The following is a 144,179-nucleotide window of genomic DNA, read 5'->3' as shown; positions in this document are numbered from 1 at the left end:
TTCATTCATCCAATAATCAATGCAATTATTGAGCACTTGCTTCATGCCTGGCAGTTTCTGGGCGCTCTCTAGAGTGAAAATACCTAGTTGTGCACCCCCACCCCCACCCCCACGAAGCTTAGATTCTATTGAAGGAGCACAGATAATGAATTGTAGTATATCAGGTGTTGATCATTGCTGTGGAGAAAAACAGTGGGGTAAAGGACATGGTGCTGAGGGTGGGAAGTAGGGGAAGGGTCCTATTTCTCTTTGAGTGGAAAAGGAAGAAAGACACCGCTAAGGTGACATGTGCAGAAAGTGACCATATGAGCCATGCAGGCATCTGGAAGATGGAACATTCCAAGAGGAAGAAATAGCAAGTGCAGAAGCCCTCAGGCAAGAGCCTGCTTGACATATTTGAGGAACATTTGAGTCAAATCAACCATTATGGTCACTTTGATGATGTATGGACAGTGCAACTTTATCCAAATCCCATTATGACTAGAATTGCTTTTAGGTGAATTCATGGCCTTGGCCCCTGAATAGGCCCTTATAAATGAGGACCCCAAAACTCTCTGGCCCCTTCTGACATGTGAGGACTCAACAAGAAGATGGCCATTTATGAACCAGGAAACAGGTCCTCACGAGACACAAAATCTTGTTGGTGCCTTGATATTGGACTTCCAACCTCCAGAACCGTAAGCAATACATGTCTGTTGTTTATACCACCCAGTTTATGGTATTTTGTTACAGAAGCCCAAACTAAGACAGAGCCCTAGAAAGTGTAGAAAGTTTTGTGTTATTTCACTATTTTTTTTTTTAAGAAATGACAGCATACTTGATTGTTGATGCAAAAGATCTAAAGGGGGAAAATTGATATTGTAGGAGAAAGGAGTTGCTGGAGCGAGGTCCACACATGTGGGCAAGAATCAATAGAATCCAGTGACTAAGTGGATAGGTTTCTTAGCCAGGAGCACAGACTTTTTATCCGTAGTAAGGGATAGAACAAATCAGCACTGATGCAGGTAAGGTGTGTGAATGTTTGGGGGGGGGGCTGTAGGGGTGAGGAGGGGAGTGGAAATTCTCTGATTGCTTGTTTTCTCAGGACAATTAAAAACATTCATCACCTGGGGATGAAGATGGCAAAACTCATCATCAGTTTTTGTAAATGTTCAATGGACACAAAAAATACACTCTCTATTCTAGGGAGATAAGGTTTCTACTCTTAAATCAAGATTATTAATTATACTATTTAATTTCTATATTGTCTCCTAGATCTAATTTTCAGACAAACGTATTGAATTTTTCCATAGAACTGTATTTTTGTGAAGTTCTCAAATTTGTACATTTTTGCTCTATGTATTTAGCACATTTGATACCATTATACTTCTTCATAAATTGTGCTTTTTATCAATATATAAGGTCAATCTCTTTCTTTGGTTCTTAAATTAACCTTCAATTAGTTGTTCTTTCTGTTTGCCAGGTATCTTTCTAACCAATCTCCCTAGTGTTTCTTATAAATAGCATATGGCTGAATTTTCTTACTCCACCCAGTCTGACGGTTTCTGCCTTTATCTAGGAAAATTCAGTCCACTGAATTTGCATAATGACTGATGATTTATTGTATCCTTTATATGTTACTTTAGGTTTATTATTTATATGATGGCTTTGTCTGTTTTCTTTTCATAATTTTTTGTAGGGTATCTCTGTTTTTGGTTTATTTGTTGTTTGGAATCTTTTCTTAAATTGTTTCTTCAGGGGGGGAGACCTGAGTGATACAGACTCTGAATTCTTGCAAATCCTCAAATATTTTTTTTGCCAGGATATATTTTGGCTGATGGATTGTAGACCCCTTATCTTACTAGTCTATACCGCTATTGAACAGTTTTCTAGCTTCCAACATTAAAAATGAGAAGTCTAGTGTCATTTTTCCTTTCAGATAATTTGTCCTTTTTGCCCGAAAACTTATGAGTTTTCTCTTTACCCTTATAGCATAGGAATTATACCTTTATATGTCTAGTGGGAGTCTTTACTCATTAATACAGACATAGTGAGTTCTTTAGATCTGCAGATTCAAGCCTTCTTTAAAAATTTCAACCCAAAGCAATTTTCTATTAGTTATTCATTTCTTTCTCCAATTTCATAAACTCTTTATTCTCCTTCTGGAACTTTTTTGTTCTCATATTAAGTCTCATAGATCTATCCTTTAATCATATTGTCTTTTTTTTTCATGATTTCCATCTCTATTTTTGTTACCATCTGTGCTTTCAGGGATTTCTTTACTAAACCATATCAGCTACATTTTGACTCAAAAGTGACCATGTTTTTCCTCTAACTCAATTGCTAAAATGCTTAATTAGGAAGATATATAGAACCAATTTAATTCAAAAATACCTTTTGTATGCCATACTTGATGCTCTTTGTTATTCATATTGTCCTCTATACTTCAGCAGGTATATTTCTTCAGATGCACATTCTGTTTGTTTTTCTGGCAAGTGGATCCTCTTAGCTTTTTTTTTTAAATTTTCGTCAGTTCATTGAGGTTCAGGTCTAGTTAATAGGATATTTTAAGTGGCAGCAGGCCCATACATGGGGGACAACAAAGAGGTCTCTACCTCTTTTGGCCACTGAATAGAAGCATGATGCCTGCCATTTGCCTTCAGGGGCCCCTGGATAAAATCTTTTTGCTCTCTAGTCTCCTTATAATCTCCCAGACTCAGCACAGAGACAGTCAGCTTACAGTGTCATCTTCTTCTTGGCCTCTTCGGAGTCAAGGAACCCTGGTAAATTTATACAGGTCTCCTAGGAGGTCCACACATCTGAGGTCCAGACTGTTTTCAAGAAATGCCACATTTAAGTTCTCATGCCTGGGCTCTAATGCTGTTCTCCACATTCTTATCCAGACCATATTCCATATTGTCTCTGACTGTTCAAGCCAGGGAGAGGTCCAGGCACAATAAGTTTCAAAATGTTGTCTCCACAGTTGTAAGAAATGCAGGTGCTCATTGTGTGATGGGCCCAGGCAGATAGGCTATTGGCCACCCACCCCTGATAAACATTGAACCTTAAATATATAGTTAACATTTAGAGTACTTTCTATGTGCCAATACCCAGTTTAAGCATTTTAACTACAGTAACTCATTTAAGTCTAACAAGCCCGTGAAATAGTCACGATTATTATACCTGTTAATATTATGTTTATTAAGCTGACACTAAAAGGTTAAGTAAGTCAAGGTTACATCATTAATAAGTGCTATTGCCGGATTAAAATCCAAGGAGTCCCTTGCTTTTAACAACTACCCTACCAAAGTTTCCTTGCCTAATAAAATGTTTCAATATTACTGATCCGGCCCAAGTTTGCGAGAGAGGGCTGAAGGAAGTGAAAGCATTTCCCTAATATAACACACTCAACTCAATAATAGGAAAGCAGGCGTGTGGAACTCTTTCTGCGATCCCAGAACACGAGGAGGGGCTCCTTTCCACGATTTCATCTTATTTCCACTTTGCCTTTCCCTTCTCTGCTTGGAGTCTCCGAAGAGCCGCCCTAGGACTTGGCAGGAAGGCAGGAGCGAGGAAAGTCCGACTGGACCAGAAATGAAGCGGATCTCGAGCAAAAAGAAGTAATTTGAAAAACCCTCTCCGTGGCTGGGCTACTCCAGCTTCGAGTTTAGGGTGATGCTGAGGGCCAGGGCACTGTAGAGCGGGCACAACCACGCCTCGGCAACCAAAGGCGACCTGACAGCAAGTGTTTCCTCGGGTTCCGGTTTGGGGGTTTGGTCCTGGCGGGCTGTGACGGTCATAGAGTTCCCCGAAACTGGTCGTTCAGCTTCTCTGAAACCGCAGCCACGTCCCCTTTCACAGGGCCCTAAAAGCACCTGGAGTAATCTTTCTTTAACGTCGGGGCCTCCACTCCCCATCCTAGGCTCAGAAGCGCCACAGTGCACAGCCCTCCCGCGCAGGAATGCCAGAAGCTAAGGACCGCCATGCGACTTGATTCTTCTGGCCAATCAGGAGTCACGTTCTCCTGCGCTCTCGCTTCCCGCCCCGCCCCTCCCGTATCCATGGAAACACAGCGAGTGTCTACTCTGAGGCCTGGAACTTCCGTTTCGGTCTAGCCGGGCTACGGGCCATTGTTTGTGTGGACTGAGTGTTTTGGCTGGTCCTGTCCTTCCTCGGAAGCTCCGTAAGTAATGTGAATTCTCGGGAGGACCGAGCCAGCGGTGGATAAGGACAGGAAGAGCTGTGGCTGAAGGAACAGTGGCAGAAAGCTAGGGTCAGGGGCTGAGAAGCGACTCCTGGCTTAGAAATCCAAGACACCCCTGTAGGTGGGTCCTTCACGGATTCCCTTCCATGTTAAGAATGAATAGGGGAAGGAGAAGGGAGGGTAGAGGCAGCTTGGGTCGTGGGGTCTGGGTGCTCGGCGTTGAGAGATGCTGGCGCGGAGCTCGGGCATCTGGATAAGCCACGGAGGCCGCGCCCGGCTTCGCTGCAAGAAGGAGCGTCCCCGCATAGATAAGTAGCCTGGAGACTGGGAGATCCCGCTGCTTGGGAACCTTTCCGTTTGTTTCTCGGGTGCTTACACTCCGGCAGCCCGTGGCGCACTGAGAGAGCCCCTATCTGCCCCGCTTTGGGGGTACACATGAATGAGTCGTTTCTCTCTCTAGAGAAAGAGGGCTCTTGACTAACTGCTTATACTTTTTTCCCAGGGACCTACCTGTGATCAGCAAGGAAGGACCAGGGTGGCAAAGGCTCATGCCCCCATTTTACAGGTGAGGAAACTGAGGCCCTAGGAGGTCCAGTTTTGTCCTCTCTAAAGCTCAGCAAGTGGTTGATGGCAGAGTTGAGACTATGTTGAAGACCTGGGAGCCAGCCTTTGATCTGGGATACTTCTGCAAGATTTCAGGTACCGCTTTGATAGTGAATCCAGTATGTCTTTTATAACAAGTAGGGGAGGGCAATGGAATTATTTTCTACTTACATTGATTGAAAAAAAATAAGAAAAATACTTTAGAAACGATTTAGGTGTGCTGCCATTATTTCTATTATTGTTATTAATGAACTATATAATAAATGTAATTAATAAAATAAAGCCTTGAGGCTCAGAGAGATTGATTACATAGAGAGCGTCTGCATCTCTGGAGGGACTAAACTGTGAAATGAAATTCTGTGTTTTCAAGTCCAAACTAGAGTTGTATCCTTTGAAGTTTCTAGAGGGTGAGAAATAAGTTCCAAGGTACCAGTGTTCATAGCTGTCCTTTTTGATCATTGAAAGGGAATGGAAGTGTTCTTTCTGACCTCTTTCTAAGAGATTTGGGGGTCATACCCGGTTAGTATATAGAGATTTTAGTGAGTTTGGGAATTTGAAGTCATGCCCAGTTTTTTATTCCTCTTTTCTTCTCCCTTAGCTCAGCCATCTCCATACTCTACCCTTCCCTAGAAGAGAAGCACAAAAGAGGAAGGAATGTTTGCTGTTTTCCTCATAGTCTGATCCCAGGTGAGTATCATTGTCTTCTCTCATTTATAAAATGTCCCTGAATTCTCCATGGGTAGTGGTGGTGTAAGTAGCAATGAGGACAGATGGATCAAACGGCATACAAAATGTTCCTTGTTTGTCTGAGAAGCTTGCAAGCCTCCCATGCAGTGTGCCCCTGCCCTCACCCAATATTTTTTCCTTGCATTTTCTTAGTGAGTCAGTCAGTCACTCAAGTCTACTATGTAATTCTTACTGTTCTTGGTGCTTTGAGATAAAGAAGTATAAGAATGTCTTAACATTAGGGAATAAACCAAATGAGATTAATAATTTCTGAAGTTAGTCACATTAAACAGTGCCAGAATGAGTGGCACTTAACACACAGCAGTAGGAACTTAGATTTGAACAATCGTTATGAATAGGAAGTTATCATTCTAGATAGGAAAATCATCATTTAGTCTCAGGTAGAATTTGAGGGGACAAATAAGGAAACTGGGCTAGTTACAGGGAAATATAAGTATGAATGTACAAAGTGAAACCACATTATGGAGGGCTATTAATGTTTAATTTGTTGTTTATTCTTGTGTACCACTCAGATTGTACCGCTCAGAGTCTCCTTCACACAACCAGAGGCAGCCATTATTGATATTTGGGTATATTTATTTGTAGTCTTTTATCTAATAATTAAGGTACATACATACTAATCCATATAAACACTAATATGTATGCATACGTGTACATACACATGTGTACAAAATACACATATAGGTGTATGTGTATATGTATATATTTGTACACGTGTATAGAGAGATTAGTATATACATAAAAATTTGAGTCATGGCAGGCTCCATGAGGGCAGGCAGTGTTCACAGTATATAGAACCATACTTTGCCTATAGCAAGCAGTCAGTAAATATTTGTTGAATGTATGAATGGCTGTTTTTTGTATAATTTTTTTATTTAACATATAAATGAGCATTTTTTCAAGCATTTTGTAGGTAGCATAAGTTTTAATGACTATATAGTGTTCCATTCTAGGTAGATACCATATTTTATTTACATTTCTTTTATTGGGGAAAATTTAAGTAGTCCATTTAATAGACAATGAAGAGGAATGTAACGTTTCTTTTTCGCTTAATGAGGATAAAGAAAAGGAAATAGGATAATTCATATATTGAGACTATTCCACAGAATAATATTATAATGATTTACATTTTGGAAAAAACTAAAAGTTATTAAGTATATAAGTAACCTTCCAGTATGTTTTATCATTATAGCATATTGGTCAAAATACAGGCTCTGGACATACTACCTAAGTTTGTTTCATGTCTCTACCACTTCTTAATACTATGAACGAGATTGAGTTACTTAACCAGTCTCTCATTTTTAAAGTGGGGAAAGAAAACTTACCATGTAGAGCTGTTAAGAAGGTTAAATAAGATCATACATGTAAAAAAAGTCATAGTGCCTGACATATAGAAAAAACTCCCTAACAGTTGATTGCTATTATGTTATTATTTAAACTGCAATGCATATCTGATATAACTACTTTTATTCACTAAAACATAAGAATTGAGGCAAAGAATCAAGCTTAAAATTTTTTTTCCAAATGTCTAGTCCGTTGTCCCAACATTGTTAATTAATAAGCCATCTTTTCCCTACAAATTTGATGGTCGCCTTTATGATGTGTAAAATTCATTGTCGTACTGGGTCCCTTTCTGGATTCCTAGTCTTTTCCATTGATCTTCTCTATTCCTGTGTCAAACTCATATTATTATAATTACAGAGGCCTTATTAAAGTTTTAATAAGTACATTGTATTAGTCTCATTATTCCTCCTCATTATTCCTTTTTGAAAATTGTCTTTTTCTCTCAAAAGAATTTGAAAACCAATTTGTCAGATCTCTTCTAGCACCACATCAAAATCTGGTTAGTATCTTGATTGGATCTTATTGAAAATAGAGATAAATTTAGTTAGAATAAAATTATATTTATTTCTCCTACCTAAGATTAAGCAAGGTCTTCCTATCTTTTCAACCCTATTTTTATCCTTTAGAATTCTAAAACTATATAGTATTTTTGAAAATAGTAAATTTATTTTTAGGATTTCATATTTTTATGCTATCATAAATGTTATTTAAAAATAATTTGTAATATTATTTATATGTCTAAGCTCTTTTTCTATATTATTTAGATTTTATGTAATTTGAACATTTATTACATATAAGTGAATATTTGAAAACATGTACAATTTAAAATACAATAGCAACATGAACACCCACCATCTAGACCAGCAAATACTTTAGAAAGCCCCATGATGGCCCCACAGTTTCATTCCCACCCTTTTCTAGAAGGGCAACCACTATCTTAAATGTTGTGTTTATTATTCCTTAGCTTCTCCCCCCCCCGCCCCCCGTGGTTTTAATTATATACATTTGCAACTCTGAACAAAGTTGTTTAATTTTGCATATTTTTGAACATATATAAATAGAATCACTGTATACGTTCTTCTGTGAATAGCGTCTTTTAGAATGTTAAATTTTTACAATGAATCCATGGTGATTCATGTAGTTCATTTTCACTGCTGTGATATATTTCACTGCTGTGAAATATGCATAGTATGAATAATTATGCATTCTACTGTTGTTAGACCTTTTGTATTTTTTTCTGGTTTTTTGCTGTTACAGAAATTATTATACTCTAAAAGTTCCTGTACATATATTCTGGTATATATGTGTAATCTTCTCTAGAGTACAACCCTAGTAGTAGAATTTCTGGGATGTGGAATTCCCATATAATCACTAATAGTTTTCAGCTGATTTTCTTGGATTTCCCAGATCTGCAGTCCTATCTTCTGCAGATAATTTTGTCTAATTGCATTGAAATGTGCTTTCACATCAGTGATTTGAAAATAGTGGATTTAGGCTGGGCGCGGTGGCTCACGCCTGTAATCCTAGCACTCTGGGAGGCCAAGGTGAGCGGATTGTTTGAGCTCAGGAGTTTGAGACCAGCCTGAGCAAGAGTGAGACCCCATCTCTACTAAAAAAAAATAGAAAGAAATTAGCTGGACAAGTAAAAATATATAGAAAAAATTAGCTGGGCATGGTGGTGCATACCTGTAGTCCCAGCTACTCAGAAGGCTGAGGCAGTAGGATTGCTTGAGCCCAGGAGTTTGAGGTTGCTGTGAGCTAGTCTGATGCCACCGCACTCTAGCCTAGGCAACAGAGTGAGACTTTGTCTCAGGAAAAAAAAGAAAAGAAAAGAAAATAGTGGATTTGCACTATCCTTGTTACGTTTCCAGTTTTAATGGGAATGCTTTTAATATCGTGTCATTACTTTTGTTTTGCTAAACTGCCTTGTCTGTAGTTGTAAATACAGAATGCATGTTGAATTTTAAGTATATTTTTTGTCATCCATTAAAATACTTGTATGTCTTATTTGATGTTATTATGAAGGCTTAAAGTTAATACCTTTCCTAATTTGAACCTTCCTTTATCTTCTGCAATAAACTACCACTTTACCATGCTCTAATATGATTTGGTATTATAGCAGATTAAATTTTCCAAAGATGCCTATGCCTATAATTTATTATGCTTTTCATGTTCTTCTTAAAATGTGACTGACACTCTTCCCACTGAAAGGGAAGTCTGGTTCCTCTTCTCTCAAATTTGGCTGGAGCTTGTGATTGCCTTGGCCAATGGAGTACTGTAGAAGTGATACAATGTGACTTTCAAAGTTAAGTCATAAAAAGAATGAAGCTTTTGCTTGCCTTTCTATGTTTTGGAAAATTTGCCATCATGTTGAGAGGTAGCCCAGGTGATGTAAAAGGACCAAGTGAAGAGAAAGTGAGATCTCCCATCAAGAGTCAGCACCAAGCTGCCAGCCATGTGAGTGAGCCAGCCTGGAAGTGAATCCTCCATCCCAGTCAAGCCTTTTGATGACTGCAGATCTAGCCAACAACTCACAACAATCTCATGAGAGATCCAAACTAGAACTACCTAGCCAAGCTACTCCTGAATTTATGACCCAGAGAAAATATGAGAGATAATAAATAAATATTGTTAAGCCACTAAATTTTGGAGTAATTGTTTATGTGGTAGTAGATTATGAATACAAGTGTTGCAGAATTTTATTGGCCTTATTTATTATTATATTTCTAATGCCTTGAATGATTTTTCAAATTTCTGATGCCTTAAACAGTTTCTGATGCCTTGGAACAATTTAATGGCATCAAATTATCAAATAATCTGTTCTTTGAAAATTTGAAAGAATCTATTTGAGAAAATTTTTGTTCCAGTTATTTTTAAAGGTCATAGTTCTTTGATAACATGATCATTTTTTTATAATATCTGATCTGTTCAATTTTTTTCTTTGAGGGCCATATTTAATGACCTACTAGGAAAATATATGTATTTCCCATTCAGATTTTCAAATTAATTTTTAAGGAGTTGTGGAAAGTGCTCAGCTAACATTCAGTTAAAGTTTTATCTGTTGCCATTTCTCCAATCTCATTTTAATATTTTCTACCTGTATTCATTCCTTTTTTCCCCTTTGATTAGGTAGCTGATGATTTATCTATTTTTATTTATTTATTTATTTATTTATTTTTGAGACAGAGTCTTGCTCTGTCACCCTGGGTAGAGTGTGGTGGTGTCATCATAGATCATTGCAACCTCAAACTCCTGGGTCAAGCAATCCTCCTGCCTCAGCCTCCTGAGTAGTTGGGACTACAGTTGCACACCATGACACCCAGCTAATTTTTCTATTTTTAGTAGAGATGGGGGTCTAACTCTTGCTCAGGCTGGTTTTGGATTCCTAAGCTCAAATGATCCTCCCACCTTGGCCTCCCAGAGTGCTAGGATTACAGGTATGAACCACCATGCCTGGCCTGATTTATCTATTTTATTGTTAATATTTTTCCACTCAACGACCTGGCCCTTAGATTCGTTTGACAATGGTAAACATTTTCAAATTCCATCATTTTTTTAAGTAACTTTATAGCTTTCCCTTTAACATTTAAGTGTTTAATCCATCTAGCATCCCCATTGTATATGGTGTTAAGTTGGAGTCCAGTTTTATTTTTTTCATATAATCAGTTTTCATAATACTGTTATTAAATAATCCATACTTTTCTCTTTGATTTTGAATGCCTCCTGTATTGTTAATATGTTTTACATAGATAAAGAAGTACAGTGGATAGTCTCTGAGTCCTCTATTCTGTTCTACTGATATGTCTATTTTGATTTTACTGTTATAGTTTGGTGGTATGTCAGTATCTGGTCAACTTCCTGTTTGGTCTACTTGTCTTCAGTGGACTTCTTTTTCTTGTCAGTTTTAAGGAAAAATAGTATATTATGTTCCTCAAAAAATTAAGCTGGAAATTGGATTGGGATATACTGAATTTAAGTTGTCTTATCCAAGAGCATGGAAACATGCTTCTCCTTTTATTCAGATAATCCTTCTGTATTGGAATCTGAAAGTTGTTTTCAAAGAGTTCTTTGTATTCTTGGTTAAGATAGTTTTTTGCTGTTGTGAATGGTACCTTACTTTCTAGTAGTTGATTGCTGGTACAGTTAAACTGGTGCTTTATCATATCTGGTAATTTTGCTGAACTTTCTTAGTTTATGGCTTATCTGTATACTCTTGGTTTTTCTAGGTAGATGACCATAGCTATGCATTTTAAATTTTGCTTCTAATCCTTATGCCTCTTATTTTTTTTCTTTTCTTGTAGTATTTGCCAGAACCTTAAGTACTATGTTGGAAGCAGCAATGATGATGGTCATTGTTATCTTGTTACCATGATAGAGGGAATAAATATAAAGTTTCTCCATTAAGCTTAAGGTTCTTAATATTTAACCTTTACCGATTTAGTGAGTTTCTTTTTTAGGTAGTTTGCTAAAAGTGTTTTTATAAACATATATAGGTGTTAAACTTCCTGAACTTTATATCACATGATTTTTCTACATCAATTGGGATAATTATGGTTTTCTTCTTTAGTGTATTAATATAGTGAATTATGTTGATAGATTTTCTCATGTTGAAACTACCTTTGCATTCCTATAATAAACTGTGCCTGATCATGATACATATTTTTATTACATTACTGAATTGAATTAGCTAGTGGAACAATTTAATAGCGTCAAATAATCTATTCTTTGAAAATTTGAAAGAATTCATTTGAGAAACTTTTGTTCCAGTTATTTTTAAAGGTCATAGTTCTTTGATAACTCGACCAATTTTTTTAATAATATCTAATCTGTTCAGTTTTTTTCCTCTTAGGGCCATATTGAATGGTTTGCTAGGAAAATATATACTTCCCATTAGCTAATATTTTATTTAGGATTTTTGCATATTATAAAATTAATAAATTTGTATTGTCCTTATCTGGTCTTGGAATCAGGATTACACTAGCTACATCAAATGAGGTGGCAATAGTCACTCTCTACTTTTGAAAGCAACTTGATGGTATTAGTAATCAACTCGTAATTGAATGCTTGCTGGAACTCCACTATAAAATTCTATGGGCCTTGGGATTTGGGGGAGAGAGGAAGAACCTTGGCTACCATTTCAGTTTAATACTTACTAGTCTACATTATTTTCTGTTAGTATTTGATCTGTTTTGGCATTTTATATTGGTATTTTGTACTTTGCTAGGAATTTGTCCCTTTGTGTAGGTATTTAGGATTATTTGCAAATAGTTCATAACATTATTTTAAAATCTTATGTCTATAGTTATTTTCCCCTTTTGTCACTCTATTTTGTTTATAAACACTTTTTTTTAAATCCAACTTTCAGAGGTCTGACATTAAACTTTTAAGAACATCTTTTGGCTTTATGCATTTTCTCAACCATATTTTTTCTTCTATCTTGGACTTTCAGCTTTATCCTTCTTTTTTGAAGTTTGCACTGTGTTTTTTAACAAGAGAGTTTCTCTTTTCAAAGTTTCTGGGTTGAATGCTTAGTAGTTTATTTTTAGCCTTTTTTGTTTACTTAGGTATTTCATCTGGATCTTGCAAATTTTGTTTTTATTATAAATTATTTTAATTATTATAATGTTTAAATGTTATATTGTGGCTAAAGGATGTATTCTGTATTATATTGATCTTTTGGAATTTATTGAGATTTCTTTTATGGACTAATGTCTGTTTTGTAACAGTGCCATGTATTCATGAAAATAACACATCTTTTGTGTTTTGGTGGAACAGAGTTCAACACAGATAAAATATCACATGCTTATTATTTGTAATGTTCAGTCTTCATATTGTTGGTTTTTTTGGTTTCCTTCATCTATAATATTCAAAGATGGGTATATTAATATCTATAATTACAAATGATGGTGTATATATTTCTCTTTGTGTTTGTGACAGCTGTTATTTGATATATTTTGAAACTTTATTTCTGTATATAATTTATTTTGGATTGTTTTTGTCTTACTGTTCATATAGAAAATGTACTTTTTTGTCCCTGATGATATATTTGCCATAAATTTTACTCCACTAAAATTAAATTTGGTATTCCAGCTTTCTTTTGTTCCTATATGTATGGCATATCTATTTCTATATGCTTTTCTTTTTAGCGTGTCTCTTCTAAACCACATGTTAATTCTTATTTTTTAATCTAAAAGAGTCTGTGTCTTTTAATCTGTGAGAGTAAATCATTTACATTTATTATAATGTTATTTTTATCATCTTATTCTTTTTTTCTCTCTCTCATTTTCTGTTTTCCTTTGGAGCAGGTTGTCTTCTGTTTTTGTTATTTTGGTTTTTGTAGATTTCATTTTGTTTCTTGTGGTTATGGTTAACTTGAAATCTATATTAACTTTTAACTTTTATTTATCCCTATTGACTTCCTAAACTTATTAGTATCTAGGTCATATTTCTAATAAGACATGTATTTTAGCACACTCCCATGTCCTTTCTTCTCTATCCTCCCTTATCATGTTTTATTGTCAGGAGTAGTAGCTCAGGTATGTAGGCATAGATATGCTTTCTCTTTTTCCTTTGTTCCTATGTTTTTTTTGTTTTATGATAAAAATAAACTTTTCCAAGGTATTTGATCACCTTTCCTTATCACATCTCATGCAACCTTTCCTGGATTTGTTTCTCTTGTTAATTGACTTGTTAGAAAATAGAGAGGTAAGTGTGTATGTTTAAAATATATTAAGGTTAAACATTAAAAGAATAGAAATTATGTATGAAATTGAAATCATAGGTAAAAACGTAGAGATAGGAGGTAATGAAAGCATAAAACTCTGTCAGTCAATCTAAGAGGACTCAGGAAAGGACGGAAACAGAATTTTTTAAAAAGAATAAATAATATTTTATAAATAAGTCTAAATATATCAGTAATCATAATAAATGAACACAGATAAAGCTTACCTTACCTGGAAAAAGACTGAGTCATACTGAACGGATAAAAAAACAGAATCCTGCTCTGTGCTATTATGAGAAACCTCCCTAAGGTAATGTCACACAAAAAGTAAATAAATAATGATTACATAACGATAAAAATCCATGAAGGAGATATATTAATCATGAACTAATCTATAGTTAAGAATGTATTTCAAATTGCATATAGCAAAATATGACAGTATTACAAGAAGGATTCAAAGCTCCAAATTCATAGAGAATTATTTAAACTGACCTTTCTTGGAAAGGACCTTTGAGAAAACTTTAATACTTAGAGAGATAACCGTGTTCATGGATGGGAAGCCAAAAAAGATAAATTTATATAATATTTTGGGGGAGCTATTTATATACCAGAAAAGGAGTGGAAAATTTTCAAACTCCTTGGAGAAATGATAAATCCTGGTTGGTACAGGAAATGCAACAAGAATGAACTTGAGACATTTGCCAGAAAGTGGGTTCTCAAACACTAAAAAGGATCAAGTCACAAACCCAGGAGCCAACCTTAAGGAAGAGATTTGGATACCGAAAAGAAAAATTGCTGTGATGTGATTGAAACCCCTCAAATATATAAAAATCAAGGAATTTATAAAAATGCTGAAAAGCAAAACAATATAGATCTTATTGGTCATAGTTGGTGGTTGCATTGCCACATCTCATAACTCTGAAAATTGATTTTTAAAAAGGTTGGGGAATAACCAAGCATTTATCGTACCTTTTTTGTTTGGAATGCATTTCAGTATAACCAGAAAATTTGTGATGGCAAGTTCTTCATTATAGAAGAATGACAGCTTATATTTGAACAAGGAATGATAGAATTAGAAAACCAATTTGCAATGCTTAATGAAGTAACAGAGGTGTCAGTGACTCACACCTCAGGAGGCCAAGGTGGGAGGATTGCTTGAGACCAGTCTGAGCAACATAGTGAGATCCCATCTCTACAAAAAATTTAAAAAATAGTCAGCCATAGTACCATGTGCCTGTAGTCCAAGCTACTCAGGAGGCTGAGGCAGGAAGAATGCTTGAGCCCAAGAGTTTGAGGCTGCAGTGAGCTATGATGATGCCATTGCACTCTAGCTGGGGCAACAGAGCGAGACTCTGTCATTCATTCATTCCTAAACAAATAAATAAAATAAATCAATAAATTATCATTTACTGCTGAAACTTTTAGTGAAAAATTTAAGGAAATATTACGATGGAATGTTCTCGTCAGAAAAAAAAGAAACTTAGTCTAATCGGGTCTCTGAAGCAAAAGAATCAGTTAACAGCAAGGGAGAAAAGAACAACTTTTCATTTTTAATCTTTCAAAGTTCATTAGTTTGGGGCATATCTTTTACAAGTAGTGTGCCACTATATTTTAAAACTCAGTTTTAGTATCCTTTTGTCTATTAATAAATAGGCTTACTTGTTATCTTTATTCCGTATATAATTTTTTACTTTTTTTCTATATAGATATATTGTGCTTATTTGTACTTGAATATAGGTGTCCTTCTTTTCCTTTTAACATTTATATTTGTAATATTTTAAAAAGTATTTTCAAGAGAAGTTTTATAGTATTTTCTTACTACACTGAAATGCACATACCTGGCAATTTAACTTCTGGAAATTTATCTTACAGAAATAGTATTACAAGTTGAGAGGTTATGATATATTTAAGAGAATTCTTCACTGCTATATTGTTACAGCCAAGAAACTGGAAACAATGTCCATTTGTATAGGAAGTGTTAAATCTTGGACATGAATAAAGTGAAATGCTGTGTAAATTTTACAAAAAAAATTAACATATTAGTTATCTATTGTTGCATAAGTTATTCCAATACTTAGCTTAAAACAAAAACATTATCTCACCCAGTTTCTAGGGGTCAGGAATCTGGAAGCTGTCTCGGGTTCTCTCATGAGGTTGCAGTCAAGCTGTCAGCAGGGACTGCAGTCACCTATCTGGAGGCTACACTGGGGTTGGAGGATACGTTTCTAAGATGGTTTATGCATATGGCTCTTGGCAAGAGGCCTGATTTCCCAATGAGGGTGGAAGACCCCAGTTCCTCACCACAGGGCTGCCTAAGTGTTCTCAGGACATGGCAGATAGCTTCTCCCAGAGCTAGTGACCTAGAGAGAGAACGAGAGAGAGCGCGCAAGAGAGCGAACAAGAGCGTGAGAGAGTAGGAAGAAAGCTGCGGTGCCTTTTATGAACTAGTCTCCAAAGTTACACACCACTACTTACTTTTCCTTTTTTTTTTTTTCCTATTATCGGAAATGACTGACTAAGTCTAGCCTACATTTGAAGGATGGGCAACTAGTCTCCACCTCCTGAATGGAATGTTATCAAATAATTTATGGACATATTTTAAAACTACCAGAAATAAGATAGATCTATATTACTGAAGTGGGAAGTACACGATACATTAAATGACAAAAAGCAAATTGCAGAATTATGTCTTTGTTAAGAAAAAACATCAGTGATGTATGTATGTGTGACCATGTCTGACCCATGGAAGAAGGTCAGAAAGAACAGTGAAAACTGTTTATGGTGGCTATTTCTCAAGTTATTTCAGGAAATGTAGGCTTTTAATTTTTACTTATATTACTTCAGTATTTAAAAACTTTATGAACTTATTTTCAGTAAAAGAAATTAGACTCTTAATTGCTAGTATGTTTTTCAAAGAAATTCTTAAATCTTTTTAAAAAATAACAATCAAAGCCAAAAGCCACAGGCTGAGGTTTTTTTGTGTTTTTTTTTTACTGTACTTTTTACAAAATGAGAAATCATTGATTTCAATTGTTTTCCAGATACATATCAACTTTCTTTCACCATTTCCAATCTTTTAGGCTTCTGAGCATCCCAAATTTCTTTTCTTATTTTATTTATACATTCAAAATAGACATAATATCTTTATTAAAATAAATATTAAATTTGTTTTAAGCATTTAAAAATAAGGCACTACATATTTAAATATACAGCACTGAATTTTCTCATTCTTAAGTTCTTAATTGTAAATAATGTTTCATTGTTTAGGTATGCATTTTCATATAGTTTATTTGGAAAATAGTATTATACTTTGGGGGTATATTTTGAACCCTTGAATATTTCAGTACATCTTCCCTACATTGGGGCATTCTGCATTGACACACTGTGACGGTATATGGAAATCTCAATTTCCAACCCTTAGCCAAGTGTTTTTAATTTCTCTCACTTTCACTTAGTAGGTAGGCCTGGATTTAAAAACCTTTACTGTGTAACTACGTGACCTTGTGCAAGTTACTTAGTCTTACTGAATGTTAGTTTACTCATTCTTTTAGTGTAGATAATAATACCTCATAGGATTGTTGTGAGAGTAAATGAGACAACATAGCCAGCCCTGTTCACATAATAAATATTCAGTGATATTTAGCTACTGCTGTGGTGATGTTGCTGCCACTAACATTTTAGTTTCGTTCCATCTTATCATAAATCCATTAAAATATCTGTTTCCCTTATTCTTAGTTTTCACTCAATATTTTAAGTTGAGATATAGAACTGAGAATGTTATCAAAGAAATAAAATGATGTCACATAACTAATTTATGATCTGTTTTTTCCACTAAAAGAAATATTTTTAGGCAGTTTGAATACATGTATTTATCTCTTCTCCTTTCTAAACTGCATGACAGTAGTAAAAAAACTAAAAAATTATTAACTTGCAAATGGTTACTTGAAGAGCTATCAGCAAATGAGAAATTTCAACAAAAATCTGGAAGACAACAGGAGGAATAGTGTTAAGAGACACTTAGGGCTAAAGATATTACATCCTAGAATACTCACGCAGGGGAATACAGGCAAGAAAGGAACTGATGAGCCCTAAGAACTTCAGAGAGGCTGAGGTTACATCCATTGCATCTGAAGCAGAGGGCCAAGCTGAGATGCAGGTAAACACTTATCCCCCCAGACAGGAAATTAGATATTTATTTTTCTGAACTAGCTGAACACTCTCTGAGAATTCTAGCATTTGAGTCACCTTTGTAGCTTGTATGAGAATAAGCAGATATTTAAGTAAAATCTTCAACTTTAAAGAGAGAAACCCAAATGTGTGTGTGTGTGTGTGTGTGTGTGTGTATAACTCTGAGGAAGCATAATACAGATAACATAAGAAAACTTAATACAAACTCTAGGCCGGGCGCAGTGACTCATGCCTATAATTCTGGCACTCTGGGAGGCCAAAGTGGGAGGGAGGATCACTTGAGGTCAGGAGCTCGAGACCAGCCTAAGCAAGAGGAAGACTCCATCTCTACTAAAAATAGAAAAAATTAGCCAGGCATGGTGGTGCATACCTGTGCTCCCAGCTAATTGGGAGCCTGGGGCAGAAGGATTGCTTGAGCCCAGGAGTTTGAGGTTGCAGTGAGCTATGATCACACCACTGCACTTTAGCCAGGGTCACAGAGCAAGACCGTCTCAAAAAAAAAAAAAAAAAAAAACCCTCTAATTAGTATTCCTAAAGTATTAAAGAAGACATTGTGTCAATGGAACTCTTATAATATCCTCAGAAAGATGTTAAAAGCATCTATAAAACTAGAACAGGATGTCAAGAAAAAGAACCATGAGACAATGAAAATAATCTAGAAATTAAAACATGATGGCCAAAATAAAAAATTCAATGAAGAGTTGGAAGCTAAGTTGAGAAACTCTCCCAGATGGTAAAACAAAAAGACAATGAGACAAATAATAGAAAATGGACAAAACATAAGATCATCCACAAGAACTGATGTATAACTAATAGGTGACTCAGTGTACAGTGTTCTAGAAGAGAGAAATCAGAGGGGAGAGGAAGTTTGCAAAGAAACAAGAAACGCTGGTAGAGCTAATGAGCAGAGGCCTCCAGATTATTGGTTCTTCTGGGCTCACTGAATGCCCAGCAGAACCAATGAAAAAAGTCCCAAACCAAGAGATCAGGAGATAAAAGATCCTAAAATCTTTCCAGAGAGGGAACAAAAGATGACCTACAAGAAATTGAATTAAAAAAAAAAAAAATCCGTCTTAGCAGCAACACTGAATGCTTACAAACAATGAAGCAATTCTGAGAAAAATTCTTTTACTCTAGAATTCTGTGCATAGCTAATGTAAGGGGATAATGAAGACTTCAGGTATATAGTGACTTAAATGATTCCTGGGAATTTTTTCTTAGTAACCATGCTAGGAGATCTTTTTTAAACTAAATGATATGTGTTAAAGAGAACCTTGCCTGTTTCTCACCTTTGCTTTTTTCATTGGCCCTGGGCTTGATTCATATTCATAGGTTTGAATGAACTCATTTGGGTATGCTCCTCCAAAATAAGGGAGTAATTCACAAAAGAGGAATAATTATATGATCTTGAAAATGGAGCTCCAAAGAGTAGCCAGCCCAGATCCTGACTGGAGCAGGAAGATGACATTTCCAAAATAAAAAGGGGGGTAGGATGGGTGGTAAGACACTTGATAAAATAGATTATATACAGCCTTTTAAAATAACTAATATGAGGATAGTGCATTTATTAAATAGAAATAAAACAGATAACCCTCCAAACTATGCATAGTCATAATTAAGATTATGTAATAACTTTTTAAAATTTATATATATATATACATATATATATAATTTTTTTTTTTGTACAAGCAGGGTCTCATTATATTGCTCAGGCTGATCTCCTACTCCTGGCCTCAAGTGATCCTCCTGCCTCAGCCTCCTGAAGTGCTAGGATTACAGGCACAAGCCACTGTGCCTGGCCAGAACTTTTTATTGATTTGGCTAAAAATTAGTGACAACACCATATGAAAATAGTTAGTAGAGGTGTAGGGTATAGGATCTAATGCCTCATCTTACAGCAAAAAGTAAGTAGATGCTGTCTAAAATAATTAGTCATAAAGCAATAATATAATCAAAATTGAGCAATATCGTTAAAGTGGAAAATGGTTCTGGTCTGAAGTATGCAGACCTGAGTCCCAACTATGCTACCTTCTAGCTCTGTGGTTTTGGCAATTTACTTAATCTCTTACAACCATTGTTTAGTAATTTATAAAACAGGGATGATACAACATAGGATTGCTGTGAGGATTAACTGAAACACGGGTGAAGTACTTAGCTCAGTGGTTAGCAGACAAGTGCTATTGTGTTTCTTATGATAGGGATGGTGTTGCCGATACATTATCTAGCTATTTGACTACTATTGTTATGCCTCCCTTTACCTTTCTTGTTTTTATTCCCCCGCTTATTGAAGTTCATTCTTTCTCTATTCAGTTTGCCCCTTATGTTACCTGCTAAAAGTAATTTTTCTTCTTCTTTTTTTGCTAAATGTGTTTTTCTTTGTCCTTCTTCTCACTTAGATTTCTTCTTCCTGGAAAGCCTGATATTTGACCAGATGGCAATAACATTTGAAGATGTGACTATTATTTTTACTTGGGAAGAGTGGAAATTCCTGGATTCTTCTCAAAAAAGGCTCTACAGGGAGGTCATGTGGGAAAACTACACAAATGTCATGTCAGTAGGTAAAGTTTATCCCATCTTACAGAGAATAGACTTAGTTTCTTCTAGAACCAGTTTTGCGGAGTATTTTGGTTTTTTATCTAGGTGTTGTATTGAAATGTTGGAAGAATCTGGATGTTGTATTGAGTAGAGGAAGAAATAGTCTCAAAAATGTGTCTTAAATCAGGTTACAAATAGAATACAAAGCAAAACATCTTCTAGGACGCCTAGGCTATATAATTAATAGATATTTATGATTATTATTTTTAGTTATTTTCAGGATTACCTTTAAGCACCCACCTCCATACATAGTGGACTTTGTGTGGTACTACATTTCTTTTCTCTTCATACTATTTGTACATGTTAGCTTTTATTGTATAGTGATTATGCCAAACTTAGTGGCTTAAATCAAATTATTATTTTTCATTATCCTTATGGGCTGGATGGATGGATCTTTTATCATGGAGAGATTTGATTGGGGCTGGACAGATGAGGCTGGTGGGCCTGACTCACATGTCTGGCAGTTGGCTTAATATCTATGGGGATGATGGGGATGTGTTGGCCCTATGTTTCTTTTCAAATGAGCTAACCCAGGCTCATTTACATGGTAGTGATCCTAGGAGTTTCAAAAGCATTGAGAGAGAGGGAAAGCATTTTTCACATCTCTGCTTGTGTCACTTATGCTGTTGTCCCAGTGACCAAATAAATTGTACATCCAAGCCTAAAGACAGAATAGAAAGAGAACACCAAAGGTGTAGACAAAGAAAGTCGCAAGTTATTACAGCCATTTTTGCTAAACAATCTACCACATTATTCTATAACAGAAAAATAAGAACAATATATTTAATTTTTTTTATAATATCCACATAAAGTAATCTAATTGAATATCAATCTTTAATATTATTTCCATGAAGCAGTTGACCTTACTCTTATTTCTAACAGTACCTGGTAAATAGTAGATGCTCAAGATATGCTTGTGGAATGAATAAATAAGCAAATGAATGAACACATTTGTGAATGTACAAAACAAATGAATTTCAGACTCATGGAGCAGCCAAAGTCCTAACCCTTCTTTCCTATCCCCATCCACACATATATTCCTGTCATTCCAGAGGTCATTGATTTAGAAACTTGAAAATTTTTAAACACAACCTTTATCTCACCACTAGATTATCTCCTTATTCTTCTAGGAAACTGGAATGAGAACTGCAAATCCCAAGAAGAAAGATTCAGACATTTACAATATGAAAACTTTTCCTGCTGGCAAAGCTGGAGGAATGCCGACACTCAGATATATGAGAATCAGAACTATGAGGAAACTATTCAAAGGGTAGATTCCAAAGACCTAAAGCAGCAAGACCTTTCCCAGTGTCAAGAATGGTTAATACTCTCCACACAAATACCAGGGTATGGGAACTATGAACTGACTTTTGAAGGCAAAAGCCCTAGGAACTTAAAATATAAAAAGTTTATACCTTGGCAGTCCTTAGAAACAAAAAACACTCAAGACTATAGTAGAGAAATCTACGTGAATGATTCCCATGGTTTTCAAGGGGGCAGATACCATCTTGGCATATCCAGGAAAAACCTCTCCATTGAAAAGGAACAGAAGCTCTTAGTTCAGCATTCTTGTTTCCCAGTGGAGGAAGCCTTTCCAGAGTACACTGGGGAGACATGCCAAAATGACCTGAAAGACTCAGTGGAAGACAAATACTGCGGATGTAACAAATGTAGAGAAATTTATTATTGGAACTCACAGTGTATTCACAGGAGAAAACAGCTTGAAGAAAACCTCTATCAATGCTCCATCAGCACAGCATTCTTCTCTCAGAGATCAGACTTATGTAGACATCCAAGAATCTACATAGGTAAGAAGCTGTATGGATGTGATGAAGTTGACAGTAACTTCTGTCAGAGCTCAGCAGTTCACTTTCATCAAAGAGCCCACATGGGGGAGGTACCTTATATCTGTGATGCGTGTGGTAAGAGCTTCAGTCAGATCTCTAGTCTTGATAATCATCAAAGAGTCCACACAGAAGAGAAACTCTACACATTTGAGTGTGATAAGGACCTAAGTAGGAATTCATTACTTCACATTCACCGGAGACTTCACATAGGAGAGAAGCCTTTTAAGTGTGATCAGTGTGGTAAGAGTTTTAGTCGGAGTTCAATACTTCATGTTCATCAAAGAGTCCACACAGGAGAGAAACCATATAAGTGTGATGAGTGTGGTAAGGGCTTCAGTCAGAGCTCAAATCTTCGAATCCATCAGTTAGTACACACAGGAGAGAAGTCCTATAAATGTGATGACTGTGGCAAGGGCTTTACCCAGCGTTCAAATCTTCAAATTCATCAGAGAGTGCATACAGGAGAGAAGCCATATAAATGTGATGACTGTGGAAAGGACTTTAGTCACAGCTCAGATCTTCGCATTCATCAGAGGGTCCACACAGGGGAGAAACCCTATACTTGTCATGAATGTGGGAAGGGCTTCAGCAAGAGTTCAAAGCTTCACACTCATCAAAGAGTACATACTGGAGAGAAACCCTATAAATGTGAAGAGTGTGGCAAGGGATTCAGTCAGCGTTCACATCTTCTCATTCATCAGAGAGTCCATACAGGAGAAAAACCCTATAAATGTGATGATTGTGGAAAGGGCTTTAGTCATAGCTCTAACCTTCACATTCATCAGAGGGTCCACACAGGAGAGAAGCCTTACCAATGTGCTAAGTGTGGTAAAGGTTTCAGTCATAGCTCAGCTCTTCGAATTCATCAAAGAGTCCATACAGGAGAGAAACCTTATAAATGCCATAAGTACTATAAGGGATTTGATCAGAATTCACATCTTCACAATAATCATAGAAGAGAAAGCTTATGAATCTTATTCATTAACAGGTATAATCAAAGCTTAACCTTTAAACCCAATAAATGCTGCTGGTAAGGAAATCCTATAAATAAGACAAGTAATCCCACACAACTTTATAGTTTGCTCTAACTTCTACTAAAAATTATTTGCTTCAAGAGGAGATCCTTAGGAGGATTTCTATATATTTAAAATTAAAGGGTATTTTCTTTACCCACTATAAATATAATACATAGTCATTATAAAATATATTAAAAATTTAAGGAGAAAACTCTTCCTCCTGTTTCATTCTAGTCTTTTTTTCTGTGCATTTTGATATGCATGAAATTATTCTGTGTGTGTGTTCAACTTTTTATTTTCACTGACTTCAAAACATTTATTCAAATTTTGGTTTGAATTGAAACTGGCTAGCCATCTTTAACACATCTCTTGACTCCCCTGTAAAGTTTCTAGGAAGTCACAGAAAAGATAGAAACACACAAAACTTGAAACTTAAACTATTTGCTCAAATATGGAAGTACTAACTATAAGACCAGTAGAAGTCAATTGTTTATGAAACAAAAGCCACTTAATAAAAGATAGGAAAACACTGTATGAGCTTGCATTTGAGGTATCTGAGTATATAGTAGAGATGTTATCTCTGTCAAACAGAAAACTCAGGGACCATCCTTCTGTTGCAGGGGTGCTGCATTTTCAGGTGACCACAGTGCACTCTTATCCCTTCCCTTCCCCAGTTTTCCACATTTATTCATAGTTTCAGACACAAAGTAACAAGAAGTACAAGATTTAGTTTCTCTGAGATGTGAAAGATGTGGACAAAAATTGATAGTAGTGAATGCTAGAAACAATACTGCATTGGTTCAGAATCAGGGATTCAAGCAGTAGAATTTTATTTAGTCTCAGTAGAACAGGGTAGTAATAGAGAAATATCTGCTAGGAACAGAATTGAAGTCAGAGCTGTGTCCAACAATGAACCCTCAAGCTATTTATGTAAGAAGAGAATTTAGCTATTATAAAAATATAGAAGAGTTGATAGAAATACAGAATACCAACTATTGATATGCAAATACACTTAGGTAATCCTTGCCAAGAGAAATAAAAAGTGCACCTGTTTAGGGAACTAAGAGAGAATTTCAATATCAACAAAAGAAATATCATCCTCAAAGCTTAGAAATCTATTGCCCTGAAAATTAGCTGCTTAAGGCTCCAGAGGAAATATTTTATTTTCGTTTTTTGTTTTTGTTTGTTTTAAATTTCTTAGATGAGATCTGATTTTTTTATTTATTATTTTTTTTATTTCAGCATATGGGGGTACAAAAGTTTAGATTACGTATATTGCCCTTGCTCACCCACCCCCACTCAGAGCTTCAAGCATGTCCATCCCCTAGACAGTGCGCATTACACTCATTATGTACATATACACCCATTCCCTCCCCCCCCCACATCTGCCCGACACCTGATTAATGTTATTCCTAAATAATGTACTCTTAGGTGATGATCAGTGAAACCAATTTGATGATGAGTACATGTGGTGCTTATTTTTCCATTCTTGGGATACTTCACTTAGAATGGGTTCCAGCTCTATCCAGGAAAATACAAGAGGTGCTATATCACCATTGTTTCTTATAGCTGAGTAGTACTCCATGGCATACATATACCACATTTTATTAATCCACTCATGTATTGATGGGCACTTGGGTTGTTTCCACATCTTTGCAATTGTGAATTGTGCTGCTATAAACATTCAAGTGCAGGTGTCTTTTTTTATAGAATGTCTTGTTCTTTTGGGTAGATGCCCAATAATGGGATTGCTGGATGATTAACTTTTTGGTGAAAAATAAAATTAGGCTTTCATCTCATGATCTACATCAGAATAAAATATACATTGATTAAAACACAAGTTTTCAAGTTGTATTCCATGAACCTCCATATGGTTTCATGAAGACTGGTGCCTCAAAAAGAACCACAAATTTAGCCCCATTTTTGTCTGTTTCCTATACAAGAATAACATAAGATTTCATTTTTATTAAAAAAAGGAGGATCCACCCCTTAAATACAAAATGTTTAAAATTCTCTACAGTGGATTTTTATATGGTTGAAAACACATATACACACATGCATTTTTTAAAAGTTACATGAAAGAACTAAAAAATACCTAGGAGTTTAACTACATAAAAATTTTAAAACTGTGGGTCAAAAACATGGAAATCAGATGACAATAGGAAATATATTTGCCATGATTATGACAGTATGAACTTTTATAAATTAAATGGACACCTGGTTAAAAAAATTGACAAAGGGCATAAACAGAAAAGCAATGAAATACCACTTTTAACAAAATGATAATAGCTGTTTTCAGTGAGCAGATGGAGTGATGTATACTTATACACTACTTATGATGAGAGTAAATTGATACAGATTTTTTTGGAAAAGCTATTTGGCCAATCATAAGCCTATTGATACTCTTCACTACAGTAATTCTACATCTAGGAATATATCCTATTTGAAGTGCCATTATTCAGCCTACCACACTAATAGATGTCAGGGATTCCAGTGAGTAATTCGATATAAGAAAGTTAAAGAACCTTTCATAGAAAAGGTAAAACTAGAGCATTATTTTTAAGGGTAAGTATCAGATTAATAGGGAAGTGGTATAAAAATCTAGGTTTCTTTCAGATTTGTACTGTATATCAAAGCCTATTTATCATCTGTAGTAGTAGCTGAATAGTTTATAAAGTCTACTTGGGGGAGTCTAAATTCTCATTCTCATGTTTCCATTTAATGGAAACTCTTATCCTTATCCTAGAGCTCTCATCAGAACTCTTATCCTTATTCTAGAGCTATGATGTTACTGAAAGAGCCTGTTATCAAGAAGGCTGGATATAATTCTTAGTGCCTATGCTAACTAGAACTATAACCTTAAAAATTTACCTAGCATCTTGAGGCTTGTTTCCTCAATTATAGTATGAGAAGTTTAACCTAGATTATTTCAAGTATCGCTTCTATTATTATTAGGTTATTAAGTATGGAATGTCCGATTTCCTTAAGTACTAAGTTTGACAGTTGATATATATGTATGACATTTCACTTTGATACTTTTTGTGTGTGTGTGAAGGCATACAACCTCATTCTTTCAAATGCATGTTTTGGCTTGTGATTATCTTTCAGATTTTTTTTAGAAAGCACTTTGTGAAACCACAGATAAGTTAAAAATTTGTATTATTTTCGGATATGAGTTCCTTCATGGAACGAATGCAGCGCAGACAGCTCAAAATATCAACAAAGTGTTTGGGAAGGATGTGGCTAATGAATGCACAGTAAGTTGATGGTTTGAAAGGTTCCATTGTGGTGATCTTAATCTTGAAAATGAGCCATGTGGGTGACCTGAGACCAAGGTGGATAATGATGAGCTGAAAGCTGTAGTGGAAGCGAATCCATCTTAACCTATGTGTGAATTAGCAGCAAGGTTTGACATTATTATTCCAACAATATTGTACCATTTTAAACAAATGAGCAAGGTAAAGAAGCTAGATAGATGGGTACCACACGAATTAAGCAAGCATCAGAAGAGAAATCGTCCTGAAGCTTGCCTTTCTTTGCTGTCACAACATAAAGGTGAACCATTTCTACACTGTATTGTTATGTGTGATAAAAAATGGATTCTTTATGACAATTGCAAGCATCTGGCACAATGGTTGGATAAATATGAATGCCGAAACATGGTACAAAATTGAATATTCACCAAAAGAGCTAATGGTGTCTGTTTGGTGGTCCAGTGTTGGTATTATCCACTACAGCTTCATGAGACCCGGTCAGGTGATTATAGGGGATGCCTACTGCAACCAATTGGACAAAATGATGAGGATGCTTTGATTAAGCAGCTGAGGTTGGTCAATAGGGACAGGCCAATCCTCTTGTAAGACCACATCGCAAAAAAACAACACTGCTCAAACTGCAGAGTCTGGACTTAGAAACCCTCTGTCATTCACCATATTCATCAGACCTTGCACCAACTGACTACCACTTCTTCCAGGCTTTGGACCACTTCTTGCAAGGAAAAATATTCAATTCTCAATGTGGAAAATGCCTTCCACAATTTCATTCCCACTCACTCTCTAGGCTTCTTCACTGCTGGCATAAGCAAGCTACCATTAAGATGGCAAAACTGTGTTAATAGTTAAGGCACACACTTTGTTTAATTATAACTGCTTCTTGTTTGACATATAATAAACTTTTGATTCAAAATTGGACATTACATATTTAATGACCCAATAATAATATTCTATGACTATAAAAAAAATTCTGTTTAGGCCAGGAGCAGTGGTTTATGCCTGTAATCCCAGCACTTTGGGAAGCCATGGCAGGAGGATCGCTTGAGTCCAGGAGTTGGAGACCAGTCTGGGAAATAGCAAGACCCTATCACTGCAATAAAAAAAAAAAAAAAAAAATAGCTGGGTGTCCTGGTGGGCGCCCATGGTCCCAGCTACTTGGGAAGCTGAGGCAGGATGATTACTTGAACCCAGGAGCTGGAGGCTGCAGTGAGCTATGGTGGTGTCACTGCACTCTAGCCCAGGCAACAGAGCAAAACCCTGTCTCAAAAAAAAAAAAAAAATGTATTTTAAAAAAATGATTCTGGGGAACAAACTAGGCTAATACTTTTATTAGGTTGAACCATATGAAATTGCTGATATTCAACCATTTTTGCCCTACAAAAACAGTTTTATATGGTTCAACTTAACATACCAGGCTTTGATATATATAACTTTATTTTGAGCAGTATAATAATCTAAGATATGCAAATACACTTAACCAAGTAAATTTTTAACAGTAATTGATCCTTGTTAAACAAGAGTGATAATTTCTTTGTTCCTCAATGAAGTTATGTCAATTGCTCCTACAATATGAACAATAAATCATAAATATATTTAAGCTTCTTAATCAGATATGTCAAAATACTTCCATATTTTATAAAAGTGTTCTTAGTTGGGACCATATGTGGGCTAGAGGTGGAAAGCTCAAATTGATTTTCCTGGGAGTCCCAGTTTTTGCTTTTTGTCCTGTAATTATTAATGATGGCCCCTTTCACTTTCCAAAACATCCCACTAAATTCTATGGTTACTCTTTACTTCTACCCAGTAACTATACTGAGGTAGAAGGTGAATAATAGGCTAGAAATACAAGGGGAAATTCTGAGGCACAAAATAAGTTCCTGATATTGACGGTGAAAGGGAGATTTTGTATCCCTTCTTCATGCCTGAAAATAAGTCCTAGTTTGTGTGAAAACATACATGACACATGTGCTATTGTGGCAAAGTAGCCTGCTATATTCTCTATTTCTTTTTTTATTGCAGATATCACTTACTTCCAACAATTTATTTAATAAATAGTGATTGAGCACCTACTATATATCTGGTCTTGTTGCAGGGTCTAGGGACAAAATAGTAAATAAAACATATATAGATCATTGCCTTTATCAAGCTTACCTCCTGAGGGAGAGGCAGACAATAAACAAGATAAATTAAGAAATAAAAAATTATATATATGAGATTATAAGCACTAAAGAGAAAAATAAAACAAGAAATTGGAATTGAAGAGAGTCAGGTAGGTGGTAAGGAAGTTTGCACATTTAGATAGAGAGGTCAAGGATGGCCTCACTGAAAGAACATTTCAGGAAAGACCTAAAAGAAGGGAGCAAGTGAACCACGGAGCTATCTAGGGTGAAGGAATTCTGTGTAGAGGGTACAGCAAGTGCAAAGGCTCTGAGGCTAGGAGTGTACCTAGAATGCACTACAGCAAAGTAGGAGGAAAATAAGGGATGAGGTTAAAGGTACTATGGGACTTATAAGTCATTATAAGGGCTTTTACTCTGAGTGAAATGAAAAGTCACTGGCGAGTTTTAAATGACATGATCTAACTTAAATTTTAATAGGCCTACTCTGAATGCTATGTTAAAAATTGACTGAAGGTAGAGGCTATGGGCAAAGCAGGGATTCAAATTAGGAGATACTGCAGTAATCCCTAAAAGAGATAAGGTGTTAACACAGTGTTAACAGTGGAAGTGAGAGAAACAATCAAATTTTGGATACATTTGGAGTGTAATCATGTATCATAAGGTAATCTTAAAACCAGACTTTAGGTAGTATTTTAATAGATCAAAAGGGAGCCAAAATACTTTACAGACAAGAATGATTTCTTGTGAAAACTTATAGTTGAGCACATAGTGTTTTGGGGACAGTGAAATCAGTCTATCCAGATTAATGTTTTTATGTTGGGATTTGAGCTACTCTTAAAGGACTATAGAGTTTTTTTGTCTTAATATAAAGCTCAACTTGTGCCATGGCAATAGTCACACCCAACCTTGGGTAGTCAGGGTGGGCTTTCTAGAGAGTGGTTCTAATCTTAGATCAAAATAAGTTGCAATAACCTGAGAGGGTGGAAAGGAGTGGGTAAAAGTGTTTCAAAGTGAGCAAAATGCAAAGTGTTAGGAATAAAGGGCTGCCTGGGCTTGGGTGAGTTTTTAAGATAGGGTATATGTCAACAAACTTAGAATCATTGTCAGTGTGAACTGGAAGTAATGCAGTCTGTCATCAGCGATTCTGATAAGAAAAGTATCAGTTGGGCAGATCCTGTCAGAAATGCCTATCAAATTGATTGGTTAAATCCTAATAGCTATTGAATATTGTGCTAGCTATGCAGAGGCTGAAAAACTATGTGATCCAGTCCAAAAGGCACTACTATGGTGTGTTTCTGTTCATCTAAGCAGGGCCTAGAATTTAGAATACAGACCACAATGACTACACGTATAGGTGTCTTTCACTGAACATTAAAATTGACAAATGAATTAGAACAACATTCTTTGAAATAGTTTACTTTCAGCACAGTGGCTGAAAGATCTCCAAGACTCACTGGGGTTTGATCCAGGATCAAATATAGGTTGGAACATTTGCCATGAATGCAAAACACCGGGGACCTGGGATTTAACATGTTGCTTTAAACACCAGAAAGAGCGACCAATTCTGTTAAGATGGCGAATTAAAGCCTGGAGTTAAACTTGGCCCACTGCTAATAACATACCTTCTCTGGTGCACCACAAAGAAAGGTGTCCAAAGGTCGAGGGTGATCGAATATTGGAATGAATTTATTATTGTTAAAGATTTAAGAGATGTCTTGAAAGAGGGTCAAAAGCATCCTTGAAGAGCTCTGTGGTGTGTGTTTGCTATAGGCTGCAGATAATGGTGAAAACTGCTGCAGCGGAAAAGGGCTTCCTGATCTTTATGGTTATCGTATAATTCCAGAGTGCCAGAGACAAAGGGCCATAATCATCCACAGTAAGTTACAGGGGAGAAGTAATCAGTGTTTTGATCCAGAGTGAACTGTGGCAATGACAACTTGGTTACAGCTCCTTAAAAATGAAACAGATGGCCTATTAAGCTACTTACTGATATATTAAATATTTAGGTATAAGGAAGAGACCCTAGGTGAGATGCTTGCCTCATCCCTCAGTGATTATTGATGCTGCTGAGTGGGAGAATCTGGTGGTTCTTGTCCTGCACTCATGCGTCCTTGCTTGCTCAGGGTGAATTCTGCAGCTACTTCCTCCCTCTTTGTAGGACGGATGCCTGGTCTTTTTTTTTTTTTTTTTTAACTCTTGTTGCTCTTTCCTTGTGTAGACGGTGCATTCTGTGTCACCCTCTGGAGCAGCATGCGTTCTAGCAGTTTTCTTGAATCCTTAACTCCTATTCCCTCCCATGTCTTTTTAAAGGCTCTCAATACATGTTGTCAAGTTGTTCCTTCAGAGTTATTACTTACCTTGCCACTAGTGGCATATTAGTTACATTTCTTGACAGTCCCACCAAAACTGAGGGTTATTATACCTTTTATATGTTGCCTATCAGCTCAAAATGTGATCTTTTTATTGGTGAAAATAGAACTTTTCCCCTCATGTTTATCTTTTGAGAATAGGCCGTTAATTTTTCAGACCAGTTTTCCACAACATGTTCAGCTTTTCAAAATAAGTATTAATATCAACATATTATACATTTTCATATATTTAATGCATCTGCATTACATATGTAAATATTGAGTTAAATATTTTTCCACAGATTTGAAGTGACAATTTATGATATGCTAAATTCTTATTAACACCTAGGTCTCGTTACAGCCAATCCTCACAGATCCCAATTCCTAGGCTAGCATCACACTGTTACTAGTAGTGTTCCATTGCCTTTTAAAAAATGTTCACAGCTATTTTGTTACTTCTACAAAAGAAACTTTATAATCACTTTGTGAAAACCTCCCAACTGAACATGCGATCAGAAATTTTCTTTTATAGTTTAATGTGAAGGACTCAACATCTCTACAAAAGTCTTCACTCTGGACATGGCTTTCCACTTATTTTTTGAGGAAAGTGGGTATATGTAACATTTTTTAATTCATTTATTAAATCCAAGGGTTTTTCAACTGATTTTATCAGGTTGCCCGAATGGGCAACCTTATCAGCAAATGATTTTCTCCTTTCCAATTTGTTTTCCTTATCTCATTCCAATTAGCATTTTCAGCTAAATAATTGTGGAGTTAATAAGAACCTTCTCTCACCATTACCTTTAGGCTGAAGTCCAAACTTTTAAGGTGGCTTACAAGACCTCTCATGATCTCACCTTTGGGTCTTTCTAGCTTTATCTCTATGTGAGGTGAAAGTTTCATTTTTTGCCAAAGCCAGTGAACTTTTCCTGAACATACTCCCTGTTTTTCATTTATCATCTCTCCTCTCTTAACATTCCCACTGTCTGCCACACACAATCTAGCTAATCTGTACTTTTTCTTCATGTTTCAGCTTAGATTTCTGCCTTTGATGGTATATAGTAAAATTCAAATATTTATTAGTGGGCTTATGGAACAAGACTAGGGGAAGATGTTAATTGGCTGTAAATGTTCTGCAAGAATTAAATATTAAATGCACTCTAAAAAGGTATTATTTGAAGCTATGTTATTAACTTAGTGAACAGAGTAAACAAGTTTTTTTTTTAAAGAAAGCTTAGAGATTTAGGAGGAAAAGAATAAGCATTTTACTTAGACCCAAACAGCTGCTGAGAGAAAAGATTAAAATAATACTTTTACCTTTCAACCACCCCAGAAAAAAATCACAGCCTATAATGGAACACCTAAAATAAAAAGATTCCATGTATATATTTAGAGACGGGTGCTGTGACACCATCATAGCTCACTGCAACCTCAAACTCCTAGAATACATTATATTTAACATGTCGTAAGTGCTTTGATGAATGAACTACACCTCAAGGATTTTTTACATCCAGAGTGTGTGTTAGGATCTCCTAAAAGTTACCTTATGTTTATCTGAATTTCCATATTAATTACCTATGTAGGGTTTTGTCCTACTACAACTGGTGTTATTACATGAAGGATGAACAAATAATTTTCCACATTAGCTAATCATAGGAATTTACCCCAGTATACCTTTTCTTCATTTGAATAAGGCATGAACTCTGACAAAAAGTCTCCATCATTCACAGGGAATATCTCCATTATGAATTGTTTTGGTCAGATTAAGTCATGCTTCTTGGCTCAAGGAGGCATTTGGGATCCTGAGGTAGCTTACAGAAGACACAGTTCTGGTGCACAGAGTATTATACATTAGGACACTTTATTGACCTCATAACATCTGGGATAAATGATGGACCTAAGGCTATGGATATCTCTTCAGCCGAGATTCCGAAGAGTACATTAAGTCCTCACTTAAATGTCATCAAATAGGTTCTTGCAAACTGCGACTTTAAATGAAATGATGTATAATGAAATCAGTTTTACCACAGGCTAACTGATCTAAACAATAGTTAAGTTCCTACGCCATATTTCTGGTCTCAAACTTCTAAATAAAGACTCCAAATACTTCTAATATTCAACACTGAAATAAATGTGATCTATACATATATTCAAAAAAGATGAATAGAAACAAGATGATTTACTCTGTAATAGTCCAGAGTCTTGGGTGGCTGAAGCCCACCTTGGCAGCTCAAGACACTATTCCATTGCAGGGTACACTCACACTTGCTCAGACTGAGACCACTTAGACACACCAATGAACCTAATATGCGTATCTTTGGGATTTGGGAGGAAACTGGAACACCCAGAGAAACCATGTACATACGGTGAGAACATGCAAACTCCAGAGGCCCTGGCCAGGAATAGATTTTTTTTTTCTCATTAATGTTAGAACAAAACAATGTTGAATGAAAAAACTTATTGGAGGACCTGCTGTACTTTGCAAAATGCAGATTTTAAGACACATCCTTCTCCCACTGCAGTTGACAACACTATCCCAATTCTAGTCTCCATTTGGTACCAGGACAGCCAAGGATGTTGTCTGGGGTGGAGTAAATGGCTGTCATTGTGGTCTTTGCTGTTAATTTAGACATTTCAGTCCTTAGAAGTGTTCTCCTATATTCTCATGAGCTTCTGACTTCTTGAGACCTTCTTATAAAGACTGAGAGTTTGAGTTTTATTAAATATCAACTCCAAGTGTATTGCTTCTCTCCTCGCTAATATCTACTTCATCAATAAATCAGATGAATGTTACAGGTCCCATTTATGATCTAGGAAATGGTGAGGGTAATTGATATCAAAATGATAGACAAAGAACTTGTATGGTGATACTATGCTTAACTCCAAACCCTTGTGGCTTCATTTGGGAGCCAGGAACCCTCCCTCAAACAAATTTCTATCCAGTAACAGGTTTCTATCCAATATTAATTTTGTCATATTATTTAAAGAACAATCTTTGACAAATGTTTTATTATATTCACGGGATTCCCTGCAGTATAAATTCACAGATATTGAATGAGTTCTGCACTCTGACTGAAGGTAATCCTGCATTTCTTCCTTTTTCAGGACTTATCGACTATGAAGTTTTTGATGTTTAACAAGGTTTGAACTCCTGTTGAAGGTTTTCTTACATTCTTTACATGTGAATGGTTTCTCTCCTGTATGAATCATTTGATGTCGAATAAGGGAGGAGCTCCGGTTGAAGGATTTTCCACAGTCAATACATTCATAGGAATTACCTTGAGAATAGCATCTTGGATTTTTATTACTGTCTTCATTCATACTAAAAGCTGTTTCACATTTATTACCTTTACATGCCTCTGCTTTAGTATGAAGTTTTTGATGCTTATAAAGGTTTGTACGTCGGTTGAAGAATCTCCCACATTCACTGCATTTGTAGGGTTTCTCTCCTGTGTGAATGATCTGATGTCGAATGAGGGATGAGCTTCTGCTGAAGGCTTTTCCACACTGATAACATTCGTAGGAATTCACTGTAGTATGACATTTTCGGTGTTCAATAATAGCTGTACTCAGACTCAAGGCATTCCCATATTCGTTATATTCTGAATGTGGCTCACTTACTGAATTAAATCTGAAGTTAGTTTTAAACTTATCACACTCTGGGGATCCCTTCCTTATAGGAATTCCTTGTTGCATATCACAAATTGAGTTAATCGAGTTAACATCAATGCTTTTCTTGTTTTCACTACATTCAAAGTCTCCCTCCTCAGTGTAGACTGTCATATGAATGAAAGCTTCTGGTGACAAATTTATGTCCTGGTTTTTCTGGTTCCTAGATAACCAATCCTCACTTTTCCAGACATCTAAGGAAGAATGTTCACTTTTGGTAAGCCTTGTCATAATCACTCCATGGGATGATTCTTCTCTAGAAACACTCTGCTCTGGAACTGAATCCTGGTTTTCTGAAACAGTCTTAATGTCTAAAAAGAAATAAAAAAATACCATGAACTATAAGGGAAACTGCTTAATTAGGAAAGGGCAGCTAAACAATATAAGGGTATATGTATACATCATAGGTCTTAAATACAGAATGAAAATATTAGATGAAGTTAAAAAAAGACTTAGAAATAAATAGTATAAAAATGTTAAAAAGGGGATTAGGAAATTGTAAAATATAAAGAGAGCTATTCAGGAATATTAAGGAGGGCTCAGGTAAAATATCAGTTCATGAACTAGGATGAAGTGGTGTGTCATAATTTAAGCTATCACTGGCTCAGTAACTAGTCTGTGAAGTTTCCACCTAATCTTCCTTTCTCTAGCATTTTCTTTTAACCCAATTATTGCTTGTCAATAAGCCTTCCTATATATACTGATTTAATCATAACTTTAAGTGCATGTCTATATTCCCAGTCCCCATACCTTAACCAGCTAAAAGCAAACTTACAATTTTAGGGCTATTTTCCATTTAGCTGCACTTATTCCCTGTATGTAACAAAGGCAGAAAGAATTGTACTATTAAGGTAGGAGGGAAATAATCCTTTTTCAGGGCTCAAAATAACTCCTGATTCTACCATTAGTGCCTTGATATTTTTCTGCTGTACTTGGTAGAACTCAAACCTTTACCTGTTCTGATTAAGGCTGGGTTCTCTTCTTTTCTCCTGTCCTTAGTTTCTGTTTCATTTAATAATGTTCCATTGCCCTTCTCAAAATTCCTTTCTCACTTAGCTTCTATATAAACATACTCAGCATACTATATACTCTAGAAATTTTTAAAAATTAAATTTCACTGACTTCTCTTTCTCCTTTTCCATGTAACTTCAGATATGCCTAATGATTTTACCCTTCATCCTTTATTGATAGTCAACTTACAACTTCAGCTTTGCACTCACATATATTACTGTTCCTTATTTTCACCACTCTCCAGGACACCTCCACTTGACTATCCTACTCTCTTCCGACTTAACAAATGAGACACTAAGGTTATCATCTTCCATGTTGAAAGAACTTCCTTCAGTGTCTTCATTTTTGTCCAATGAGTCATTGTTCTTCTGATATTTATACCAGAGTCCATAAAAAAGCTTGAATAACTATTCCTTTATCTCTTATATATAATCTGTGCTTAGATACTATTATTTTATATTTTATAAAATTTCCTATCTCTGCCTCACCAGTGTACATTAGGTATGTGGGGCAGATATCTTGTCCCTTTCATTCATAGGTCTTCCTATGAGAAGCACCTCTTCCAAACCTGGACCTAATTTAGATGATGAGATCCTGGACTTCAAGCTTGAAGCCATAATGGGATGAGACTTTTAGGGTCTTAGGAGAAAATAAATATATTTTACAAGGGGGAAGAACACAGATAACTTATGACCAGAGGACAGATTATAATAAATCAAAATGGTTACACATTTTTTGCCCCTCTCCCTATACAGAAGTAGAGTTTTTCTTCCTCGTGAACCTGGGCCGATCCTGTGACTGCTTAGCTAACAGTATGTGGTAGAAGTGATACCATACCACTTCTGGGCCTACCCTTTAAGAGACTGACAGCTTCTGATACCTCTCAAGGTATTTCCTCTTAGAACCTCGTCACCATGCTCTGAGAAGCCCGAGCCTGTGGTGCTCTAGGATCCACATTACCAGCTAAGTTCCCTGGGACAGCCAGCGTTAACTTCCAACCATGTGATGTGCCACCTTGGACATCCCATCCCATTTGAGCCCCTGGAACATTGCAGCCCCACCTAACATCATATGGAACATAAGAACTCAATCAACTCATAAAATTTGAGAATTAACAAGATGATTGCTCTTTTAAGTCACTGTTTTGGGGTAACTTGTTAGAAGCAATAGGTAACTAAAACAGTAGTTGTTCCAGAAGTATCAACAGCAAAATTCCTAATAGTATTTCCCTAAGTAAATTTTTGTTGTTTTCATGTTTGTACAACTCATTTTTCATGTAACTTCCTCCCTCCTATTTTTAAAATCACTTTCATGTATTTTGTCATTTTCAAGTCACTTAGTTCTGATCGGTAGGAAAGCTACTAATATTTTTTATATCTGACCACCTCAGAAATAGAAAGTTATCATTTGCAAACACCTTTCCCTCTCCTTTTTAAATAATAAATTTTTCATTTCTCATATATGGTTCATGTATTTTTCTTTCATTAGTTAACTCTTTTAGGCCAATATTAAATAATTGTGGTTAACAGGCCACCACACAAAACTCTTAACAGATATAACAGTTTTGATATTGAGTCTCTTGGATTTTTCTAAATAGAAAGTTATTGCATGCAAATGGTTTTAGCTCTTTTCTAACAATTAAATTTCTCATTTCTGTTTCATTTATTTTTTTTTCATTAGTTAAGTCTTTTCGGTCAATATTAAATGATTAAGGTAACAGATATTCTTAACTGATTGTAGTGGTAATGTTGTTTTAGCTTTATGCACAACATTAACCCCTGGTTTGTTTTCCTTTGGCTCTCTCACCAAATAGATGCCAAAGCATTGGCTTATTCCTGACCACTAATTCCAGACTCACAAACTGCATTTCTATGAGACCTCATTCCTGCCTGTAATCTAAAACAAGAATGAACACTTAAAACCTTAGTCTACAACCCCAACCCTGAGTCTCTGCCTACATCTTTCCTGGAGACCAGCTAATGCCAAATAATCTCTGCCTTTCTTTGGCCAATCTGAAAATTTCCCACAGTTACTCAAAAACAGTCCAGTGGCTTATCTATGCTTATACGTTAAAATCTACAGGTTTCAACTGATTAATCAGAATTCAGAAACCACAGAGATACAACATCACAAAGAAAATGGCTTAAAAAAACAAACCAAAATGTTAATACTGTCTAGCTCTGGGTAGTGAGATAATAGGTGGGTTATGTTTTTCTTCATAATTTTCTACATTTACTAAGATTTGTATTAATCTCGCAACAATTTTATATTCTCTCACAAAGCATTAACAAGAATAAAGAGATTATGATGAAGGTAGAGAGTTAAGACACAAGCAGCTCTACAGTAAAAAAAAAAAAAAAAAGGAAAAATGGAAGATTACTAGAAATCACTCTAATATAAAGCAGATTTGTTTTCTTTAAAAGAAAGAATAACATTCAATGTTAGGTTGACTAATGTTTATTTAGCACTTACCTTGCTCCAGGCACTAAGTGTGTCAGACATACCAGTGCATTCAATCTTCACAATAACCTGGAGGTAGGCACTATTATTAACTCTGTTACAGATGAGGAAACTGGCAGAAAGCCTGCCCCAGGTCACACAGCTTTAAATTAAGTATCTGTGGTCCTAATCCACGATACTATTTTGTCACATTAGAAAGAGAACCTGTGAATAAAGGCAATGATGCTTTTTTTCCTCCATCAAAGTTTAGGTAGTTTTATTGTCACCTCTCCAACTAACAATTCGAGGATTGTGTTTCCCATTGTGTATTTAACAAACAGAAGGTTCTTACAAATGCCTCATATCTTCTGCTTCTTACCCAAAACAGTTCTCCTGGGGATTTCTTCCTCCATTATCCATCTTTCATTTTTACTCTCCAACTCAGGGATCTCAACTGGTTTAGCAAGTAAATGCGCTGTTCATGGGGAAAATAAAAATCACAACAACAAACATACATGACACCTCCGACATTTTTATAGGGAAGAGAATTCCATCCCAACCCGGTAGTCTAAGCTGCTGAAGGACAAGGCCAGAAGAGCACCATGAAAGGACTTTCAACCAGATGGAGTAGGTAAATCTTCTATTGTGTATCGACAAGATATTAAGAAACCTGAACCCAGACCCCAAAATGAACTTAACCACTTCAGCAGTCCTATAGCTTTTAACAATAGGAGACTACTAATGGACAGATTAGGTAAATACATAGAAGCCACCTTTATGCAACGAATTCAGGTTCCTATAGTTCTCCAGCATCACATCCCTGTACAGGTTCTTCGCAGCAGGGTCTAGTTGCCCCCACTCTTCCTCGCTGAATTCCACAACCACATCCTTGAATGTCACTGGTTCCTAAAACATTAAGCTCCTTTTTTATCAAAAGTCACTCCCGAAGATATTACCAGAAGAGAAATGAATTTGGAAAGAATAGGGTAGGAACCAGAATATACAAGAAATTGACAGGACAATGTTTGGGGTTCTGAGTGATGAAATCAAATTATATTAAGGGACAATCAACTTGGTACTATACATACACTCTGAGGGCTACAAAAGAAAAGTGAATTGCAGTCCTTATTCTAGATTAGCTTACACTTTGGTTAAGGAGAAAAAGAACTGCACAACTGAAGTAGCTGTGCAACAAAAAATGACTATAGAGTACAAAGAATTTACACAATAGTAGTTCAGAACAGAAAAAGTTTATGGTAGATTTCGGGGACATTTGTAATGAAAACATAGGCTCTTCTGAGAGAAGAGGAGGGGCATTTTCTTTAATTGGGAAATGTGGCCTGCTCCTATCATTCAGGACTCATAGCTCATTGTCACCTTGTCTGACAGGCAAGATTGCCTGTCAACCCTAAGTAGCCTCCCTGCTAATCAGTCTCTATTACAATATGTTTCTTTCTTTTCTAATAATTACCACTATCTGCAATTATCTTGTTGCTTGTATGTGGCTGTATACCTCCACTGGAATGTAATCTCCTCAGGGTAGGGCTCTTGTTTACAAATCATTGTTAGCCATTAGAAAAGTGTCTGGCATGTTAGGCACTGCATAAATATTTGTTAATGAATAAACTGCCTCCTGTCTCCTACCATCAATCATTCCACTTCTCTCTCCAGCATCCTCAACCTTGTCTTTATGGACACCTTCAATCACACTGAGATATACAAATCTCTTCCTTTCCTCTCCTTTAGAGTTAGTTTTTGTGAATAAGTTGTCTACATTAGTTTTGCTTATTTCCTCATCTTCTCCTCTTTCCTGAAATCATCACAACCTGGCTTCTATTCCTGTGCATGGCAGTATCTCCATGATGATGAGTAAACAGACATTACCTGAGTTGTATTATCTTGACCTTTTAAAGCATTTCTTTTAAAGATTCTCATCCTTTGGACATATTTCCCTGGTTTTCTTCTGTCTTTGGTCCTTTCTTTTTAGTATCCTTTGAGGTTTCTTCTACTCCTGCCTAGCAAATGATACTGCTCAGGATTCTGCCCTTGGGCCCCCTTCACTTTTAATTTTAAACATTCTGGAGTAGGTTCTATTTCTATAGCTTCAATTATTGTCTATATTCTTGAGGGGACAAATACAGAAATAGTACATAAGGCTAAGAGAAAATATTAATACTTTCCAAAGACGGTATTACCAACTAAAATAGATCCAATGACCTCTGAGAGAATAAGAATGTCATGTCCTTCGATGGAAGTATGTTTGCAAAAGTTCAAAGATCAAAAAAGTAAATGCAAGTCATACTAAAAAAGAGCATACATTTCAAGTAAAGAGTGGAATCCTAACTCACGTGGAGTCTGCCTGTTAGTGAGTCAGCTTCTGTTTTCTCCTCCTGGATGCTCCCGTTTTGGAGGACAGAATCCTTGCAGGGTGTATCTAAGGAAGTTGAAGGAAAACATCAAGGATACAAGTTTTGTCCTGGAGCAACTTTTAATGATTATAGCAGTTGTTTTAACAAGTTATTCATAAAAGTTATCTGTAAAACTCTGAAAAAATAACGACCTCAGGCCCTACCAGCAATTGAGCTCTCTAAGAGTAGGGCCTAGATCTAATATTAATATTTTAAAAACACTCTAAAAGTGATTCTGATATTCTATCAGGGGTTGAGATCTCTTAAATCAGAGAAACGGCCAAAATAATATTTTCAGACTTCATCTGTGGTTATAGTAGATTCCAAAAAATAACTTTAATCCTGTCATAATTAAAGGCTAATTACAGTTTGGCCACTGCAAGTTATAATTCTATTTGGAGCTAAGAATATCTTATCCAACCAATCCCTTCTTCAAACACACAAGGGAGAATTCTATTAAAGGTTGCTTTCCTCTAAGTTGCTCTGTGTATACTATATACAGATGTAAGTAATCTGGCGATCTTGAACTACTGATTCTTTCAGGACATAAAATTCTGAGAGGTAACCAATTTTCTTCTCTAGCCCATTGGTGAGAAGTTTATCCAAGGGCCACTTGAGAAGTTTCTCCAAGATTAATGAGCTACGCCAATGATTTTCAAATGCCTGACTATGGACCAATACTGGTCTGTGAGGAAGTTTTCATTGATTCAGGGTAAAATGAGAAAAAAATCCAGAATAATGTAATAAGTTTGTTATAATATCACATTTATTCAATTTAAAGGACTATATTTTGAGGTTAAAATGTCTTTTGTGTAATGTGATAATTTATGATTTAAAAAATGTTCTTCCTCAGAAAAAATGGGGGGGAGGGGTGCAAAACTACATCACCCCTACTTCCATTTTTTTAAACTTTTAATGACCTTTGAAACCCCTCAAAATCTGAGAACCATGCAGTTACATAAAAATAAACATTAATCCTCCATCATTAATGTACAATTGGATTCAAAGACAAATGAAACAACTGCATAGGGGATTTCTTAAAACACATCTAAATTTCTCAGCAACATGCCATCTGAATGCTGCAAAGATTATGGTCTGCTAACTTTAAATAGACCTGTAACACCTTGAGGAACCTCAATCTGCTCAGTCCTTAGGATAGTCAATATGACATTGTTCCTTATTCTTGTCATTCTTGGAAATGTGAGCTACCTTAGAAAGGTGAAAATACCTCCAATCCGCTATTCTCTTACTTACTGCTCTTTCTGAATTCCTTCCCTTACTATTTCCCTGCTGAACTTCTTGAAACTTTACGACTGTGTTCTGTGAAACTCTCATTCCATTCAAAGAAAAATCCACATACATTCTCCAGTTCTTTTTATAATATTCCTTTTCTCCATTTCCCCTTCCCCAAGTCTCCCTCTGTGGCCCCAGGTAGAGTGCAGTGGTGTTATCACAGCTCACTGCAACCTCAAACTTCTGGGCTCAAGCGATCCTCCCGCCTCAGCCTCCCAGGTAGCTGGGACTACAAGGCACACGCCACCACACACAGCTAATTTTTCTGTTTTCTGTAGAGACAGGGTCTAGCTCTTGCTCAAGCTGGTCTCCAACTCCTAACCTCAAGCGATCCTCCTGCCTCCCATACTGGATGTGAAAACCACCTCTTTGTGCCTTCCAAGTACTATGATCTTGGAAGTTGTTCTGATATACTTGTACCTCCCTATTCCTATTTCCTCATAATAATTTCTCTCATGCAAAAGAAGATTTTTAGAGGTTCATGCTATTTAGCTATACCATCTTGATGTAATATTAAGCTATTATAAATTCATTCTTCAAAACATTTACTGAATAATCTATAATCACTATTACATTCCCACTTTTTTTTTCCAACCCATGTAGTGATGTCCACACCCTAATCTTCAGACACATGGCAAAAAGGACTCTATAGATATGACTGAAGTCCAAGACCTTAACATGAGATCAACTTGAATTATCTAGGTTGTCCCAATCTAATCACATGAATACTGAAAAGTAGAGAACCTTTCCAGCTGAAGTCAGTGGTGGGGGATAGGGGTAGGTGTACATACTGTGACAGCAGAATAAAGTGTCACAGACGTGGCAGTATATGAAGAGGACCTGGCCCACTGTTGCCAGCTTTGAAGATGGGGGAAGGGGACCATAAGTCCCAGAAAGGAACACATTACTACCATTACCCTAATTTCAGCCTAAGGAGACCCAAGTTGGACTTCTGATCTACAGACTTATAGAATAATACATTCATACTGTTTTAAGCCACTATGTTTATGGTAATTTGTTATAGTAGCAATAGAAAGCAAACATAATCCATTACAAATAAGTACCCCTTCAACTCCTTTGAAACTGCTTAAACTAAGTCTTCAAATTCCTTCACAATTTCAATAAATTACTTTCAATATGCATCTTTACTTTCAATAGGACCTTTTTATGGTACTGCTATTGAACACTCCCTTCTTGAAGATTTCTTCTCTTAGCTCAGACACCAATCTTTACTGATTCTTTAACTTCTAGATTATTCCTTTCTAGCCCTCTTACCTGGCTTCTCTTTTGCTCGGCTCATCATTTATATTTTCTTAGATAAGAACTAAATATAACCACAATACCATAATAATCAGTGTCCCCAATCAATAATTCCTTATCAAATATCCAATTGCCTTATGTCTTATAAGGTCTACACATTCACATGATTCTAAATTCCTTTGCCATACCCCTCCCTGCTCCTTTAGAAACTGTCTCATAGTTTCCCACAGTTTGGATTTTATGAATGGCATTATTGTGGTCTAGTTTAATATGTTCCTCTATTCTCTACATTTCTCATAGTTGGTAGTTAGATATTAAACAGCTCTTAAATAAATATTGATGCTCTTTTAGGATTTGTACATTTCCTACTTCTGCTCATACCTATAAGCTTCCAAATCTTCTTTTTACTGTACACTAAACCCATATTGTTAATTTTGTATTGGTTTATTCATTGTGGAAGTCCCACAGGGACCTCAGATTCAACATTCCATATAATTAATGTATTCTGCCCCTGACTACAAAATTTGCTACTTACATTCATTCCATTCATGCAAGCCAGTACATGTGAGTTTATGTTAAAACTTATCCTACTCATACCTTATCAAGTCAATAATTCCTTTCAGTTCAAATCCTGTTTTTCTAAAGCTCGTTCTCTAATACCTAATCTATTTCAACAATCTCCTAACTGGTTTTCCTATTTTCAGAATCCTCAGGTCTCTCCTTTCTGTAAGAAGTCAGTAAACTTTTTCTGTAAAGGTCCAGACAGTAAATATTTCAGGCTTTGCAGGCAATATAGTCTCTGCTACAACTACTCAACTCTGGTTGTAGCATGAAAGCAACCACAGACAAAATGTAAATAAATGGATGTGGCTACGTTCCAATATTAACTTTTATTTCCAAAAACATTTGGCCTGTGGGCCATGTTTTGCCAACTCCTACTCTACATTGATGCCAACATAATATTTTTAAAAGGCAAATCAAACTATGTTACTCCCCTACTCAATCTGTGAGATCTAATTCCCTATTTCTATTACCTACAGAATAAATTTCAGGCTTCCTAATAGAGTAATATAAAGTCCTTCATGATCTAGCACTTGACATTCTCTGGTTTCAGAAAAAGATAACTTCTCTTCAGACAGGAATGGTCAACTATTCTACCTCTAATTTTCTATGCTCTCACCTTCGTCTTTAAGCATTTCAATCACATCTTCTATGAGGCTCACCACATCTTTGCTATTCTTTGGATGTTGTAAATTCACCCAAGTCCTGACTTCTTCAGGGAGGATTGCCAGGAATTGTTCTAGCACCAACAGTTCTAGGATCTGTTTCTTTGTATGAATCTCTGGTCTTAGCCACTGAAGACAGAGCTCCCAGAGTTGGCTCAGGGCTTCATAGGGCCCAGATACTTCCAAATACTGGAAATATCTGAACTTTTGACGAGATGCCTCGGAGTCATATGTCTCCACCATGGGGATGGTTTCCTGCTGCCAAGACACATCTGCTCTCAGAACCTCATTTTGTTCATGTAGAGCCAGGTTTTGAGGTTTGGAGATAGCCAACAACTTGTTCAGAAGCTGCATCTTCCTAAGTAGAACTCCCACTGTAGTCTAAATGTGTCTTACTAGAGGGTTTCAATAATTCTCAGGCTTGAGCTAAGCACCTCTGTACCATACGCAGTGTAACTTGAGACAAGTTCTATCACAGTAAGGAGAAAAGTTCCAGGAACTTCAGACACAAAACCAATATTCAGCTACCTGAGAGACTGAAAAAAGAAGAAATATAACCCATAGGTAATAAACATCTATTAGCATAGTGTTAAAAGATAAAACAATATAAATAATATTATTAAAATTGCTTAAGAAAAATGAATATGAATTCATTCTATTTTTGTGTTTTTATCTTGGAAGAGAAAAATGTTTTCTCTTCCCCCCAAAAGACACAGAAACAAACACAAATAGACATCCCAAAACAAATGATAAAGGAAATAATCCTTTGATTTAAAAAACTTCATACTTTAATTGCAATTAGATTTCTTCTGTTATCAGTTAAAAGCCACTTATGCTTTAAAACTAAGCAAAACAAATCTTCAGAAAGGATATTCAGGTTATTAAGGCTTCAGACTAGATATGCCTGAAAAACATTTTCCCCAGTTGTCATTAAAATACCAATAAATTTCTATAAAATGAGTAAAACTGGCAATAGCACTAGAAATTAAGGTAAGAGACAATTATTAAAAATACATTAGGATATCCATGAACTATTTCATTATTAGGCATAAATCAAAAAGTACATTCTCAGACCACAATAATTAAAAATTTCCATTTGTTAGGATTTACTATTGGCCAGTATGCAATGCTCACCAGGGGATCTTAGGCACAACTGAATACTTAGACTCACAGATTACCATAGGTCATATTTGGCACCAGTTTACTCAGAAGGCAAAAGCACAGCATGGTAGCAGAGAAGTAATAGGCATTTTTCTTCAGTGAGAGTCTTTGCAGAGTACAGCTCAAGTACAGGGATAGGAGACACATACAGGTGGTACAGGAATCACCCTGACTGAAAAGCCTTCCCATAGGAGCCAATATCTCTTTGTGATAACTGAGCATAGCTTGTAGGGTTAGCCCAAAGAGCCTGAAAAATTACAGGAGTCACTACATTCAGGGAAGTCCAGATACAGTCTGCTATGTGATTTATAGTTCTCCCAGTCTAGACCCAATTTGCTATTCAGGGGTCATTATGGGGGTTTGCGATGCCCCCAACATAACTGGGTCCCTGGGGAGTGTGCGCTGCAAGAGATGGCAGAGACAAAGACACGGGTACAAAAAGTAAGGTGAAAGGGTGTGGGGAAGATCAGGGGACCACCAGCATTCCTGTGAGCCAGGTGGCACTGAATGAAATCTAGCACCCATTTTTATTCTTTTTCATGCTATAGATTACAATGAGTTCACGTGGAAAGCTCATGGGTTACAATGTGTAGAAGTTTCAAGTCTCCCCTAATAGTCACAAGATGTCTTAGCTAATTACTCTTTTATCTATAGAGGTGGGAACACATAGCTCGTTACTAAGCACAACTATGCCTTTATAGATAATATCTCTGAACTCAGCAGCTGTGGCCCATTTGATTGAGGAACAAAGAGATTAGTACTTCTTATTGGGAGGTTAGCTCCCCATTAACTGAGGTATTCTACTGAGAAAGCAGAGGGAAGGAACTCAACCTGGTGTTTTTTAAGAGTTGGAGCCTGGGATCCCTTACCCAGGCTGACATTTTGCAATCTTCCTTTACAGCCATGGGTGGCTTTCATGTCAAGCCGCTTGGCAGCTTTTTAGGCATGAGGCCCCTCAGGCTTTAAGGTGGGAGTCTGTTTTGCTGTACTCCCAGATCGCTGGAATGTCCCCCAACTAGGCAGTTAACTTCTGCTCTTATCTCCGGTTCCTGCTTAGGCAACATTCCTTCACCTCCTCTCCTCCCACAGCCTCAGAAATGGGGTCCCTAAGCCTCAGTGGTCTTATCCCCATCAGGTCATTTTTATTATAAGCCTCTAGGCCAGTGGTTCTCAACCAGGAGAGATTTTTGCCACCAGGGGAAATCTGTCAATGTTAGGAGACAGTTTTGTTGTCACAGCAGGGGGTTGTTACTGGCATCTAGCATGTGGAGGCTAAGAATGCTGCTAAATACCCTAAACAAGATAGCGCCCTACAGTAAAGAATTATCCATTTCCCAAATGTCAATAATTCCAAGGTTGAGAAACTCTGCTGACAGGCAATATATAGCAGATAAGAATACACACTTTGGAGTCATAACAACATGAGTTTAAATCCCAGCTGTAATATTAAAAGTTACTACATGTATAAACCTGAGCAAATTATTTTAACCCAAATTTGAATTCTCAACTGTAAAATGGATATGACAATATCTCATTGAATTATAGAGATTGAAAGAGTTCTCATCTTACTTCTTGGCACATAGTGAGCACTCAATCATATGCACACATGTATGTCACAATATTGTAGATCTTATATATTGACCATAACTTTGTGTGACCCTGTCTACTGGCAATGCCTACGTGAACAGATCATTCAACATTCAAATAAGGATTAGTGCAGAGTGGGGACCTATGAAAAGACAGTTTAGTAGAAGGAGAAAAAGCACAATTCTTAAAAGTTGGGGCAAAAGAACATTTCAGAATATGACTTTGTTTAAAAAAGTTTGGAAATGGGTGGAATCTGTAAGACTAAAGGCAAAGAAAATGTACAATAGCACTGTACTGTAGTTGATAAAATGATTCCCCATGAGAGTACAGGTTAACAATTCTGATACTGCTATAAATGTATACTAGAATTGAACAAATAAATAGAAGGCAGATAGTGAGAGGTAGGTTTCTCAATATTTAAGTAGGAGTTTACAGATAACCAAGGGAAATTTTAGGCTAGAATGATCCATGTAGTAATGGACTAGAGTTGGAGACATAATTATGAACTTGCGTTTAGCTTAATTTATACGAACATGGTTTCATACAGAAATATTTACAGATGTGCATATACACAGATTTGTATAAACACTTATTTCCTTGCTCTGTCAGCTAATCAGATCAAGAAGCAAGAACACCTCAGCAGCAATAGAACACCCAGCTCCCACATCTTGGTTTCTAATATCATTCTCCAGTGAGGAGGAGGACTTCTTGGAGAAATGGCTGATTCTAAGACTGGTCTTAAACAAGATGAGCATGGAGCATCTCATAGTGCCAGAAGCAAAGAAGTGCTTAAAAATAAAACAAAACCAAAACACTTATTGGAACATGTCAAAGGCATACAGAGCTCCCGATGGCCAAAAGCTGGAACAATATAAGCAACAGAATAAAGTAATATTAAATTATAACTCAAACTATAAATACCCATGAGCCATACTGATACAAATAATAGCTTATTGAATAAATAAATGAGGGAGAAGAGACAAATCTCCTATGCAGAAGAATTCCAAATAATTCATACAGATACTCAGCTGTCCAGGAGGCAGAGCATAACTCCATCCCTTGAATATGGGTTCAGCATAGGAATTTCCTTCCAAAGAGTATAGTATGGGACAGGAAACAGAGTAAATTAACAGTGGAAAAACCTGACAAACACACTATCGCAGCTAGGTGATCAAGATTACATCAACAGTGATAAGTCATGTTGATAGTACATAGTCTTGAGACAATGTGGTGAAAATGGCATTTTACTTCTGCGATCTTCCTGCTCCAAACCCACAACCCCAATCTAATCACGAGGAAAAACATCAGACAAATTCCAACAGATGGGCCTTCTAAAGTACTTGACCGATTCTCCCTCAAAACTGTCATTACCATCAAAAACAGGGAATATCTGAGAAACTGTCACAACCAACAGAAGCCTAAGGAGACATGGCAACTAAAAGTAATGTGGTACCCTGGATGGGAATCCTGATCATTAAAAGAGACATCAGGTAAAAACTAAAGAAATCTGAATAAAGTATGAACTTTAGTTAATGTAATAATATTTCATTAACTGTAACAAATGTACTAGACTAATATAAAATGTTACTAGTAAGAGAAATGAGTGTGCAGTATTATAGACACTCTCTGCTGTACTATCTTCAATTGTCCTGTAACTTTATTCAACTTATTTAGAAATTTTTTATTTTTATTTGGCCCTGTGAATGCAAGCTCCTAAAAGGATTTCTCACAGCAAATGTAAAGCCACAGAGGCCGCTGCCTTCTGGCTTGAAAGATCCCATCCAGGTTGCCATGGCCAGGAGAGGGAAAGAACAGTGGTACCCTTCCTGGGTCTCATTGGATAGGAAATTGCTTCCAGTTGTCATGAAACAAGTCCTTCCTGCAATGAATCACTCTTGGGTACTCCCTGACATCTCCTCAGACCCTGAAAAAAAGTCCATCTTTCTCCCTATTTGCAACTGCTGAGGCCTACAATTAATTAAACAGATGGAAACCTGCCACACCTGTTGACATTCTTGACCCTCTTGATCTGGCCTTGTCAGCTCTACCTGTGGTTTATGCAATTAATTGTATTTTTTTTTTCAAATCACCAACAACTTCCATACAGATCCTTCTCTACCTGCTCTAAAAATATACCATGCAGCCCTCACCCCATGAGGATACACAAACAAAAAAGCTACAAACAGGTGGCACCTAGCCCAGTGAAGTGTTCCCTAGATGAAAGGCCTACTTGGAGGATTTGTGGTCCCACTCAGCACAGAAAATAAATTGGAACCACCTCTAAACACAAACCCAATTAAAACAAAACACACCAAACAAGCACAATGGAAAAAAAAAAAAAATCAGCAAACAAGAAAGATCTCTTAAATTTAAAATATGACTGGTGGAAAAGTCCCGAAGAGGTGTCATTGGGTCCCAGCAAAAGAATGAACTATGTATGGGCACAGATACTTTTTAAATTAACACAAATGGAGAAAGGAAAAAAAAAGCTCACAGGCCATCTGTCAAAATCAAAACAAAGCAAATCAAAAAAACAAGCAAGCATTAAAAAAAAGAGTAGAAATAATAAGTGTATCCGTTGTAACAATAAATATATTGTGTAAAAATTTAAACTCAACTACATAAACACTCAGGAGACATCCAAAAGGAAAGAACTTCAAAGTTGAAAGTAAAAGGATGGTTAAACAAAACAGGCAAATATAAACAAGAAATATACAGGGGTATACTGAATTAAAATTATAATGAATTAAAAGCACAAATGCATTAAATTAGACAAAAAACATTAAATAAGAGAATAACTCAAATAATTGTAATTAAATGTATCAAATATACTTGAAACGTTTTTAACAAAACTCTCAGAAAGCAAGAAATGAAATCAATGGTACAATAGAAATGGGATATTAGTCAACTTTGTAAGTCCTTAATAAAGTAAATTAAATAATAGTATGGTGTATATAAATGATCAGTCTAATAGGTATATAAACCAGATAGAACGTAGTTTCTATTCAAGTACCTATAGGAATGTTTACAAAAGCTGCTATTAGGCTAGTAAAAAGAAAATCTTCAGTAAAAAAAAAAGTAAACAAGAATAGTGGATACCACATTTACTACCAGAATGCAAAACTAGAAATTAACACCAAACATAGAAAAAACAATTCCAAGTACTTTGAAATTTAAATTTTGCTTCTAAAAAATAACCAGACAAAAGAGAATCAAAAGCACAACTGCAAAATACCTAAAAACAATAAAAATATTGCACATCATAATCTACATAGCACAGCTCAAGCTCTACTGCTATGCAATGACAAAGCCGCACACATAACTAAAGAATGAGATGAATTTAACATTCAACTCAGGAAGTGAAAAAAAGCAACGAAATATACTGGGGACGATTTATAGGTTAAAAACATAAATTAATGAAGTATTCAGTGTAAATAATTACAGAGCTAGGAAAGGTATAGATGCTCAGGATGATATGCTTGCACTTAAGATTGCCGAGGAGGAACAGTTTTGAAGATTCAAGGTCCAAGGACTGGTACGATTGCAATTAGCTTAAGTGGTAAGTGATGCAAAACCAAAAACAGTTAATTAAGTTTAAACTCCATAGTCCTTAACAGACACCTCTGAGGATAAGGGCGGTACTCAGCATAGAGTTAAGACAATGAGCCATTGCCAAGGTAAGGGAGAGATCAGGACCTCGCAACTGAGCATTAATTAATTAGATTAATATAACCAGGTGGCAAAGGCTCTAAGGATTCTTTGGCCTCAAGGAACTCGAACAGCGGCTAATTATGGGAAAAGGTTAGTATCTGTCTGTGAAGAAGGTTGTCTTTAATCGAATAGGTCAAAGATAGGTCAGCAGCTTGTAAAAAGACCATGGAGACTAGCTCAGATAAAAAGGAACAGAAAGCAGTTTGCAAATGAGTGTCTGAAATAAGTGCGATACCTGGAAGTTTTAATGTTTTTTTTTGGGCGGGGCGAGGGTGGTGGCCAGGAATGATAGAGAAAGAATGGCAAGATGGAATTAATTAAAAGAAAACTCCATTTTCTTTCCCAGTTTATTGATCCCATCACACCTGGTATTTTCTTAAGACCATCAATACCAGACATTCCAAAAACAGCTGATCATGATATATTAAGCAAGTTACGCACCTGGAGACTGCCCTCGCTACAGAATAGAAGAGGGGACGAGGGTGAAATTAAACCCCAGGTTTAGCACAACCCGACCTAAAACCCAGCCGTCTTGTTTCCCACTCCTAGCCGTCTATCTCCGCTCTCTCTCGCACATCTAGCTTCCTTCCGCAACCCACGTTCCCATGCCTCTTCGTCAGCTCGCGCCCTCCCTCCAGGTTCTCAGGCAGGGACCGGGTTGGAATAACTGCAAACAAGCTGAGGGGAGCTGCACGTTCCGCGTGGACGCCCTGAAACGTGAATTCCAATTCCACACACCCGCGTCCCCACCGCCCACTGACCCAGGTGATACCTGCAAGCACGACTCCTATCCAAGGCTTCGTTCAGTCACTCCCGCCCTGGTGCCAATTCCAACAGGAGCCGCGGAAATCGCCGTCCTGGAGAGTGAAGACGGCTGGCGTTGGTAACTGCGCAACAACTAAATACCCCAACCTTGCCGGCCATTGCACTAGCTGCGGTCTCCTAAATTGCCAGGGCGTACTCTCGCGCACGCGCACGAGCCCTAGAAGAACCCCCAGAAGCCCCCGCGACCCCGGTCTGTACGGGGCCTTCCCCAGCTCCGCCCCTTTCCTCAGGCCCCGCCTCTTTCCCCAGGCCCACTCAACCCGTAGACTGCAACCTTGGAGCTCTGACCAGACTCACACCTCACTTCCTGTGGGTTGGGGGCAAAAAAGCATCAAGCTTCCGGCTCTTCCCACATCTCATCCAGGAAAACTGGCCAAAACCTTCCTTACTTTCTGCCCTACCCCTACCTCCGCCCCCGGACGTTTGCCTGGACTCAAAAAACAATGACATAATTTCGACAAGATATCGTCTTGTATGTTGCAGTGTCTTCATTTATTTATTGGTTCACTGATTCATTCATTCAGTTTTGCGTAGAGGTAAAAGATCTTGCAGATCATGAGTTCAATTTTGGTTTGTTGGGTATGTGATACTTTGTGATGTTCAAGAGGTTTGTCATTTAAATATTTGGATATAGGCGTCTAGAATTTAGAGATATCTGGAGCTAGACTTGTAAAATTTACGTCAATCTGGGTAGATGATAATTGATGCTATGAGTTGGAATGAGATTGCACAGAGAGAGAAAGAGAATAGAGTATAAGGAGATGTGCTGGATTGCCCCAGTAACACGGACATCATTGGTTGGGTCAGGAAAATGGGCTTACAAAATAATGAAGAGGATCAGCCTAAGAGGTAAGAGGAAATCTGGTGGGTATGAAGGCACAGAAGGAAGGCAAGTGTGTGTCACAAAGGAGAGAATGCTCAGTGGTATTAATTACATTATAATATGATTAGTGCTTGAATAGAGGCATGTAGGCAGTGCTGTAAGAGCACAGAAAAAAGAACCCAAACTAGTTAAGTCAGGAAAAGCCTCCCAGAGAGAGCTTTAAATTCTAGACCAGGAGTTAACTAAGGGAAAACAAGATAGCGACTATATTTTTCCTTTTTTTTTTTTTTTTTTTGGCCAAGCTAGTTTGTTCTTCCTATCAATCATAAACAAATTATAGATGTCATCTCATTTACTCATCACCACAACTGAGATGATTATCATCCCAAAATTTATTAAAACGAAGATAGCAATATTAGGCTTCAAGCTCCTAGCTCTTCATACTTTTTCCACTTCTGCCCACTCAAATGTTTCAAGATTTAGATGGCCTTTAGTAAGATATGACAGAATTATGGAATGATATTTTCTAAAATTGCTGTATGCCATGAATCATTTGTGAGGGGACTGATCTTTATAAAAGTCATATTTAACTAGCTAAGCAAAATAAAAATTTTAACTTGCAAGTGTTGCCAGCAAACAGGCTCAAGCATGATATACAGCCAATTAAGAGGCAGGGAAATGGAAAAGGTACAAAATACGAGGGAGAATGACAGCCTTCCTCTCATAGACATGATATTTCTGACCAGGTGTCTTCAAAGGTCCACTGAAGGCTGCACACTGCTCACTAATCGAACAAGGGTTATTTTCAGGTTGCAGTCACTTCACTGCCAGTCCAGCTATTTTTTAGTGGCACTACTTTATAAGGTTTCTCTCAATATTTTTGTCTTTGTGCTGCTGTAACAAAGTACCTGAGACCAGGTCACTTATAAACAACAGAAATTTATTTCTCACATTTCTGGAGGCTGGGAAGTTTAAAATTGAGGCACTGGCAGGTTCAGTTGTCTGGTGAGGGCTACTCTACCCTTCCAACATGGTGCCTTATTGCTGCATTCTCTGGAGGGGCGGAATGCTGGGTCCTCCCATGGCAAAAGGCAAGGCAGAGGGGTAAGAGAGCCCATGGCTACAGGAAGGCAAAGGACCCTGAAGTCATGTGGGACTAGATCCTTAAGATGTATAGAATTATTTGCTACAAACTCCATTCCCTTCTGTCGTCATAAAACCCAGCTCCTCTAGATTAGAATCTATCTGTATCTAAAGATAGAGCATACCTAATTTGAACATCCCAAATCCTAAATGCTCCAAAATCCAAAACTTTGAGCATTGACATAATGCCCCAAGAGGAAAATTCCACACCTAACTTCATGTGACAGATTGCAGTCAAGACACAGGCAAACAACACAGTTTGTTTGGAGTTCCCACATATTCTGCTGATGCTACTGGATTGCTTACTTACCCTAAACCATTTTTCACTGTATTAATGTATGTCCTATTTTTACTGTTAAGTATTTATGTGTGAATAAATATAAGAAAATTACTGTTTATTAGTAGCATATAAATTCAGAGTCAGGAATGATGGTGATGCCAAACAACCACAGATTGTATACATGGGTGGCCGAGATAGTGACACCTTTGCTCTAGGATGGTTCAATGTACACAAACTTTGTTTTAAGCACAACATTATTTAAAATATTGTATAAAATTACCTTCAGGCTATGTGATAAGGTATATATAAAACATAAATGAGTGTTGTATTTAAAGCTGGGTTCCATCCCAAGTTACCTATTTTATTATGTATATGAAAATATTCCAAAATTCAAAACACTTCTGGTCCCAAGCATTTTGAATAAGGGATACTCAACCTATGTTTAGGAAAAGATAGAAAACATAACCTGACTTAAGCCAACAGTTTTCCTTAGACACTTATTCATTCATTCAGCAAATTTTTATTGGTGGGCTATTATAATATGTGGCAGATAGTGTACTAGGCATTAGAAATATACTAATAAACACAACCAAAATAGGACAGCCTTATCACCTACAGAAGCATTTCCTGGGCAAAGTTGTTGTATTTCATTACTCAATATTTTGCATTTTACACATCCTCAGAATATTGTATGGATAATGAATTGCACCGGTAAATCTGAAATTTTTAGGTAATCAAGACATTAATGAGGATGATTTGGGTTTGTAGGTTATGTGTAATGAACATTTGTCAATTTTGAGCTTCTAATCATCTGAATACTTTTTCTGTGCATATAGTCTTATGTGAATCTTGGAGGGAGTTAGAGACTGCCCCTTTCGGTAGAGGCTCAATACACCCCAAATTCACTTTCTTTGTCTCTGTTGCAGCTAGGGCACAGCATGTAACTTGAACTCAGTCAGTTAGATAAACCCAGTCTAGACTTTGAGTTACGAGCTAGTGACATGAAAAACAAGGATGCAGTTTAGTTTTTTAAAAAAAAATAGATTTTATTTTTAAGAGCTGTTTTAGATTTACAGAAAAATTGAAAAGATAGTATAAAATTCGCATATACCCTGCAACCAGTTTTTCCTTATATTGACATCTTATGTTATTGTGGCACATTTGTTAGAATTAAGACAATAACATTGATACCATATTTTTAACTGAAGTCCATAATACTTTATTAACATTTCATTAGTTAGTTATTTTATTTGTTTTGTTTTTTACCTTTTGTCTTTTTTCTGATCCAGGATTTCATCCAGCATACCACATTACATTTAGTTGTGATGTCTCTTTAGGCTCTTTTTGGCTGTGACAGTTTCTCAGACTTTGAGTTTGATGACCTTGAAAGTTTAATGAGTACTGGTTAGGTATTTTGTAGGATTTCCTTCTATTGGGATTTGTATGATGTTTTTCTCATGATTAGACTCGAGTTATAGGTTTTGGAGATGAAGGTCACAGAGATAGAGTGGCATTTTCATTACATCATATCAAAGATACATGCTTTTGACATGACTTATCATTCTTGGTGTTAACCTTGATCACCTTGCTGAGGTTGCGGTTGTCAGCAGACAATGACTTTTTTGTTTTTTTCTGACAGTGGCAGTGGATACAGCAATGTTCAGTTTCTAGAATCAGCAGCTCCAGCAGCAGTGCCCTGTATTTCTGTGGTCCCCAACCACAGGCCACAGGACCAGTACCAGTTGGTGGCCTGACAGGAACTGGGCTGCACAGCAGGAGGGGAGTGGTAGGTGAGCAGGCAAAGCTTCGTCTGTATTTACAGCTGCTCCCCATCACTCTCATCATCACATAAGCTCCACCTCCTTTCAGATCAGCTGCAGCATTAGATTCTTATAAGAGCACGAACCCTACTGTAAGGAGCACAGGTGAGGGATCTAGGTTGCACACTCCTTATGAGAATGTAATGCCTGATGATCTGAGGTGGAGCTGAGGCAGTGATGCTAATGCTGGGGAGTGGCTGCAAATACAGATTATTATTAGCAGAGAGGTTTGACTGCACAATAAATGTGATACATTTGAATCATTCTGAAACCAGCACCCCCCCCCCCCCCGCACCCCCGCCCACTCTCCATGGAATAAATTGTCTTCCATGAAACCAGTCCCTGGTACCAAAAAGTTTGGGCACCACTGCTGTATTTGATTGTATTGGCAGGGTAAACTGTGCCATCTAGTGCTGAATGGCAGTCATGTACTCATCAGACCAACTCTGTGATATGATTTTGGCCTGTGATTCTGTCAGCAGGACTGGAATTACCATTAGTTCAATATTTTTTACTTTTAGCTTAAATCATGCATAGTCAGTTTCTGTTACTTGCAACTAAGAACCTTGACTGATACGTTATCTTTATTATGATTTTTGGGTATATGTACCAGAAATTTTCTGAGCGTTTCTTTCTGCTCTTCCTCCATAGCATGTGAGGTAGTGGTTTCAGACAGGCAGCTTTCTATTGGTCATGCAAAGAAGTCCTACTGGCATTTGTTCTGGTGGAATGAGTGGGAGCATGATTCTCTCAGTGTTTGAGTAATCCACTACTGCATAACAAACCAGTTAAAAACTTAGTACCTTAAAACAGCAACCATTTTATTTTGCTCAGGAGTCTGTGTGTTTGGAATTTGGTCAGTGGGCATGCCAGTTATCAGTAATGGCAATATTTAAGATATGACCAAGACAGTGAATAGCTGAGATCATTGAAAAAGTGAGGATCGAGGAATCTGAGTATGTAGAATATTCAAACATGTCATTCTATGTGAAAATTATAACAAAAGCAGTGTGTTGGAGGGAGCCACAGTGAGCGAGGGGCTAAAGTCTTCAAGGAAAATGGGGGAGTGATCTAGGAATCTAAAATAAAATAAATTAAACCCCCCACAATCCTACATTCCTGACCATACCTTATTTCTTCCTTCTCTCTCATGGTAATACTTCTCCAAATTCGTGTCCACATTTTCTGTTTCCATTTTCTTATTTTTCCTCCCTTCACTGAAACAGATCTCATCTAGATTATAACCAGCAGCCAAAGTCACCAAATTCAATGAATAATTTTCTGTTCTTATCTATGTCTCTTCAACTTGCACATATTGTTTAAACAAAGGTTTTCACTGATCATCATGACCCAGATTAAAGTTTGTCTATTGTGGTACAGTTCCAGTAATTCTAAAAAGACAGTAACATCCAAAAACTGTATATTAAAACACATTATGTCTCAGTCATTCCTCTGGATGTATTCCATATACCCAGAGTTGGATGAGCTATAATAAAATGAAATAAGAGCTCAATAAATGGTTTTAAAATAAATTCATGAATTAAAGAAATAAGAAGTAAGTACAGCTACCAGATAGCTCTTCACTGGGGAGGCCTTCTACTGCAGAGCCAATCTGAAGTCTGAGGTCTGGGACCCCATGTTCATGATGACTATAGACCGTGGAACCCCCTTTAAACATGTGATGATTAGAAGTTTAGATGATAAAGAGGAAAGTGACTTGCATCCAGTTCATTTTGACTATGGGTTTATGAGAACCAGAAGTGGACTCTGGAATTGACTGTTCTAGAGAAATTGAGCCACAGGGAGACATAGTGTACAGGCATCTAAGCTTATTGAGGGATCATCCTAGGATTGGTAAACTACAATTTCTAAAATTCTAATTTCTCTTTTGATTTCTGAAGAAATATTCATTAGATAAATTGGGCTCATTCAAAGGAGGATGACCAACATAAATACAGGGTATCAAAGCATTTTACATAAAACAATTTTAAAGTGATTGGCAGTGATAATTGAATTTGGACAAATATAGAAACTGACTTCAGTGAGTTGTGGTATGTAAGAATAATGTAAATTATTCTAGGAGTAAAACTAGGGAAACTGGGTTGAAGATATAGGAAAATTGATTTTGACTTACCATGAGGAAAATCTAATTCTAATATCAAAAACTATCTATACATAAAAGAGATCATTCAAAAAAGTAGGGAGCTCTGTCATTCCTGGTTAGGCAAATGCTGGACAATTATTCAATAGAGATATTATGGAGTAATTTAAGCCTCACTTTTTACTCTGATAGTCTATGCTTATGTGAAAGTTGGGATGATTATATAAAACTGATTTTCTGAAGATTTCAGGAGAGAACATAATGAACTATTTAATATGACCTTTTCACAAGCTGAAATACTCTGGGCCAGAATGATCCCAGTATTAAAGATTCTTTCACATATTTTAATTGTTTTAATAAATCTATCCCAAGATTCATATGACCAGGACTCACAAACTTGAAATGCCTTTGATGTTAGAATTATGTATGCAATTTGTATTAGACATTATTTCAGGACAATCGGGTTTAAACCTCTTTGATTTGATTGTGATTGTGTTTAAAACATGTCCATGGCAGCTGAATTAACTACAAACTTCTCAAAATAGAACCTGGTACCTTTAATAATCAGGAAATAGCCTAACCTTTCATCCCTTTATTTCTTGCCTATGCTCTAGGTTTGAGTAGAGTATTCCATTTTTACAACATGCCCTTCACTTTTATGCTTCTTCCTGAAATGACTAATTCATAACTGCCTACTAAAATCCTGCTCCTCTTTTAAGCATATTACCACAGCACTAAAAGTCAGACACAGAGGTCACCTCCACTGAAAGAAGAACTTTCTTCCAGCTAGTTTCCTGACAGCCCCTTTAACATCCTTGTTCCTCAGGCTATAAATTATGGGGTTCAACATTGGAGTCACCATGGTATAGAAGACAGATATCATCTTATCCTGCACCTTTGTGGTCTTGGAGTTTGGCCGCATGTAGGTGAATATTCCTGACCCATAGAAGAGGACAACGACAATAAGATGAGAGCCACAGGTGGAAAAAGCCTTGAGCCTCCCCTCCCCAGACTGCATCTGAATGACAGTGGAGATGATATGCCAGTAAGAGGCAAGGATGAGGGAGAGAGGAGCCAGGAGGATTACCACACCCATTGCAAAGATGGCCATCTCTGTGCTGTAAGTGTCTGCTGAAGCCAGCTTCAGAAGGGCAGGGAGTTCACAAAAGTAGTGATTGATTATGTTCCGTCCCCGATAGGGAAGATGGAAAGTAAAGGTGGTATCTACCAGAGACACTAGTGTCCCACTGGCCCAGGACCCTATGGCCAACTTGAGACACATCTGTTGGGTCATGATGGTGGAGTAGTGCAGGGGCTTGCAGACAGCCACATACCGGTCATAGGACATCACTGCCAGCAGAGCACACTCTGTACACCCAACCAGAAGGAAGACAATTACCTGTGTCATACACGCAAAGAAAGAAATGTTTTTCCTCTTTACCAAAAAGTGAACCAACACTTGAGGAACGATGCTAGTGGAGAAACAGAGATCTGCAAAAGAGAGGTTTCTAAGAAAAAAGTACATGGGAGTGTGAAGTCTAAAATCCATGAAGATGAGAATGATGATGAGCAGGTTTCCAAGCACAGTCAGCAGATAAATGAGGAGGAAAAGAATAAATAGCAGGATCTGAGTCTGCAGGTCTTGTGAAAGGCCCAGGAAGATAAACTCAGCCACAAAGGTTTGGTTTTCTTCTCCCATTGAGATTTATACCTGTTTGGCCCAAGCAAAAAGAACAAATTTTTGTTGGGTTTATGACTGTAAGTCCTGTAGAAGAGGCTCATGTGAGAATTGCAGCCTAATTGGATATTTCTAGCTCTCTGATATCCAACTCATTCTAATTGACAATGAATGAATATTTTTATTCTTCTTACTTGGTTGTAATTTAAATCAACTTTATCTTTTTTTCCAAATCCCCTCTGCTCACTACTACTTTGTTATACATAGGGTATCATATTGTTAAAGTTTTTTTGGCTAATTCTCATGTAAGGATGTCAGAGTTCATGTGAATTTTACCAACTGGCTAATTGTTACAAAATAATTGTATATACTGATATTACAATTATTCCCATGCAGAAAACTGCATCATTAACTGTTCAAAATACTATATATTTAATTATAACATATACTTCAGAAACACGAAGCAGTTTTTAAGAATCAGTCTTAATTTGACCTCTTAAAAACAATAAACTTTTCCCGAGTTTAAAATTAAGTCATTAGCATATCTACATTAAAGACCATTCCATTTGGATTAAACAACCAAATATTAAAATTAAAACAATAAAAAAAGAAAAAATAAGTTAAAATTGTTGTGATATCTGGTCTGGATAGGACCAGACTTGAAAAACACAAAAGCTTTCTAAGAAACCATGAAAGAAAATATGTGTAGCATTTACAACATAAATTGAAAGACTTCTCTGTGAGATAATGTCATAAGCAATCTTAGAAGATAAACCACAAACTGAGGAAAATATTTGAGGGGGATGCCAGAGAAAGTTTAATAACTTTATTACCTTGAGCTCATATAAAACACTATGAAAATTGGTTGGGTTTTTTTTGGAAAATTGTTAAGTCCAATAAATAATAGGTCAAGAACAGACTACAAAGAAGAAATGCAAATAGCTACTGAATGTAAGAAAAATATTCAATATAATTATAACTCACTAAGCACAACTACAAAACTGAGAAATAAATTTTCTCCTGGTTAATCTAAGATTTTAACAGCAAAAAACAAAAAAACTAGTGTTTTTTTGAGCATTAAACACATAACAGGTATTACTTTAAGAGTTTTATATGATTATAAGTGTCCATCAACAGATGAATGGATAAAGAAAATGTTGTATATATATATATATATATATATACACAATGGAATAATATTTGGCCTTAAAAAGAATGAAATTCTGTCATGTGCAGCAATATGGTTGGAACTGGAGGTCAATATGTCAAGTGAAATAAGCCAGGTACAGAAATACAAATATTGTATATCCTCACTCATATGCAGGAGCTAAAAACGTTAATCTCATGGAGGCAGAGAGTAGAATGATCTACCAGAGACTGAGTAGGGTGTTTCTGTGGGGGGAGGATGGTAATGAAGAAAATTTGGTTTATTGGTACACACATACAGGTAAATAGAAGGAATAAGTTCTAATGTTCAATAGCAGAGTAGGGTGACTGTAGTTAACAGCAACATATTGTATATTTCAAAATAGCTAGAAGGGAGGACTTGAAATATTCCCAACACATAGAAATGATAAATGTTTGAAGTGATGAATATCCTAAATACCCGAAAAGACTGTTGTGTAGGAGCCCAAATGACAAAGTTCATCTCTTGCAACATCATGCCCACCTCCAGCACCCTCCACCAGTATTGCAGAATCCTACATGTTGAGGCTTATCAGCAGCTTCTCCTCTCTCACCTGAGAGTAGAGGCAAAGCAGGATCCCTCCAATGTGGGATCACTGGTAAAGGAGAGAGGGAGTGATTTCTGTAGTTTGCAGATCCACATTTGAAGGACAGCACCCATCTGTAGGTTGCCTCCTGAGCATTTCCTCCCAAGGCCTCCCAAGGCCTGCACTAGGAGTTTGACTTCACCTCAAGCCTTTCTGCTTTACTTGACTCAATGTACAAACTCCAGTTCTCCTAGGTCCCCATTCTAAACAGAGTATTTTCCTTTGAGACAAGATTTAAAGGTGATGTCCTGAGAGTTACACAAACAGGGCATTCCCAGGAGCTTTAAGAGCCCTCAACTTTATTACCTTTTTCCATCCTCTGAGACACCCTAGGACAATCTGTGTTATATCTGAAACCACAGACTAAAGTTTCTAAATTATACTCACCCCTCTTTCATACCCCCACCAATGTCATTCAACATGGCAACAACAGGTATATATTCTCAGGGGTTAGCAATTTATCAACATTGTGTCTTTGTTTATATAGTAATTAAATAGGAATGAAAATGAGCAGATATTGGATCATCTAGATGCTGACTTTCTAATCGAGTAATGCATCTTGATTTTAGGACTTTTACTTTCATTTGTTTATAATTGTTTGGATTCTGAGTGACTACCTTAAGTAGGGAGTTTAATTTGGTTAGTACTGTCCTAATATCAACATGACAACAGGGGCTCTGAATGTGTTGTTATATTAAAGTTGCACTGGACATAAAGTCAAAGCTTTTCTTTTTTCTTTTTTTTTTCTTGAGACAGAGTCTTGCTTTGTTGCCCGGGCTAGAGTGAGTGCCGTGGCATCAGCCTAGCTCACAGCAACCTCAAACTCCTGGGCTCAAGCAATCCTACTGCCTCAGCCTCCTGAGTAGCTGGGACCACAGGCAAGCGCCACCATGCCTGGCTAATTTTTTTTTTCTATATATATTTTAGTTGGCCAGATAATTTCTTTCTATTTTTAGTAGAGATGGGGTCTCACTCTTGCTCACAGCTGGTCTCGAACTCCTGACCTCGAGCGATCCACCCGCCTCGGCCTCCCAGAGTGCTAGGATTACAGGCGTGAGCCACCGCGCCCGGCCCAAAGCTTTTCTTTTGAGGGGATAATTCACAGTCAAAGGATAGTTTTGTAGAATGAGACTTTAGTTACTTAAATCATTAAATTAAGACATTGGCTTGACCTCATGAAAATGGAACTGTTCTTATAATTCTCTCAAGCTAATAAAAAAATTCAAGACAAAGGAAAGTTTTACATCCAAATGATGCACTCATATCATCTCAAGGCCAAAAAGATATAAGAGAAAAATGGTGGAAGAATTGAGTTAGATGGTAGTATAGTCATGTAAGATTACAGAAATATAATATGAGGTTGTCATTTCCCCAGTCATATTTCTGGTGACAGTTTAGTTTTAGCAAACCATGAGCCATCACATTAAGTAAATGGTCTTAATTGAATATTATTGTTTTATTGGTTTTGTGACTTGGCTCATACATTATTTATAATTTACTTTTGGTTTCATAGCACATATAAATCTAGCTCATTAAAATAAATGGATTGTGTTCCATGGTATAGATACGCCATGTTTATTTAACTGTATCCATATTAGTGGACACTGGGTTATTTCCAATCTTTAGACATTGAAATGGTGCCACATTGAACGTCTTTGAACATGTATCTTTGTGCCCTTGTCAGATATATTTGAAGGATAAGTTTCCTGAGGCTTAATTGCTGATTCTAAAGGTATATTTCTTTTAAACATCAATAGATGTTGACAATTGTCCTATAAAAAATTGCGTTAATTTACACTCCCATCGAAATTTCATGAATATTTTTTATTAATAGTTACACCTTTACTAACATTTGGTATTTTCAAACACTTCAATTTTACTAATCTGTTAAGTAAAAAATGGTATCTCATTGTTACTTTATTATGTAATACTTTATACTTAAGAATGAGTATAATTTTCTATTATGTTTATTGATCGTCTTCACTTCTTTTTTCTGTGAAGTGACTGTATTTCCTTTGCTCATTTTCTTTTATTGAACTGTTCAACTTTCTTTTATTGCTTTGTAAAACCCTTGAATTATTATGAAAACTTGGCTCTTTGATTTTGCCTTAGAAATAAGTTTCTACTTTGCCAGTTGATTTTTTTTTTTGTATTTTTGCATCACACATGTATTTTATAATTTAATCTGGGTGAATCAGTGTTTCTCCTTATAACTTTTGCTTTTTGTGTTAACATTTGAAAGTTGTTAAAAGTTATGCTTTTTAAAAAGCATCCATTTTTTCCTTCTAAGATTTTCATAGTTTGCTTCCATGTATGGCTTCATTTACATCTTTATACATCTAGAAATTATTTTGAGGTAGGAAGTGAGATAGGCATCTACCTTAGATTTTTTTCCCCAAATTCTCACCACCATTTATGGGAAAACTTCCCATCAATTTTAAATGTTTTTTACATGAGATGCTAAACTCCTGCAGGATTGAGTCTATTTTTGTACTCTGTAGTCTGTTCCTTTTCTGACTTTATATTTCCAAACAAATAGCATGCAATCTTAATTTCTCCTGTTTTTGTTTTTGTTATTTGTTTGATTTTCAGGTACAGAAAGTTGAGTTAAACATATTCCTCAGTATATAACATATTACTATAATGATTTCAAAGTCCCTCTCTTGTTTATTTATGTATTTATCATGTATTTTATTTATTGCTATAAACTTTTGACTATTTTCCAGAGTTCAGATAAAGTTTATTCTGATTCTTCAATTTTTTTTGTATTTCTTTGGAAAGTTGGCCCATTGTAGTCCCCTATTTCACTATTTTCAATCTTAAAAATAATTTTTGATAGAGTTTTGACTACTTTAGTAATCTTTGCGAAGAACCAGCTTGAGATTTTGATAAAAATCTTATTTATATTTTGTCGTCTATTTGCTTGATTTCTTCTTTTATCCTTATTATTTCCCTGTGTGTGCCTTTGGATATGCTCTGCTATCCCTGCCCTCCCCAACTCCAGCCCCTAGCAATTTTAATTAAATGCTTAACTCCATTTTTTCTCTTCTATCTTGCTCCTCCCCTCCGCCTCTGCCTGCTCCTCCTTCTCCTCCTCCTCCTCCTCTTTCTTCTCCTTCTCCTTCTTCTTCTTCTCCTCCTCCTCCTCCTTCTTTTTCTCCTTCTATTTATCCTCCTCCTTCTACACTTTCTCTCTCCTTTTTAATGAGATATTACTTACATATAGTAGTAATATACACCAATCTTAAGTATAGCTCAATACATTTTTACACATGTATATACCTGTGTAACTATTATTTAGATCAGAATGTAGAACATTCACAGCACATCAAAAGGCTCCCAGTAAACTCCAAGTCATCACTCCCTCAAAAGTAACCATTATTTGGAATTCTAAAAATATAAATTAGTTTTAACTGTTCTTGAGCTTCAAATAAATGGAGTCATACAGTATACACTTGTTCGTGTGTCTAGCTTCTTTACTAAACATTATTGTGGTTGTTTGCAGCAGTAGTTCATTCTTGTAAAATTATTTGATAGTATTCCACTGCATGACTGTACCACAATTTATCCTTTCTATTGTCCATGGAAATTTACATTGTTTCCAGTTGGGCTATTATGAATAAAGCTGATATAAACATCCTTTTATTTGTCTTTTGGTGGATATAAACATTGGTCTCTATTGGGTATATACTCAGGAGTGGAATTACTGGATCATAGGGAAGGGGCATATGATTAGCTTAGTATTCAAAGATACTTCCAAATGGACTTTTTGAATTGACTAATTTCTGCTCTCATAAGCAATGTAAATTACTCCACACCCTCAGTCATTTTATCCATTTTGATTAGGGTTAGTGGCATTTTGCTCTGGTTTTAATTTATATACCCTGGTGGCTAATTATCTTGTGTAACTTTTTAGTGCTTATTAGCTATTTGTATTTCCTATATTGAAAGTGTTCAAGTGTTCTGCCCTTTATAAAAACTGGAATTGTTTTTACTTTTTCTATTAATTTTTGGAAGTTCTTTATTTTCTGGGCATCATGCCTATAGCTTAGTGTCAAATTATTAAAATAATATGTACATAAATAGAGACAAGTGATAGAGAAATATGGTACAATGCTATAATTAGAGAATCTTGGTAAGGGAGGTATGAGAGTTCTTTGTACTATTCTTTCAATTTTTTTTAAACTTAAAATTATTTCAAAATATAAAATTACAAAATAACAAAGTTTACTAAACATAAGATTTAGATATATTTTGACGAACTTCCCTTAGTAACTTTTAAAACAGATGGACACACTTGAAGCTCTGACTCAGGGGGTATGGAGGGGCAAGGGCAATATACGTAACCTAAACATTTGTATCCCCATAATATGCTGAAATAAAAAAAAAATTAAAAAAAATTAAAAAAAATAAAAGTGCTGCCAAGTTCGGTGTCTACATCTAAGAGATAGTTCGACCAGCCCAACCACTTTTTTCATGTCAGGTATGTTGTGATCATAGAGAAGCCTCCAGTAAAGACCAAGCCTCTACTCAAGTTCTGAGTAAGCTGAAAAATAGCAGGGGCTGTGGGCGAGGAGCCTTCCCTTAGAAGGATCTGTGAGCACGAAGTTGCTACACTAGGTGCTCTACAACAGGCAAACTTCTTTATGGGACATGCCTGATTTGTTCATTTCAGGGACGAGCCATAAGACATGGTCAGTGAACACTAGTTTCATTGAAGTTATTAGAAATGACCTATCCAGGTGGGCAAAGGTGAGCTTTACCTCAACTCCCAGAGCCCCTTCTCTACTTCCCACTTCAGAACCAAGGCAGATTCTATATGCTGACACTTGAAGAGTGAGCATAAGCATGATAACAACATCCATTTAATGAGCACCTATCATGTGTCAGGCATGATACTCAGTGTTTTATACAAAGCAATCCCATGAGCAAGGCATCATTCACCCCATAAAAAAATTGACAGAAAAATCAGTGAAGAAATGAAGATTTTTCACCACACAATTAACTAACTTTACCAAATAGGATATTCTGCCCAGTTAGGTTTGGTGATAGCTGGTTCCTGTTCAGTTGTCTCTCTCTTTGAGTAGCCATTCAGAAGCCGCAACTGCCAGAAGCTTCTGCCAGAAGCTGTCTTCTTTTCAGACCCTAATCTTCACTCCCCCCACCCATGCCCAACCAGCTTGAAGTATTCTTAGTCTTTGTGTGTGTGTATGTGTCTTTGCAGCTGATTTGTGCTTGGTTTTTCAGCTTCTCATCTGGGTAGTTTAGGTTTCTGAAAATGTATAATAGATTTCCTGAACAAATGTCAAAACATATGATATCTGCCAAAACTCAGATGCTTGTCCATAATCTCAATCCGCTAGCCTTGATTATAATAATTAGGGCACTATTTATTGAGCTCTTACCATGTGAAGACATTATGTTAATGACGTTCATCTAATTATTATTATCTGAGACACATCACATTCACATTCTACAAATGATGAACGTTCTCAAAATCATAAACAGAGTATGCGGTAGACTCAAGCTGCAACTTGGTATTTTTTCCTACAAAAACCAAATACTTAGTTCCACCAATACATTGTTTCCCCAAAAGGAAGACCTGAAAGAGGAGCTAGTGATCGAGCCTGTAAATGGAGAGGTGAGCGCTAACTACAGGTTATTTTCTATCTTCCCTGTAACTGTTTGAGAACCTTCTGATGGGAAATGCAGCTCAGGATCCACCCTAATGATTCAGAATTCTCCTGAGCACTTCAGCCTCTCCAGAGACTGCTGTTAGTATCCCCCCCCCCCAACCCCTTCATGTCATTTAAATGGAAATAATGTTGCACAGTATACCCCGATGTCAGTAAGACCTTTGGAGGGTGTGGGAATGTGGGGATTCCCCTTCCTGCCTTGTCCTTAGTTTGTTTTGGGGAGATTTTACTGAGCTGTTTGCCTTTAGGAAAAGATGCCTGCTGTCTCTGTGCTGCCCTCCCTGCAGCCAATGCACCTGCTGCACTTTCCCCCTCGACAGGGGAGTGTCTTTACTGATGCTGACGTGCTAATTTGATCTTTTTTCTCCATCAGATGAAAAAATATTGGTTAGATTATTAGAGGGAGGGGAAGAGAAGGCACAATTGAACAAAGAGGGGATAACTGTGGATATATTTGTAGTGAATTGATTTCAAACTCTTCATAGATCTGATTGTTAAAATTCAACTAATTTTATCCAATTAATCTGATTCTTAGGGCTAAATCTTCTGCAATGTATCTAGCCAAGGTTTTTTTCATAGTGAATCTACCTTACACAATTATAATGTGAAACTTCCTATGAAGAATAATTCTGGTGCTCACCTTATGAAGACATAAGTGGACCTTCCATGGAGTCAGTATTAGTCCTTTGGGTGAGGATTCTTATGATTCTTATGCTTCGATTGAAGTGGGTTTGGAAGATAGTAAGTTGGTAAGCAGGATAAGGAATAGGTGATTTTCATCATGAAGGATCTTAGAATCAGAAGAGAAACCTAGTATTTTTCTTTTGATTCCCTATGTGTATACTCTGACTTCTCTTCCTAAAATTTATGTCAAATTAGACAATGCATGTTTTTGCACCCCGTCATCCTGTTCCATATCTAGTCACATATTTTACTTTTAGAGAAATGGACTCACAAGTTCATGTTAAATCTGGAGAAAAGGCAGAATAAAATAACAATAAACATGACTTTGTTCTTTGACCCTGGGGGCAGATTCACAGTCACCTAGGGGAACATTTTCTCCTCTCCTTGCATGGGAAAATAACATTTAAAAAGAAATCAGGAGAGGTTAGGGGTGCTACCTTCAAATGCTGTAATCCCAGGGTCAGTGAGAACTCCTACCATCTGAGTCAAAAGTCACACTCATCTCTGATTCACATTCCTCCCTCTGTCTTGTGGTATTTTGCCTCAGGTCAAATCAGTTCAGGAAACATGTGTTGGATACTTAATTGTGTACCATGATTGATCGTATTTTCTGTGAATAAAGATGATTCAGATGTGGTCCCTGACCTTAAATATCTTACAGTCACAAAGAAAGACAAATAATTTCAATATAATTTGTTAAGAGCTATGATGGAGGTAAGTACATGTGCTGTAGGTACATTGTAAATCTAAGATGGACTGAGTGTCTGTGAATGTGTATATATGTGTGTGTCTATGTCTATGTGTGTTGGGCCTGGGGATGGGGAATGGGAAAACGTATGGAAGTGTTCCTAGAGAATATTTTTCCTAAACAAAATCTTGAAAAATATGTGGTTATGAGCCACACAAAGAAGGGATAAAAATCAGTTCTCTTGGGTATATACGTACTGGTGGAATTGCTGATTCATATGGTGACCTGCTAGCCATCCTAGTACAAAGTGGTATGCCATTGTGATTTTGGTTTGCATTTCTCTTATAGCCAATGACCTTGAGCATATTTTCATGTGCTTACTGGCTGTTTGCAATATCTGGAAATAATGTTTATTTAGATTCTTTTTTCATTTGTTAGATTATTTGTCTTTTTATTATCAACTTGTGTTTTTTATGTATTCTAGATACAAGTCCCTCATCAGATACATAATTTGCAAAAATTTTCTCCCATTCTGTGGGTTATCCTTTCATTTCCTTAATAGTGTCTTTTGAAGCACAAGAGTCTTTAATTTTGATAGTGTCCAATTTATTATTTTTTATTGAAAATATATTTTAAAATGTAGTTAAGCAAATAAAATTTAAAAATTAAATTACATATCTTCTTCAAAACTTAGACTATTGGAAAACAAAAGTGAAATAAAGAAGATTTAAAAGGAATATAGAGTTCCTTTGGGAATTAGGTAAGAGAATTTTATCCTTTCAAAGATTTAGAGTTTGGTGGCAATGGTTTTTATTTTACTAAAATTTAGTCAACATCTCTACCTCCATTTACCTGATATAAGGGTGATATCATGTAAACATTATGTTTATATCATCTGATATGAGAGTGTTTTTGTGTTGATGGATTTTCCTGGATTTGTAAAAGAGAGGAGATAAAAGGTGTATTTTGAATTTAAAAATAACCTTTAAAAATTAACTAATCTGTACCTTGTTAAAGTAGAACAGTAAGATGAAATTGTTTTCAGGATTCTTTATTTGGTGGCAAACAGATGTAAAAGAGAAGAGACATTAGATCACATTTTTCCCATTAGTGGTGACATAGGCTCAGGACAACTGAATTCCTGTCTAGAGGTAAGATGTTGTGGGAGAAATCCCGGGAAGTGAGGAAAGCAGCAGAGAGTCTGTGGCTAAACAGCAATGGGTAAAGGTAGAAGAGTTATAAATTGGATTGTGTCATATAGATGATGCTTGGGTTGGAAAAGGCTGTTTGCTTAAGACCTTCTACCTACACCAACAAGTAGCATTGCTAAAAAGCTAAAGCACCAAACAGTTAAATAGAAGTGCAATGGGACCTTCCTTCCAATGCCAAATTCCAACTTTAGTCTTAAGACCAATTATGAATTGAAATCTTTCATCACTTCAACTCACAGACCAGACCAATCCAGAACATTTTCATCACTCCAAAACAAACCCATGCACTCCTTATCCATGCCCCTCCAGTCCTCCTGTACCCGCACTATTTAGCATATAATGATGTCTTACTGAAAAGGGAGACAAACTATGAGACAGACAAATCAGATACAGGTGACAGAATTCCTCCTTCTGGGACTCTTAAGAATTCCTGTAGTTCAGCGGTTCTTGACTGGAATTCAGGGCGCTCTTCAATTTGGAGTGAAACGCTACTTCTTTATTTTTACTTTCCTCTAATCGAAGTTGACACTTACTTCCAGTTTGAATGCGTATAACTAACTCACACCAATATTAGAAGTATCTATAACTTTGTCAACAATGGAAATTAGAAGTATTAATATTTTTATATCACATTGCAGTTGTTGAAGAGATCTCCAAATATTTAAATTCATCATTATTTTGAACTAAAGGTGAATATTAGAACCACCACTACATTTCAAAAATTTAATGTATTAATAAGGAAGCATATGTATTGCTGTTTACACATTTTTCTAAAACTATTTTGATAACTGTATTTTGATATTACTGGTAATCCTACACATTTTATTTGATGTATTAAAAATTTTATTTTGAGACATTTTTACCAGATGGATAAAGGATTGACAGCTCAACCCTTGCACAGGACCTTAAACTTTATACTTTAAAGCAGATTTATTTCCCTTCTTTCTGAAACAGCTTCATGAAATTTTATTATTACTTCCAAATTCTTTCAAATCTCTCCTTCTAGACAACTGTGCTTCACTATGTGACAAGTTATTTTTTCTTTTACTTTATTTAATTAATGATAATTTATGGAATGAAGCTCTATGCTATCTCTTATAAAGGACACAGAGATGAAAAAGACATAGACACAGTTTTTCAAAGGAGTAGACAGATTACACAGATAATGTTTAGCAGAGAGATGATGGGCTAGAGGTGAGCTGAGTAGGAAACTAGGCAAACATGTGGTTTAAATTGGAAATTCTGTTGTGGTGGTGTGTTCTGATATTTTGGAAGTTCATTCATAGTTGAGACTGAACAGGGCTCAAGCTGAAGCTATAGACAGCAATGCCACGGGCCATCCTGAGTTACTCCTTGACTCCCCAGCTTTCTCAAGATAGGTTATGTTCTTGAAGAAACATATCATTTCTACAAGGTGTATTGGCTGTTGCTGACTTCTTATACCTTTGTGACTTCCTTTCAGAAAACAAGAACATCATTAAAAATTTTACATAATCATAAGGAAGGAGATATGGCAAGAGCACGTAAGACTCAGGGGTTTTAGTTGATAATAAACTGAAATTAAATGGCATGACATTACAGATTAATCCAGCCTGCATTTATTATTGTATTATTAGAAGTGTGATATTCAGAATAAGGAAGATGATTTTTTAAAAATCTACTCTACACTTGCCAGATGATACCAACAATGAATGTGCCATCTTTTAAAGTATTGTTTTGCAGAACTGAAAATGTTCCAATGAAAGCATTATGATCATCTTCTAAAGATCTTATACAGGAGATTCTTGAAATTCTTGGTAGTTATTGGGGGCAATTCCTAAGCCCTGCAACTCTGAATTATGTAATTTTGTAGGTTATGCATGCCTATATTTAGCGTATAGAGACTTCTTACTGAAAAGGGAGACAAACTATGAGACAGACAAATCAGACTCAGGTGACAGAATTCCTCCTTCTGGGACTCTCTGATGACCCACACACCCAACACCTGCTATTCTTCTTATTCCTGGGTGTCTACCTGGTCACTGTGCTTGGAAATCTGCTTATCGTGTCCCTTGTTCATACTGATTCCCAACTTCACACACCCATGTATTTTTTTCTCTGCAACTTGTCTCTGGCTGACCTCTGTTTCTCTACCAACATAGTTCCTCAGGCCCTAGTCCACCTACTTTCCCAGAAGAAGGTCATTTCATTCACACGTTGTGCAGCTCAACTTCTACTCTTCCTCGTTTTTGGGTGCACACAGTGCGCCCTTCTAGCAGTGATGTCCTATGATCGGTATGTGGCAATCTGTAGTCCTTTGCATTACTCTAGCATCATGACCTGGAAAGTGTGTGTCCAGCTGGCCACAGGATCGTGGACCAGTGGCATTCTGGTATCTGTGGTGGACACCACCTTCACACTAAGGCTACCCTACCGAGGCAGTAACAGTATTGCTCATTTCTTTTGTGAGGCTCCTGCACTCCTGATCTTGGCATCCACAGATGCCTACACATCAGAGATGGCAATTTTCCTTATGGGGGTTGTGATTCTCCTTATACCTGTTTCCCTAGTTTTGGTATCCTATGGCCTCATCATAGTGACTGTGGTCAAGATGAAGTCAGCTGCGGGGAGGCTCAAGGCATTTTCTACCTGTGGTTCCCACCTCATGGTGGTCATACTCTTTTATGGATCAGCAATTATCACTTACATGACACCAAAGTCTTCCAAAGAGCATGAAAAGCTGGTGTCTGTTTTCTATGCCATGGTGACCCCAATGCTTAATCCCCTCATCTATAGCCTGAGGAACAAGGATGTGAAGGGAGCTCTAAAGAAAGTAGCCACAAGGAATTTCCCATGCAGGCTTGGAACCTCACGGTGACAGTGAACTCAGAGACCCTGCTGGCTTTCTACTTGTAAGACTTGCTGTCTAGTCTTCTTTGTGAAACTACAATATGCTAAGATTTAAAGTGATGGATATGGTAATTACCCTGATTTGTTAATTATATAATGTATACATGTGTTTAAACATCACAATGTACCCCATAAATATGTACAATTATTATATGTCAATGATAAATAAAAATTAATTAATAAAAAATGATAAGTTTCTTATCTTTGGGCCTTGTCCATGGACACACCCTCTGTCTTTCATCTAGCATTTCCTTTGTAGAAGGAGAAGGACAATAATTCTTGGAGCAATAGGAAGGAGGATCTGCTTCCTTCTGTTTGGCCTTTTGATACTTAAGGGTTAGGAAATCACCTGAGAAACATTCACATTTTATAAACCTTATAAAATCTATCATTTTAATCATGCTATATATTATCATCTATCTATCCCAGATCCTACTCCAAGTTCTTTATTTTTCAGTATTTCTGAGTCTCTCTGCATCATCAAATAATCGGTAAATTAACGAACATTTATTCACTCACTATGAGGTAGGTGCTACATGTGTGTCTGTGTGTGCACCTTTGTGTGTATTTAAGATGGGTAATGAGGAGCATGGGTACAATGAAGCAGAATAGATGAACTCTGCTGTCCTTCTCACATTCTTTTTAGATACATAAGGATCATATCTATCAGGATATACCTTCATAAACATGAATACAGGGTTTTGGAAAACAAAAAGAAATAGTAGCCACAAACTTAGTGGCTTAAAATAACATGAATCTATTATCTTAGAATTCTGGAGTTCGGAAATCCAAAATCATTTTCACTGGGTACAATCAAGGTGTCGGTAACCTGCATTCCTGTCTGGAAGCTCTAGGAGGAGAATTCACCTTGACTTCTTCAGCTTCTGGAGGCTGCCTACGTTCCTTCTTGGCTCATGGCCCCTTCTTCCACGTAATGTATCATCTTCTCTCTTCTATAACCTCTGCTTCCATCCTTACACTTTCTGTCTCTCACTCTGATCCTCTTGCCTCCCTCTCAGAAGGACCCTTGTGATGACATTGGTTCCACCCAGATAATCCAGGATAACCTGCCTGTCTCAGATCCTTAGGTTAATCACATCTGCTAAATACTTTCGTCATGCATGGTACCACAACCACAGGTTCCAGGGTCTAGGATGTGGACATCTTTGGATGGACCACTACTTAGGCTACTATACCAAGCTCATGAAATAGGAATGTGGAGAGGTAATTCAAGTTTGGCTAAAATCGGAGACTATAAATTTTTAATGGTGTAAATCTGTTTAATTGTGTGATTGCCGTCATACAAATAGAACCCCATGATCTTCCTTTTCCTTCGAAAATCCTTGTGATTATTTTACAGAATGGGCTGCCCTTCTGAAGCCCTTGTCACACAGAGCAGAAGGACACCTTGTGAGGGAAACGAAACTGGTCCTTGTATCTCATGATACAGAGAGGTAGGGTTGTTTATGGAGTTGGTAGAGAGTACATGCCTGTGCAGTAAATGCTATTTGATTCTATAATTATCGATGCATTGTTAGGAATATGTTTACACAAAGTTATGCTGCCCATACCCAAGGCTGCTATTTGCAAGAGTCCAGACTTGGACTATATTCACTGGACGAAATCATAAAGAGAGGCCTCTGTGTTGATTGAATAATATGCAAGCTTGGAAAGCACAATTGATCTTATCCAAGCACAATCAGATTACAGAACCAAATCTAGTAAACAAAGAATCTTTGGGTTATTTACAGCAGTTTCCTATAATTTCTCCACTTATACTTGACTGAGGAGTTCTGCACCATTTCTGTCAAGCAGCTCTCAGACCCCAGGTGGACCATTTGAGATTTAGGCAGTTGTTAGTGTGGAGCAGTCTTTCTCCGGATGAGGCACAGACTGACTGAGGCAGCAGAGGAAAAACTCTTCAATTGCTAGCCCTCTAAACACATGAACTTTGTAAACCACTGGAGGTTTTAGGTATCTTTTTATTATCTCTCTTTCTCCCTAGAATGCATATTCTATGATGCAAGAAATTTATCTGTTTTGTTCACCAATGTGTCTTCAGGGCCTAAACAGGACCTGACATGTGCTGACTGCTGATAAAAATTTGTTGAAATTTGAATTCAAACTCAAAATTTGTTGAAAAGAGAGTGAAAGAATGAAACAACTCTATTATTTATTAGCATTATTAATTTTTTATTATTTTATAAACAAAGAAACCCTAGAAATATGTAGGTGGGGGTTTTGGACAAATAGAAGAAAGTAAAGCAGAAAATTATAAAATGAAATGAATGAAGAAGTTCAAGGAAGGTTAAAACAATAAAAATGTAGTGAAATTATCAACCTTCAGAGGATCCTAATTTATGGAAACTAGCAGCATATCCAGAGATATTGATACCATGGTCCCACTGAATACTGAGCCTACTATAGTGCTTTCCTTCATTATTCATGTTCTTTCTTTCAGACATGAATCATAGTAGAAAGTTCAAAATCCAAGCGAGCATACTATGTTGCCTGGAAAGAGTAGAGACCCAAAACCCATTTGAGGAGTTTGTTTTTCTTTTCTTTGCTCTTACATTCCATGTCTTCAGGTTCCATCTAAGTCAGTCACAGTTTCTGAGGGCCCAGGGTCCTGTGGACCACCCGCTTCAGAGCAGCCTTCACTTCACTATTTCTTAAGCTGTAGATGATGGGGTTCAACATGGGAGTCACCACCGTGTAGGACAGTGACAGCACCTTCTTGCTCTCAGGAGAGGTGCTAGATCGGGGTCGGAAATATGTGAGAATGGCAGTGCTGTAGAAGAGGGAGACAACCAGGAGGTGGGAGGAACAGGTGGAGAAGGCCTTCTTTTTCCCCTCAGCTGAGGGCATCCTGAAGATAGTGGAAAGGATGCGGACATAGGACCCCAGGATCAGCAAGAAAGGGAAGAGGATGAATAGAACAGTGGCTGTCAGAGCCTCCAGTTCAAACAGAGAGGTATCAGCACAGACCAGTGCAATGACAGGAGGGCTGTCACAGAAGAAGTGGTTCACCCTGTTGGGGCCACAAAAAGGGAAACTGAAAATCCATGTGGTTTGAACAGTGGCCACTGGAACCCCTGAGAACCACGAGGCAGCTGCCAGCTGGGCACAAGACTTACGGCCCATGATGACTGGGTAGTGCAAGGGGTCACAGATGGCCACATAGCGGTCATATGCCATGGTGGCCAGGAGGCAGCACTCAGCAGCCCCAAAGAAGAAGAAGAAATACATCTGAGTGGCACAGCCAAGGAAGGAGATGATTGTGTCTTGGATGATCAGGGTCCCCAGCATCTTGGGCACAATGACCAAGTTGAAACCTATCTCCAAGAAGGACAAGTTTCTGAGGAAGAAGTACATAGGACTTTGTAGTGCAGAGTCAGCTGTAGTGACCAGGATGATGATGACATTGCCCATTAAAGTAACCAGGTAAATGATCAAAAAAAGGAGAAACAGTAGAGCTTGCAGCTCAGTGGACAGGGCTGAGAAGCTTACAAGAACAAATTCACTGACAATTGTCCAGTTTTCCCACATCATTCTTCTGCCCAGGACTTCATTGGGCATTCAAACTCTAGGAAAGTAGGAAAAATCTTCATATGTTATTTATATTTCAATCATACCCTTAGAAAGGGAACCACCTGTGGACACATTCCTCACCTTTCTCATTATAGTTGTTGACGATCAAATATCCATACTCTCCAAAATGTAATTAAAAAATTGACCATTAGGCCGGGCGCGGTGGCTCACGCCTGTAATCCTAGCACTCTGGGAGGCCGAGGTGGGCGGATCGTTTGAGCTCAGGAGTTCAAGACCAGCCTGAGCAAGAGCGAGACCCCATCTCTACTAAAAATAGAAAGAAATTATATGGACAACTAAAATATATATATACAAAAAATTAGCCGGGCATGGTGGTGCATGCCTGTAGTCCCAGCTACTCGGGAGGCTGAGGCAGTAGGATCGCTTAAGCCCAGGAGTTTGAGGTTGCTGTGAGCTAGGCTGACGCCACGGCACTCACTCTAGCCCGGGCAACAGAGTGAGACTCTGTCTCAAAAAAAAAAAAATTGACCATTAGATTCACAAATTTTTTGAAAGAATTCTATTCTTTTTGCCAGAATTGAAAAATACCATAGATAACTATAGAGGTCCTGATTTTTCTCTTCTCAATAGAGGATGGTCAAAGTCACAGTTTCACTGTCATGCTCCTACCCTATCTCTCAATGATCAATGGTGCTAAGAGAGCCAGGCAAGCGTTTATGAAGAGAGGAGTCTTGACTCACTATGAAAGGTGGTGAGGTCAGGCAGGGTGTATTTTCTGCAAAACAAAAGTGTTGCAAGGAAAAATGAAGGAAGGTGAACCAACAGTTACCAAATAATTCCTGAGAAGGGGACCTGAATGTATCCTAGTCTCAAGAAGCCTATACTCAGGAGATTTCACCGTATTGTAGGAATCTCCATTTCTAGACTCAGAAAATTGCAATACAAACAAGAAGACACACAATACAGGAAGTGAAGCTTATCTTGATCCTAGGGCCAAATATTCTCCATGGAGCTGTATGCGTCAAGATAGCATCAGAACCCTGGACAGACTCTAGATGTGTTAAGCATACACTTTTCATCAGCTCTCTTGGTTAACTTGTGTTTTGACTCTCAAGCAATTTTGAAGCACACATTTTACATGCTAATAAAGTTCAACTAATATATGCAAGTGTGACTATAGGAAGAAATCCCATGAAAAAGAAAAGAAGATTTCATCATTATATCAATAACTAAGCTTCAAAATTGGGACCCCGAGATTCTCTCTCATGACTATAAACTTAAATGAAGGAACAAATCTAAAGCACTTAGCATGTTGTCTGGTACCTTATAAAGGGTCAATAAATGCTAACCATCAATTATTATAAAATAATGCTAGATCTACCTTCTAAAATCTTATCCAACTCATTGCCCAAACTCATTGTGGCCTCTACTCTTCAATCCCTAACACAAAATAATTTTTTCAATAAATATTGATTATCACAAGATAATTCTGTGTGCCAGGCACCGTTCTAGATACTGAAGATAATACATTAGTGAATAAAATGAGCAAAAATCTTTGTCTTCATAGAACTCACCCTGTCATAGGGAAGACAGAGGATAAACAAATTATGTTAATAGAATATGTAGTATGTTAGATGATGATAAGAAGAATGGAGAAAAATAAAGTAGTGGAGAAGGCAATGAACATTTGGGTGTGGCAAGTGTTAGGGAGAGCTTTACTGAGAAGATGACATTTGAGTAAAAATCCTGAGCAGGTGTAAGAGGTGAAGTTGGAGTGGTGAAGGAAGGAGGGAGGTAAAGAGAAAAAAAAGGGAGAAAATGCTATTTTAACTTTTTTTTTTTTCTGATCCTTATTCATTTAAAAAAAAAACTCAACCAGGGCATTGCTTCTTCTATGAAAACTTCTCTGATACTTCATCTATTTTTATAGTAAGAATGAACATTTATGAAGCACCAAACAAGTGCCATATACTATTCTAAGTGTTTTGCATGTATTAGTTAATTCTCACAACAACCTAAATATACAGGTACTATTATTAGGCCAATTTTACAGTCAAGTAATCTGAGACACAGAGAAGTTGAGTAATTTTTCCAAGGGTAGGTAGCCAGCAAATATTGGTGTCAGGATAGGTATCCTGTGTGATCTGAGTCCAAGTCATAGATTTAATCATCAATTGACAATTTCACCTACTTTTTCAGAATGAGAATAAATCTGAGCACATAGGTGAGGGGAAGCCAGAGGGTCTGGTATAGGGTGGTAAGAGAGCAAAGCAAAACAATTTATAAAGATGAGCAGGGATACAAATATATTAGCAACACTGGAGAACTGGAATACCACTTTCATAGTCCTTGTTTTAGAATACTCATTTATTTGTGTCTCTGTCTCATACTCCAGATGGCATGCTCCTTTAAAGTAGAAATTTTTATCCCAATGTCCATCAAGGTGGAGATCCAATAAAGTGTTACTGAATGAATTAATATATGATGAAGAAAATGTGGGAAATAATCAGGGAAACATCTATATACCCATAATGGAGGTATACAGTGAGCCCCATTCATAAGGAATATAAACACATACACAAAAAATAGCACACAGTCTCATACAATTAACATGGATTTAAAGAGTGATAAGAGATGTAAATTGTACTCATCATCTTACTCCACCTCAAACCTCCTCCTTGTATTTCATTTTAATAAATGGCACTACCCAAAAGTACAAGCCAGGAACTGGAATGTAATTCTTTAATCCATCCCCCAAGCTTGATTATTTTTCCTCCTAAACATTGATTGAGCACCACTGCCTTTAGGTTCTGGCTTTCATTTTCTCTGGCCGGGAGTATTGTACAAATCAACTTCCAGTTCATTCTCTTCAAACCATCCTTGGCTTGTATGTGATCTGACAGCAACTCTGATTAAGGCATTTACTGTCTTTCAATTACTCCCTACTGCCCTTGGGATAAAGTACAAAGTACCTCTTTAACAAGGTCTTTTTCTCTGATCTCTGCTTATTTTTATGGCTTCAAATTCCCCACACAGCTGATCTTTAGTCACACCAAAATATTTTCAATTCCTTGCACACATCATGTCCTCTCACCCCACCCTCCTTGCGTTTGTGCATGTAGCTCTCTTCTCTTCAAACCTCTCCCCATGATGACATGCAACTTTCTTCTCATCTTGCAAGTCTCAGCTGAAGCGTTCTTTGTGAAGTTTCCCTATCCACCTTTGGCAGAATCAGGGAATTATTTATTTTATTCTCTCATAATGCTTTGTGCAAACCTCCATTAGAGACTTTTATAATTGTGTACATGTGTATCTTTTTATGTTATTATAATTGTTAACAGCACGAGGACGAATCTATTCTTTCATCATTATATCTTTTGTACCTAGCAGAGTGCTTAACTCCAAGTGCTCAGTGTTTAAAGTAGCCTGAGGCTTAATTATTTTTACAGTAGATTGATGACACTATTTGATCTCTAGCTGAGCCTACAATCACGTCTCTGAATGTTTGCTTTATAGGTGGTATATTAAGTTATCTTCCAAGGTACATTTATTTTGTTTAAATTTTTTGCTATGTTCTGATAAAATATTTTAAAGCTTTATTATAATAGCTTTGCATCACTCAGTGTGCCACTCCCTCAAATATTTAATCAAAATGTTTCCCGGGACAGAGCCAAGACCCTGAGGCACATCACTTAAGCCATATCCCAAAATGGATTGACACCAATTTTTAATCCATGCTTTTTGGGGAAAACCCTGTATTTTTTCTATCAGTGACCTTAAATTATTTTAAACACTGGTTGGGCATAAAAAACCCACAGTTTTAGGTATTGTCATCTAGCACATATCCCTTTAATCTGGTGACAAAGATCTCATGAAAGAGTTTATCAAATGTCTTAGTGAAATGCAGGTAAACCATATCAACATTCATTCTTTACACTGAGATCTAATGTCAACTTCCTTGTAAATCTTTTTTTGACCATCCCCATCTCCCAACTGGTTAAAAATATTTATTCTCTCCTTGTGCAACTATTTTTACATATATATCCTCTCCTCCAAATTGTGTACTCCTTGGAGACAAAAACAAAATCATATCCATCATTGTATCCATATGACATTGCCTGATACCTACTAAGTAACAATAAATGTTTGTTGAATTACTAACATTTATTTTAATGACATTAGTTAATTGCCCTAACATACTAATATTTATCTTAGAAAGTGATTGAGGTTCTTCATCATGAAATTCTTAGTGAATCCATGATGCATTAGAGTAATCATTATTTTTTTAAACTTTTTATAAAAAATCCTTTTAACAATGTTTAAATTATTACCTGATAAGAGAGATGGAAATAAATGTACAATTATGAAATAATATACAAATTTGAATTCTTATTTTTATGATTATTATTGATATTACTACAGCTCCTACAGTTTCAAAAAGACTCTAAATCTAACCTTTTGATAAAGCAGGGTTGATTAGACAGAAAATCCAGTGAAGTGTAGCCAAGACCCATGACAGTTGAAACCAAAGAAAAAGTGCAGCTCAGAACAGTGTGAGAATTTCCTAAGAACATACAACCAGATGATACTGGCATGGCAGCGTAAGGTTGGACAATGGCCAAAGGGCTAGGAATAAAAAGGTTTTCAGGCCAAAAATTCAGAAGTTACCAGACAGTATTGCTGCATGTTCAGTCAGTGAAGCTGAGGGAACTTGCAGCCTCATGGTAGTTTTTTAAACTTTTTAAGCAGGGGTTCCCCCTCCATTTTTTTTTTTTTTTTTTCAAACCAAATTTTACAGAGAATTGCAACACTTAAATCCATGAGGATGAACAAGGGCAGGGCTCAGAGCTCCACCTGCTTGGCTTTCGCTTTTGTCCTGTCCCCTAAAACGGCCCCCTCTTGCATCTTAAGGCCCTAGGGCTGCAAGAAACACAATGTGAAAACCTGACCTAGGACTTTGCATCTGCCTCCTTCCCGTAGTTGTAATTCTACATTTTCCTTCACTTGTCTTGATTCCTTTCTAATCTTCTCCTTTATATTTCCTTCTTTTGATCTATCCTTTCCTCTCTTTCTCTTTCATACTTTTCATCTTCCTCTTCTGCTTCTAATTTTTATGTTTTCCCCCTACTAAGTATGAGAGGGATAATAGAAGGGAAGTTGCTGGGAAGACTTTGAAGAATCGACTTCCTTATAACTGCACGTGTAGTTGTGGTTGTGAAGATGTTATCAGTGTAGTACCATTCAGGTACTAGTTTACTACTGGTCTTGCAAAGCACAGAACATTTGACACTTGACAAGTGTGGTTGTGACTGCAGCCATCAGAGAGAGGGAGAGAGAGCCCTAGGAGGAGGAAAAGTTATGGGGAAACTTAGTTCAGGTTGCCCGTTTGGCTACATCTCTCTGTCCAGAGCATCTCCTATCAGGGATAATGTCTTAGAGATTCTACGTTTTGTTTCAGTGAGGAAGAACTAGATAACATACCTAAGAGAACCTTGTGAAACTCCAAGGAGTTTGGAGCTGTAAGTTCATAATTGAAATTCTGGCTATTACTTATTTTTGAATTGTGAGACACTGAGCTACTGACATGACCTTTTGCTGAGTTACGGTTTTCTCAACTGCAAAATGATAATAAATGTTCTAAATGCCCTGACAGGGTGGCTGTGAGAGTGAAATGAGATAGTATAAATGCAAACAGTTTGAGCATTCTAAAGCACAATAGGTATCTTACCATTGTTTTCTATCCTTTCTCGGGTTCCCTAATTTGTCAAGTCTTAAAAAACTCCAAATTCTTTACTTGAGACCCCTGATCTCTTTTCTTATCTCTCAGAAATGTGTCAAAGAAGATGCATTTTTGGTGGCGAGCCATCACCCTCTTTACCAGAGGTTTCACATCTGTGCCCCATCCTCTCACCCTGTACTCACCTGAGAATGGCACCTGTCTGCATACGTTCCAGAAGCTCTGGTCTGTGTCCGTCATTCTAGAGCAGCCTTAGGGTGTTTCCGTGACTCCAGTCCAAGGGAGTCCTAAATTATGCCTTTGTCTGTGCAAGTTATTCTAGAGAAGCCCTGGGCTGTGTCCGTGTCAGGCATGCCCAAGACACTCTGGGCTCTGCTGGTCTCAGTCCACATTGCTGGTGAACTCTGAGCTGCGACTTTGTCACATTCTCAAAGAAGCTTTGTCCCAGGGCTGTGTCAGTCACCCTAGGTGAATTTGGGCTGTGACTGGGTCAGTCCCTGTAAAAGAGCTCTGAGCTGCACAGCATTCGTCACTCCAGAGAAGCTCTGTGCTCTATGCTGGGCCTCTAGAGGACTCCAGGTTAGGTCTCAGGACTATTTCATTCCCTGCTGTTTACTGTAGGTTAGTGATTCCTGCAATGCTTCCTCTTCCTCTGCTGAAGACATCGATTCACTTTCTGACAGGTATAAGTTTGGGGGAGTTCCTAGAGTGCAAAAATTCATGAAGATTCTGCAATCCTGTAATCGGAGAAACGACTTTATTACAGCTCCAACTTTTCCTGCACTTGTGAGGCTATAATTGCAAAGGGACAAAACTCAGTGGTCTATGTATCCTCCAAAGTTTGTACCTGAGAGAGGGTAGAGAAGCAGAACGGTATTATTTTTCAATTTCCCCTCATTTTTGCTACCCATCAGGCTGGCTCTCAGGAGTATTTCTGCAGTGGACTCAGGAGAAGTTTTCAAGCATGAGGAAGGGAATCCATTAATCATTGTCTAAACCAAATGGAGGTTATTAATAAATAGCCATTATCAGTCAGTTGGGGATGCTCTTCGTTTGGGGGGTTATTAACTCCAGGTTAAGATGAGGAGAGGAAAGTCTGTCTAACAGTCTCAACAGTCTAACCCTTCTGGAAAAGGAGTTGAAGTGGAGAGGGTGAGGTGAAGTCACTGCTGTGGGATAAAATTTCCCCCAGTGATAAGGGCTCAAAGGCTCAAATGGACATCTAAACATTGCTCACAGTGCTTTTGAAAGAGACATTTCATTGCATATTTCCTACTGAAAGCAGTGGCCATACCTGACTTGTTCATTATCATTTGCTTAATGTCTAGCATGGTATCTGCACTTATGTGCTTGAATTTTTCCACAAGACATATTTGATATACTGACCTCTGTCTCACTCCCACCTACATAAGTTGGGCTTTTCCATTTTGATTGATTAGGATGGCACATTCATCTTGCCCTCTGTTCTATGGAAATACTCCACATTCCCAAAAGAAGTGATGATAGAGAAGTGACTCAGTGGATAAAAAAGAATAGCTATTTGTTGTTGCCCTGATAACCCTTTTCTTTGTCTACTATCTGCTCTAAATCTCTTTTGGCTCCCATGCTTACTTGGATACAATCAAAGATAGTGTGAGGGTAGATACAGCCACCTGACTTCTCTCTGCCATTCTTCCTCTCATCCCTCGTCCTGTGCTCTACAATTTGGAGGAGGAGCAATCATAAATACAGCCTGTAATGGCCAATGAACAAATGCATAAAATCCACTTAGAATGTCTGTCCATTCATCTGACAAATATTTATTGGACACCTAACATACAACAGGCACTAAGGATTTAAAAATCAATTCAAAACACATGGTCCCTGGCCTCATGGAACATACAGTCTGTCTTTGAAGACAAACATCAAAGAACCATATGAAAATGTGAAATTACAACTGTGATGAACATGTAACCAGAAGAAAATAATGTAGTTGCAAAAATAGCACCGCCATTTCCTCTCTCCCTGGGCATAATCTGTGACCATGAGAGAAGGGGTAATAATTTTATAAAATTATTATGAACAGCAACCTAAAGCCTTCAGCCATGTTTTTGGAGAGCCAAGAAAGAAGCCTTACAGAGGTAAATCAGTCACCATGAGCTACTTTCTCAGCCCCAGAAATCTCAAAGGGGGCCTCCGTGAAAGTGGGAGATGAAGAAAAAGAACTGTCACTGCCCTATCTAATGATGTGTGGTTCTGAGACTATTGTGAAAAATAAAGATGCCTTGAAAATGATGAATTAAATAAGAAAATATTTATTTTCTACTTATATGTTAGATTCTATTGTTTCTAATAATTAGTGCATGTCTTTGAGAGATGAGTTTGAATATTTGTATTTGGTTCACATTACCCACGGAAAAATCTGGAGGAAAAAAAAATGTATCAGCAACTCACACTGGTGTGTAGATGTTGAAGTTAGAGAGGTCACCACACATGGAACTATTTTCTGGAGTTAGGATTTCAGTGGTTATTTTTCAATGTCCTGGTTAAAAGCTCTGTGGATTTTTTTTTTTCTTTTTGACTCAAACACTCAGATGATTGAAAGCATTTCTGAGGGGAGGACTGTGGTAGATGCTTGTAGTTCCTCCTCAGTCCTCTTGAGTCACTTTTACCAGCTCTGTGCCCCCTTCCTCAGCTTCTGCAAGCTCTACTTTTACAAAAAAAATATATATATATGTCAAGGTAATAAACACACCTATCACCTCCAAAAGTTTTCGTGTGTGCGTGTGCGTCTGGGGGAAGAACACTTAGCACGAGCTTTACTTGTAAACTTTCTCTCTAACAGCTTGTATCTGAAACCTTCAGAAGACTGCCCTTGGGCACTGGGGACCCTCTCCAGGAAACAGAGGTACCTGGGAGTTTCATTTTTCCCTCTTTCCCATCTCAGAGTCCACCAATAGCCAATGGATGACTGATGCGGGAGTACAAAATCCTATTTCCTATGACCTGATGTGAACAGACTGTGAGTTTTTTTTATGCTCTGGGGTTCCCTTCTGGATCAGGCTGAGTTTGAGATTGCACCTGAAATTGCACCTCTGCTAAGCTTCTTCTCCATTCTTACTCAACTTTCCCAACTCAATCACAGGTTTCTCCTTAATAGGTTAATTTCACTTGCATCCTTGTCTCCATATATGATTCCAGGAGAACCTGGACTGTGATGAAAGTTTTGGTCCCAAGGCAAGTCCAATTCCTGTGGTTTGGGGGTAGATATTCCTGAAAGGTAGAAAGGGATTCATGATAGAGACATCAAGAAAAAAAGCTTTAGGTATGAAAAGAAAATCATCTCTCACACCTCTCTTGTGGATCTTTTCCAGACCTCCAGAACACCTATGCTCTACCACGGGAACTGGTCTTGCTCCAGAATCAACCCTCCTCTCTTGAGTAGTGCATTTCTCCACGTGTAATCTGCTGACAAGTCCTATCAATTCTTCCTCCAAAAATAGTTGGAATTGATTCCCACGCATACCACTCTACTCCAAGTCGCCATCATTTCTCAGCTGGACTACGCATCCATTTATTCATCTTTCATACACTACTGAAAAATCAGAGAATGATTTCATTGCAATGTGAAAGTTTTTCTTGAGCAAGGCAAACCAGAATAGATAGAGTGATACCCTTCAGCAATGGGGTAAATGTCCTTAGGCTCTGGCATCAGGAGCTCTTGTAGCTGTTTTTCAGAAAAATTTAAAAATGTGCCTACCCAAATGTGATCCATTCCCAGGTAAGGGTACCTCTTGCTTGTGTAGCATTTGGCTCCTGGCAAGTGGCACTTATTCCCATGATCACCTAAGGACTGCTTCACTGGTTTAGACTGTGAAATCCATGTTCATTGTCTCAGCATCAAACATTGTTGTTCTAATTAAAGCACTACTATTATTTTCATTTCACTGTTACTGTATATTTTAAATATCTACTGTGGCAAACTCTAGCCTCACTGAGCTGCCTGCCTGGGAAATCTATGTCGTTTCTCTAGGTTCCAACTGCTGTTTCTATTAATGCTCTGGCTTCAAAGTTGCATGTATTTTGAGTCTTACTTTAACCCTGACCCTATTTCCCCATAATATTTTTAGTGCAGAGTTTTACATAACATAAATTTTTCAGGAATGTCTATTTCATATTAAAAGAGAAACACTTGTGCAGTTATTACTTTCAAAGAGTTACACATGGGCTGAAGGAAAGCAAACATGTAAAAATAAGTACAGAATAATACATACAAAATTTAACTTGATACACTTGAAATGGATGTATAGGTAAGAACAATTTATGCATGTGCATTATTGACCCACTTTCCTACATTGCTACTGCATATCAGTAAGCTTCAAAGAACTAACACTGCTTCAAGGGCATAAGAACTGAACTAAGAGAGTGAGGAGAATTATGCATTGGGAGGGATCATAGGATTTTCTACTTGATAAATGGAGAGTCTGATTTGCCCAAAAGAAGAGACATACAAGATGATTTTTATGGGTTTTGCTCTCTTTTGCTATGTGTGTCCTATGTAAAATTACTAGCACTTTCACATTGTCCACAATGTATGTCACACAGGGATGGAATATCTGGAAAAATTTGGGCACGAAAGTGTTAAAATACCAACTGAACCAATAAGAAAAATAATGTAAGTCTGCAATGGGCAGGCACAGGAGTTTGGCAGGTGGTAGTGAGAGGTCTAAACTACTTCTGCATTCTGTTCTCTCCACTAAGCTCTCCAATAGCCACTTCAGCAACTGAATTTCATCTCTATGGAGATGTGAAAAGAGGAATCTCAAAGATAAGACTGATGGTTTCTCATTCAGTAGAATTTAGTCTTAATTCTTGATGTCTATGGGATACTGTTTCTGAGGGCTAGGGCCTTGCGGATGGTCCGGCTGAGGGCATTCTTCACCTCGTTATTCCTCAGGCTGTAGATGATGGGGTTCAACATGGGAGTCACCACAGTGTAGGACAAGGATAGCACCTTCTTGCTCTCAGGAGAATTGTTTGACTTAGGCCGAAAATATGTGAGGCTTAAAGATACATAGAAAAGAGAGACAACAAGGAGGTGGGAGGAGCATGTAGAGAAGGCTTTATGCTTCCCTTTAGCTGATGGAATCTTGAGGATGGCAGCGGCAATGCGAGAGTAGGAACATAAGATCAACAAGCAGGGTATCATGACAACCAGAATGGTCCCAACGATGGCATAGATCTCAAACAGTGCTGTGTCTGCACAGACCAGCCTCAGCACAGGGGGGCTGTCACAGAAGAAGTGGTTCACCTTGTTGGTGCCACAGAATGGAAAGCTGAAGAGCCACGTGACCTGCACAGTAGCTACAGGAAAGCCTGGAAACCAGGAGGCAGCAGCTAGTTTGACACGTGTCCTTTGGTTCATGATGACTGGGTAGTGCAAGGGACTGCAGATGGCCACATAGCGGTCATATGCCATGGTGGCCAGGAGGAAGCATTCAGCCACCCCAAAGAAGAAGAAGAAATACATCTGAGTGGCACAGCCAAGGAAGGAGATGGTTATGTCCCGGGCAAGCAGGGTCCTCAGCATTTTGGGCACGATGACTAGGTTGAAGCCAATCTCCAAGAAGGACAAGTTTCTGAGGAAGAAGTACATGGGACTGTGCAGCATGGGGTCAGCCAGGGTAACCAGAATGATGAGGCTGTTTCCCATGAGGGTGACCAGGTAGATGACTAGAAATGCCAGGAAGAGTAATGACTGCATTTCAGTAGGTAGGGAGGAGAAGCTCATGAGGATAAACTCACTTATTCTTGTCCAGTTTTCTGCAGCCATAGATATATGCAAAAATCCCCAGCTGTGGTCATGGAAAGAGATTCTTGATTGGAGGAGTCATATTCTGGATTTGTTTTTCAGATTTCTTTTTAATGTCATGGAAAGGAGTAGAGTCAGGGTCTCAGTTGGAAGAGGAAGAGTCTTGTGTTGTCTAAGAATAAAGACACAATGAAGAATGGCCAGAGCCTAAGCTCTGAGATGGGCCTGAATCAGCTTCTGGAAAAGTTGATATTTTCCTGTTTATACATTAACCTACACAGAAAGGCCATGCAAAGTCAGAATCATGAGTGCTCAAAGGGGCTACTGAAAACACATTTGAGGAAATAATGCAAATAATAATTTTTCTACTCTTCATACATATTTGTTGCTTGGCTAGAATTTGAGAGGGGAGTGAGAGGCTACCATGTTGAGGACTGTTTACATATGCATGTTTTTGTCCCTTAATATCCCTGTTTTAAAGGTGAGAAAACTGATCTCAGAGAATTTAAGGAACTGAAATTACATGGCAGATCTTTACTCCAAACCATATCTGTTGTATTCCAAAGTCCTTCTGATTTTTACATCATGTTCACTGGAGTGTTCTGTCTTATTTGAGAACTAACTCATTGATGCCTAAGAGAATTAGAATTGGAATTTATGCAAAATCACAGTGAAGACAGAAGAGACGATAACCAAGAGAACCAACATCATTAATACCAAGATGTTTAGGAGATTCCCTAGACTCTACTGGATCCCAATTTTGTACCATTTGTTTCTAATTTGCAGTTGATTATCAAGAGGCTCTTCTTTTCTTACTATCTTGGTAATCTAGAATATTGAATTTTAATGGAGAAATTGTGAGGTGAAGCTGGAAAATGAAATTGGCTGAGAGGCTGGGATAAATAAAAAGGAATTGGATGTAGTTAGGAAACTATCATAAAAAAATAAAAGCATAATAATAAAAATAAAAACATTAGGAGCAGTAAAAAGCAGAATTGACAAGAAGTAAAAGACAAACAAGGATGTGGTCAATGTTTTGAACATTACATAAATAGAATTTTATTCCATGCTAAGGAATTTGGACTTTATTTTATAGATGAGGAGATTCACCTGAATATTTGAAGCAGCAGAGTGACATTGTCATAATGCCATGTAGAAAGATCACTTTGCCATTGTTGTGAGAATGTGGTATAGGGTGGGCTTAGGGGAGTAATCAACAGTTGTATGCCTGGGACCCAGAATACTGGAGATATGTTCATTATCACTATCAATTTTCACTCACAATCCATTTTTAAGGAGCAAACTTACTGAAAAGAGGCTAAATATTAGTCAGGTTCTTGGTGAATAATTTGAAGTTCAAGGTTATATTTAAAACTCCAGAACATCTATGAAGGAAAAGAAAATCATTTTTATAATAGAATTACAATAAAACTGATGTAAGATTTCTCTGAAGCACTGAAACTTAACCAAAGCAATGTCTATAGTTTTGAGATCAACTTCAGGAAAAAAATACAAGTTTAAAAAAAGATAATAAAAGGACTACTGATGCAGGAAACAGGGAATCTCAACTAGAAACTCTCATACTGTCATTACAAGACAAACTAGCTGTCTATCTTTCAGAATAAGTAAACAGAGAAAGTCATGGGTGATATGAAGACCCATATGAAGATGTGAAGATACCAGTTTAGATTAATGACATGAATCCAAGACATCAGAGCCATTGTTTTCCTTCTCAAAAAAGTCTGAAAGAAAGTAGAGAGACATTGCATTGTCTTTATTAGTTACTCACAACCAAGCCCTATGCAATATTGAATATTGAATAAGCAGTCATAAAAATGACGGCCTTAGGTCAGAAAATATCACCTGAGGCGGGGGCAGGAGGAGTTATGATTATTGAATTAAAAGGCCATGGAACACAATGCTAGAACTGAAGTAGTTAATTAGAATACAAGTTTGAGGAATTATACCCATGTTACTAGTAAAAATTAGGAGAATAATAAAGTAAAATACAAGAAATAAAATAAATTTAATGAGCATTACAGAATGATAGAACAAAGGACAGGGAAAAGAAAAATATTCAAAGAAGTACCCAGGGAAGAGTAAATATCTCTGAGCAAATGAAAACCATGACTTTTTGAACCAAAAGAATCCCTAAGTACAAAATAAAATAATTTTTAAAAGAATTACATAAGCATATGTCTTTAAATAATAGACTTTTTTTAAATTTTGAAAATAGGGAGGAAATCTGTTACATAACCAGACTGAAAAATGGTTACAACAAAACAAAACAAATAAAAAATGACCTGATCAAATTAAAAAGCTTCTGTATAGCCAAGGAAACTATCGCAAAAGCAAACAGACAACCTACAGAATGGGAGAAAATATCCACATGCTACACATTCAATAAAGGACTGATAACTAGAATCTATACAGAACTCAGAAAAATCAACAAGAGAAAATCAAACAACCCCATTAAAATGTGGGCAAAGGACATGAACAGAAAGTTTTCAAAAGAAGGTAGACTAATGTTTCATAGTTCTCCCTGTATATGTCTCTCATCTCTTTCATTAAATATTTTCCTAGATATTTAATTTTCTTTGAGGCTATTGTAAAAGGTACCACATTTTTGATTTGTAAACAGATGGAAAACTCTACCTTGCTCATAGATTGGTAGAATCAACATTGTTAAAATGTCCATACTGCCTAAAGTGATCTACAGAATTAATGCAATCCCTATCAAAGTGCCATCATCATTCTTTACAGATCTAGAAAAAATAATTCTACTCTTTGTATGGAACCAGAGAAGACCTTGTATAGCCAAAGCAATCTTAAGCAAAAAGAACAAACTGGGAGTTATCAGTTTACCAGACTTCAAGCTGTACTACAAGGCTATAGTAACTAAAATAGTATGGTAATGGCACAAGAACAGAGATATAGACCTTTGGAACAGGACTGAGAATCCAGAGACAAAACCATCTGCATATTGTCATCTAATCTTTGACAAAGCTGACAGAAATACTGGGGAAAAGAATCTCTTTTCAATAAATGGTGCTGGGAGAACTGGATAGCTACATGCAGAAGATTGAAACTGGATCCCCACCTCTCACCTCTCACAAAAATCAATTCACGATGGATAACATACTTAAACCTAAGGTGAAACCTTAAGAATCCTAGAAGAAAATGCAAGGAAGACTCTTTCAGACATCGGCCTAGGCAAAGAATTTATGAAGAAGACCCCCAAAGCAATCACAGCAGCAACAAAAATAAATAAATGGAACCTGATCAAATTAAAAAGCTTTTGCACAGCCAAAGAAACTGTCATTAGAGTGAATAGACAGCCTACAGAATGGGAGAAAATATTTGCTCTCTACACATCTGATAAAGGGCTGATAACAAGAATCTATCTAGAACTCAAGAAAATCAACAAGAAAAAAATCAAACAACCCCATCAAAAAATGGGCAAAGGATATGAACAGAAACTTTCAAAAGAAGACAGAATAATGGCCAGCAAACATATAAAAAAATGCTCCACATCTCTAATCATTAGGGATATGCAAATCAAAACCACAATGAGATATCACCTAACCCCAGTGAGATTGGCCTTTATCAAAAAATCCCAAAGCAACAAATGCTGGCAAGGATGTGGAGAGATAGGAACACTCTTACACTGCTGGTGGGACGGCAAATTAATGCAACCTCTGTGGAAAAGAATTTCGAGATACCTCAAAGAGCTAGAAATAGAAATACCATTTGATCCAGCAATAGCACTATTAGGCATCTACCCAAAGGAACAAAAGTCATTCTATAATAAAGACATCTGTACTCGAATGTTTATGGCAGCACAATTCATTATTGCAAGAATGTGGAAACAACCCAAGTGCCCATCAGTGCATGAGTGGATTATTAAATTGTGGTATATGTATACCATGGAATACTACGCAGCCATAAAAAAAATGATGAACTAATACCTCTTGTATTATCCTGGATGAAGTTGGAGCCCATTCTTCTAAGTATCACAAGAATGGAAAAACAAGCACCACTGTACTCACCATTAAATTGGTACTAATTGATCAACACTTATGTGCACATATGGAAGTAACATTTATCGGGTGTCGGGCAGGTGGGAGGGGGACGGAGGGGATGGGTAAATTCATACCTAATGGGTGCAGTGCGCACTGTCTGGGGGATGGGAATGCTTGTAGCTCTGACTTGGGCTGTGCAAAGGCAATATATGCAACCAAAGTGTTTTTACCCCTGTAATATTTTGAAATTTTTTATTATTTCAGTATATTGTGGGGGTACAAAAGTTTAGGTTATGTATATTGCCCTTGCCCCTCCACCTCCCCCCTGAGTCAGAGCTTCAAGCGTGTCCATTCCCTAGTGAAATTTTTTTAGAAAAGAATTTTGTCTGACAAAAAAAAATCTCTATGAACCACAACCAAACAAAAAATAAAAAATGTTCACCATTATTCATCATCAGGGAAATGTATACATGCATATTAAGACCACTGTGATATATCACTACACACATATTATAATGCATAAAAAAAATTGAATGTAATTCCAAAAACATTAAGAAAATTAGAGCAAAAATACATGCACAATCAGGTATTAAAACATTTTACAATACTACTCCATGATATTTTATTATATTCTTTCATAGTATTAAAATATTTTATTATTAATATGTCTCTTTGTGCATGCTTTGAAATTTTGTGGTTTAGGGAAATAATTGACACGGAATGAAGCCCAGGAGCACTGCATATATAGGAGGAATTCAAAAAGCAACAGTGGGGCAATGTGAGGGGAAAATAAATTTTGCATTCTCACCTTAAATAATACAACAAAAGATATCCAATATAACAATGATTTGAATGTAAAAATAAAGATCTAGTTAAATTTTAAGAAAATTTATTTTATTAAAATATTTAGTATTACTTTGATATTTATTTTAGCATTCTGAAGATCTTTCTTATCATGTATTCTAAAATCGAATTCATTTAATAATTTATTGATTTGACCCTAAAAATTAAATGTTTAGGCATTAAAATCCTAAAATAGAAATTAAAATATAAATTACAAAGGAGACACTATGTATAAGTTGATGTTAAGAGAGTCTTACAAATTACGCAAGAGAAAATTTGGTAAAGTTCTAATCATTCAATTCATAAGATCATACGTACATGATGAGTGCGATGTGCACTGTCTAGGGAATGGACACAGTTGAAGCTCAGACTCGGGGGGATGGGAAGGCATGGGCAATATATATAATCTGAACTTTTGTACCCCCATAATGAGCTGAAAAAAAATAAAAAAAATAAAAAAGAAGTCAAATGGCTAAAAAATATCAAAAAGTTTAAAGTCATCATAAAAGTAAATACAAATTTTTAAAAAGATTTGTTTTTTCTTCTGAAATTTAAAATATGATAATACTTATTTTGGGTAAAAGTGAAAGAACATAGACATTAAAACACTGTGGATCTAAAGAAAAGGTGAATTTCATAGTATGTATCAGAAACTCTTTGAACTAGCAATTCCATATCTACAATTTTATTATAGATAACATAATGTGCAAATTTTTGGCCATCAGAATTCTTCTGTCAGCTTTATTTATAATTGAGTAATTGAAATAAGTAATAAAGTGTAGCCTAAATATATAAAAATAGGAGACTTGTTAAATAAATTGTGTTATATCTGTACTATGAAATGCTATGTAGTAATTTAAAAGTGTGTTATAGAAGAATATTAAATAAATGGGAAAATTTTCAGTATGTTTTGCTAAATTTATAAAGTAGGCTACAAAATAGTATATTCAATTAAGTCATTCTTCAGGAAAAAATATGTACATACACACATATACATACATAGAAAGCTTTCAATTCCATTCTTTTATTATTATTTTAGTGGTACAATTACAGTATTTTAAATTTCATCTTTATGTTTTATATTTTTTACCTTGTCCACAGTGAAAATATATTGCTTTTTATTTAGAAGAACAAATACTTGGATATTCTTAGGAATGAAATATTTATAACACAAAAAAAACCACAAACAAAAGGGAAAGATAAGTGACAAATTTTATGATAATAGCAACAAATAATTGAAAGTGTTATACTTTTAACAATTAAAAGTATAGTCAGAGATTATAATTAAATAATAAAATTTAATTTTTTTAATAGTAAAAAATTCTAAATAATAAAAAATTTTATTATTTTAAATATTAAAATTTAATTAAATAGTTAAAAGTGTCAGAGAATACAAAAATTTAATTTACCAGTAAATGCCAATAGCCAGTAAAGATATGAAAGTTATTCTATTTCACTAGTAATAAAAATAAAAAGTCAACATAGAGATTCTATTCCTTCATCAAAGTTGAGATGTTAAAAAACATAATATTCAGTGCTAGTAAGGGGTGATGTAGTAGGCAATATCTTAATTTGTTTATGGCTCTGTAAATTAGTATAATTTCTCTGAAAATCAATTTGGCATAATTATATGAAGATCTTTTATTGTTCATACATTTTGATGGAGGAATCCATTCTGGTAGAAGGCAGATGGAGGCAATGAGTTTATGTGTAAGTTTATTCAGTGCCAGCCATTATAGTGATAAATCAAAAATGATCATTAATAAAATGAATGAATGGTCAATTATAAAGCATGAATTTAAAGGATTATCATTAAAGTCATTTTTTAAGAACATTTAATGCTGTCATGTAATAAACACCATATAATATTAAATTAAAAAACAAAAACGTAGACTGCTGACATATAATAAATTTCCAACTTTTAAAATGTGTGCTGCATAAAGAGACTGAAAGGCAATATGCAAAATTTAAAGGTGATCTACATCAAGTGGTAAAAGGAGGGGATTTTTTTTTTCTTATTTTTATTTTTCTGAATTTCCAAATTTTCTACAATGAGCTATATTTGTTATATATTAGCAATAAAAACATTTAAAAAGAGCCCAAAATAGCCAAAGCAAACCTAAGCCAAAAGAGCAAATCTGGAAGTATCATACTATCAACCTTCAAATTATACTACAAGTCTATAGAAACCAAAACAGCGTGGTACTGGTATAAAGACAGATCAAAGGAACAGAATAGAGAACCTAGAAATAAATCCAGAGAGCTATAACCAACTAACTTTTGATAAAGCAGACAAAAGCATACACTGGGGAAAGGACACCCTATTCAATAAATGGTGCTGGGAAAATTGGATAACGACTTGCAAAAGAATGAGACTGCACCCCTATCTCTCACCAAATGCAAAAAATTAAACTCAAGATAGATTAAAGACTTAAATGTAAGACTTGAAACCATAAAAACTGTAGAACAAAACATAGGGAAAACTCTTCTGGCCATTGACTTAGGCAAAGAATTTATGACTAAGACTCCAAAAGCAAATATAGCTTACAACAAAAATAAGTAAGTGGGACTTAATTAAACTAAAAAGTTTCTGCACAGCAAAGGAAATAATCAAAAAAGTAGACAACCTACAGAATGGGAGAAAATATTCTCAAACTATACATCTAACAAAAGACTAATGTCAAGAATCTACAAAGAACTCAAACAGATCAGCAAGAAAAAAAAAAACCCCACGAAAAAGTGAGCAAAACAAACACTAATAAGTGGGAGCTAAATGAAGGGTACATATGGGCACAAAGATATGTAAACGACATTGGAAACCAAGAAGGCGGGGAGGGTGACAGAGAGGTGAAGGATAAAAAATTACCTACTGGGTACAATGTACACTATTCTAGTGATGGGTACACTAAAAGCCCTGACTTCAGCATGATACAATTCACCCATGTAACAATAACTACTCATACTCGCTAAATCTATTGAAATTTTAAAAAATTACAAATGAAAATAATGATGATTATGATTATGATAAAGCTGGCAATATTTATTCAGTATGTAATAAATTTATACTTCAGGCTTCACATTCTTTCTCTTATTTTCTTCTCACAACTCTGAAATTTAACAGCCATTATAATCCTCCCCATATTAGAAATGAATAAACTGAAATTTAGAACTGACATGTAATTTTGTAGTTAAAAACCTTTATTTTTTTTTATTTCATCTTATTGTTATGGGGGATACAGAATTGCAGGTTACATACGTTGCCCATGTACCACCGTTCCCCCCAAGTCAAAGCTCCAGGCGTGTCCGTTCCCCAGACAGTGCGCGTTGCACCCATCATGTAGGTATACATCCCTCCCTTTATAATTACATAGAGATTAAATAGCAGAGCCTGCACTTAAAACCATAATAAGAAAAATTTATAATACAAAATTGGGGTTTCCAGCAAGGGGTATAAAAGGAACATGAGCTACACCTGAAGTGTCATCTTTGGTCCCCCACGTGCATCGCTCCTCCTTGTGCTTCACTGTTGAGCTTCTTGCTCTCTATTGAACATGTCAGTTCCCTTTGCATGTGGCATCACTTCTGCCTGCGCACATCCCCTCCTCTACCTGGCTGACCCCTTCGCATCCTCAAAACTCAGCTCTGTCTGTCATGTGATGCTTCCAGATAGGATTAGTCATCTTATCTATTTTCTTATATCTTTTAAAATATTTTAATTATTCAGATATTTTAATTCCCAACTTATATCTTAATCTGTAACCTTCTTCATAGTGTAAACTATCTTAGTCATCTTTTTAGGATGAAGCCTAGTGGCTGTTCAGAATATGCTATTTATTTAACATATGTGTTTCAGACAACTAATTGGATGAATGAATACATGAATTTGACAAAGTTCGTTCATTCTTCCTGGAGTTTTCATTCACCATTAGAGTTCTCACTATTATCAACGACTGCTTTTCCTTTGTCAGAACTCCACTTTCACTAGCAGTTCCATCTCATGACAGACATGTAGTGTGTGGTCCTTGTGGAGAGGACTGGGAAGGAAGAGTGGCAGAGATGAAAGAGCCTGCTGGGTTTCCCATAGAACTTCCAGAAACTTCTGGGAAATAAGAGCTTGCACCCTGTCTCCAGTGTGGGAGACCCTGCAGAAGGTGGTGGCCTATGGCCAGCCCACAGGCTCCTTGTCCCAGGAGCATTGTTTGCTAATTATTTGACTGACTGTCCCAGAAACAGGAACCCATTCTTCCAAGCCCTTTATAACCATAGAATTGTTGTAAAGAAGTGATTTGCTCTTATGTCCTCTGCATCATGAATTTTCCACTGAGGCAAGTCTTCCCTGAGTTAATCAGGAAAATCAAGACCTAGAGAGGTTACACATCCTGTTAAGTCTGTAGGGCCTGGAAGTTTCCTGACCACCCTCCCAAAATTTAAAGTAAAAAATTGGAAAAAAAAATCCTGGGTAATATCAATCTTATTGTTGCCTCAGTTCTCAATTATCTTTTCACATAGGAAGGGGAAACAGGCCCAGGAAGAGAGGAACTGATGAGATCTGCCTAGCATGGATAAAGGAATAGAATTAGGTGTTCTGCCAAACCCTGCCCAAACTTTGTCCAGTTAAGTAACAAACTGGAGAGGTGCTCCTGGTAGATCTGGTCCTTGATAAAGAGCCTTACCTGTGTCCAACGGGGACATCTGCCTTGTTCAGCGTATCTATTAATGGCTGGAGCTGTAATCACCTCACTGCTGCCTTCTGTGTCAGCTGTGAGTGAGCACTCTGTGAGGGTTGTCCCTGCTCCTGGAGCTGGCTTTAGGAGACTTATCCCCAGCAGTGCCTTTTTTGTCTTCTGGGCCTGTTGCAGGGCTGGCACCTATATTTTCCCCCTGGTGTTTCTGGGCTCACCTAAGCTCCTCTTCCTTCCCTTCCTCAGGGGGACCTGACCTTTCTTGGATCTACTGTCCTTTGAGAATATGATGAATTTCAGATGCCAACAGGATAAAATTCAAGAAAGGAAAACCACACTCTCTTCTAGGGGAAGTAACACTATGTAGAGAAAAAGAACTAAAAGTTTGCAGTTAGAGCAAACTAAATTTAATCTCAGCACTGGAACTCTCTGGCCTTGATGATTAGCAATTTTGTTAACTCTCTGAGCTTCAGTATCCATATTGCTTAAAGACAATATACTTATTTTGTAGGGTTGCTGTTATGATGACGTTAAATGGCTTGTATTAATTAAACCTATCACATAGTTAATAATTCATTTATTCAATAAATATTCACTAGGTATCTACTAAATGTAAGGTACTCTTCTAGGCATTAGATTATGGAAGTAAAATAAAAAAAACCAAATAAATTTGCTTTCTGTGTTCATAAACCCAAACTATGAGTAAACAATTAAGAACATAAGACTAGGTGGCTGTTATTAAATACAGGAGGAAATAAACAGGAAACTGTAGGTACAAAAGGGCTCCAATATGTACTCTAATATAAGAATTTTATGTTGTTGTTATTTAGTCCTATACTGGTTGTTGTTAAGGAAAATGTATAACTAGGAAACATAATTTATCGTCCCTAGGTTGTTCAGGTGAGTTGAGTCTATCAAGTTTTGAAATAGCTAGTGAATAGTGTAAGACAAAGATAATGTGGTATTAAGTTGTTTGATTCAGGCTTTAAAAGTCATTCAATATTACAGAAAGAAAAGTCATAATTGTTTATTATGTAGCACTGTTTTAATTTCAAAAGAATGAGGGAAATACCTTAATTTCATCAATAGAAGACTGATTAAAAAATTGTAGATTTTCCACAGAATACAATATAATGGCATGTAACTGTGAATATATATCAATACCTGTGTTAAAAAATTAAGGTGAATATCTAACACCTAGATTTTTCTTTCTAATACCATTTTCCAATAAAAGGATCTGGAGCTTCTTATAGTACAGAAAGTAAGAAAATTCTCAAAAAAACCCCAAAAACCCTACTGGGGATAAATGAACTCAGAAATCAAATGAAACAGTTTCCACTAGCCAAAGCTAGGATAATGTTGGATTATAACACAAAGTAGAAAATAAATACCCATGAGTATATATTGGTGTAAATAAATGATTGGATCAAGAAATAAAACAGGAAGAATAAAAAAATCTTGCAGAAAAATTCCAAGTAATTTACATAGATACTCTGCCCACAAGGAGGTGAAACATAACTCCCCTTTTGAGTGTGGGCTTAGCATGGTGACTTCTTTCCAAAGAGTACAGTGTGAAAAGCCGGGGGGTGGGGAGAGGAACATTATACAGTAGAGGAACCTGATAAACTATCTCAGCCACGTGGCTGAGGTTAACATCAATAGCACTCAGTCATGTTGATAATATGTATCCTTGATAAGAAGTAATGAGAATAGCACTACTCCTGTAATCCTCCCAAAAACCATAACCCCCATCTAAGTAAGAAAGGCCTCAAATCACAACTGAGGGACATTCTACAAAATACTTGACCAGTATTCCTCAAAATTGTCAAGGTCATGAAAAATGAGGAAAATGAGAAACTGGCATAGCCAAGAGAAGCCCAGTGGAGACCTAATAACTTCATGTAATGTGGTATCTTGGATGTGATCCTGGGACGTAGAAAGGACATTAGGTAGAAACTAAATCTGCATAAATTATGGACTTTAGTTAGTAATAATGTATCAGTATAGGTTCTTTGATTGTGGTAAATATACCACATTAGCTCAAGGTGTTAATAACAGGAAATGATGTGTGGGGCACATGGGTATTAGGTAAACTATCATTGCAAGTTTTCCATAAATCTAAAACTAGTATAAAATTTTAAAAGGCTTATTTAAAAAATCAAGGTGAGCATTATATACACACCACATAACATAAACTACATATATTTTATAAAAAGAAAATTATAAATATATAAATAAAATTTATTATTTGAAAATTTCTGGAAAAAGAAATTGATAATAGGTTGATGCCTCTGTGCAAGGAAATGGGGGAACAGAGGTCAGTATTGGGAGAGAAGCTTCTTTTGATTATATATAATTTTTATACTGATGAATATTTTTTCTTAAAATTTTATAATTTTGAAATAATTTTAGATTTATAGATGAGTCATAAGATAATATGGAGTTCCTTTATATAATTCATTCAGTTTCCCCTAAATTTAGCATTTTGGCTGGGCACAGTGGCTCATGCCTATAATCCCAGCACTTTGGGAGGCTGAGGTAGGAGAATTGCTTGAACCCAGGAGATCAAGACCAGCCTGGGCAACACAGTGAGACCCCATCTCTACAAAAAACAAAAATAAAAACAAACAAAAGTCTTACATGATTATGGTTCATTCGTCAGAACTAAAAACTTAGCATTGGCACAATATTATTAACTAAACTACAGGCTTTATTTGAATTTGATCAGTTTTTGCACAAATGTCTTTTTCTGTTCCAGATCTCATTCCAGGATACTATTTTGCATTTAATTATCATATATACTTACTTTAGAAGAGAGTACTAGTCAGGTATTTTGTAGAATGCCTCTGAGTTAGGGTATGTTTGTTGTTTTTCATTATTAGACTATTTTTATTTTTGGCAGGGCAGGCGGATAATGCCACAGAGATGAGGTGCCCACCTTATCACATCGTATCAGGGTGTGCATGAAATCAACATGACTTATCACTAATTATATTAGCCTTAATCACTTGGTTATGGTGGTATATGCCAGGTTTTCTCCACTGTAAAATTACTTCTTTTCCCTTTCTATACTCTATTCCTTAGAAGTGAGTTAGTAAATTCAACCCACATGCAAGAAAGGGAAATTAAGCTCAACTTCCAGAGGGAAAGAGTCTGATTAAATTCTTCTTATGTGCAAAATATTTGGTTTTTTTAAATAAAAAACAGATACATATTTGAAATAAAACAAAACTTACATTCTGGTTCTCCTCCATTGATTCCTAACTTTATGACCTGCAGAAAATTATTCCACATTCCCAATTTCTCATGCATAAAATGCCTAATACATGCTGTGAGAAGGAAACACGATAAAGTGTAGAAAACATGCCAAACCCTGGCGAATGTCATACATGATAAGGCTCTGTCATGATACTATTTGACCTTGGACTTGAACGTTGCCATCAAGGACTGGAAGGGGCATTCCAGTTGACTGTATGATGACCACCACCACTACTATTATTGCCACCAACACTGCTTCTTTAATCACACCAAATTTTTGTCAGATTGCCTTCTTTCTGTCCATCTAATGCACCAAACTCTTTCCTGCTTTAGGAGCTTTACGTAAGTTAATACACTTGTTTCTAATGTTTTTCCTGCTAATTTTTACCTAGATAGCTCCTACTCAGTTTTCTGATACTGCTCTCTCATTTTCTGTTTTCACTTCCTCAGAAAAGACTTCCCTAACTTTCTTGTATTGGGAGTCCAATTTATACTTTCTCAGAGAATTTTTTTCTTTTTCTTCATAGCAATGATAGTAATATATAATCATATATTTGTTTGCAAATTCTTTAATTCTCTTTTCATAGGGCTCTAATGTCCCTGAGGGCAGAGATTCTGTTTTGCTCATCACTGTACATCCAGTTCTTAGCAGTGTGTGTAGAAGAGGATTGGGAAGTGAGCCTGGAATTCGTGGGAACAGTGAGGAAATGCTTATAATAATAGTTTAGAAATAAGAGCCTGACTGGGCTCATGGCAGTGGGCAATGAAAATGGGAACTGAACAAAGGTTTGAGTAAAAAGATTTTTGCCAAGGAAGAATTAACAGGATTAGCAGACTCATTGAACACTTCTTTGATAGCACTTATCAGTGTAGAATTATAAAATAGTAACCCCCTTTGGACGGCACTGTCCTTTTGTTCTTTGATTTTTTTTTTTTTTTCAGAATATTACAGGGTACAAATGTTTTGGCTACATGAATTGCTTTTGTACACTTTGAGTCAAAATTATAAATGTGCCCATCACCCAGATAGTGTGCATTGCACCCAGTATGTATGATTTTACCCATCCCCTCCTCCTTACCCCCACCGGCTTGATTTCCATTGAGTTTTACTTCCATATATGCACACGAGTGTTGATAGATTAGTTCCAATTAAATAGTGAGAACGTGTGGTTTGTTTTTCCATTCTTGTGATGCTTCACTTAGGAGAATTGTCTCTAGTTACATTCAGTTTGTTAAAAAAGGTATTAGTTTACCATTTTTATGGCTAATACTCCATGATATACATATACCACATTTTATTAATCCACTCATGTATTGATGGGCACTTGGGTTGTTTCCACATCTTTGCAATTGTGACTTGTGCTGCTATAAACATTCTATAGCAGATGTATTTTTTATAGAATGTCTTTTTTTCCTTTGGGTAAATACCCAATAGTGGGATTGCTGGATCAAATGGTAGGTCTACTTTTAGTTCTTTGAGGAATCTCCATACTATTCTCCATAGAGGTTGCACTAGTTGCAGTCCCACCAGCAGTGTGTAAGTGTAGTGTTCCTTTCTCTCCACATCCACACCAGCATCTGTTGTTTTGGGACTTTTTGATAAAAGCCATTCTGAGTGGAGTTAGGTGACATCTCATTGTGGTTTTGATTTGCATTTCCCTGATGATTAGAGATGTTGAGCATTTTTTCACATGTTTATTGGCCATTAGTCTATCTTCTTTTGAAAAAAAGCTTCTGCTCATGTCTTTTTTATGTCTTTTGCCACCTTTTTATGGAGTTGTTTGATTTTTTTTTCCTTTTTTGTCTGATTTGCTTGAGTTTTTTTGTAGATTCTGGTTATTAGCTGTGTATTTACTTGTTTGTTTCACTCAAGAAGCCAGGAGCTCCTAGAGGGCAGCATCTTGTTCATTGTTGTACCTTTAGGATTCAGTATATAGATATTCACTGATTGAATGAATGATATGCCAATGAAAGGTGGGGTCAAACAAAGGAATGAGTAATAGGAATTTTTTTAAGATTTGGAGACTGGCAGGATAAGTTTGTCTGGGAGCTTGTTGTTTGTTTGACATATGCCTTGACACCTAAGCAGAAATGTCTCAGAGACAGTTGGAAATAGAAAACTCACATTTCAGTAAGAATAGAATAGATCGAGGCTGGAGAGAAAATTTGGAGATTATGCATTCATTCAAGCATTCCCTGAGTACCTATTGTATGCCAGGCACTGGACTATGTGTCAGAAATACAAACATGAATGACAAACTGTTCTTACTGTGTCTTCTGTGCTTATAAAGATACAATTGCAATGTCTTTAATGCTCAAGTTATAAACACAATATATCATATGTGTACAAAGGAGAATGAACTTAGATTTTCCTAGAAAAATCAGAGAGAAATTCTTAAGAGATAAAACATGAGTTGAACCTTAAATAACATGTAGGTGTTTACTTGGTATTGGGAATATGGGGTGAGAGGCAAGAACTGTAGGCAGGGTAATTGAGTAAAGCTATAAAGATATAATAATAATATCTACCTTTTGTTGAAGACTTATCATGTTCCAAGTAGCTTTATTTAGAGAATAAAAGTAACTTTATGAGTCCTTTCAATGATCCCAAAGAAATAGTTCATCATATATACTAATATTGCATCTATTTATATCATTGGTTTCAAAGGTTTTTTTCTCTTATGACCCTCCTAAAGCCTCTTGGCCTTCCGTATTACATATCAATTCTTTCCTTTTCCTCCTAATGTCTTTCTAGCTTCTGTCTTTATGTTTTGGAGAAGGAATATACTATCTTGAAAAAAACATGATATTTTGGCATCAGGTAGACCTGAATTTAAACCTAATCTCTGACACTTTTTAATTGTTACTTTGCCCTATTTTATACATCTTGTTAATACCTGTGAGGAGTAAATGATACTTCATTAACAAATGCATAGATCACATTTAACAGTAAATATGTGTTAGTTCCTTTATTTATTCTGCTCCCTGGGAAAAGGAGGGAACCTAATAATTTGCTTATATTATAAATTATATATTATAAATAGTAGTGAACACCTATTGAAAATTCTGTGTAACTAATACACTACTTTAAGCTGGAATAAATACAATAGTATGGGAAGAATCATAAAGTTTCATAAGTGTAAGAGGTTCGCTAACATTATTTGATTAACTCACCTGGTACCTCTGTCATCACAGAACAACTGGCTTTTTAATAATTGCATAGTAGTTTTCATTATTCTCATTTCATCGTTACATTAACCCCATGAGATAGTATCATAGCATTCACAGATGAGGAAATGGCAAAATAGAAATTTAGGGTGATTTTCATGCACTTGAATACCTGGTAAATAGCAGACATAGGATTTGAATTCAGGTTTTTTAGACTTTGAATTTTTGAGAGAAATAACAAAGACCATGCCCGGTGACATTAAAGATGCATGGTGGATGGGGAAAGAAAATAGTTTGGTATGACAATAGTTGAATATTCCTTCCACTATATGGCTGGGGTATGGTAAGAACTGAAATTGGAACGAGAAACTGGAGCTGAATGATAAGAGGGCTCTTATAACATGCTAAGAACATTACTTTCATTCTGAATATGAGGGTGAAACATAAGAGTTTTAAACATGATAGTGACAGATCATGACATGTATGTTTAGAAAGAACTCCAAGGAGGCTAAGGAGGGTGGATTGGAGTGAGCTATATGTGTACGTCTGCAGCATGACTGGAGTCAGGGAGACCAGTTAGGAGGTTCTAGCACTAATCCTGGTGGGAGATATTAATAGAAGTCAATGCCCAAGTTTCATCTCCCCAGGGGTGATTTGTTGAAACCCTGTGAATGGGTGGGATGTCTAAGAGAGTATACACAGGGAGGAAAGTAGAAGGCCAGTGACTGAACTCCCAAGACCAATACATTTTAAAAGGACTTGGTAAATAACACAATCTGCACTAAGACATGTAAGGGGAATAGCAAGGGAATCCATGGTTATGGAAGACAAGATGATAAAAAGTGTTAAGAGCAATACACCATTTACATAATCATCCAAGAACACCTGAAGAACATTCGATTTCCTCAAGAATCTCTAGTCTAAGAGCTGGCCCAGGCCTGGGATTACTTGATTCTGTTGTCACTTCTTCCCACCAAGGCCCTGTTCCCTCCAGATCTCCATCTCTCTGAGAGCTGGAAAGGACCCTGGAGACTTCAGAGTAAAAGCCAAGGCATCTCTGCTAACTTCTCTTTCTCTTTAATGCAGCTGTACTTGGGCTGAGCTCTGTTATCACTGATTTCTGTCCTCAATCTCCTCCACCCCTGGGGTTACAGACTAACCAGTCTATTAATGAGCAGTCACAGGCTGTGACTTCATTAAAAAGTAGTTAATGAGGCACTCTGCTGTTCAGGGAGCACAGCCGACTGAGGCTCCCAGTGGCCCATCTTGGGGCCTGGAGGGAAAGCTTAGGTGTCGGGACCAGATCTGGGGAGAGGGATAATGACTCAGGCTGTAGAGACATGCCTCCAAATGAACTCATCTTGGCAAGCAGCCACCTTTGAAGCTCAAGTCCCTGCTGGCCTGCAGGTTTACATGAGTAGGTGCAGTCCAGAGCAGCAGTGATTGTCTTCTGAGCTGTCAGCTCTGCTTAATGCCTGCTCTGCTGACTCAATTTGATGGAGGGCTTTAATTCCTGAGATTAAGAAGTGGCTTTCCTTGCACTGAATTTTCTTGTCATAGCTCTTAATTACTCAAATACAAATTCTTTGACTATTCTCTTTATTAAAAGCTGTGTTGCCTGTGAAATAGAGACTATCACTTATTCCCCACGCCACCACCAAAGTAATTTTTCCAAAATACAGATCTGATTGTTTATTTGTGCTGAGAATCCTTAAATTGATTTACATAGTTCACAAAATAGGATAAAAGCAGCTCAGTATAAAGGGTCTTTCAAGATTTGACACCCATCTACCTCCCCACCCTAATCTTCCTTCAATTCTCCCTCTGATGCCACAATTTTTATTATTCTTTCCACCACTGCCACCATCACCACCACTGCCATCAATGTCATCATAATGGCTAACATCTCTGTAGAAAATATTATGTGGCCAGCATTGTTCTTTAGTGAATTACATGCATTAACTCATTTAATCCTCTTAGCCAAGCAGTGAAGTACGTGTTATGATTATCCTCATTTTACTAAAGGGGAAACTGAGGCACAAGAGATGCTATGTAACTTGCCCAATGTCACAGAGCTGTTTGACAGGATCAGGTCTAAAACCTAGACATTTTAGTTTCAAAGTTCATGCTCTTATCCAAGTATTGGCAAACTACAGCCTATGGCCAAATTCAACCGTCCACCAATCTTTTAGATGGTCCATGAGTTAAAAATGTTTTTTACATTTTTAAGTAGTTATAAAAAAAAATCAAAACAAGAGTAATATCTCTTGATAGGGGAAATTCAACTTTTGGTACTCAGAAATAAAGTTTTATTGGAATAGTCACACTCATTCATTTACAGATCATGGCTACTTTCATGCTACAGCAGCAAAGTTGAGTAGTTGTAACAGAGTTCCTTCATCAGTGATACTGTCATCTGTGGTTGGGGCATTAAAAATCACAGTAATGCCGTTATTGCTTGTCAGTGTTTTGAGTGCCATGTATATCCCTATACTACAGCATTTGATTTATTTATTTTCATTTCCAGTGCATGCCCAGTATGGCAAAATAAAAAAGGAAAGTGGATTTCAAATGGCACATTTTAAGGGCAGTAGATTGTAGATTATTTTGTTAGCAAATTAGATGGCAAAGCATCATGTCTATTATGCAAGGATATCTGGCTACTCTAAAAGAATACAATAAATGTAAAGAACACCAGACTAAGCATTTGTGGCAATATTTTCAGTTCACGATAAGCAAAAGTTGGAGAAATCTGAAAATTTTAAATGGCATATCCTATCACAGTAGAATTTCTTCACAAAAATGAAAATGAAAATGAGGCTACAACCAAAGAAAATTTCCAAGTGGCTCCTTTGTTAGCCAAACAGGAAAGCCTTTACCAACGATGAGTTAATTAAATCATGTTTAATTGCAACAACCAAACAATGTGTCCAGAGAAAAGAAACTTGCCTAAAGCCATTAGCCTTTTGGTAGGAATTGGTCCTTGAAGAATTGAAGATATTAGAAACAATATCAATAGTCAATTAGAAAATTAGACAAGTGATTTTAAGTGTTTTCTTTGGCTTTTGATGAATTGACAGATGTTACTGATGTTGCTCTTTTGCTGTTGTTTATTCAAAGACTTAATGTTGAATTTGAAATGAGGGAAGTGACTGAAACATCAGCCTCTTCGTGGGACAATCTGAGGCAAGAATAACATTCCATAAAGTTGAGAAAACACTAATTCGGTACAACTTGATGTGGAATCTGTTAAGATATGTTACAACTGATGGTGTTAAAAATCTAGATGGAGCAGAAAAAAAGCTCAGTTGAAAAATTTTGAAAAGTTTATGAAAATGTGAAGTATTTAAAGGCTAGGGTTATCTGTTGTATTATTTATCATTGAGTACTTACATGAAAATATTTAAATCTATCATTTGTTATTGAATCGAATGAAATTCATAGTGAATTTCATTTGCTTTTGTGAACATACTATTGATCAGTTCTGTGAATTTTGTCTGAAATAGAAGTTAAAAATCTAAATTGCCCTACCACAGAGCAATTTGATAGGTTAACAATGGTAAAGCTTTATTGCAATTTTTTGAGTGCAGGGTCAAGAATAATTTGCATTTCCTTGATCATTAGTGATGTTAAGCATTTTCTCTTTTTTTATGTGTATATTTTTATTTTCCCCCTCAAAATAGTAGTATACCATACATATTAGTCATTCCTCACTGTTTTTTTTAAAACAGTACATCATAGATAGTATTCTATTAAATACATTAGTACATATAAACATGCCTTATTCTTTATAATGGCTGCATAGTAATCTATTGCACAAATGCATCAAAATTTATTTAACTAGTGGTCCATTGATGGAAATTCAGGTTATCATCAGGTCTAGAATGCATAGTCCATACACATATCATTTCATATTTGTGTTTGTTATCTAGTTAAAGGATGACTTCCTATATGTGGAATTTCTGGGTTAACCAATATAGGCATTTTACGTTTAGAGGATATTGTGAAATTGTTCTTCAAGGAGAGTGTACCAATTTACATTTCCATCAACATGATTTGTTTCTCAAATCTTTTCCCAGCACAAAATGGTTTCCTCTTTGTTAAGTGATTTGCTCCTTGCCAATCTGATAAAGCACTAAAATGAGATGTGACTATAGTTTTATTTTTACTTCTCTTACTATGAATAAGTTTGAGTATATTTTTGTATATTTCAGAGCCATATAACTCCCTTTATGTGAACTATTAGTGTGTTTTGCCACTATTGGGTTGCATGCCTGTCCTATTGATTTGTTGAAATTATTTACATATTAGGCAAACTGGCTTTTTGTTGGGATATGACTTGCAGATTATTTTCTTTAGTTTGGGGTTTATCTTTTGACTTTGTTTATGGTGTTTCTTTCATATGGGAGATTTCACTCTTTATCTAATCTAATTTTGCAATTTTATAGCCTTAGTTCAATTATAAGAAATCATTAGACAAGTCCAAGTGGAGGAACATTTGGCCAAATAACTTCTCAATACTTTTCAAAAGTGACAAGGTCATGAAAGATTAAGAAATTGTTTCATACTACAGAAGCTGAAAGAGAAATAATAAGTAAATGGAACGTGACTCCCTGGATAGGATCCTGGATCTGAGAAAAGGACACTGGTGGAAAAATTGGTGTAATTAGAATAAGGTATTTAGTATTGTGCCAATACAAATTTCCTGGTTCTCATAATTATACTATGTTGTGTAAGATGTCAACATTAATGGAAGCTGGCAGCAAGGCAGGGGTAGGTATATGAAAACTCTCTGCTCTATTTTTGCAATTTTTCTATAAGCCTAAAGTTAATTTTAAAAAGTTTAAAAGTTTTGCAATTTTGGCAGAGGCTTCCAATTGTGCATGGCTCCTGACCTTCTTCCCTGTAAGAACTTAAAAATAAAAAGACTCCAGGTTTCTTCTAGTATAATTTCAGTTTCATTTTTATATTAAAATTTTTTCATCCATCTGGAAGTGATTTCATTTGATGTAAGGATTAAGATAGAGATCTAACAATTTTTTTCCTAAATGTCTAGTATCTGCTCAGTTGCCCATATTATTGATTTGTTGACTTTCTCCCACTGATATTCAATGCCATTTTAAAACTATATTAGATTTTTTTATTTCAGTATATTACAGGGGTACAAATGTTTAAGTTACAAATATTGCCTTTGCCCACTCAAGTCAGAGCTTTGTTTCCATCCCCCAGACAGTACACACTGCACCCATTAGGTATACACCCATCCCCTCCCACCTGCCCAACACCCGTGCGATGAATGAATATGTTTACTGGTCATTTGTATTTCTTCTTTTGAGAAGCTTCTGTTCATGTCTTTTGCCCACTTTTTAATAGGGTTGTTTGTTTTTTTCTTGCTGATATGCTTGAGTTCTTTGTAAATTCTGGTTATTATTCCTTTATCAGATACATAGCTTGTGAATATTTTCTCCCATTCTGTACATTGTCTATTTGCTCTGTTGACTGTTTCTTTAGCTGTGCAGAAGCTTTTTAGCTTAATCAAATACCATTTATTAATTTTTGTGGTTGCATGACTGCCATTGGGGTCTTAGTCATAAATCCTTTGCCTAGGCTGATATCTAGAAGGGTTTTACCTACATTTTCTTCTAGAATCATAATGGTTTTATTCCTTAAATCTAAGTCTTTTATCCATCTTGAATTAATTTTTGTGGGTGGTGAGGGGTAGAGTTCCTATTTCATTCTTCTGTATGTGACTATTCAGTTTTCCTAGCGCCATTTATTGAAGAGGGATTCTTTTCCCTAGTGTATGTTGTTGTCTGCTTTGTCAAAGATCAGTTGATTGTAAGTAGATGGTTTTATATCTGGGTTCTCTGTTCTATTCCATTGGTCTATGTTTCTATTTTTGTGCCAATACCATACTGTTTTGGTTACTATAGCCTTGTAGTATAGAAATGCTCGTAGGACATTTCTTGATCTCTCCCACAGCAGAAGTGGGTGGAGCGGTGAGCTGGGCACGATTAGGTTGTGCAAGTCTGAAAGGCCTCAGCATGGCTCAGAGGTCATCTTCCTGGCAGCTAGGGTGAGCCACTGGGAGGAGGGTTGAGGCCAGCTCTCTAAGCCAGAAAGGCTGCTTGTGAGGGAGGGGCCACACACACTTACCAGACTGGCTGTGGGGAGTGAGCTCTGCCCTCTTGCATTGCCCCTGCCCTGGGGCCCTGAATACACTGCACTGGTTGCTATGGCAAAATGGGCTGGGATCTTCCCTGAGGGAGCACTTGCCCTAGTCCTACAGCATGGCTTTCCTGTGGGGGGGATGGGAGCTTGCCTAGTTTGCCACATCTTGGCCCCCCTTCAGTTCTGCCCATGTGGACTCCCTTACCTCTCAAGTCCAGCTCCTAAACCTCCCCCTCAATGTCCCCCAGCTACCCACTGGAGTTTGGGGGGAACAGGATGTGGCCTGCATGTCTGACCTGCTTGTGTGCATCTCTGTGAAATGCCAGTGGGCAGGAAGCTTCCAGACTGGGCTCCCTGGGTCCCCTGAAAGTCCCCAAGGGCAGAGGCATGGGCCCACATCTCCGTGAAAACTTCAGACTGCAGGATGCGCCAGCTGAGGGGAGGTGGCTGCTTGCCAAATTCTTGGCTCAAACTACTCTCCTGGTTGCCATGGGGTCAGGGGAGGAATAAGCGTATGAATGGGAAAAAGCTGGATTTCAGGCCTCTCAGGTCACTATTCTTGGAGGGGTACTCCATATGGAGTGTCCAAGCTCTGGGATCATGCAAGTTCTCCCCACAATTCTGTGGTTGCCACCATGCTTGGGTTTGTAGGGATGAAAAGGCTTCCCAGTAACTTGGTAGCCCAATGATCACTGAAGGAGTGTGGGAAGGAGAAAGGGATCCCCCTTTACCCCTTCACTGGGCTCCGAGCCTCCCTGAGTTTAGTCCTCACTGACATCTTCTTTTCCTTTATCCTCTTCCTTCTCTGCTTTGCAATTTTCGTCTGTGAGATCTCCGGTAGGCTCCGGCACTTCTCTCACTGAAATTCACCTGTGGTGCACCCCCTCTCCCATTTCCCTATCTGGGACCCTTCCTTCTCTCCAGATGGTCCAGCAAGCAATGTCTCTAGTCAGCTGTCTCGCCCCATACCTGTAAATTATTAATTTCAGATAGAAGTAATGGTGCTTTATGGTCTTTTGTATTTTTTGTCAATGAACCCACAAGGGGGATTCAGTGTTGCTTGCCACACAGAAAGCCAATTACTGAGACAATTAGGATTCTCAAGGAAGAAAGGATTTATTGCAGGAGACACTCCTACTGGCAGGGGGAAATATGGACTGCCTCAAATCTGCCTCACCAATCAACAGGGTCAGAGGTTTTTTTGGAGGTGAAATGAATAATGCATGAGGAAGTAAGCATCATTACCTGTTTGGAGTGGAGCATAGGGCACGCAAGTGCAGTGAGAAATCATGCTAGTACATGCATCCCATAATCAAAAAATGACAGATAAGCCCCTCCTAGGGTGGGGATTTTAGTGTTATAATGAGCTAGGTGTTAATATTGGTCATTCTTTAAGCCTTGTGCACAGGTTCAGTGGGTCCTTGGACACAATCTGTGGTGGATTATCACTTGTCTTCTCCAGACAAACAGGTGGTGTGAGGCTTTGTAGTTATCTCATGACTGCAAGGAAGCTCCACTGTTTCTGGGAAAGAAAAGGGAATGCATTAGGGCAACAGAAAGTTTCAAAATCCTGGTTAGCAAATCTTACTGGCCTGGGAACTTGAAACATAAGAGAACTACAAAAAAAGACTATAAAAAATGTTTTCTTACTTTGGGAGTCAGTTACATTTTCACTTCAGCAACACACAAAATTTTAAAATTTGAAGGCATTGAATAAAATATAATAGAGTTGTTGAAGGGCCTATACTGAAGTCAGCTAAGATCCAAAGAAAGCACCATGATTGAAATTATGTTTGTGAAATTTTGAAATTACTTTGATGAGGCTTAAGAACCTGAAAATGAAATTAAGAGATAGAATTGGAAACTCAGCTTATTCTACCTGGGAAGAATAGCCTGAAGAAGGAGTCTATAAGGCCATTGGGCTTATAAAGGAATATGCATGGGGATTAGTGATCCACTTTCCTCTATCCAAGCTAAATATCAACAAATTTAAGAGCCAACACTGCTTCAGGGGCATGTGAAATGAAATGAAAGAATAAGAATTATGTTCTATTTATATACCAGAAGTATTAAAGAGTTTTTTCCTACTCACTGGAGTCAGACTTGTCCAAAGCAAGATAAAGGACCAAGATGACTTTTGATGCTTTTTGCTGTCTTATCCTTGTGTGTCCCCAAGGTTACATTACAGTTTTATACTGTTCACAATATACGTCATATGTGTGCACATTAGCAAAGTAAATACCTGGAATGGATTGGCCACAGAAGTGTCAAAATGCCAAGTATCAAAATGCCAATTGCACCAATAAGAAAAAAAATGTATTAATAAGTCTGAAATGGGCAGGCAAAGGAGTTCGGCAGATGGTAATGATAGGTCGAAACTACTTCTGCGTTCTGCTCTCTCCACTGAGCTTTCCGATGGCCATTTCAAAAGCTGTGTTTTATTCCAATGGAGATGTGAAAAGAGGAATCTCAAAGATGAGACTCATGGTTTCTCATTCAATAGAATTTAGTCTCACTTCTTGATGTCTATGGGATACTGTTTCTGAGGGCTAGGGCCTTGCGGATGGTCCGGCTGAGGGCATTCTTCACTTCATTATTCCTCAGACTGTAGATGATAGGGTTCAACATGGGAGTCACCACAGTGTAGGACAAGGATAGCACCTTCTTGCTCTCAGGAGAATTGTTTGACTTAGGCCGGAAGTAAGTGAGACTTGAAGATACATAGAAAAGGGAGACAACAAGGAGGTGGGAGGAGCATGTAGAGAAGGCTTTATGCTTCCCTTTAGCTGATGGAATCTTGAGGATGGCAGCGGCAATGCGAGAGTAGGAACATAAGATCAACAAGCAGGGTATCATGACAACCAGAATGGTCCCAACGATGGCATAGATCTCAAACAGTGCTGTGTCTGCACAGACCAGCCTCAGCACAGGGGGGCTGTCACAGAAGAAGTGGTTCACCTTGTTGGTGCCACAGAATGGAAAGCTGAAGAGCCATGTGACCTGCACAGTAGCTATAGGAAAGCCTGGAAACCAGGATGCAGCAGCTAGTTTGACACGTGTCCTTTGGTTCATGATGACTGGGTAGTGCAAGGGACTGCAGATGGCCACATAGCGGTCATATGCCATGGTGGCCAGGAGGAAGCATTCAGCCACCCCAAAGAAGAAGAAGAAATACATCTGAGTGGCACAGCCAAGGAAGGAGATGGTTGTGTCCCGGGAAAGCAGGGTCCCCAGCATTTTGGGCACGATGACTAGGTTGAAGCCAATCTCCAAGAAGGACAAGTTTCTGAGGAAGAAGTACATGGGACTGTGCAGCATGGGGTCAGCCAGGGTAACCAGAATGATGAGGCTGTTTCCCATCAGGGTGACCAGGTAGATGACTAGAAATGCCAGGAAAAGTAATGACTGTATTTCAGTAGGTAGGGAGGAGAAGCTCATGAGGATAAACTCACTTACTCTTGTCCAGTTTCCTGCAGCCATAGGTATAGGCAAAAATCCTCAACTGTGGTCATGGAGAGAGATTCTTGATTAGAAGAGTCAGACTCTGGATTTGTTTTTCAGATTCTCTGCTAGTTAAGGAAGGAGAGAAGATCAGGATCTCAGTTGGAAGAGGGAAGACCTTGTGTTGTCTAAGAGTAAAGACACAATATAGAATGGCCAGAGCCTAAGCTCTAAGATGGGGAATAGCTCATCTTTCTCTACTGTTATTCTTTTTTGTGTTCCATTTCCACTCTTACCATATTTCCTAAAATAAATATGATTGTTTTCACACACTCTCATTTTCTCCTGTGCACTTAATATTTTTGTAATGAGGTTAAGTGAGAAGCCTCCTGAGGCAGTGGAATGAGATTCAGATGGAAAAATGGTAGAAAATTTCCATTGATACCTATTATATATCACTCTTCATCAAAGATTCATGGTTTTCATCTTCTTCATCTACTGTCAAAATTATTACTTACATTTCTGTATGCACTTAGGGATTCCCCTTCCAAAACAATTGACAGAGTTTGCAGTGGAAAATGTGTATTGTATCATATTTTGTTTCAAGGTGATTCAAAGCAGGAAAAAGAGAGGTGAGGGGATGTGTGGGAAAGATGTTGACAGGGTGTACTTGTTTTAATGCACTTCTCCCCTTCTCAGTGTAAGAACTATAGACTATTTCAAATCACATAATACTTATTGTTTCTTGCCCAGTCAGACTATGGGGAGCAACTTTAGGAGTTTCATCTTCAGTCCAAAAAAGCTATAATTGACAATTTATTGCCAGTACCTACATAAAGCACTGGCTCTCAAAATTAAGATCTGAGAAAAGTATTGTACTACAACTGTGCAGAAAGTGTCCAAGTAGAGTCTGACTATTTCTCTTTCAAGAATGGGCAAATTAGAAAAAAAAAACAAAAACAAGAGAAAATGAAACATATTCACAGAAAAATTCTGTAAAAAATATGAGCAACATTAGAGTGAAGTTTCAAAGGAAAACAATCATGGATAAGTAGTTAACCTGGACTATATGAAAAAAAAGAATCTTAAATGATATGAAAAAAATTTAGTATTTATTCAATTTCTATAGAAGTACTGGTGATACAATGATTGATCACTCACTGAAGCTTAGAATCTAATGGAGGAGATATTAAGTAATTAATTATAATAAATCACAATGAAGGTCATGATACAAGAAATTTATAGTACATTGGGGGCCCATGGGGAACAGGGATCCCTAATAGGTCTACAAAGACTTTCTAGGCAACAGAGATGAAAATGAAGTTGATTAAAATATAGGCATAATCAAATAGGGTACTACATGTAATTATGAAAATGTTGTAATGAAAATGAATTGCAAGAGTAGAAACAAAATTTTTACAGAAAGTAGTAAAGCATGGACTTGACTTTGCCTATAATAAAACCTTACATAGACAAGCTTGAGGTGCCGTCCCACAAGGTGCATAAAATGGGGAAATAGATAAAAAATAAGGTAAAAATGGAAAATATAAAACAGAAACCAAACTAACAAATAATTAATATTCTTGAAAAAGTGAACCAAACCAATAGAGTGGAAATAATACATAGAAAGAAGATGAAGCTGTTACTAAGCTAAGAAAACTCAATTAGATAATAACAAGAACTCATGAAGCAACAGGCAAAGTCAAAGAAGAAACACTAACAGCTAGCTGTGTCCTGGTGAACAATCTGCTTTCAAGGATATATGCAAAATATTGCAGCATCTATGCAGGAAAAAACGATTTCTTAAAAATAATACTTATCACACTGAACTTGGACTGCTCTGTAGCAATAACAAGTAAATAAAACAAAATCTACAGTTTTGAGCAAAAAATAGTTTGGAGACTTTAGCAACTGTATTTTGTCTTTAACTGCTCAAGCTCACACACACATAAGACTGACAAAATTTTGAATAAAACAAAAAGATCAATGATATAGTAAACATAATATATCAACTATAAACTACTGTTTTATTGTATGTAACACAATCTAGCCCTTTGTATTTCAGAATAAGTAAACAGAGTAAAGTCATGGGACATATGAATACAACTATTTAAACTAATGGGACATATCTATCAAAGGAGATGTCCCTCTTCTGGAAAAAAAAAATGGAAGTAAAGGAGAAACATGTAAATTTCTGTAATCTGTGCTATAAAAAAAATACAATAAATATTGACTATTGAACAAGAAGTCATGAACATGTTCAATATATAGTAACAAAGAAAACTACCTAGAAATAAAATATGTCATTGTTAAAAGGCTGTGACAAACAGTACTGGATACTGAAGGAAACTGAATAAGAGAATGTTTAAGAAATTCTACCTGAATTCTTGGGGAAAACTATGAAGCAATAAAAATGACAAGAGAAATGAAAAATTCAGGAAATAAAAATAGATAAATTTCTAGGAATACAGAAAGATGAAAAACAAAGTGCTAGCAAAAAAAATAAAAACCATTACTAACCATTTTTGAACTGAAACTATTCCTTAGTACACAATAAAATACATGGAAATATATTCACACTAATGTTTCTCAATCAACGTGGTTTTTAAAAAAAATTTTGTGGGTAGAGAAAACTTTTAAAAGCATCCAAATAGGAAACAAAAAATGAAAAAGCAAAACCACACAGGCCACAACCAAAACACCTTTTAGGCTATATACAAAAAAAAAAAAAAAAAAAGAAATCCAAAGAACAACAGATATTTCTGTTGACAGCACACAAAACACAATAGATTCAAGTTTAAAAATTTTGGAGAAGAGAATTAATAATTTTATCATTATCACATAAGAAACCATAAAAATAAATTAAATTAGTTTTCAAATCTACTTAGAAAACAAAATTGACTCAGAAAGGAAGAAATAGAATTAAAAGCAGAAATTAATTTAAAAATTGTATAATATATACGATATATATCTAAAAGTTGGTCCTTTGAAAATTAACTAAAGATAAATTGTTGGAAAATCTAATGAATAAATAAATGAGAAGACAAAAATATGCAATTTAGGAATAAGCAATGAAAAATAGCCTCAGATATAGAATTAAATTTTAAAAATAATGAGAGAATACTATTGTATTAATAAATATGTGACTTTTAATTTTATTTTGAGACAGAGTCTTGCTCTGTCACCTGGGCTAGAGTGCCATGGTGTCAGCTTAGCTCACAGCAACCTCAAACTCCTGGGATCAAGCAATCCTCCTGTATCAGCCTCTTGAGTAGCTGGGACTACAGGCATGAGCCACCATGCCTTGCTAAATTTTTCTATTTGTAGTAGAGACAGGGTCTGGCTTTTGTTTAGGCTGGTCTTGAACTCCTGACCTCAAGTGATCCTCCTGCCTCAGCCTCCCAAAATACATGATTTTAAAAACAAAATTGATAGCTTTCTAGTAGTATGCAAGGTGCAGCCAAGAATAAAACAGATAAACATATGAGTGGGCTAAGCAATTTTATCAGAAGATTACAACTCAAAAGACTGTGAACCGAGGTAGTATAACAGATGAGGTAATTTATTCCTTCAAGGAACAGATAAATCTTGTGATTTATCTTTAGATGAACTATTTCAGGACAAGGAAAAAGATACAGCATTTTCCAAATAATGTTATGACAATTACCTATACTTGTTCTCAAAAGTTGCAAACATAATACACACAGAAAGGCCCAAAGATCAATCTTACTTGTGAAAACAAGTGCAAAATTACAAAATAAAATGTGATCATTTTTAATCCAAAACTATATATGTATGGCCAAGTAGGATTTATTACAGAAATGCAAATACAGTTTGTAATTAAGAAATAATAACTATAAACCAATAGTGAACTAGCTGAAAAAGAAATTAAAAAGGCAATCCAATTTATAATAGCTACCAAAAAATACCTAGGAATAAATTTAACCAAGGTATTTCCTTATGGAGATATTTCAAAATATCTACAAGGAAAACTATAAAACACTGATGGAAGAAATTGAAGAGGTCACAAACAAATGGAAAGACATATCATGCTCATGAATCAGAAGAATTAATATTGTTATAATAACCATGCTACCCAAAGCAATCTACAGATTCAATGCAATCCCTATCAAAATACCAATGACATTCTTCACAGAAATAGAAAAAAACATTTTTAAAATTTGTATGGAACCACAAAAGAGCCTGAATAGCCAAAGCCATCCTGAGCAAAAAAAGCAAAGCTGGAGGTATCACAATACCTGACTTCAAAATAAGCTACAAAACAACATGCTAGTGGTATAAAAACAGACACATAGATCAGTGGAACACAATAGAGAACTCAGAAATAAATCCACATATTTACAGCCAACTGATTTTTGACAAAGGCACCAAGAACATATATTGGGGAAAGGACACTCTCTTCAATAAACGGTATAAAGAAAACTGAATATCCATATGCAGAAGAATGCTTCCAGACTCCTATCTTTCACTACATATAAAAATCAACTCTAAATGGATTAAATATTTAAATGTAAGACCCCAAATTTCAGGACTGTGGTGTATACAAAGATTTTATGGTAAGACCTCAAAAGCACAGGCAACAAAAACAAAAATAGAAAAATGGGACTACATTATACTAAAAAAGCTACTGCAAAGCAAAAGAAGCAATCAGACTGAAGAGATAACCTAAAGAATGGGAGAAAATATTTGTAAACTAGTCATCTGGCAAGGGACTAATATCTAGAATCTACAAGAAACTCAAATAACTCAACAGAAAAAAAAGATCTCATTAAAAAGTAGGCAAAGAATCTGAATAGATATTTCTCAAAAGATGACATACAAGTGGCAAAAAGCTCAACATTGCTACTCATCAGGGAAATGCAAATTAAAACCACAATGAGATATCATCTTACCCCAGTTAGAATGGCTATTAATAGAAAGACAAAAAATAATAAATGCTGACTAGGATGCATAGAAAAGAGAACTCTTATGCACTGTTGGTGGGAATGTAAATTAGTTTCCATTGTGGAAAACACTGTGGAAGTTTCTCAAGAAACTAAATTAGAACTACCATACAATCCAGCAATTCCACTGCTGGGTATTTATCCAAAGGAAAGGAAATCAATATATCAAAGGGACACTTGCACCCCCATGTTTATTGCAGCACTATTCACAGTAGCTAAGATATGGAATCAACCTAAATGTCCACAAATGGAGAATGGATAAAGAAAATGTTGTATATATACACAATAAAATACTATTCAACCATAAAAAAGAGTGAAGTCCTATCATTTGCAACAACATGAATGAAACGGGAAGTCATTATGTTAAGTGAAATAAGCCAGACACAGAAAGACAAATATGACATGTTCTCACTCACGTGTGGGAGCTAAGAAAGCTGACCTTATGGAGGTAGAGAGTAGAATGATGATTAGCAGAGTCCGGGAAAGGTTATGTATGTGTGTCGGGGAGATGAAGAGAGGTTGGTTAATAGGTACAAACATACAGCTACATAGAAGAAATAGGTTCCAGTGTTCAATAGTACAGTAGGGTGACTGTTGTTAACAATAGATTGTATATTTCAAAATAGCTGCAAGAGAAGATTTGAAATGTTCCCAACACATAAAAAATTGATAAGTGTTCAAGGTGATGGATATCTAAAATATCCTCATTTGATAATTACACATTCAGTGCATATATCAAAATATCACATGTATGAGTGGTATAATGGACATTGGAGATTCAAAAGAGGGGCGGGAGGTAGAAGGATGAGGCATGGAAAATTACATATTGGGTACAATGTACACTATTTGGGTGATGGGTACACTAAATGCCCAGACTTCATCACTATACAATATAACCAGGTAATAAAACTCCACTTTTACCCCCTAAACCTATTGAAATTTTTAAAAAATCAAAATAGGATGAAGAAAGAATTCATTTCTAAACTCATTTGGTCTATTTTTTCTCAAAAAATCGTCAATAAAATAAACACAGGTGTTAAATTTTAAAAAGTTAACATATAGGTAGAAATCCAATCTCATATTTTTCCACATAGATAATTACCTGTGCCTGTATCATTTATTAAAGAATACATCCTTTCCCACTGATCTGCAATGCCAATTCTCTCAAATAGCAAGTATTCATACATAGATGGGTCTATGGAATTTCTGTTCTGTTCCATTGGTCTATATGTGTATCCCTAGGCCAATACTATACTTTTATAATAAAATTAAATATCTGGTAGGAAAAAAACACAAAATATCACATGTACCCCACAAAAATGTGCAAATATTATGTGTCCATAAAAAAGAAATAATCAAATAAAATTAATCCCATCAACAATTCAATAAAAAAAAGTGTTAACCTAAGTAGATCCTGAAAATATTTAATGTATTCAACATTTATCTCTAAAAAAATTCAACAGAGTAGTTTTATAATTCACAATTAGAAGACTACTTTCTTAATGAAACCTGAATGTTTATATAAAACAATAGCCAATTCTGGGCTTAATGGTATAACATTAGAGCAATGGCTCTGAGAATTTGGGGATTATGGAACACCTTAGAATCTGACAAAAGCTATAGACTCTTTTTCCTCTCAAATGTACTTATATCCATATGTATAACATTTTGCATATAATTTTTGGTGTCATGGATATTCTGAAGACCATCTATAGATATTGTTGAAGTTTTAATGCCATTATTAGTTTGGAAATTCTGGTGAATGCAAAGGATAATAAAAATAAATAAGAGGCCGGGCGCGGTGGCTCACGCCTGTAATCCTAGCACTCTGGGAGGCCGAGGCGGGTGGATCGCTCAAGGTCAGGAGTTCGAGACCAGCCTGAGCAAGAGCGAGACCCCGTCTCTACTAAAAATAGAAAAAAATTATATGGACAACTAAAAATATATATATAGAAAAATTAGCCGCGCATAGTGGCGCATGCCTGTAGTCCCAGCTACTCGGGAGGCTGAGGCAGGAGGATCGCTTGAGCCCAGGAGTTTGAGGTTGCTGTGAGCTAGGCTGACGCCACGGCACTCACTCTAGCCTGGGCAACAAAGTGAGACTCTGTCTCAAAAAAAAATAAATAAATAAATAAATAAGGCATAAATATTGAAAAAGAAAATAAAGAACTATCATTACTTACAGAAGGAAAGTTATTAAAACTAAGATGTTCAATGAGTTAACCAGTAATACAATATATTTTAAAATGGATATTTTTCCTATATATGGAAAAAGCAGTCAAAAAATAAATTTCAATTTATTAATAAAATATAAAAATCTTGAAATAAACATCAGAAAATATGTAGCATCCTATTTTAAAAAACCAAAAGCCCTTATGAAATGTTATAACATAATCTTGAACAAATTTAGTGTCACAGTGTGTTCACGACTAGAGAAATAGTACCTGCTGGATTTCCAATAGAACTTCTGGAAACTACTGGAGAGGAAGAATTGGTGCCCTGTCCAGTATGGGAGACACTGCAGAAGCTACTGGGTCACAGCCAACCTACAGGCTCCTTGTCAGTTCTGCAGAACTTCCCCAGAAGCATCCCTTTGCTAATCATTTGACTGACTGTCCCAGGTATAGGAATCCACTCTTCTAGGCCTTCTATAACCAATTGTCCCAGAGAAGTAGTGTCTTCTGATGTCCTCTGCTTCATAAATGTTCCACCAAGACAAGTCTTCCCTGAGTTAATCAGAAGAATATCAAGACCTGGAGGAGGTATATGTCCTGTGGAAGCTTCAGGGACTGAAATTTTCCTAACCCAGAAAGCTTTACAGGATAGAATTGTAAAAAAAAAAAAAAAATATCCTGAGTAATGTCTTTCTTCTGTGCCCTTAGATCTCATTTATCCTATGACATAAGCAAAGAAAACCGAGACCCAGAGAAGAGAAAAACCAACGAGATCTTTCCAGCGTGGATAGAGGAATAAAATTAAATGTCCAACCAAACTCTGTTCACACTACCTGGAGAGGGGTCCCTGGTAGATTCAGTCATTGGTAAAAAGCCTTATCTGTGTGCAACAGGAACATCTGCCTAGTCCGGCTCTTCTTGACACCCATGCTTCATGTATGTTCTTTATGCATGTAATCTAAGAGCTCTATATCTGTTTCAGAAGAGCCAAAGGAGGAACCAGGAAAGTCTTACCTCCTATCCTGGCTGATCTATCAATAGCTGCTGTGTGTGTCAGATGTGAGCGAGCACACTACATGTGCTGTGCATGCTCCCAGTCCTGGCTTAAGGAGAGTTATTCCCAGTCGTATCTCTTTTGTCCTTGGAGTGAGTCAAAGTGTTGGCCCCTGTATTTTTCCCCAGGTGTTTCTGGGCTCATCTAAGCTCCTCTTCCTTCCCTTCCTCATGGGGATCTGACCTTTCCTGAATCTACTGTCCTTTGGGGCCCTAAAGCAATGTTAGATGCCAAAAAGATGAAGTTCAAAAAGGAAAAACCATACTCCCGGGGAGGTAGGATTGTGTAAAGAAAAGCACAAAGGTTTTGAATTCTTGGTGACCTAAGTTTAAAACCAGCTCTCACACTCACTGACTTATGATATTTAGCAATATCTTAAACTCCCTGAGTTTCAGTTTCCAAATTGCTTAGACAAAGACAATAAGGCTTATTTTACAGGATAGGTACAATGAGATGGGATGTATTAACATTGATATTAATATAATATGTTACAACATATATATATATATCTCACATTAACATTATGTTACTATAACCTATCATATGACAAATAATTGTTCATTTATTCAACAAATATGTACTGAGTGATTACCACATGCCAGGCATTGCTGTAGATTCAGAGACACAGAAATAAATTAAGTTCCTGTGCTCATAAAGCATACACTTGAATGGGGGAAACCAGGCATTGAGCAAATAAACAATTAGGTATATAAGACTAAGTAGTTGCCACAAAGAAAATTCAGGAGTAAAGAGACAGGAAATGCTGACAGAAAGAATTTAATCAAGTAGAATTTTTTTTTTTTTACTACTCTTAGGCTGATCATTGTTAAGGAAAATGTATAAACAGACTATATAATCCCTTGTCCAAAGGTTGATCAAGTGGATTGAGGGTCCTGGATTTTGAAATGGTTAGTGAACAGTACAAAAGAGAAATAGTGATTCAGGCTTTAAGAGTCTCATAATTTTAGAGACAAGAAAGATTATGACTTTTAATTTAGTGTAATTTTTAACAACAAAAGAATGGGAAACTTGCCTTGATTCCATCAATAGGGGATTGATCAAAAATTGTAAATGTTCCATTGGAATATTCTATAACTGTGAATATATCATATTAATATGGAATAAACTCCCATAAATTTTTACTTGAAAAAGCAAGATGAAGAACATTATATAAACATCACATAAATTAATTAGATATATTTTATAGAAATGAACATTACATACATACATATAAAATATATACAGTTCATCCTTGAACAACATGAATTCGAACTCTGTGGGTCCAGTTATGTGTGAATTTTTTTTTCCATGGGATGCGAAGCCTGCAGGGAGGGTTGATTTTTCCTGTATGTGGCTTCCACAGGGCAGACCATGGGACTCAATTGTACACACATTTCAGTATGCGAGGGTTGGGGAGTGTTGTCCTGGAACCAATGCCCTGAATGCCTCCCTCCCTGATGGAGCACTGCAAATGGAAAATTTCTGGAAAGATACACAAAAATTGTTAATAGTATTGCCTTTGGAGCAGGAAAGTGGGGAACCAAAAAGTTCAGCATTGACAGGGAAATCTTTTGATTATACATTATTTTGCACTTAATTATTTTTTTTTTTGCCTGACTTATTTTTTTTATTTCAGCATATTATGGGGGTACAAATGTTTAGGTTATGTATATTGCCCTTGCCCACCCTCCCAGTCAGAGCTTCAAGAAGCATGTCCCTCCCCCACACAGTGCTCATCACACTCATTGTGTATGTATATACCCATCACCTCCTCCCCCCTCCCATCTGCCGGATGCCTGATGAATGTTATTCCTATATGTGCACTTAGGTGTTGATCAGTGAAACCAATTTGATGGTGAGTACATGTGGTGCTTATTTTTCCATTCACTTAGTAGGATGGGTTTCAGCTCTATCCAGGATAATACAAGAGGTGCTGTATCATCATTGTTTCTTATAGCTGTATAGTACTCCATGGTATACATATACTGCATTTGATTAATCCATTCATGTATTGATGGGCACTTGGGTTGTTTCCACATCTTTGCAATTGTGAATTGTGCTGCTATAAACATTCGAGTCCAGATGTCTTTTATCATGTATATGTACTATGTCTTTCTCTCTAATGCAGCTATGCTTGGGCTGAGCTCTGTTATCACTGACTTCTGTCCTCAATCTCCTCCACCCCTGGGGTTACAGACCAACCAGTCTATTAATGAGCAGTCACAGGCTGTGACCTCATTAAAAAGTAGTTAATGAGGCACTCTGCTGTTCAGGGAGCACATCTATGTTATTGAAAATGACAGAATTTCTCTCTTTTTAAAGATTGAAGGTATTTCTTTGTGTATATACAGTCACACATTGCTTAATAATGAGATACATTCTGAGAAATGTGTTAGGTGATTTCATTGTTGTGTGAACATCACACAGTGTACTTAGACAAAACTAGATGGAATAGCCTATTGCACACCTAGGCTATATGGCATGGCTAATTAGGTTTGCTAATACTTCCTTGAGGATTTTTGCATCCACATTCTTAAAGGATATTGGTCTTTAGTTTTCCTTTTTTATTGTGTCCTTTCCTAGCTTTGGTATTTGACATATGCACTTTCAATAGAAGCTAATATATTCTTAAGACTGAAAAGCATTTGTATAGTTAATGAATAATATAAAAAATTCAGCTATAAAAAAAAGACTTTGCTCACAATTCAATGTCAAGTTTAAAGAGCAGACCAACAAAAATAAATTGCCCTAGAATTTTTGAGGCTCTTTTGTTTCATCACTTATTTTGTTCACACATGTATCATATATCTCTAGCCTCTCAAACTGTCAAAATTTATCTTAATAAGCAATATACTTCTTTAGCACGTTCTGGAATAAAACCCAGAAAAAAGTTCATGTATAAATATTCTTGCATATTTGAAATATCCAACTGTAACTTTAAGTATATTTTCCTGCATAAAATAAGGTTATATCTAAAATAACTGAGTGATTATTTATCATTTTTTCTTAGTTTAAAAATTTATTATTTTCCTTTGTATTTCATCTAAAATATAATACATACTATTTTTTGCTTATATTCTGTATAAATGTTTGCTAAATTTTATTATGGTTGCAGATGAGCCTCTTGCTAATGACTGACCAACATGTTGTGAAAGATTCATGGTGGAAACTGACCGCGTGTCTGGATCTGCACCGTGGATGCCAGGTAGAGCGTCGGGACGCCCACCCGTTATGACCGCGCTTCTCCTCCAGGGCCGCCCTCCTCCGCTCCTCCTTCAGCCTCTGCTCCTCCAACCTCATCTTCCGCTCCTCCAGGTGTTTTTCATGGTGCTGCCTGGCACGCTCTTCTCGCTCTTCTCTTTCTAACCAGATTATTTCTTTGCAGCTGTTTTTCTAGTTCCTCAGGTCGCTCCCGGGCCAGCCGCTGCCGGTCATCAACCCATAGCACAGACGGAGGGTCTGGTTATTTCTTGAGAAGTTGCTATTTTGTCCTTAAGTTGCAGAGGAAAGGCAGTTGGAGGCAATTCTCTTATCTTGCACCTTATAACTGTCAGGTGCTGTTGCACTAGGCACAGCGCCATCGCTACCCCTGTGGCTGTCACCACCAGCTCCTAGTTCTGCCATGGTGCTACATTGACACGCCCAGCTTTTGCTACAAAACTCATTGTCCACTTTTACTGATTCCCTTTACTAAGCAAAACTAGAAACTCTGGACATTATATATAAAACAAACATAAGGTTCTGAAAGTTGGAAAAAGCAGGCTGACTTGCTAGGGATCTTGTGACCCAAGGAATGAAATGGTGATGGAGTTCCCTGAGTTCGCTTTGAATTCATATATCCCAGACTTGATATTGGAGAAGCCAGAAATCTGGAAATGCTAACACACAGAGACAAAAATTGCCCCAGTAAAGGTGTGCTCTCTCTAGCCTAACAACCAAGAAAAGGGCAACCTAGCAAAATGAAAATATTTTAGACAAAAACTACTCTACTTCAGCTGTAAACGATAGGAAAAACTGTGGTTTTATCCCCACCTATTCTAGCAAAGATTTAGTGGGGAGTATGGACTTCTACCCTCACCACAGTGGGTAGGGAGCCAAGACTTTCTCCCCACTGAAAAGTAATGAGTCCCCTGACCAATGCCACCAGATACCAGTGGAGACCACATGAAACGGTTGTACTTATACCCCCATCCATCAGTAAAGATGCACTCTTCTCTCTCTATGCTAAGGTTATGTCAGAGGAGGCCAAATGGAGAGTCAGTATTGTCACCAGCATCTCATTAGAATAAGGCCGCCCACTGTTGTGTCAGTGGAGACCACATGGGGAGAAATAACTGAGCACTCTTACTCCTCCCAAGAAGGTATCTGTGGAGCAATAGGGAGATAAAACTCCCACCCCTTCCCAGCAGTAATGAGAAGCTCCACATTTTGATGTCATTAGAAGGTGAATGATAAACCTAGACTTCTGCCCCACATGGCATGTATCCTCTTTCATTTGGGAGCAGTATCAAAGAAAATTAAGACAGAAGGTTTAAATAAGATCTAAGTCTTTTGAGAGAATGCCTAATATATCGTGGTTTCAATAGAAAATTATTCACCAGACCAAGAAACAGGAAAAATCTCAAACTGAATGATAAAAAAAAAAACCAATAGAGGACAGCACTGAGATTATAGAATGTCAGAGAGATAGCAGAAAAATCTCCAAGCATTTGGAACCTAAATATTAATGGCACTGTTTTAAATAACCAATGGATCAAAGAGTAAATCTCAAAGAGATAAAATCACTTTGAACTAAATGAAAATGAAAATACAATAAATCAAAATTTGTGGGACATAACTAAAGCAATGCTGAGAGGAAATTTTATGGCACTAAATATACACTTTAAAAAAGAGGAAACTTCTGAAATCAATAATCTAAGCTCCTATCTCAAGAACCTAGAAAAGAAAAAGATCAATATAAACCCAAAGCAAATGGAACAAAAGGAATAATAAAGATCAGAGTATAAATTAATGATATTGAAAACAGTAAAGAAAATTAATGAAACAAAAAGCTCATTCTTAGAAAAGATGAGTAAAATTGACAAACTTTTAGAAAAATGACAAAGAAAAAAAGAAGACACAAATGACCCATTTCAGGAATGATAATAGGGTGATCAGTACAAACCCTGAAGAAAAAAAGGATAATAAGTGAATACTATGAACACCTCTACACACGTCAGTTTAATAATTAGAAGATATCTACCAATTCTTTGAAAGACACAAACTGTCACACTCACCCAATATGAAATAGATCTTTTGAATAGCCTGTTAACTATTAAGGAAGTTAAATTCTTAATTTATAAGCTCCCCTAAAGAAATATCCAGGTCCATATGGCTTCACTGGAGAATTCTGCCAAGTGCATAAACAGAATTGACGCCAGTACTACACAATCCCTCCTAGAAAACAGAGGAGAGAACACTTTCCAAATCATTTTATGAATCTAATTTTACCCTGATACAAAAACCAGATAAAGCGTGTCCATCCCCCAGACTCGAGTGGGGCAAAGGCAATATATGAAACCTAAACATTAGCACCCCCATAATATAAATAAAAAAATAAATAAATAAAATAAAATAAATTAAAAAAATTAAAAAAAATTAAAATAAATAAATAAAATAAAAAAACAGGTAAAGTACAACAAAAACATCAACAAAGCTATAGAATAATATTTCTTGTTAACACAAATACAGATATCTTTAACAACTTATTAGAAAATATAATTCAACATGTGTAAAAAGAACTATGCACTGTGACCAAGTGTGATATATTTCAGATATGCAGGATGGTTCAATATTTTAAAATCAATCAACATAATCCATCATATTAAAAGGCTGAAGAAGAAATGTCACATAATATTCTTTTTTTTTTTTTTTTTTTTGTTTTTTTTTTTTTGAGACAGAGTCTCACTTTGTTGCCCAGGCTAGAGTGAGTGCCGTGGCGTCAGCCTAGCTCACAGCAACCTCAAACTCCTGGGCTCAAGCGATCCTCCTGCCTCAGCCTCCCGAGTAGCTGGGACTACAGGCATGCGCCACTATGCCCGGCTAATTTTTCTATATATATATTTTTAGTTGTCCATATAATTTCTTTCTATTTTTAGTAGAGACGGGGTCTCGCTCTTGCTCAGGCTGGTCTCGAACTCCTGACCTTGAGCGATCCACCCGCCTCGACCTCCCAGAGTGCTAGGATTACAGGCGTTAGCCACCGCGCCCGGCCCACATAATATTCTTACATAAAGAAATGCAAAAACCACATTTGACAAAATTCAACACTAATTCATGTTAAAAAAAAAAAAAAACCTCACAGAAAATCAAAATAGAAAATAACTTCCTCAATTTGATAAAAGACATCTATAAAAACCTATTACCAGTGCTAAGAATACACAATGGAAAAAAGGTAGTCTCTTCAATAAAAATGATGTTGGAAAAACTGTATATCCACATGCATAACAACAAAACTGGACTCTTAACCTTACTCATGCACAAAAATCAATTCAAAATGGATTAAAGATTTAACATAAGACCTGAAACTGCAAAACTACTAGAAAAAAACATAGGGAAGGCTGGGCATGGTGGCTCATGTGTGTAACCCTAGCACTCTGGGAGGCCAAGGCAGGAGGATCTCTTGAGCTCAGGAGTTTGAGACTAGCCTACTAATCTGAGCAAGAGTGAGACTCCATCTCTACTAAAAAAGGAAAAAATTAGCTGATCATGGTGGTGTGCGCCTGTTGTCCCAACTACTCAGGTGGCTGAGGCAAGAGGATGGCTTGAACTCAGGAGTTTGAGGTTGCTTTGAGCTATGATGATGCCATTGCACTCTAGCCTGGGCAAGAGAGAGACCCTGTGTCAAAAAAGAAAAAAAAAATAGGGAAAAAGCTTCTTGACATTGGTTTTAACAAAGCTTTTTTTGGATATGACTCCAAAATCACAGGTAACAAATGCAAAAATAGACAAATAAGATTGCATCAAACTAAAATGTTTCTGTACAGCAAAACGAACAACCAACAGAGTGAAGAGACAGCCTAAGGAATGGGAAAAAATATCTGCAAGCCATACATCTGATATGCGTCAATATCTAAAATATTATAAGAAACTCAAGCAACTTAATAGCAAGAAAACAAATAGCTTGATTAAAAAATTGTCAAAGGACTTGAATAGACAGTTCTCAAAACGAGACATGCACATTGCTGACAATTATTTAAAAAATACTCATCGGGAAATGCAAATTAAAACCATAATGAACTATCACATCACATTAGAATGGCTAATATAAAAAAGGCAAAAGATAACAATTGTTGGCAAGGATGTGGAGAAAGTGACCCTTGTATTCTGTTGGTGGGAATATAAATTGGTGCTTCCATTTTGGAAAACAGTGTGGATGTTCATCAAAAAATTAAAAATAGAACTACCATATGATCCAGCAAGTCCACTTCTCGGTAAATATCTGAAGGAATGAAAATCAGTATATAGAAGAGCTATCTATACTCCCATGTTTATTGCAGCATTATTGACAATAGCTAAACTATGGAATCAACCTAAGTGTTCATCAGCAGATGAATAGTTAAAAGAAATGTAATACATATACACATGGAATACTATTTAGCCTTAAAAAAAGAGGAAGATCCTGTCATTTATGACAACATGGATGAATCTGAAAGACATGTTAAGTGAAATAAGCCAGACACAGAAAGACAAATACTACATGATCTTACTTGTATGTGGAGTCTAAAACATTGAACTAATAGAAGAAGAAAGTAGAATAGTATTAATAGTTACCAGGGACTGGGGGAGGGAGGTTGGGTGGGAGGGCAGGGGAGAGATGTTCATCAAAGGGTACAAAGTTTCAATTAGACAGGAGGAATAAGTTCTGGAGATCTACTCTAAGACAAGAAAGTTAATAATAATGTACTGTATACTTGCAAATTGCTAAGAAATGGAATACTAACCAGCTATTTTAAAAAATGGGCCACTGATATACACAATGACCTGGATTAATCTCCAGAGAATTATGCTGAGTGAAAAAAGCCAATTTCAAAAGATTATATAATGTATGATTCTATTACATAGCATTCCTGAAACGCCAAATTATAGAAATGGAGAACAGGTTAGTGGTTGCCAGGGGTTAAGGAAAAGTTCGGGGCAGGAGAGAAATGGGTCTGCCTACAAAAGGGCGACATGAGGACCTTCTGTATCTTGAATGAATCTGTGCGGATATATAGTTTGTGATAATGTACTACAGTTTTGTAATACATTGTCATGTAAGAAATTGGGCAAAGGGTATATAGAATATTTCTGTATTATTTCTTATAATTATCTAACAGTTTTTGGCTTAGCACTCACATATTCCATGAGCATGATCATATTATATGCAACTAATATTGTATCTGTCTTTTCAATATTTTAAAATTTCATGTTGTATTGTGTTGACAAAAATTGCCAAAGCATCATCTTTAACTGTTGGCAAAAAATTTAAAAAAAAAAGAAAAAAATTGCCAAAGCAATACGAAATAATAGGGATAAGGAATATTCTTGCCATCTTCTGCTTTAATAAAAACATGTCTAGTATTTCCCCAGTTGGTATTGCATTTGATTTTAAATAGGTACACATTCCACAAGCTCTTATCTGCAATTCCAAAATCCAAGCAGCTTTGAAAAGTGAACATTTTTTCCTAAGTTTGGAGCCTAAAGTGACAAAATCTATTGAGAATGGATACGAGATTGTTTACAGTTTTCATTTATTTCATGTTGTGTAAATAGTCACATGTTTTGATGTAGAGATATTAATTAATATGCTAGTTATGGAATGCTGCTTCAGAACTCTTTGGGGGTGTTTGAAAGTGTACAAAGGATATTGCCTATTTAAAATCTGAAAAATCCAATTTGTTGTGAATAAAGAAATGTGGACCTGTATTTATTTAAGGAAGTGACCCCTCTATCCTTGTGGGTGTTGAGTTTATTATACAAATTAAATAATGCATATTTAATATATTGAAATGGTTATGGATTAATTTATTTAACCTATTGATGTTGTCTATTGACTTATAATAGCCAAAGGAAAACTGACATCTGACATCAACCTCAATAAATCTAAACTATTGAAAACATCCCTCATTTGGACAACACTACCATACCAACCAAATCAACACTGATTAAACCAGTTGCTGGCTTTGATGGTTTTTCAATTAATAGTACAGTATATCAAATACACACACACACATTTTTGTGCTTTCTTCAAAATAGAGTTTATTAAAGTGTTTATATGTCATATGATTTTACTCAAAAGTAGTTTTTTATTTTAAGAGTATTTGCAGATAGTCTTTTCTATTCTACCCTTCCTTGCTCTTGCTGCACATTCTTATGTTTTGGTCAATTCCCCTTGACCCCCTCAGTATCTTTTCCATTTCAGGACTTTGCTCCTATCATGGGATCTGTGAGACTTATGAGCAGCACACTGACACAGACAATGATAACTGCCCAATCATACTCATTTTGTTCTAATTATTTAAATTTTGAGAAATGTTTTCTCCCAATTACTTCTTAAACTCAAGATCCTTCTCTTACATCTCCATCTTCAGTTCCAACCAAATTGCTGCAAAAGACATTAATTCATTTCTTTTTATGGCTGAGTAATACTCCATAGTATATATATATACATATACCACATCTTGTTAATCCACTCATGAATTATCTAATAATTTGGGACTAATTGATGGGCATACATGGGCACAGAAATAAGTAAAAATTGATGGAAATCAAGAAGTGGGGAGGGGAGAGGGACAGTTAAAAACCTGCTTAACAGGTACAATGAACACTATTCTGGTGAAGGGTACACTTATAGCCCTGACTAAAGCATTATAAAAGCTACCCATGTAACAAAAACATCTGTACCCCCTTAATATTTTGAAATTAACAAAATGAAATACTGTTCCAGGTGCCTTTCTAAGAAACTTCCATCGATATATTAATTCATTTAATCCTCATAGCAATGCTGTAAGATATGTATTACAATGATTCTCATTTTACAGATGAGAAAACAGAGGCTTAAAGAGTTTAAATGATTTCCCCAAAGTCCCACAGCTGAGCACAAGCAGTGTGACTGCAGAGCCCACGTCATTACCTCTACATTATACTACTTCCTGTGGGTTTGGTACTGTGCCACACCTTTTCACAAACTTTGTTTTACTTAATTCTCAAAACAGTTATCATATATGTTATTATCATTTTATGGAAAATAAACATTTAAAACAAAATCCTAGTTTAAACAAAATATCACTTATAAACATGCAACTAAAACATAGAAACCCTAACTCTTCATTCAGTATTCCTCCTATGCCATCATGGAATTAAGGGGTATCACCCACATGGTGTCAGGAGATAAGAGAATAAACTGTGTAGTGTGGTTGATACCCTAGCATGTTCCAGGCCCTCCACATATATTACTGACATTTACTCCTCTCCACAACCCTGTGAGGCATATTAATCTCATTGTACTCATTAAGAATCTAAAGCTTAAAGCAGTTTAGTAAATTGCCCAAGATTACATGGCTTTGTTAGGACATGAGCCCATATTGGCCTGGCCCAAAGCCCATGACTTTTCTTCCAGCAGGAGTAGGGCATGATAGAAAGAAATGGAGACTGCAGAGGAACTAGAAGGCAAGGGGGGAAACTATGAGGCGGGGTATTGTGGCACCTTTTCCTTCATGTAACTTCCTGAAAAACTTCTTTTTTCCTGAGTTTCCCCAACATTCCCTTTCTCTGTCCTCTGCTCTGGTCTCTTTTTTCCCTCTTGTACCTCTTTTGGTCCCTTGGGCTTCTGCCTCAGAGTCATCCCAAAGCATCAGTAGGAGGAGGGCAAAATGGGACTAAGGCAGGGAGGTGCAAGATAAAGTTATCTTACCTGGTTTGGCAGTTCTCTGGCCACAGGAGGAAGAGAAGGTGGAGCCTCTGTCACGTCTTTCTTTGTCTTGACGCTTAAACTTTCTTTCCAATACTCTCCCCAAGTCTTCTCCTAACCAACTAGACCATCTCAGGAGGTCCCTGATGGATCAATGAAATCCAAGTAAGGTGAGTAGATTCTGTTATCTGCTGATTCCTCTTTAAGTGGTCAATTGTCCTATGTTTTCTTTACTTCTGTCTACCCATCTTCTTATTCCTCTCTACATCTAATAAAACCCCAAACCCCTCGATATTTTCCACATCTGGTCCATTCTGTTAATACTTACACTAATATCATTTTCCTGCTCTTTTCCACTCATAGCTGGTCCTTTATTTATACTACACCTGTGCTCTGATCTTCCATTCCTAGCCTCTGCTTGCCACATTCTAGTAATTGTCACCTATCTTCTCTCATTGGATCTATTGTCCATATAGCTAGTTCACCTTACCTAAATTTCATACCTCTTATCCATAAAAGTCCAATCTTCCTGCACTTATTCTACTTCCTCATGTTTTATCAGGTCCCTGCAGCTCTACAAGCAATGCATATTTTCCTTACATATTATTTCAACTCTTTCATATCTTCTGGTAATCCACTTAAATTCTCTATTTAAGTGGATTAAGTGATGGGTACACTTATAGCCCTGACTAAAGCATTATAGAAGCTACCCATGTAACAAAAACATCTGTACCCCCTTAATATTTTGAAATTAACAAAAATGAAATACTGTTCCGGGTGCCTTTCTATGAAACTTCCATCCATATATTAATTCATTTAATCCTCATAACAAAGCTGTAAGATATATATTAGAATGATTCTCATTTTACAGATGAGAAAACAGAGGCTTAAAGAGTTTAAATAATTTCCCCAAAGTCCCACAGCTGAGCACAAGCAGTGTGACTGCAGAGCCCACGTCATTACCTCTACATTATACTACTTCCTGTGGGTTTGGTACCAACCCAAATTCTTTTTACATTCTGCATTCTCTATATTCCATTCCCATTATGTGTAATTCATCTCCTGTGCCCATATTATACCTTCCTCTATTTTTCTATTCATCCGTGCATCCATAAGTCATTCATAATCAGTAACTAAAGCAGACCCTGTAACAGGAACTACTGTCAGAGGAAGAGATAGACATACCAGTAAATAATCTGTTCTGCAGAAGTACGTGTAGTTTTGGAGGGATGAAAACTAAGGACCTATGGGGAAGGCAGTAAAAGGACAGAAGAAAGGGGACAGACATGAGAGATAAAGAGGCACTTCAGCTAGGACTTGGATCAGCTATGTATGGAATATGGGGTGGGGGAAGTGTGGAGTATAAAAGATCTAGGAAACTTCCAGATGTCTGGCATAGGTGACTTCATAGAAGCTAATGCCATTTATTGTGATGGAGGAATAACAATCATAGAAAAGATTTTTCTAGACATAATGCATTTGAAAAATCTATTTCACATCCAAGGAATTATGTCCACTCCTTCCTATAACATTAAGGACATATGGGGCCACTTCCTTTGCATCTACCAGAGAAATGGCAGCAGTAATACAACAAGTAAAATGACATATATGTTTTCATAGACTCTAATAGGAACAGTAATGAGAAGAAACTCACCAAACTTGTGAAGGGAAAAGAAAAAAAAAAGATAACTAATGCCTCTAAAGGAGATGCCACATAAGCCAAGACTTCAAGACTAAATAGAGGCTAGCCAGGCTCACAGAGATTGCATTAGCAAAGCTAGAAGGTGATATACACGTTGTGTGCTGAGAGCTTCCTGATATAAAATATAGTAGAGACTGTGGCAAGAGACAAGGTTTTGATGAAAGCAGTGGCACATCATGAAATGCCTGTGGACCTTCTTAAATGGTTTGAATATTATTGTGTAAGCAAACAGGCACTATGGACAGAGTTTAAGCAGGAAATTAAAATGGTTCCATTTGAGCATTAAGGGTGAGACTACAGGCAGAGAGATCAAATAGGAGTCCATGTGTGAGAGGCTAATGGTTTTCAAGTATGCAGCACATTAAACATGAAGGTAGAAAAGACTGAAGGGTAAGCATGAGGTCAGAGGCCAAGAGGATCAAAAGCACAATAAATGGCATATGAGGCAGGTATAGAGGAGAAGGGATGAAGACTAAGGTTATAAATGGCAATTGTGGATTTGAGGTTCCAATTTATGTATGTGTGTGCATGTATGGTGTGTGGATAGACATGGCAGCTTAGGCTTTCAGGGATGAGAAGATGAAGATATGTCCCTATTGCAAGATTACGAGCTCCTTGAAAACTAAGTTCATGTCATAGGAATCTTTCATGTACCACCACTCTTGGCCTATGGTCCAGAACATAACTGATAGACCCCAAATTTCAAAATAAATAAAATTGTGGGAATGAGAGTGATAAGAAATGTAAGCAATGTAGTTGCTTTAGTATTGAGGGAGGTTTCAAGGGCTCCAGTACTGAGTAATGCCCAAGTACTGATATCAGAGCAACAAGAAAAATAGAAATTCAGAAATAAAATAATCAGCAGGTTGAAGTTTGATTTGTGAGCACATTCTGCCCCTGCTAACCTCATAGGAACAGATTTAAGACTAAAAGTAAGAAATCTTCTGAAAGGAAATAGCATCCAGACATTCAGCTGACTCTACTGTGTCATCCTTTCTAATCTCTACCCTCTGTCCCAAAAAGGATAAAGATAACCCTTTCTTTGTATCAGCTCCCATGTGGAAATTCTAACTTCTCTTCCACATGAGACTCAGAAAGGGCTTGAAGTTTTGAAAGGAAAAAAAATTACCTCTGATACCAAGTTAAACAACTAAAAGTTGTTTTTATATTGGTCTTGATGCTAAAGGAAGATGCTCTAGTCTCATTCCCAGAGAGTTAGTACAACTTTCAGAACTGATGGGATTCTTAGTCCTTTGGCCACCCAGCATTCATTTCCTAATCTGACTTCTAGATGAGTCTTAAGTATTGGGTTCTGTAGGCTTTCATTCTACCGGTGCTGTGACCTGCTTGTGTTCTGCTTTAGTCTTTTTTCCTTGTAGGAGGGAATTGCTTCCCTAGCTGACTCTCCAAGACTTCCTCTCCTAAATATAAATCCAGGATATATTTCACAGTCCCTTCTTCATGTCTCCTGAATGTTTTGGAAACTCTAAGGTCCTGACTTTCTGGTTCCACCTCTTATTATTTCTGTGACCCAGAACAAGTCATTTAACTCTCTATGCTTCAGTTTCTTGGGCATTAAATGGGGACTTTCAATAGTACTAACTCACAGGATTGTTCTGAAGATCAAGAGAATTAATTATGAAAACTTTTTAGAAAACTGTCTGTACTAATAACATATTAGTAAATATTGTGTTATATACTGTCATTGGTCCTTCATGCATAATTTATTTCCTTAAAACAGAGTCACAATCCAGTTCAGAGACAAACCCTCACTTTAGGCCAATACAGATTTTATATTTTTGGTTTTTTTCTGTGTTCTTCAGGTGCCAACTACTGTCATTGTTCCCTGGTGTTTCTCAATATATGCTTTTCCAAAGTTCAAAACAGACTCCTATCCTGTCCCCAACACAAAGTCATTTATTCTTGTCAATGTTTGCCTTAGTTTGTTTCCAGATTACAGAAGAAAGCAATGGCCTCCGCTCAGTGATTAATTATATGCACTGCATGCATTCTGCCAATATAAATCCACCAAGAGAAAGGCTGCGTTCTTGTGGCTGCCTCCTGAAGACACTCTATTCTTATCTCCTGAAGAACAGTGGGCAAGATTTATACCATGGAGCAGAGGAACCATAGTGGGAGAGTGAGTGAGTTTGTGTTGCTGGGCTTCCCAGCTCCTGTGCCCCTGCGGGCACTATTGTTTGCCCTTTCACTACTGGCCTATGTACTGGTGCTAACAGAGAACACACTCATCATTACAGCAATTAGGAACCATTCCACCCTCCACAAACCCATGTACTTCTTTCTGGGCAATATGTCCTTTCTGGAGATCTGGTATGTCACTGTCACTATTCCCAAGATGCTTGCTGGCTTTGTTGCATATAAACAGGGCCATAGACAGCTAATCTCCTTTGAGGGCTGCATGACACAACTCTACTTTTTCCTGGGCTTGGGCTGCACTGAGTGTGTCCTTCTTGCCGTTATGGCCTACGATCGCTATGTGGCCATCTGCCATCCTCTCCACTATCCTGTTATTGTCAGTGGCCGGTTGTGTGTGCAGATGGCAGTTGGCTCTTGGGCTGGAGGTTTTGGCATCTCCATGGTCAAAGTTTTTCTCATTTCTCGGCTCTCTTACTGTGGTCCCAACATCATCAATCACTTTTTCTGTGATGTCTCCCCATTGCTCAACCTCTCATGCACTGACATGTCCACAGCTGAGCTTACGGATTTTGTACTGGCCATTTTTATTCTGCTGGGGCCTCTCTCTGTCACTGGGGCCTCCTACATGGCCATTACTAGTGCTGTGATGCGCATTCCCTCTGCTGCAGGACGCCATAAAGCCTTTTCCACCTGTGCCTCTCATCTCACTGTTGTGATCATCTTCTATGCAGCCAGTATCTTCATCTATGCCCGGCCAAAGGCACTCTCAGCTTTTGACACCAATAAACTGGTTTCTGTACTCTATGCTGTCATTGTACCATTGCTCAATCCCATCATTTACTGCTTGCGCAACCAAGAGGTCAAGAGAGCCCTACGTTGCACTCTGCACCTGTACCCGGACCAGGATGCTAATCCCAGGAAAGCTAGCAGAGATGGGTAAAGGGGAGCTATGATGTCTGATAAAATGCTGTTAAACATGGGCTCGAGATCTTCTATGAAGTCCAGTGGAGTTCTTAGGGCATAAATTAGGGACTAAAGTTTCAAAGGCATCACCAAGGAACTAGTCCAGGAAGAGGAAGAGGGATGGATTACAAACTACAAACTGGATTTCTGCGGTACAAAGCCTTAAAATACAGGCTAGAGGTTGGTTCTGTATTATCTGCTTCATTGTAATTTACACAGACGCTGTTCCATTCAAGGAAGCACAGCATTCATTATGGGAAAGCAATAGGAGACTTCTTGATGGGATCTCTGCCAGCCACAGCCCACCAACTGTAGTCTATGAGGTAATAGAGGCCCACAATCACCCAGGAGGTCACTTTTCCAGTGTCAGTTACCAAGCAAGGAGATAAAAAACCAAGAATTTTTGTACTGTGAACCTATCACACTTCTTGAACCACAGGGGTGTATAAATAAACTTTTCTTCACCAATAATATATACAACTTTATTCATCTGGATAGAGAGACGGTTGTTAGAGGGTATGTCAGTATGATTTCCAGAAATTTAGCTTGCAAGACCAAGAACCCTGAAGATAATGAAAATTCTGTTTCCAGATGTGGGATCCAACTGTTGCTCTGTCTTTTTATAGTTGTCTGCTGCTTAATAAAATTTGCACAAGGCTACTAGCAAGGATATCAGGCATTATTTGCTTATCCATACTTACTAAAAATTTTAATATAATATACATAGCTTGTTTGTGCCAAAACAATGTAAGTATCTTGTTCCAGTAATTTAAAAAATGACTAGGCATAAAGTTTATCAAAAGTCTACCTTCCAACTGTCCCCACAGAGAAAGGTTCTGAAATGGGGTAGTGATCTGGGGTGGGAGAGTCCTTCTCTGGGCATTGCTATTGTATGAACTTCCCTTATAGGTTAACACCAGTTAATAGATAGTAAAAACATGATGTTGAATTTCTTCATTGTGCTGTTCTTTATTTTCCATGCTTTTTACAATAAAATGCACTACTTTTTTCAAGTTAAAAAAAAATACCCTAATTCTCAGTTCAAAAATGGAAACCAAACTTCCAGCATAGGAGCAGTGTTTAGCACAGTGTCCTTCATATATTCATCTCTCAATAAACAATGAATGAGTTTGAGTCTTTGTATACTATGGTGAGATTGATGCCCCTCTTGACTTGGACTGAATTTTAATAATCATATGACCCTCATGACTCATATTGAATTGGAGGTCATAAAGTCTCCTAACATTTTTCAAATGAAGTATTAATTATCAGATTAAGTATTCCCAATCCTCCTTTGGCATAACTGATTTTTTCCCATAAACCTAGATACAGGATTTTATTTTATCTTCATTCCATTTGATCCTATTTGTTTTAGACCAGCTACATAATCTGCCAATATTTCAAAATATTGCTTAGATAATACAACTCTTTTCTAATTCTCTTTTGCTAGGCCAGTGTCTGGAGAAGGCACCAATCTCTTGCATCAGTACAGTAGGTGCTAGATCCACATGAATAGGGGTGCTATTCAAAATAGCCAGAGGCAACTAAAATCTATAGGCAAGTGAGGATCAATGTAGGCGACTTCTATCCTCCAAATATCTAGTGGTTCCCACTGATGTTGAATATATGCCAAGTTTCTTGATCTGCCTTTCAAGTTTCTTCATGGCATAGTCTTAATAATCTTTTTGGTCTTTATTTTAACCTCTTGTCCATTACAAACCATGTACAAATGAATTTTAAACTGGGATTAACAATTTTTTACTTGAAATTAGTAATCCAGTATTTTTTTACTATTTGCTAATATATCACATTAACCAGAATCAGAAAACAAACACCTTTCTGGTTAAAGACATTTTAAAAATAACAATTGTTCTGAAAACTCTATTTCCCTTCATTAAGAACCCTTACAGTCACGAACAAGTAAAGACTGAGAAATATCAGATCAGAGGAGAATAAAGAGACAAGATACCTATGTGGAGTATGGTATATTGGATTGTATCTGAGATATTAAAAGAATATTAATGGAAATATTATAAAATATGAATAAAATGCTAAAATATGAATAGTTAACAATAATATATCAATTTTGGTTTCTTTTTTTGACAACTGTACATGGTAATGAAAGATGATTATATTATGGGAAACTGAAACTGAGTAATAGGTATTTGAGAACTCTTATTAGCATCTTTGCAAGTTTTCTGTAAATATAATATTAATCCAAAATAAAAGATGTTTATTTAAAAAAGAAACACATTTTTAGTCCTTTTATACCAAATAATTTTTTATTATGGACATTTTATTTTTTTCTTAATTTCAAAATATCAAGGGGGTACAAATGTGTTTGTTACGTGGCTAATAGAAGTTTGATTGTTTTCAGTGGCTTCCATAAAATAACAATATGCCATCCCTTCCTTTTTTGTTACAGTGATGGGTACAGCCAAAACTTTATTTTTATATGAAGACCTTTTTGGAATTTTTACCTGAAGTTCTAATTGTCATGACATTCATGCACTGATGTTGTTTTAATTTTGCTAATCGATAAGGGAGAGGTAAAATAAAATGTAATTGACACACAGTTACCGCTTTATACATTTAGCAACTCTAAAAAAATTATACCAGCTCTTTCAGATATCACCGCTTGGTGCTAGCAAGAACGTGTGGACAGCTATATGCATGAGGCAGAGAAGAGAGGGCCCATGGGTGAAGTATCTTCATTTTCTCTTAGAATCATTCCTCAGGGCAAGATTGCCTTCCCTGATTTTCATGTTCCATAGTCTGATTTTATAAAAGGCACTCTGGTCCCAGCCTTCCCAGAATTAGTGCCAACTCACAATATGCTTTTAGACAAAGAACACAGCTGGGTGATTGAAGTTAGTCACACATAGCCTTCAAATCCTCAAGGACTGGAGAAGGTTTTCTAAGATTTCTCATTTTTTTTAGGCCCTTGCTCCATCTCTCTCTAGCCACCTTTGGCTACTCACCAAGACACAAGTGCATCTCCTAGGCCTTCATGCTTGTAAAACTTCTAGCAGTCAATTCTAGATTTTACGGTTACTTGAAGCATAACTAGTAGCAGAGACTGAGAGATCAGTAGGCTGTGGACAACTTGATGGACAGAAGGGGCTGTCACTTTACCCTGTTCTTAGCACACAGTGCATACTTCCCAAATGTTCATTAAATGAATGAATGCTTCCTGGGGTCCAAGGCAGTGATGTGACCAGTAGTCACTGAGGAGGCCTGATTATTCTATCGCCTCAGCTTTTGCTGTCCATATTCTAAATTCTTTTCTGTGCTAGTCTCTCCACACTGACAGCCCTCCCATCTCATTCCTACTAATCAAATCATGGCTGTAGTTTATATTCCGGCACAAGTAATATATTACATTTGTGTGGTTATCACAAAGTAGTTTTAGAACTGTTTGTTAGAATTTTTTCATATTTTTTCATGTTATTTATCCATAGTTTTCTTCACCACCCCCTAGATTTACTGAGGTGTGATTGACAAATAAAAATTGTGTGTATTTAAGGTGTAAAACATGATTTTATATATGTTTACATTATGAAATCATTACCATAAGCAAGATAATTAACATATCAATAATTTTACATAGTTACTTTGTGTGTGTGGTTGCATAAGGATAGATGAGATCTGCTCACGTAGCAAAATTAAAGTATATAATACATTATTATTAACTGCCTTCACCATGCTATATGTTAGATCCTCACAAATTATTCATCTTAAACATGAAAGATTTTAGCCCTTTGACCAATATTTTCCATTCCCCACTGCCACCCCCAACCCCTGGCAACCACCATTCTACTCTCTGTTACTATGAGTTTGACTTTTATTAAGCTTCCACACATAAGCAAAATCAGTCAGTATTTGTATTTCTGTGTCTGGCTTATTTCACTTAGCATAAGTCCTCTAGGTTGATATATGTCATTGTAAATGAAAGAATTTCCTTCTTTTTTATTTCAAAATATTAAGGGGGTACAAATATTTTAGGTTACATGGATCACTTTTTTAATGCTTGAGTCCCAGCTATAGGTGTGCCTGTCACCTAAATAGTGTTCATTGTACCCATTAGGAAGGTTTTTTTCCCCTCCCCTGTTCCCTCCTCCCCTCTGGTTGTTTTCCACTGAGTTACTTCCCTCTGTCCATATATGTGTACATCAGTTAGTTCCTATTTAATAGTGAGTACATGTGGTGGTTGTTTTTTCATTGTCGAGATACTTTACTTAGAAGAATGGTCTCTAGGCCAGGCGCGGTGGCTCACGCCTGTAATCCTAGCACTCTGGGAGGCCGAGGTGGGTGGATCGCTCGAGGTCAGGAGTTCAAGACCAGCCTGAGCAAGAGTGAGACCCCGTCTCTACTAAAAATAGAAAGAAATTATCTGGCCAACTAAAATATATATAGAAAAAATTAGCCAGGCATGGTGGCGCGTGCCTGTAGTCCCAGCTACTCGGGAGGCTGAGGCAGTAGGATCGCTTGAGCCCAGGAGTTTGAGGTTGCTGTGAGCTAGGCTGACGCCATGGCACTCACTCTAGCCCGGGCAACAAAGTGAGACTCTGTCTCAAAAAAAAAAAAAAAAAAAAAAAAAAAAGAAGAATGGTCTCTAGTTCCATCCAGATTTTTGCAAAAAGTATTAATTCATCTTTTTTATGGCTGAGTATTACTCCATTGTATACGTGTACCACATTTTATTAATCTGCTTATGAACTGATAGGCACTTGGGTGAATTCCACATCTTTGCAATTGTGAATTGTGCTGCAATAAACATTCAAGTGCAGGTGTCTCTTTGATGAAAAGTCTTCTTTTCCTTTGGGTAAATACCCAATAGTGGGATTGCTGGATCAAATGGTAGGTCTACTTTTAAGCAAAGAATTTATGGCTAAGACCCCAATGGCAATCATGGCAACAACAAAAATTAATAAATGGGACTTGATTAAACTATCAACACTTATGTGCACATATTGAAGTAACATTCATCAGGGCCTGGGAAGTTGGGAGGGGGCAGGAGGGCATGAGTAAATTCACACCTAATGGGTTCAATGTGAACTGTTTGGGGATAGGAATGCTTGCAGCTCTGACTTGGGCAGTACAAAGGCAGTATATGTAACCTAAATGTATGTACGCCTGAAATATTTTGAAATAAAAAAATAAACAAAAATCTTCTGCACAGGTGAGGAAACAATCAACAGAGCAGATAGACAATCTGCAGAGTGAGAGAAAATATTCACAAGCTACACATCTGTTAAAGGGCTAATATCCAGAATTTACAAAGAACTCAAGCAAATCAGCAAGAAACAAACAAACAATCCTATTAAAAAGTGAGCAAAAGACATGAACAGAAGCTTCTCAAAAGAAGAAAGACAAATGGCTAACAAACATATGAAAAAATGCTCACCATCACTAATTATCAGGGAAATGCAAATTAAAACCACAATGAGATACCATGTTACCCCAGTTACATTGGCTTTTATTATAAAGTCCAAAAACAATAGATACTGGCATGGATGCAGATAGAAAGGAATGCTTATACTATGTTGGTGTGACTGAAAATTAGTACAAGCTCTATGGAAAACAGTATGAAGATTCCTCAAAGAACTGCCTTCTTTTTTAAGGGTGGATAATATTCAGCTGTATAGATATATCACATTTTCTGCATCTAGTCATCTGTTGATGTACACTTAGATTGTTTCCAATCTTTTAACTATTGTGAATAATGCTGCAATAAACATAGGAGTGCAAGTACATCTTTGACACAGTGATTTTATTTCCATTGGATATATACCCAGAAGTGGGAATCTTGAATCATATGATAGTTCTAGTTTTAATTTTTTGAACTTGCATACTGTTTTCTCTAATTATTGTATCATTTTACAGTCCCATGAACAGTGTACAAGAGTTCTGTTTACTCCACATTCTTGCCAATGCTTGTTTTGCTTTGATCTTTTTTAAAAATTTAATATGTAATAATCAGATTGATAAATGTGAAGTAATATTTCATTATGGTTTTGATTTGCATTTCCCTGATCACTAGTGATATTGACCATCTTTTATTTATCTGTTGGCCATTTCTATGTCTTCTTTGGAGAAATGTCTACTAAGATCCTTTGCCTATTTTTAAATCAGGTTATTTGTTTTTATGCTATTGAGTTGTTTGAGTTCCTTATATATTTTAAATATTAATGCCTTTATAGATATATGGTTTGTAAATATTATCTCTCATTCTGTAGGTTTCCTTTTCCTTTTGTTGATTATTTCCTTTGCCATGCAGAAATTTTTAGTTTGATATAGTCCTACATGTTTATTTTTGCTTTTGTTCCCTATGCTTTTGAGTCAAATCTAAAAAATCATTGCCAAGACCATGTCATGAGCTTTTCCTCTATTATCTTCTAGCAGTTTTATTACATCATGTCTTACCTTTAAGTCTTTAATTCATTTTGTGTTGATTTTTTTGTGTATGGTGTAAGATAAGGATCCAATTTCATTCCTCTGCATGAGGAGATTGCATTTTCCCAACCTAATTTATTAAAGAGGTAGTATCCTTTCTCCATTGTGTATTCTTGGCAACTTTATGGGAAAAGTTGTTGACTATATATGTGTGGGTTTATCTTTGGGCTCTTTATTTTGTTTCATTAGTCTATGTGTCTGTTCTCCTCTCAGTACCATATTATTTTGATTACTGTGGCTGTGTAATATCATTTGAAATCAGACAATGTGATGCCTCCAGCTTTTTTATTGTTCAATATTGCTTCAGTTGTTTGCATTCTTTGTGGTTCCTTATTTATTTGCATATTTTGTGGTTCCATATAAATATTAGAATTTTTTTTCTTTTATGTGAAAAATAGCAATGGAATTTTGACAGGGATTACATTGAACCTGTAGATTGCTTTGGGTAGTATGAACATTTTAACAATATTAATTCTTCCAATCTGTGAACACAGAGTAACTTTCCAATTTTTGTGTCTTTGATTTCTTTCATCAAAGTTTTATAGTTTTTAGTGCACTGATCATTTATCTCCTTGGTTATTTATTCCTATATAATATATATATTCCTTTATTCAACTTTGATACTATTTTAAATGGAATCATTTTCCAAATTCTCTTTCTGATAGTTTACTGTTAATATATAGAAACACAACTGATTTTTGTATGCTGATTTTTTATCCAGCAATTTTACTGAATTTGTGTTCTACCAGTCTTTT

At 36.7% G+C, this 144,179-nt stretch overlaps 8 protein-coding genes across 10 annotated transcripts; 3 read left to right on the top strand and 5 right to left on the bottom strand.

Moving 5' to 3' along the window:
* The first annotated feature begins 20,202 nt into the window (after positions 1–20,202).
* Positions 20,203–23,199, top strand: ZNF214 (zinc finger protein 214). The gene is made up of 2 exons (XM_069469492.1): positions 20,203–20,344; positions 21,512–23,199. The coding sequence occupies exons 1-2, from the start codon at positions 20,218–20,220 to the stop codon at positions 23,197–23,199; spliced, it is 1,815 nt and encodes a 604-aa protein (XP_069325593.1). The 5' UTR covers positions 20,203–20,217.
* A 4,577-nt stretch (positions 23,200–27,776) lies between these two features.
* On the bottom strand, positions 27,777–44,644 carry ZNF215 (zinc finger protein 215). Of its 3 annotated transcripts, XM_069469490.1 has the most exons (6): positions 44,245–44,644; positions 40,452–40,537; positions 38,877–39,009; positions 38,483–38,578; positions 34,826–34,925; position 27,777 (listed from the first exon to the last, which is right to left on the bottom strand). In XM_069469490.1, coding segments are annotated over exons 1-6 (816 nt in total). The 3 variants fall into 3 exon arrangements, with proteins under 3 accessions (XP_069325591.1, XP_069325589.1, XP_069325590.1); XM_069469488.1 differs by lacking the exon at position 27,777 and having other exon boundaries at positions 34,093–34,964; XM_069469489.1 differs by lacking the exon at position 27,777 and having other exon boundaries at positions 34,093–34,925.
* A 13,851-nt stretch (positions 44,645–58,495) lies between these two features.
* Positions 58,496–59,480, bottom strand: OR2D3 (olfactory receptor family 2 subfamily D member 3). The gene has a single exon (XM_069469487.1). It carries the CDS (start codon positions 59,438–59,440, stop codon positions 58,496–58,498), a length of 945 nt encoding a protein of 314 aa, XP_069325588.1. The 5' UTR covers positions 59,441–59,480.
* An 11,899-nt stretch (positions 59,481–71,379) lies between these two features.
* OR2D2 (olfactory receptor family 2 subfamily D member 2) lies at positions 71,380–72,327 on the top strand. Its single transcript, XM_069470547.1, has one exon. The coding sequence runs from the start codon at positions 71,380–71,382 to the stop codon at positions 72,325–72,327; it is 948 nt and encodes a 315-aa protein (XP_069326648.1).
* A 2,614-nt stretch (positions 72,328–74,941) lies between these two features.
* Positions 74,942–75,934, bottom strand: OR10A4 (olfactory receptor family 10 subfamily A member 4). The gene has a single exon (XM_069469486.1). It carries the CDS (start codon positions 75,909–75,911, stop codon positions 74,964–74,966), a length of 948 nt encoding a protein of 315 aa, XP_069325587.1. The 5' UTR covers positions 75,912–75,934; the 3' UTR covers positions 74,942–74,963.
* Positions 75,935–86,506: 10,572 nt separating this feature from the next.
* Positions 86,507–87,460, bottom strand: LOC138384180 (olfactory receptor 10A2-like). Its single transcript, XM_069469485.1, has one exon. It carries the CDS (start codon positions 87,458–87,460, stop codon positions 86,507–86,509), a length of 954 nt encoding a protein of 317 aa, XP_069325586.1.
* A 24,649-nt stretch (positions 87,461–112,109) lies between these two features.
* On the bottom strand, positions 112,110–113,072 carry LOC138384179 (olfactory receptor 10A5). Its single transcript, XM_069469484.1, has one exon. It carries the CDS (start codon positions 113,061–113,063, stop codon positions 112,110–112,112), a length of 954 nt encoding a protein of 317 aa, XP_069325585.1. The 5' UTR covers positions 113,064–113,072.
* Positions 113,073–135,961: 22,889 nt separating this feature from the next.
* On the top strand, positions 135,962–136,945 carry LOC138384178 (olfactory receptor 6A2). Its single transcript, XM_069469483.1, has one exon. It carries the CDS (start codon positions 135,962–135,964, stop codon positions 136,943–136,945), a length of 984 nt encoding a protein of 327 aa, XP_069325584.1.
* The last annotated feature ends 7,234 nt before the right edge of the window (positions 136,946–144,179 follow it).

Source organism: Eulemur rufifrons, chromosome 6 (genome assembly GCF_041146395.1).
Source record: "Eulemur rufifrons isolate Redbay chromosome 6, OSU_ERuf_1, whole genome shotgun sequence".
Classification (NCBI taxonomy): Eukaryota; Metazoa; Chordata; class Mammalia; order Primates; family Lemuridae; genus Eulemur; species Eulemur rufifrons.
This window is presented reverse-complemented; position numbering and strand designations above follow the sequence as displayed.

Bases quoted from the DNA above. Each gene is read 5' to 3' on its own strand.
- ZNF214 (XM_069469492.1), top strand. From the start codon at position 20,218: ATGGCAATAACATTTGAAGATGTGACTATTATTTTTACTTGGGAAGAG. The intron at 20,345-21,511 runs GTAAAGTTTATC...TTATTCTTCTAG, and splicing joins CACAAATGTCATGTCAGTAG to GAAACTGGAATGAGAACTGC.
- ZNF215 (XM_069469488.1), bottom strand. From the start codon at position 44,644: ATGCAGCTTCTGAACAAGTTGTTGGCTATCTCCAAACCTCAAAACCTG. The intron at 38,579-38,876 runs GTGGCTTCTATG...CCCCATGAACAG, and splicing joins CCTGAATTCGTTGCATAAAG to CGCATTTACTTGCTAAACCA. The intron at 34,965-38,482 runs GTAAGAAGCAGA...ATTTCTTTTTAG, and splicing joins CCCCAGGAGAACTGTTTTGG to ACATTAAGACTGTTTCAGAA.
- OR2D3 (XM_069469487.1), bottom strand. From the start codon at position 59,440: ATGGGAGAAGAAAACCAAACCTTTGTGGCTGAGTTTATCTTCCTGGGC.
- OR2D2 (XM_069470547.1), top strand. From the start codon at position 71,380: ATGAGACAGACAAATCAGACTCAGGTGACAGAATTCCTCCTTCTGGGA.
- OR10A4 (XM_069469486.1), bottom strand. From the start codon at position 75,911: ATGATGTGGGAAAACTGGACAATTGTCAGTGAATTTGTTCTTGTAAGC.
- LOC138384180 (XM_069469485.1), bottom strand. From the start codon at position 87,460: ATGGCTGCAGAAAACTGGACAAGAATAAGTGAGTTTATCCTCATGAGC.
- LOC138384179 (XM_069469484.1), bottom strand. From the start codon at position 113,063: ATGGCTGCAGGAAACTGGACAAGAGTAAGTGAGTTTATCCTCATGAGC.
- LOC138384178 (XM_069469483.1), top strand. From the start codon at position 135,962: ATGGAGCAGAGGAACCATAGTGGGAGAGTGAGTGAGTTTGTGTTGCTG.